Consider the following 144,179-nt stretch of genomic DNA (forward strand, 5'->3'; position numbering starts at 1 on the left):
CCGCTCCTGATGGAGAACTCGATATAATGTCACTTGAAAAGCTCTATGCCTAGGATGAACCTCTGGTTTGTTAGTAAAGAGATTCTTTTCCGCCATCCCAGTGTGAGAAATGCATTTGCTACAAGGAAGCAAATGATTTCTACTACTATATTTGGACTTAACAATACGATACAACGTAAATATTAATAAGATACAGCCTTGTGCCGTCTACCCAGTCCTCTTCTCCAAGCCTCTCGATACTAGTTCCACATTTAGCTGTCTTTGCTCCATAGATTGACGTATTCCTCCATTCCAAGAGCGCCTCGGCCTTCCTCTCTTCCTCCGTCCTGGTGATACTCATTCAAATATCTGCCTAGGTCACTTAATGGACACTTAATGAAGTGTCCAAACCATCTTAGACTTCTAATTTCGATTCGGTCTAGTACTGTTTCTCTGGCATGTAACCGATCTCTAATGATTTCATTCGTCACATGTTGTAGCTTTGATGTTCTTGCACTTCGTCTCGGATAGTCCATTTCGACTTCATCCAGTCTACATTTAGGTTCGAGTTAATACTCCATATTTCACTGGCATAACACAGAGCAAGGAATTAGGGCTACCAATAACCTTTTTTAACTTCTGTATTTTTTGCTTTATTTCAACTCCACCAAAACCATTCTTGTCCACAATCGCGCCTAAGTATTTACACTTTTCCACTTGTTTTATCGTCGTATCTTCGTGGATGAGTACCTCAAAATTTGCTTCACTATTAACTGCCAGGAATTCATTCTTTTTTAGACTTACACTTAAGCTCCACTGTTCGTACTCTGTGTAATTTTCTCATCCTATATTCGATCTCAAATGCATCCTGTGCAAAGATGACCTGATCATCCGCAAAGCTCAATGTAAATATTTTGTGGTCTTCTATAGGTATTCCCATCTCTCCACAACTTCTTTTCTATCTGGTCAATACCCCCTCGACATAGAGGTTGAACAGTAGAGGTGACATGTCCCTGACGTAGCCCTTTTGATTTATAAATTGGTTTTGATAACTGTTCACCAATTTTGATATTATCCTGGTACAGTTGTTGAATAATCAGCAGCATTCGTTTATTTATCTTCAATATGTTTAATGCTTTCCAAATTTGGTTTGCCGGGGGATCGTATCATATGCCTTCTCCAGATCTATGAAGACCATATGCAACTCCTCTACTGTCGATAATCTTTTCTCTGCTAATTGTTGCAAAACAAAGAGATTATCTACACATGATCATCCTGCAATAAATCCAGAGTGTTCTTCACTTATTTCATCATTTATTTCCTCGCTAAGTTAGGAGTTCAATATTTTAACATAAAGGCGGCTCAAGCTGCTAGTTATATACTAAGGCCTCTGTAGCAATTGAGATCTTTTCAATTCCTTTTTTTGAAAATCGACACTAAGTATGCTTGTATCCATTCTTTAGAGGTTTTTACCATCTCGCAGCATATATTCATTAAGATCGTCAGTCTTTCGTTTATTTCTGCACCTCTATATTTGACCTGATCTATCGATATATTACCAGGGCCAGGCGATCTTCTATTTTGCATTCTTTTCAATTGTTGTTTAACCTCTTCCATAGTTATTGCTTTTTGATTATCCAGCTCATCCCTATCTATTTCATCTGTTTCATTCCCCAAATGATTTATCTTCTGAAAATAACTGTTATGATTCCTTTTTGTCAAACCTACTTTAAAAATAATATACCTTCTACGACGAATCAACGAGCATAAACGTAAAAATGAACTCAAAATATCCTTTACCCAAAATCATGTCGTTTACTCCTGGAAATAAGCTAAATGTAATTAAAAAAAATTTATTTTACCTATCAAACCTTCAAATGAATTAAAACTATACAATATATTCATATCGGTTTTAGAAAGATAATCTCATATCTCTTGGAACTATGTTACCTCACAGTGGGGTAGTTTTAGCTGTTAACTTATCTAGATCTGAAGCACTGTCGAATTAAACCGACTCTTTTATGCATCCCAAAAAATTATTTGGCAATAAATCTAGTGGTCTGGACGGTCACGAAATCGTACTATATGTAGATACTACACCAACAGAAACGTAGTTCGGAGAAACTGTGTCAATCCTCGTGCATTTTGGGACGGACAATCAACCCCAGTTAAGCCAGCAGAACCACTTTCGAATTTTTGATTATTCTTTAGAACAAAGTATAAAAGGATTACGACTGTCCCTCACAGAGAAATGCCAACCGTAGACACGTGTTTCGGGCTTTGGGCCCTCATCAGTACGGTGAAAAAGTGTTAGGATGAGCAACACTTGAAAGAAACAACAAACAAACAGAGTCAACAACAGAAGCCAGCAGTCCATTTGTGGTTTTCACCGTACTGATGAGGGCCGAAAAGAGCTAATCGATTTCTTATGGACAATCTGATTACACCATGATTCTAGGCTCACGTTTGACCAATTACAAATTTTCTGAATTTACTGTTTTGAAAAAAAAACGGGTTCTGCTAGCTTTACCGTTGAGCTAGTAGAACCCGATCATCAGGCTTATTTATTACGTCATGTTGTTATTGATGCTTTTTCAGCAGGCGAGACAAAAAATGTTTTGCTTTAGGTGCTAAAATTACTCACGCCGCGTCGGCCCAGACACTTATTTGTGTTAACACTTGTGTTTATTGATGAATATGGAGAACTGAAAAAAATGCAATACTGAAGTATAAATATTTCCATTCCTTCAAAGGGAACCTAGACATAACTGCTCAGTATCAAGAGTCTAAAAAAAAAAAACAAGAATTGAAAACTCATAAAAAATATGGAAGAAATCACATAAAAAGGTGAATTTCTTATATTTTAGGTGTTTGCAAAAATGTAAAAATAGTTATTGACGGGAGTGGTGAAGATTATTCAAAGGAAGGAGATGAAGATGAAACAGTTGTAGACATCCCAGAACCAGATTTGGAAATCTCTGAGGAAGACGACTTTTTTCCAGGTTGGCCGATAATAGCTCAATTCAACGTAGATTTAGCCATACTCAGAATTGAACAGTTCATGTCGAACTGGCGAAGGAAAGAAGCATGGACCTATTCAGTTTTTCATGAAGCTAGTTGGAGCGACTACCTATCAGATTTTCATTTATTCAAGGTTGGTAGTGGTTACAATTTTTGTCAAACATTTTCTAAAAGAACAGCACTGCAAATATTATTCTATGGTTAATTATTCCTTATTCAATTATAATAATGGTTCATAATGTATGGACCGTTATATGTTATTATTTATTTACATCCTTTGAGGTAGGCAGTCGATTCTTGATGGCTTTTTCATAAATGTTTCCTACAGATAATGCATCTCAAGGGTAGGCGCATTCTTCATAACCACTTGAACTTCTTATGGTGGAAAAGCGGCTTTCCAATTAATAAGAATGATATTAAAATATTCTTCAGAAATGAGGAAAATTGTGCAGAGTATCGGCCTGTTGAACTAGGATAAACTCTCGTATTTTCTTTTCTGTGGGAATTAGATGAAGACAGAAAAAGGAGAAGCTAATCAATTTCAATAGGTATAATGAAAGAAAATGGGAATTATATTTTTTTTCGGCCCATATAAGGCATTTATTCAATTAAAGTATTTCATAGAAGCAAATTTTACTTCAAATGAATTTAAAAAATTCCAGATTTTTAACTCATGTATATTTTGGGACTTTGGACTATAATTTTTTTTTCGCTCTTCAAATCAGCAGAATTTCGCTGAACATTATGCCAAAGAGTTATCAGATTTTGTAACTTTGACCTTCTTTTTTTAAAACGTCGCCGGCGCTAGGTTTTTCTACCTCTGGAACCTAGATTAAATCTGGAAGATCGTACTCCTGCACTCCAACCACAAACACATTCGAGTCGCAAACTAATTAATCCTAATGATTTGGATTGGTGGAGCTTTCCTCAGAATTTAAAGAATATTTTGAAAAATTAGAAGTTCGTCTAACTCAATCGTTTTACATCACAAAGTAACTCATCGTTTGACTCCATAATAGTCCAATCATTTGGTGCGAAGAAAGGAGGTGACCTGGAAAGTTTACCGAAAGTTTTGAAAATTGTTGATTTTATAGATTTTGATGTGCTCTTTCCGAATTTCAAATTTGCCATCTCGTCTCTTGGAAATCTTTTGAAAATTTTTCCAAAATAATTTTTTTGGTTATCTCCTTTCCGACTCATTTCATGATGACAGTCAATTACAATTCATGTATTCGCATTTTTTTGTGTAAAATGAATAGTTTTGGCCTAGGAGCGCCACAAAGTATACTTCAATATGCGTTTTGGCTGAATAACTCATATATATATATGATGCCAAATTTTGGAAATTTAGCGCAATCTTCTTTTTAAGCTTTTTCAGCTTTTCTGCATCCGTTGGCTTTCTGACTCCCCTCTTTACATTTACAATAAATGAGTTGTAACAATGTGCCTGAATCTAGAGGTTTGAGTGCGGTAACAGTAATTAGCACTTTTTTTTTCTATTCCATCGACATTGATCTGGATTTTGTCCAATCCTATACCACTGCTGAACTTATCAACTATCTTCACTTCTCATCTTCATCTCATCTGGTTCAAAAGTTGTAGTGCTAAAACATCGAAATTTTCCCACCTTGTACACAAAAATAAAACTCTTTTCAGCTCCAATCTGATGTACATAATTACTGTACTAGGAACAAAGATCACATTAGAAAGAATGATCTGAGACTGAGACAACATCAATGTATAATGTTTTACCCTCCTCTTTCAAGAACTTAACTTTTAAACATTTTAAAAATAAAATGAAGAAGGAATTAGTGAAGAATATGTATTCGGTAGATGAGTTTTTTAAATGTGAATTTTGAGATTGTGCGGCTCTTTTGAGATGACCATTCCATCTATTATTTATTATACTATTGTATATTGTGAGTGTATTTTTGTGTGGATATGTTGTTTGTTGACTGTGTTCATAACATTTATGGTTTTGATGACTTTTGGCTACTTCTGTGCTCTTTATATATTTTTTGAATGTTTTGATCTCATTCAGGTGATAGATTCGGAATAAATGTTTTTATGCTACTGCTTCTATTGGGGGTAGTGATGCCATACTGAATATACTTTTATATGTTGATTTTTGAGGCAAGCATATCTACTGTTCACATTACTCTTACCATTATAGTTTGATAAACCGTTCTCCAATTCATACAATAATCTCTGGATCATTGTTTGAATTTTTATATGAATAACCTTTATGAATTTAGATTTTCTTCGGAGTACTTCAATAAATTTCATTTTTCCTCAATTATAAAGTACACAAATTATATCACAGCCACTATAGGCATTCAAGATTAAAATATGATCTGCTGATGTTTCATCTGAAATTAATTGAAGTACTCCGAAAAAAATTAAATTTACACAAGATTATTCACGCTTATCCTGAAATCACTTCTAAAGCTGGAGAACGCTTTTTTCTAGAACTATACGGTAACAGGTATTTAAAAACAGGAAAGCATGTCTTTAAATGAATATAGATATGCATGCTTCGAAAACTTTTCAACCGTCAGTGTTTTGCAATCCATCCCACTGTTGAAGAGCGACAAATATTCGACTATCAAGAAGCTTCAACAGTAACAATCCCCACTTCGTCTTTGAAAGAAAACACTCGTTTATTCGAAATCGTATCAGAACCTAGATCCTATTAATAGTACTAATTTATTATCGATTGTTACGTTAACGATAGGTACCCCCCCTTCCCCTCAACATAGTTACCCCCATAGTTGGCAGGTGTGGGGTAGGGAGGGGGACCGATGGTTAACGTATTAATCGATAATAAACTAATAGGATCAAATTACAGGAACATATATTTTAATGTTTGCACTATTCTATTTGACCATGAATATTCTGTGGAATCTCGTTGAATATCCTATATTTTCCCAGTAATAACTGTACAGGGTGGGCAAATAAGCGAGGTAAGCGGCTATATCTCAGGATCCACTCATCGTAGGGACTTGCGATGAAAACACTAAAGTGTACAAGAAAACACACTGGAAATTGTTTTGAAGTTCATACCTCTACCGCTAGGCGGCGTAATATGTATCGTCGAGTAGAAAAATGAATTTTACTAGAAAATGTATCATATAAAGTTTAAGAAAAAATATCATCACTGTGATCCTTGGAAAATCTCTATCTTTTTGAATTGTCACTACCGATTCTACATCAAATGAGGGTAGGGGAAAGGGAGAAATCTGACTGAAATGCCTGTAACTCCAGAACGCTTGAAGCTATTGCTTTGCAACCTTCTTGTTTTTTCATACAAATTTGATGGGATTTCTTTTTCTGTCAGAACTTAAAGACACAATTTGGTTTTTCAGTGTATGAGTTGAAAAATATCTTCTTTCGGCCATAACTTCAGAACGCCTGAAACTATCGCTTTCCGACCCTCAGGTTTCTTCTTACAAATTTGATGGAACTTCTGTTTCTGTTAAAAAAATCCTATCATTACATTTGAAATTTCTGAGTAAAACAATGAACTTCTGACTTAGCGCGTATATTTTGTCCTCAATCAACAAGATATTATCTCCCAGACGAGATCTAATTTGCACAAAAATGTTGAGCCAAACTGAAGTTACAGGTATTTCAGTCAGATTTCTCCCTTTCCCCTACCCTTATTTGATGTCGTAAAATCGAAAGTGACAATTCAAAAAGATAGAGAATTTTCCAAGGATTACAGTGATGATATTTTTCCTTCAACGTTATATGAAACATTGTCTGATTGTGATTGACGGCTCAAAAACAAAAAACTAATCAATTTTTTCGAATCTAAACGGAGTTCCAAAATCAACGCAATATTTAAATTTGCCGCAATGTATTCAGCAGAGTGTTGACAATGACTGCGTTCAGCGGACACAACAGTAAATCAGTTGTAAGAATTTTCGCTGAAGAAATCTGATTGTTACTGGTGCTCGATATCGCGACATGATATCACAGTTCTTTTTACCAAAATTGGATGATATTGATTTGGCCAATATGTGGTTTCAACAAGACGGTGCCACATGCCAAACAGCCCGTGAAACACTTCAATTACTCCATGAGACATTTCCAGATCGTGTACTTTCTCGTTTCGGTGATCAGAATTGGCCCCTTAGATCGTGTTATTCAACACCTTTGATACATTTTTATGGGGTCACAGTGGCAACTCCAACTTTTAAAAACAGGGGGGGGCCGGATTATTTTTGGGGAGGCCAAAGTAAAGCGGCATTAAAGTACTGCTAATCTCTTAGCCTTAATTTATCAAAATTCAGTGGTGGGCAGCAGAATTTTAGGGGGGCGGGCCCCCCTGTCCCCTCTCCCCCTAGCGTCGCCACTGAGGGGCCATTTCAAATCACAAGTCTTTGTCAACAAACCCTCCATCTTGCGTGGATTGAAGGAGGAGAAACAACGTTGCATGAACGAAATTCAGCCACATTTATTAAGAATGATCATAAACATTTCGACAAACGAGTGCGTATGTATATGCAAAACCGATATATATATGCACGATGTTTATTGCATAACTAGCCCTATCCGATGTACTATATGATTCGATTTAAAAATTACAATCAATAGTCTAAAGAATGTATTTTCTATTCAATTCAAATCTTAATCGTTAATTTTGGGACACTCTTTATATAGAAATGAGTGAAATGAAGCATTTTCTTTTCGTCCTCTGTTTATTTATCAGTTTTCTTTTATTTGTTCAAAAGCCATTGACAAGCGTTCTCAATCATAGAATCTTGAAAACAAACTATAGAGTCATTGAAATTTTCAAGAATGAGTGTAGTGGACCCATAGTAGCCACTGTCCTGGTTGAAGAAGAAGAATGAGTATAGTTTTATTTAGAAACTTGGCGTGCACCAGTATAATTACTGATTATTTACTAGCCACTGTATATGATTCATAGAAATCTATACGCCTAATCAAGAAGCACGTGCAACAGATCTGTCAAAATGATCTTTAGTTCACAAATATTTTTTTGTCAGGAATAACTAAGCAAAATCCACTATTTCATCGGATCATCTCATATAAAAGCTTATGAAAATGTACTTATCTAACAGAATAAGCAAAATTCAGAAATCATCCGCGCGTCCTGTTTCAAGAAAACGTTCATTGGATGATATAGATGAGTTAACTTATATGCTTATGCTTGGGACCAAAGGCGGAGGAAGGAGGTCAACAACTGCCATTGCTAGCATTATGAAAAAAATGACCTTATCGGAAAACAAGTGGATTCCGGAAACAGATGCCCTTCCACAACATTTTGAAGTCGCCCACCAGATGAAACAAGATATTGAAGCGAAGGAGAAGGAGGAAGAGCAGGCGGAAACAAGTAGTGGTGAAACCATTGAAGAACAGGTGTCTGAAGTATCGATCCCGGACAAAATTAGATGTATTAAGTTTGCAAATATCGAACTTTTCGCTGAGATGTTCGTGGATGAGATCATTGATATATCTGTTGGTGAGTTGATAGACTTCATCACCAAAATCATGGATGATTTGCTATATTTATAATGCAATCAATCCTACTACTCCATAACTTTTTACTGCCATGATCATTGAAAAAATTTCTTGAAACAATCCAATTGATTTCGTTTGGAAGTATTATCACAACAGCTTCGGCTTCAAGAAAAATAAACAAATCTCAAACCAACCGTTTCAAATAATGTCATTGTTTTTGTTGATAGGGCGCAAGATTTGGGTTTGTGGATGATCCACTGATACCTATTTCCAACTTTTCAATTTTTTCAAATTACGTCATCCAACTTTGATCGTTTCCGATAAGAAAAAATTATATTCGACTAACTTGGCATGTTATGACAAAAATTAGTATTTCAAGTAAAATTATCGATAAAATATGATTTTCTCCGTGTCGTCCAAGCGACAAACTAATAAATAAATAAATAAAATGAAATCCTTATAGTTCAGTAGATTTATACATCTTACCTGGAAAAAATTCCGAAACTTACAGAGGTTGTTCGATGGTGCTGTGGGATGACTGTCAAGTTATCCAACATGAGGAGCCTTTCCTTACTTGAGGAGAGACGAAGAACCTCAACATTTTTGGACTTTTTTGGTTTTTTGCTCATATCTTCTAACTTAATTTGTTTTCTACCAAAATGTTCATTTTCAAAATTGTAGAGAATTAAATTTTCTTTAATTCTGTACACATAAACTTTTTTCTAAACCTAATTTTAACCGAGACACAGCCGATCAAAACTAGAGGAATTTACTCAAAATGGCAAAAATTGGCAAAAAAACAAAGGTTTCGACCCTCTAACTATCAATTACAATAGGTTCTATGGTAATTATTGTCATTACCTACTCATCAACATCGACATACTCAAATATAGGGAGGGTGGGGGGTTTGTTTTATGTAGCTCTGACCAAGTGCCTGTTTTTGTGAAGTGAAGTTAATTCAATGTTATCGAGGCATGTCACCTTACCTTACTATCAAGATCAACTATGTAGTTGAAATCAATAAATATTAACCAGGAATTGATTCAATAATGAAATTGGAGTCAGAATTAATTAAAAATAATTGAATTCTCTCTAATTTTGTATTTTTGTAAACTTTTTCCTAAGCCGAGATGCACCCGATCAAAATTAGAGGAATTAAAGAAAAATGTTGTGCGATACACTCCTTGCCATCGCCAGTAAAATTGAATTCGGTGAAGAAAAATTGCAAAGTAATTGATGCAGGATTCCTGCCTCATAGAGTGGTTTGGACGACTTCAAGCGAAGCAACATTCCAGGTAGTCTACCAAAACTACAAGGACTACATCAAAAAGCACTTTGAGAGCAATATCATAGGGTTTTTTATGGTTTTAGTAGTGAGATCAGCTACCAAAGCACCAAGGGGTTCCTTGCTGAACCCCTCTATGAAGTTTGTGTTTTCCAAGGCAACCTCAGTCAGCACCATCACGCAGGTGAAAACTTCGCTCCAATGACACAATAAGGATGAATTTTATAATTATGCTGAAGATGGAACTGGAAAACAGGGGAATCCAAATCAAACAGCTAATAGAAGTCGCTGATACTTCGAACGTACAGATTGCTGTTTCAGTTTCCGAGGAGCACGACAGTGTAGTCATTACAGTGGAAGGCATTGATTTTTTTTAGTGTTGCTGAATGCTTTGGGTTTTCAAAAAAAAAAAGTCTACTTCCAGAAAAGTGAAAACGGCAACACCCAACCGTCCTTTATTATTCCCACTCTTTCAAACATGGGCCTTCAGGACATACTTTTCCTTCACGCTATAAGTGGGTGCGAAAGCATCTCAGCACCCTTTGGTATCGAGAAGAAGATGGTGATATAGATGTATCAGATGATGGTTCCCAACACCACAACAACAACAATAGATGCTACACCAAAACTACTCCGATTCATGGGTATAACTAGGTGCACTACCGCTAGCTGCCACTGTAGAAAAGCTGGTGTGATGTGCTCCACAGTATTCAAGCACTGCGTGAGCACAGCATGCTAAAACAGCCCTCAGCCTGACACCTGCGAAGTTGATACTAAGGACGAAAGTGAGGAAAATTTCATCTTTACACCTCTTCTAGACATGTCGATGGACCCGAAACATAGGCTACGACGACGACGTCGAGAATAGTGCAGCAACCCCCAAGTGCAGCAAATTGTTGGTGGCTCCAACACGTTCTTGTACACAAATTGTATACCTATGCTTGTATTATTGTATGTAATACCATTATTCTTATTCATATCATTATTTCCAATTAATTCTTGGTTATTATTTTTTGATTTTATCTAGTTGATATAGTTGATAAGGTTCAAAATAATTATGGGTTGAAAGGAATTTACAGTGAGGTGATAACATTGAAATATCTAAATTTCACGAAAACATAGGCTCTTAGTCGAAGCTACCTCCCCCCTCCACCTCCCTTTGTTTTAATATGTCGATATTGATGAGTGATTACAATAATTGCCATAGAACCGATAGTAATTGATAGTTAGAGGGTCGAAATTTTTGTTTTTTGCCAATTTTTGCTATTTTGAGTTCGGAATTTTTTCCAGCTGACTCCACTTTTTTGGTTTGTCGGCTGGATTATTGATACAACGAGGAAAAAAAGATATTGATATTTCAATGAGAAGGCTCGAAAAAGAAGGAAACTACATAAAATTTCGTTCTCTTTATTTTTAAAGAACATTAAATTTGGCGTCGGATGGCGTTTGAAACATTGGAATCAGTTAAGCCGTTTAGCCGCAATTGACCGTCAAAGATAGATTATTTTTACAAACTCATCTTAAAAGTTGATAACCCTCAACTTCTAACGTCTATAAGTCGAAAAGGACTGCACCGTTTAAAAAATGCCATGAAAACAAACATGTATAAAATTTAATTGTGAATCAGATGCTTTTTGAAATTTGATCACTCCAGTGCTGATATTTGAATTTTAAAGCGGAAGAGTTCATAGAGCTTCTTACTTTTTTTAGAGTAACATTCTATTTATTCAACTCATATAAAAATTTAAACTCAAAAAATCATTATGAAGCTATGATCACGAAGTAACCATCCATCATTAATGCCTTGCCAGAATATCAAAGAAAATAGAACATAAAAAAGAAAATGAAAAAGTTGCTCATTATATCAAAGTATGTACTATAACTAATAAAAAAAAAGATCTTCACAATTTACGATTAACAAGGAGTCATTCACATGGGTCATACAATTATGTGGTAAACATTGATCCGACCTTTTGGGCAGAACCACGTCTCAGTAGCTCCTGTATTACACTGATTATCAGGAATTCGTCTTCTTTTTAGAGGGTCCGGTTTGTTCAGGGAACTCCTTTTCATACTTCAGTTCTAGCTGCTATTCCTCCAGTTCTACGGTTGATCCTTCTGTGCCAGGTCATCTTCGTCTTCGGAAGTACACGGGAATTCAGAAGAGTCGATAGTTATGTCATGATGCTCACCGAGTGAATTGAGGCATGCATGCAGAGGATTGCAGAGAGGCATTGCAGAGGATGCAAATGGCTTAGCGGCCATTTCACCTGGGGGCAACGACGCTAAGTTCAAAGTGTAATTACAGATGACCCTCTGAAAGAATTGATATCTCAGTTGGTTGAGATACTGCCTTTTGTTGCCTGAGTAAAATGCTGCAGTAAATTTCGCTCCAGCATCAGCAACCTGGTTAGGAGTGGCTTTGTGTTCGCGGAAAACCGAGATAACACTTAGGACATGAGGATTTTTGGCAAGAGTTTGGAAGAATTCGACCTTGCCTTGTCGTCATGGGGAAATAAGATGTGTCGTTTTGCATCTAAGGATATCTAGCTGTTGTTAGGGTTATGGATCATGATTTGCTGATTGCCCTGTCCGCGTTTCTTTAAGAATATGATGTCAATTAACTGTGACTAATCTTCGCTGTTGATTACTATTTGGTAAGTCAGCAAAACGATTAAATCTGCGTCCACAATAAACATATTATTTCCATGCCTGGATCTTTCTACCGTAGTTACAACATTCATTGTATCTCCATCCTCAACGGCCTGTCTAACTTGGATACCTGCACCTATAAACTTGTCTATCAGCATGGCATTAGACATATCTTGTTGTTTTTGTTGTCGAGGAATCGTTCTTTCATCGATTCATTGAATATCACAGAAGGAGATGACACGGTTCAGGTTCTACGGGCTCGTTCAGCTGACTTGGTGCTTTTTTTGCAATTCTCAGGGTACCCATCGAAGACAATACATCAATTATCCAAAATTCCTATGAACGTAGTTCAAGTACTTTGTGATTTTTGTCGAAAACTTTTCCATGGTATTCCATACAACACTGTGCAATAAGAAACTGCATTCACAACAAAACGCGAATCTTTTGAGAATACAACTTTGTAGAGATCTGATTTCTTTGTCTTCCACATCTTTTCATTATCATCGAAGAGCGCTACTGGACAGAGGACTAACTCAAATGAGAAATAGGATTCGAGTTCCTGTAGTGATTTCAAATTGAAAGGGATTCTGCGGAACATGGTATCTGAACTAATAGGAATACTTTTACCATTTATTATTACCTTCGAAATCACTGCTTGAAAAGGCAGCACTTTATTCTTTCGTAGAAGTTTTGAGTTCAGACGAAGGTTCCTGCGTTGTACTCCCTTAGCGGAAATAAGGCACTACGAACTCTTTCGGTTTAAAATTCATATCTCAGCACTGGAGTCAATGAATTTCAAATTTCAGGAAGCGTCTGATTCTAAATTAAATTTCATACCCGTTTGTTCTATGGCATTCTTCAATCGTTGCTGTCCTTTTCGACCTACAGGCTGACGCCTTTACAACCTCAGCTTGAGAGCTTAAAACTTCTAATGAAGTTGAGGATTGTCAACTTTTAAGCTGAATTTGTAAAAATCATCTATCTTTGAATGTCAATTTTGGCTGAACGGCTCAACCGATTCCACTGTTTCAAACCATCAGACGCCAAATTCAATGTTCTTTGAAGTGAACAAAATTTTATATAGGATGCGTGCTTTTCGAGTTATAAGCGAAATACTGAAAAAAGTGCGAAAATTTCGCGGTTGGTTTTTCGGCTCTCAAATCTGAAGCACAACCTAGAAATCTTCGCAAACTCAGATACCCGTAAGTCAGGAGCTCCAAAAAGGGTTAAAACGATTTCATGCTCTTGGGCAATTTTTAGGAGCTAGTTCCCTTTTTAGCACTAACTTTCCTGGGCTATTTTACTCGGTTCGGAAAATAGGAGGCTGTGAATTCTAACAGTTCAAATTACTCTATAAAATAATCTGATATTTATAATCTAGGGATATTTAGTTGAGGTACACCTTTCATGTTAAATTTTAATTTATTTCGTCTCATGAATAGACGTATGCGAAAATCTTTTCAACACTGCTCTTGGATGCGAGGGCGAAGGAGGTGTAACAGAAATTCCATGCATTTGCGATGCTACAAAACCACCTCCAGAAGAAAAGGCCTCTCTGGTTGACAACTCCAGTTTATCATCGGTTGAAAAAAAAGAATTTTCTGGTTGGCCAACTATCAAACATTTCACCGTCGACGGAACCAAAAAGAAGATAAAAGAATTTATGGGACAGTGGTATTTCGTGCAAGATTGGAAATATACGGTACAATACATTGGCAGCTATAGCGACACAGTTGCGGATTACCATTTATTTAAGGTATAGGTAATTAAAATATTCATGTTTTTCAAGACAGTTCTATATTATATTGTTGAATATGATGCATGTTCGGTTCTGACAAGACGACCTCTTGGAGTAAGTGTTGTTCATTTCAACACTTTTTCACCGTACTGATGAGGGCCGAAAGCCCGAAACACGTGCCTGCGGCTAGCACGAAATGTCCATTATCCTTTTCTTTGTTATTAAGGAAAAAGGGTATGCAAACGTCACTTGATAAGAATGCTCATCTTGTCATATGATCATTTGAATTCAGAGTTTATCCTGAAAAGTAAACATTTTAATCCCCAAATATATGCACTCATTAGATCAGAAATTAAAATTGTTTTTGGTGGGTTTCATAAAAATTTTATAGTGGTTTAGTCGATCACATCATTTCTGTGTTCAATTTCACTCATTTTTGGCATCTTCATAGATTTCAAAATACAATCAACCAGGAGACTGGTCAATCAAAGTTTTATGAAACCCATCGTAAATGTTATTTCAAAGCTAACAATTGAGATATAGATGTTTAGCTTTTGACTTCAGAATTAACTAAGCAATTTACCAAAGTAGCTCTTATGGAGCCCTCTCACCAGGCTCTTTGGAAGCCGGCTTCCAGTCTATTTGCATTCGGGCAGCTCAGGATTCGGCCGACTGTAAATCAATCAACTTTCACTTCGTTGATGTGTTAATGTGTTGAATATTCTCGAACATTGTCCGTCTGTTGCACAGGACGCTCGGTATAATCTGAGACTAGAAAATGTATCGTCATAATTCTCTCAATCTGGCATAATTAGTGCGTACATACAGATTTTACGATATTTTATGCAAAACAGGTTCACCTAAGGCCCATATAAAATACTCCATTCATTGCACATTACGCCAAATCGACATGCAACGGCGTGCAAATTTCAAACGGTTATCGAATGTTTTTTAGTATAAGTTCAACGCTCGACAAGCGCCCTCCATGTGAACACTACGCTAAAATTTAGCGTGAATTCAATGCGCGTTGAGCGCTTGTCATGTGAACCCTCGTGTGAACCTATACGCAAAGAAACGGGCTTGGGAAGAACTCATCTTGATATTCTGTAAAGGAAATCAAAATGAAGAAAAGCTCTTCGTTCCTGCCGTCAGTATAAAATCACCTTAGATTCCGTGTCTACTTCCATTTTCAACAAATGTAGCATTCAACGCGCACCCTATACAGAAATCTAACGTGCCTTCAACTCGCGTTTTGCGCTTGACATGAGAACCTGCGTTTAATCAAGTACTGAAAACAGAAACATAAATAGCACTTCTACAACAACTGCCACAAGAAATAACTCTTAAGTGGACAATAAACTACATCAACTTCATCATTTGATCATTCAACAAATCAAGCTGATCTTTTATTCGTCGTCAATTGAGCGACAAAGCATCCCACTGTCAAATAGCTGACCAAACATTAAGTTCTGTTCACAATTCACTAGGTTGCGTAGTTCCCTCTTGCTTAGCATTTGCCGGACTCGTAATATCTGCCTTGCGGTCTATAAATCAATATCAATACTTAATTACAATTTAAGTTACTAGTATCAGATCTCATACTGACAGTGTCATCGACCTTGATGAAGCACATGTCGCTGATATTACGAGAATAAATTATGTTATTGAATCCAAACTAAGCCAAGTATCCAGATGGTGCAAAGACAAAAAAGTATAGTATTTCCAAAATCACTTGGAGTAAGCCAGAATATTGCGGTTATACAAGGTTTGTCCAAATTTCTAGAATTCATTCCCAGGGAATTTAATGCGGATCGTCTCTGAAACCTGAATGTGCCAGTATGGTTGTTTCTATTGGTTGAAATAGTCCACGTTTCATAGGAGGAGTTTTTGTTTTTTTCATTGGCTATCACTTAATTTTCATTCTTATGATTCGCATAGACCAGTGCGGTCCGTAGGGGGATTAATGACATGAGCTTTTTTACAATTGTAGGGAAACCATCGATTCCCTCGAAAATATTCGAGTTGAATTAAATTTCGAACCAAAATGCTGAAAACAGAAAAACTCGGTGTAAAAACTTGGAATGATCAAAGCCCCACCTCTAAGGGATCCGTAGAAAGACTTTGTTCACGGTCGAATGAAAAACGGCCTGAATACCCATAAAACTCGGCATTTCAGGGCGAATAATTCAATTGAGTTCAGTCCAGTCTATAACTACATATGTGCAACACTTGCACCGACAACGAGAAGAGTAAAGATTTTCACACCTGTTCCCGAGACCGGCGAAAAGTACCTGCGACCGAACCGCAACGACCCAAGTGTCCAGCCGATTAAAAACGATTAGATCTAAATATCATCTTCTTCACACATTTTACTTTTTAGTGGGTTAGAAATAAATTGAATAAGTGTTTTCATCCCGTTCTTTTATTTCCCTTATTTGTCCTTGGCCGTGAACTACTAGTTAGTCACAGTATAAGGATCACAACCCACAAATTGGTGACCCCGACGTGATTTGCAGAAGAAGCGAATCCCGAAGAAAAATGTCACAAGAATCCCAGGTATCAAGAGTCGCCTTCCGGATGCCAGAATTTGTCACCATATATCCTGTGTTATGGTTCGCCATGGCTGAAGGAAGTTTCCACAGCGCGAGGGTGACACAGGACCCGACTAAGTTTGGCTATACCGTGGGTGCCCTACCAGCCAAATATGCGACAGAAGTGAAGGACATCATAATTAATCCACCCAACGACAAGGCCTACCACAAATTGAGGACGGAATTGATTCGACGTCTGTGTGCCACTCAAGAGGAGAAGACCCGACGCCTCCTGGTGCGAGAAGAAATGGGAGACCGTAAGCCCACACAATTTCTACGATATTTACAGGGACTTGCTGATTCAGCTTTTCCGGAGAATCTCATGAAATCGCTATGGATGAACCGTCTGTCCAAAAGCGTCCAGGAGTCGTTGGCCATCGTAAAAGACAGCAGCCTCCAAGAGTTATCCGTCCACGCAGACCACATCATGGAAGCATTCCGACCTCCCGTACAACTGGTGAACGAGACAACTAGCATCGAGGCCATCATCAGTGCTAAACTAGCACAGCTCACACTATGTCTCAACCAGGAGATAGCGACTCTGAGAGTCGAACTGGCAGCCCAAGCATACCGATCCCGGAGAGACAGGAGCCGAGGCCATTCCGAGCATCATCCAAGAAGTCATAGTCGAGGCAGACAACCAATCGACGGCAAGTGGTATCATTGGAGATCTGGAGCCAGGTCCACTAGATGCAGACAGCCCTGCAACTACACCTCGGGAAACGAGGGGGGCCTTCACTAGGGGCGGCCAGTGATCCCAGCCTTTCGAAGCACGCCTGTTTATCACCGATAGGTACTCCAAGCTGGAGTTTCTGGTAGACACTGGAGCAGATCTGTGCTTCTTCCCACGAAGTGCAATCAACGGCAGAGAGTCTACGTCCTATCAGCAGCGAGATTTCACCTGGAGGTTTGTCATCCAAACCCATCATCGGTGTCGACTTTCTGAGCTTCTACAATCTGCTCGTGGACGTAAGAAACCAAAGACTTTTGGACGGAACCACCCAACTCACAACTTGAGGAAAAGTGACTGACTGCAACATCCCAGAAGTCAAGACAGTCGACGGATTCTCCAGATACCATCAGCCATTAATGGCTTTCCCAGAAATTACCCGTCCAGAAGGATCCCCTGGACGAATCACACACCAGACCAGGCTTCACATCAAAACGACCAATGGACCACCTGTTGCATCGAGACCACGGCGCTTGGCACCAGAGAAATTCAAGGCAGTCAAGAAGGAGTTCGAAGCCATGCTCCGACTAGGAATCGCCCGTCCGTCGAACAGTCCATGGTCGTCCCCGCTACACCTCGCACCGAAGAAGGGTTCAGAAGAATGGAGACCGTGCGGAGATTACCTTGCCTTGAACGCCCGGACTATCCCCGACCAGTATCTTGTGACGCACAAACAGGACTATGCTCACATCCTCCAAGGGAAGAAGATCTTCTCTACCCTCGATCTAGTGCGAGCGTACAACCAGATTCCCCTAGCCGAAAAAGACATACTTGAGACTGCCACCACGACTCCATTTGGGTTATTCGAGTTCTCATTCATGACTTTGGACACAAGACCGCTGCTCAGACCTTCCAGAGATTTATCGAGGACTGGACTTCTGCATCTAGAGGAGCATATAGAACATCTTCGCATCATATTCGAAAGATTCCGAAAATACTCCATCGTTCTCAATCCAGCGAAGTGTATTTTCGGACAACAAGAAGTGAAATTCCTAAGCTACCTCGTCTCTGCTGAAGGTACGAAACCACCGCCAGATAGAGTCCAAGACATCCTGGAGTACAGCCAACCGTCAACCGCCAAAGACCTTCGAAGATTCTTGGGTATGTTAAATTTCTATCTTAGTTTCTTACCCAGAGCATCACAGACATTGGCACCGCTCAACGACCTTCTAGTTCCCACGTTAAAAGGAAAGGTGAAAATCCAGTATACCCCAGAAGCCACTACAGCATTTGAAGAAGGGAAGAAGATGCTAGCCTCAGCAACATTGTTGGCACACCCCAAGGATAGTGCACCTCTAGCCCTGGTGACCGACGCATCAGACATTGCAGTCGGAGCGACCCTTCAGCAAATGGTCAACAGCGAATGGCAACCACTGGCGTTCTTTTCGAAGAAGCTGTCACCAATAGAAACCCAATATGGAGCCTAAGATCCAGAACTGCTAGCCATCAAACAAGAAATTTCTGAAAGCAAATAGTGCTCCAAATACACCTAGCCAAAGTTATGGAAATGTTGATGGCAAAAAGAAAGAACAAAATAACGTAAGGCGGGAAGAGAAGCCAGGGGCATCAAGTGCACAAGAGAAAAATAGGAAAGTCCATAACACACCACATCTGCCAACTCATAAGAAGGTATTCTCCAATACTAGCGGATTTCCCCCAAAGACAAAGAGTACTGGTATGAAGCTAAGACCTAAGTACACATCAGAGAGGGAAAAATTAACTTCTACTTAGAACGGTGAGTAAATACCGGTGAATACATATTGTATATACTAAAAATTTCATTTGGAATATATGGAACTGAATTAATTTGGGTAAAAGGCTATTGAATAATATTAAAATTGTATTCTGTGAACTTACATGAATTTCTGAAATCGAAATGGACCCTTGAATAAGACAATATCGAAATGAGGACTTTGATACTGTTATCATTGAAAATATTAATGAAATTAATAAAATTAAGATTGAGAAAAAGTTCAATATTTTTCAGATGGATATAAGGAGCATAATAGTAATTTACGTAACAAGTCCGGAAAATAGGGTTTTTTTGGACGAATAGACAAAATTCCAGGACGAGCGTGAGCGAGTCCTGGAAGTCTGTGAGTCCAAAAAAAACATTTTCGGGCGTGTTGCCTACAATATTTTTTCGGCAACCATGTAAAATAACACTATCGCTGCTGCTTTCCATACTTTATTGCGATTGCGATAAAAAAACATGCAAATTTTTGACAACTAATTTCATATGAACTGTCAGCCGTTATCTCGATTGCTATGGATTCTATGATTCTTTTCCGGCCTAGTCCGGGAAGTACGTACTTTCCGGACTAGGCCGGGAAATGCTACTTTCTCAGGGAAAAAGCGTCCGGAAAGTGAGCACTTCCCGGACGGTTGCCGAAAAAAATGAATTTTGAAGAGTTTGAACTTTTTTTGGAAGAGACTATGATAGAATTTGACATAATTGTACTAACGGAAACATTTAAAGTAAATGATATCAATTTGTTCAATTTGAAGGGTTACGAAACCGTTTACAATGAAGGGAAATACAATAAAAATGATGGTTCAATTGTATGTAGGAGAAAATATTGTGTTCGAACACGAAATCGAAAAACTAGGAGATATCACTGCTATAGAATTGAATATGAAATACAGAGAAGAAAAAATTAAATTAACTGCATTATATAAATCTCCTCAATATTTCATTACTGAATTCAATGTTGGCACTTTATTTAGAGAAGAAAAAATATTGTAAAAAACATATTATCACTGGTGATATCAATATGAATTCATTAGGCAATGAATATCATGCAGAAGAATATAAAAATATAATCAACTATTTTGGCTTCACATCACTCATCAATGATTACACAAGGCCTGACAGTAGAACGTGTTTGGATCATCTTTTTGTGAAAGGTCTTCAACCAGGAGACTCGAACGTCTATGGAGTCATTCTTCAAAATTTGATCACGGATCATTATCCAATATTGTTGTGTACAGACCTGAAAATAAAAAAGAAATATATTATCATAGATTGAAAAATGAAAAGAAAAACATAATTAAATTACATTAACTTGAGAAATGCACTGAGACATATTGGGAAAATTTAAACAGAAATGAGGATGTGGATAATGGAACTAAATACCTTATATTTACTCTAAAATATTATATAATAATAATAATAATAATCTTTATTCCTGACTCTTAATCAACAAATGTTGGTGTCAGAGCCTTTGTAAATTGTTACAAAAATAAACTTTAAATTCTAATATATATAACACATAATTTTTTATGAGATCCTAGTTATTTTTTACATACATTTTAAGGTTTCTAACAAAGGACCCCGCACGTTTAGTATGGGAAATGGCTTTCCGTGAATTTGGCTGAATTTTTGATATGTTGTAGTTCTTGATGAACTGATCAGAAAAGTCCTTAGCCACAAAGCTCAAAAATGGACAGTTTTCGAGATATGGAGCTTTGAAAATGGATTTTTTGCAATTTTCGGGGTTTTTGCTCATCAATCGGGGAGCTCTCATTTCTGGTTTTGATGGAATTTGGATGTTCGGCGGCCAGAACCCGACTGAGAAATGATCTTCCTTGGTTATATTAGGCACCGCCATCGATAATTTTTTATACACTGCTCCACATTGGCTATGAAATGAGATACAAAATCCAAGATCTTCCATACATCTTTTCATGCCACAAGATGACGCCAGAATAATTCACATGACCGAGAAACGACATATTGTGAGATTTTTTTAAGAGAGACCATAATAACTGAATCCTCATATATCTGATGTCCAATAATATCAAATATGTTAGCCGAAATGTTCATAACCAGGCATCGCGAGCTGAATGGGGGAAAATGGGAAAATCATAATCATATATCCTCAGGGATAACAATTGTGATCGCTATTGATGTCATTTACATATGATATGTGATTTTTTTCTCACAAATCTTGATAATCTGACAATGGGGTGCCAAGACATTTTCCTCAGAATGTCTCGAAATTGATGATAGCATCTCACAGACAAACGAATCCGTGAAAATGTCTGCAGTTTTGATACAATATAGTACTATCCTGGTAGAATATAGAAGTCCAAGTGTTGGAAGCAAACTATGAATGGAACTTCCGATATTAACCCACAAATTCTTGATAATTTGTGGGTTAATATAATTTTTTTTTCTATGAACTTTTTGAACTTCACACATACGAATGAATGCTATCTAATAATATAATCGTTGGCGAAATGAATGAGTAGATCAATAAAAAACAATATAATAATGAGAGTAACATTCATAACAATAATGATAATAAACAAAAAACAATTTAAAATTATATTAGATTTCTTGCGATTGCTAATATAATTTTAAATTGTTTTTTGTTTATTATCATTATTGTTATTATTATTATGGATGTTACTCTCATTATTATATTGTTTCTACTCATTAATTTTGCCAACGATTATATTATTAGATAGCATTCATTCGTATGTGTGAAGTTCAAAAAGTTCATAGAAAAAAAAATTATATTAACCCACAAATTATCAAGAATTTGTGGGTTAATATCGGAAGTTCCATTCATAGTTTGCTTCCAACACTTGGACTTCTATATTCTACCAGGATAGTACTATATTGTATCAAAACTGCAGACATTTTCACGGATTCGTTTGTCTGTGAGATGCTATCATCAATTTCGAGACATTCTGAGGAAAATGTCTTGGCACCCCATTGTCAGATTATCAAGATTTGTGAGAAAAAAATCACATATCATATGTAAATGACATCAATAGCGATCACAATTGTTATCCCTGAGGATATATGATTATGATTTTCCCATTTTCCCCCATTCAGCTCGCGATGCCTGGTTATGAACATTTCGGCTAACATATTTGATATTATTGGACATCAGATATATGAGGATTCAGTTATTATGGTCTCTCTTAAAAAAATCTCACAATATGTCGTTTCTCGGTCATGTGAATTATTCTGGCGTCATCTTGTGGCATGAAAAGATGTATGGAAGATCTTGGATTTTGTATCTCATTTCATAGCCAATGTGGAGCAGTGTATAAAAAATTATCGATGGCGGTGCCTAATATAACCAAGGAAGATCATTTCTCAGTCGGGTTCTGGCCGCCGAACATCCAAATTCCATCAAAACCAGAAATGAGAGCTCCCCGATTGATGAGCAAAAACCCCGAAAATTGCAAAAAACCCATTTTCAAAGCTCCATATCTCGAAAACTGTCCATTTTTGAGCTTTGTGGCTAAGGACTTTTCTGATCAGTTCATCAAGAACTACAACATATCAAAAATTCAGCCAAATTCACGGAAAGCCATTTCCCATACTAAACGTGCGGGGTCCTTTGTAATAGTCATTATTTTCCACTATGTTCCCTGGTATTCTATTATATGCTGCAGTACTCCTATATACTGGCGAATCTTGTGCCTTGGTTGTTCTGGCAAATCTATTTCTCAGGGTTTCATGCTTTCTTATCTGATAACTATGACATTCTTTCACTTGTTTAAGTCCTATTAAAGTTTTCAGTCTTCTGTTTTTCACTTTGTAAATAAGTTTTACCTGTTCAAAGATCTTCAATTGTTCTATATTCATAATTGTTGAGTCCTTATATAGCTGTTCAGTTGGTGTTCGGTAATTCAGCATGTATATCGTTTTAAGAGGTAATGGTACCACTTGCGTTTGAGCGCATCTGTCAAAGTTTACCTATTCAGCTCCCTCCAGCCCCTCTGAGAAGCCTTAACTTTTCAGGATGAGTGGAGCAATCTCAAACGTTCTTCTGATTTTCCGTCCTTTTCTACCACATGTAAGAATTCAGATACGTTTGACGGCATTCAATTCTTACACGCCAGCCAATGAAATCGCAGCGAACGGTACGAACGGTTGTTCGAACATTTGGCAATGCAGCAACTTCGAGCTCGAAAGACAGGTACAGAGATGGTATTAGGTATCTTTCTAGGACGGATTGACCAGATGTTTTGAAAGAAAATAACTCGCTTTTTATGATGGGCAATAAAACTGATTTTAGAGAGGGTTGCGAAGTTGTGAGAAATATCAGTTAGGATCGACTATTATCAGATGGGTTCGAGAAAAAATGTATATGCTAAATTTGTTCAGATTCCTTCGTTCTTACGAAAATTAATTTGATTCAAAAACGTATTTAGTGGAATAATAAAAAAAATCAAAACAAATGCACCGAAACTTTTCACATAAGCGGGTCACATTCATTGAGCAAAATATTGATTTTCCTCATTATGGTTAGCCAAATCAAAATGAACCATCAATATGATGGTCATTCAAATATGATATCGGATGAATGATGGAACATGGGCATTTATGACCAATATTCATTTCAAGTCAGTTGTTATATCGTGTTGATCAACATGCTGAATATTACGATTTATTTATATTGAAGGCAAGAAAAAGTACTAAAATTTCCAAAAATTCTTATTTTCACAAACTGCCTTCGTACAAAAAACAGTTGTTATATCGCATTGATTCTCCATGTTCAAGATTACGATCCATGAATTTTGAAGGCATAAAAAGGACTGGAATTTGAAAAAAAAGCCTATTTTCAAAAATTGACCACGTACAAAAATCAGTTGTTATATCGCAATATCGCATTGATTCTCCTTACTCAGAATTACGATCCATTTATTTTGAAGGCAATAAAAGGTTCTCAAATTTCAAAAATCAACGGCTTTAAGCAGTAAAACTTCTTCCTTCGAAAAACTGTCATTTTCATACATAATTTTAGATTCATACTAATAATCGTGTCTCATTATTTTCGCGTAGGTGTGCATGCTATGCAATCTGCCCGCTGAACGCATCGCTCCCGTTCCCGAAGTCCCGCGTCGATCTGTTCATACCTTCAAGCTTTCGAAAAGAAACGAACAAGCTGGAAATCTTTCTATTCACCTAATACTGTTTACGACTCTAACTGAGAACTGATTCATAACGCAGCAACGTTGCCGGAATTATGAAATTGTAGGTAGTATTGAAGAATCTGGTGATTCGTTGCGAATTTATACAGTAGGGGCAGCACTATACGACGGTCGATTATTCTTTTTTATTACGAATTGATTTCAGCTCTTTTGAAATGTTTTTCTGTAGTTTTTTTTTTACGAATAATTTTAAAATAAATCAGTGATAAGCCCTTTCATCCATATCATCAATTCCTTTGCGGAAAACGAAAAGTTACCAACTTTTTTTTTTGTTTTTTCATTCGCAAATTAAAAATAGCCCGTCCCTGCCTTTCAGATCATTGTTTGAAGAAATTATCAGAAAACCCCATACAAATCGGTGATCTGCAAGAATAGTTATTCCCCTTTAAGTTTTGAACTGACCAGTCAAGTGGTACCATTCCCTCTTAACTGCTTTGTTCTGGGTCCTCTGTAGTCTATTCATTATATAATCTGGTGCATTACCCCAGCATGGCAGAAGATATCTAAGTTGCGGTTCTATAAAGCTGTTATAAAGTAATTTTTGTCCTTCGCAATTTAGTAGGTGAGCACTTTTTCTGATTGCTCCCACCATGGGTGAAATTCTAGCTATTACGCCTTCTATATGATTGTTCCATGTCATATCCTTTGTTATCTTCAGTCCCAGGTAATTGTATTCACTAACTTCTTTCAATTTTTTGTTATTTAAATATATCTCTAAATCTATCTTTTTTTTGTTCTTCTATTTTATGATCATATAAACAGTTTTTTCTACATTCACACTTAATTTATTATTGCACAGCCATTCAAAATATGAATCTAGATCACAGTTTATTATCGTTTCCAACTCTTCAACATCACTGCCTGACATGACTAGTACGGTATCGTCCGCATACATGAAATACTTTGATTTTATTGGTACATACTTCAGATTATGGACATATATTAAATATTCCAAGGGTCCCAGTACTGATCCCTGTGCTATTCCAACCTTCATTTTTTGCGTTTCACTCACAGTATTGCTAATCCTGGTAAAGTGTTTTCGTCCTTTAGAATATGTTTTCAGTAGTCTGTAGCATACCCCTCTGAATCCCATCTTCCAAATCTTGTCCAGCAGTATTTCAATATCAACCGTATCGAAGACTTTTTTCAGATCGATATAAACCACGACAACATAGTTATTTTTGTCTAGTTCACTTGTTATATAGTCCAATAGATCTACTGTAGCTCCCAATGTATTACTGTGTTCTTGAAATCCATATTGTTGTGAGTCAAACCCATAGTGTTTTTTTATGAAGTTTACTAGTCTAGTTTTTATTATTTTTTCGACTATTTTAGAAAAATGATTGAGCATTGATATAGGCCTGTAATTATTGACATCATCACTTTGTCCTTTCTTATGGATGGGGGTTATTTTTGCTGTTTTGAGTTCTTCTGGAAATATTCCAATCGTCAATATATAGTTTATAAATTGGACTATTTTCTCTCCTATGCACTCAAACAACTTGATAATATCTTGTTTAGAAAGGTTATCTTCACCTGGTGCACTGTTATTATTTAAGGAGTTAACAGCTTCTCGAACTTCCTTTAGATCGGTTGGCATTAGGTATATGGTTTTCTCTGTTTCTTCCTCCTTGAATTTCTTTTTATTTTTCTTTATTTTTTCAGCCAAATTCACTCCCACACTCCCAAAATGTATGTTAAATTCTTGGGCAATTTTGTATTTATCCTCAACCACGTTGCCGTCAATGTCTTCTATTTTATTTACAGTTTTAACCCTTTTGTTTTCCCTTCCGCAAAGTTCATTTAGGATTTTCCATGTTTTCTTTGAATTTCCCTTAGCTTCCTCAAGTTTTTTATTGACATAATTTTTTTTCAGGTTCCTCTTTAGTTTTTCAGCTTCCTTTTTCAGCTTTTCAAACTCGTCCATAGTGTATTCGTTTTGTACTTTTTTCCATCTTTCATACATTTTATTTCTTTTTTTAAGTTTTTCCATGTACTCACTTGTGATCCACCCGTTTTTTTCTCTATATTTCATTGTATATGTTGTTGAACTTTCAATTTTTGTCTGCTTTATTATTTCTGTTAGTTCACTGAAGTTACTAACTGTCTCATTCAGAAGTTTTTCTTGTACACTTTGTTTCCATTTTTGTTCATCTAACTTGATTCTAGTGATTTTTTTGGTCTTCATCTTTTCGAGATCATTTGTTATACTGATGTTCATGATTTTATGATCTGATATCATGTGGTTCTTTAAATTAATCTTGCAGGATGATATTTTGTTGGTTATCACATGATCTAGTATTGTGGCAGTTAGCTCTGTTTCTCGTGTGGCTTGATTTCTTGTTAAGGTATTCTGTATTTGATATGCATTCATGCCAATGATATTCTTATATTCTGTGACTGCTTTTGTCTCACCTAATAGATCTATATTCATGTCACCCAATATAATGCACTTATTTTTATGTCTCTCCATTATTAGGTCTATTTGTTCAAGGAAGTTATTTGTACTACTTGTTGGTGGCCTGTAAACACTCCACAGTGTGAGCTTTTGTTTTTGGAGGTATATTGACAGAATATTGCAATCATCCAGGCTAACATTTGTTGTATCCACATCGATGTAGTCTATTCCCTGCTTGATAAATATACTTGTCCCTCCTCCTCTAGTGTCCCTACAGTCATGAACAGCATTAAATGTTTTTATATTGTAGAATTTTTTTTCATTTGGATAAAGCCATGTTTCTGTGAGAACTATCAGATGTATTTCACTATCATAAGTATCGATCAAGTCTTGTAGTTCTTCCATTTTATTTCTGAGACTTCTTATATTTAAATATAGTATATTCAATGTATCCCCATCTTTCATAAATTTACACATATATATATATATATATTTTTTTTGTTTTTGTTTTTTTTTTCCCCTGTTTATCTTTTTTCTCAAGTCTTATTTAACCAGTTAACACAATTGGACTTTTTATTGAAGGTCCTCTTCAGAATATATTCTTATCGGTGGATCGTTATCTGTTTTAACGACATATATCTTCCCTCTACTACAGAAGATATTTTTGTATTTCTTATTTTTTCCAAATATTCTAGCCTTCTTTAATAGTATCTGATTTTGATGAGTTAAATCATCATTAAAGTAAATATTATTATTCGGTCCTGCCAATCCACACTCGTTGACTTTGATTCCCTTTGTTCTTTTTACTGCCTTGAATATTTTCGTCTTAGTTTCAGAGTTTCTTAACTTGACTAATATTGGTGATCTGCCAGTTTTTCCAATCTTGAAACAATCAACAATGTCTCCCTCTTCAATTTCTACTTTCAGGGCCTTCATTACTTTTTTCATTATAGTATTTACCTCCTCCGACTGTTCTGGTATACCACTCATTACAATGTTATTCTGTTTTTCTATCTGTTCCATGTTATTAACTTTCATCTCCAATGTCCCCGTTTTTTCCTTCAGCATCTCATTTTCTCTCCTTATCGCTTTCATTTCATCAGATATTGTCTCAAATTTTACCTTGTAATCATCAAAAGCGTCGGACATGTACTGTACCGAAACCCTCAACTGCTGGATTTCGTCTGTAATAGTCTTTTTGAATGGATTAAGCATCTCTTTTAAGGTCTCTCTTATTATTATTTTTAGGTTCTTCTCATCCATATTTATTGCAATGTTGAATTCACCGGTTCCAACCTCACAACTGCCACGCTTTCCACAGCAATCAAGAATTTTCTCGCTATTAATTACTTTTGCCTGTTTTCCACAGCTGGGGTGAAAACTGGATCCACAAGTATTACAGTCTACTGGTTCAGCGACAATTTTTTTACAATTTTTGCAGATCTTTTTAGTCCCTGAAAACTTCCTACTTGCTTCCGCCATAACCTCAAAATATATATTATATAGAAGCAAATACAACTACAATCCACAGAAAAAAACAAAGAGAGAATAAAAAAGAATGGATTACTCCGAAAATATTGAAAGATATGAATGAAAAACAGAAAATGTACACAAAAATGAAAAAGAATGCAAACAACACTAAACTCAAAAAGGAATATTCTGAACTAAAAAAAAGTTACATATATCAATATCACAAGCTAAACAAGAATATTTCAAGAAATGCATAGAGAGAAATCAGAACGAACCAATAGCTCTGTGGAAGTGTGTACAGAATACTTTAAGAAAAGAAACACAAATTAAATGTATTAAGTTAGAGGATGACACTCAGGGCCGTCGCTAGGGGGTAGGCAGGGGAGGCGACCGCCTAGGGCGGCAAAATTCTGGGGCGGCATTTCAATCTTGATCAACAAAAATCATATGTGTAGAAATTCAAAGTAAGAAATGAGATTTAAATCGATTAGAAACAACACGAAAATATACAGACAATTTAATCAACATTTTAAACTATCAGAGGTGCCGCATTATAACAACAACTCATAAATATCCAGATGTCGTGTAAACCCTCTCACAGCTGTTTACTGTTTACGAGATATTAATGCTAAAAAACACATGTACTAATCAGGCGTGTCGGGCTTCTCTTTGCTACAATGCTCAATTTTATTGCTTTATTAGGGTAGCGAGGATATTTTTCTCTACAATTCTTCAACCAGAATGCCTATTCCCAGATGAATGCAAAATATACGAGAAACGTTTCCATTTCATCATTTCCATCTCATCCTTCCTAAGAAATACATATCTGAGAAGTTTATTTTATTTTATACCACGTTCCATTATATAACAATATTTTTTTGATCGTACTGTATGTGCAAAGTGAGTGTTATATTCTGAATTTTTCGATTTGCCTTTGGATTTAAGGATTTCAAAGTAGATTACTGAAGGTAAGTTCTATAATTTTTTATTTTCATCATTTCCTTATTATTATCATTTTTCGGCACTGGGAAGTACCTACGTTCGAAGCGTCGGATGATGAGATAGACTTAATAGAAAAAATCATATTCATTTATTTCAAAATGTAAGGTGCCGAAAGAGAAAACAAAAATTTCAAGATAATATTTTTCTAAAACGTTCTCATACTTCCCTCGCCCGGAACTTTCAATTGCTTCTTGAAGAACTTTTTCTTAATTAAATACTGAATCAGGGCCCGCTCTGGAGGCTGGCTAATTGGCATTTCGCCGGGGCGGCAAATATTGGAGGGCGGCATTTTCAATTTTTTTCAGAAATCCGAATTCCAAGAAGAAAGTATTGAATACTTTTTTTTAATTTCAAAGAATTTCACACATGATTTTTTATCAAATTAATTAGTTTTGGGGGTGGGCGCATTTGAATTTGAAATAATGGTTCATCCGTATCATCCGATTGTTACACACTATCATCTTAAAGATAAAAAACAAAATGTTCAAGCGTTTTATAAAGTCGGAACTCAGCAGAATAACCTGAGGCCGCAGAGGGGCGGCAGATATTGGAGAAAGGTATTTTCTACTTTTTCCGAGGAATCTACTAGATCCTTAAAAGAATGTATTAAATAGTTTTATTTTACTTTCACCGTGTTTTTTGTTGGATTAATAACTTGATTTTTTTAATGCTGAGTGGAAATTGGAATGTTATTTCAAATTCTATAAATCAATTATATTTTAAAATAATGTTAGCAAAGCCATCAAACTTACTTTGTAAGAGTATATAGATACAAAATAAGATACTTTTTTGCAAAGGTATCTGAATTTGAATTCATAAGAAATAATTACACTCAATACATTTTGCGTCCATAAAACCCTTCTAACTTTTTATAAAAATTCTCGCCCCGAACAAGGGCGTAGACTTGTATTTTTGCCGGGGCGGCAGAAACGCTAGAGCGGGTCCTTATTGAATATTATTATGAAATATTTTTACATTTATTTATTTATACTCGTGTATATTATTCGTTTTTACCAATCCTCAAATGCCAATTTTGACATTTAATTAATTAACTTTTCGATGATTTATTCAAATGATCGAAAAGTTAATTTTTGAATAATTCGTTGAATATTTTTTCCGGAAAGATATTTTTTGTTCTAGTCATTCATATTATGTATTCCTATTATTGTTCCTTACCAATCCTAAAATGATTTTCATTTTTTGTACAAGTTTGAACTTGTTGGTTTTGTTTATATTTTTCTATGTTATTATAATTAAAATTTTACAAACTGTCGCCTTCAACTTTTTCATATTTCGGTAGAAGACCCCGATAACCCAAAATAATTTTTTTGCATTCTGCAGAGTTGACTGTTAGGGCGGCAAATTGGGTATTTGCCTAGGGCGGCAATTTGGCTAGCGACGGCCCTGATGACACTGTTATCAAAGATAATCAAGAAATGTGTGAGGCTTTCAATAACTATTTCAGCGAATTAGGAGAAAGATATGCAAATGAAATAACGGAACCAGAAGATTTCACAGAAAAGAAAATTAAAAATAAAGAGTCTTTTTTTTCATTCCCCACAGACTCAGTTGAAATCGAGAGGATTATTGATGGCCTCAAATCAAAAAATCTACAGGATATGATGGCATTCGTTCGGAAGTTCTGAAAAAAGTGAAAAAGGAGTTATCAAAACCTCTCGCCTATTTGGCGAATAATTGTTTCGAAAAAGCTTGTTTTCCGGAAGTTTTAAAAATGGGAATGGTAAAACCATTACACAAAAGAGGAGACAAAACAGATTTTAATAATTATAGACCAGTTACCCTTGTGTCCAATGTTTCTAAGATTTTCGAAAAACTGATCAAGATACGTATAGTCGCATTTATGGATAAATGTGACATTCTTTCAAAAGATCAAATCGGATTTCGTCAAGAGATGTCGACAGAAGATGCGATAAGAAGAGTAACGGAAATGATATATAGAAATATAGATAAAAATATTCCATCTTTAGCAGTAGTTATAGACCTGGCGAAAGCATTTGACACCGTTAATCATAAAAAAATTATTGGAAAAACTCTCAGATTACGTTTTCATAGGTAAAATAAATGATCTACTTTGCAGCTTTCTTACAGGAAGAAAACGAAAAACGACGGTAAATGGAAGAGTTAGTGAAATTGCGTACTTACCTATGGTGTGCCGCAAAGAACGGTGCTCGGACCTGTTCTTTTTTTTATATATATGAATGGTATATTCGACCTGAAAAGTAGTGGAGAAATTATAAGCTTTGCTGATGATACGTTAGTCATGTACGAGGATACAACTAGAAAGAATCTGAAACAAAAGGCTATAAATGACTTGACGATTCTGAAAAAATGGTTTGAAGTTAATAAGCTCACCTTAAATCATCAAAAGACAAAGTATTTGACTTTTTCATCCAATAAAGTAGGACTGCCGAATTTAGGAACACTAAAAGTGAATAATCAATTCGAAATCTCTAATACAAAATCCACAAAATATCTAGGTATTTACATAGATCAACATTTGAAATGAGATGAACATATGAATTTCTTAGTGAAAAAATTAAGGGGTATAGCGTATAGATTTAGAGTCATTCAAAAGAATATCCAATCTACAAGATATCTGCAAATACTTTATGATGCATTGGTACAGTCTCAGCTCTCATATGGGATTATTGGATGGGGAGGGGTATTGGATTGTCATAAGAGGAGCTTAGACATCATATAAAAATTGATTTTAAAAATTATGTACGAAAAAGAGTATACATTCCCTAGTCTGTGACGGCGACTTTCTTCGGATTGATGATCGTTTACTATTTCTCTCCTATATTACCTCGGGCGCCAATTGCGATAGGTTTTATAAGGTCGCAATTCCTTACGTCGCTCACTATTATCGACCCTGGGTAGCTTTTAAACAGTTGGAGAAGGGTTCGATTCAATCTAAGGTAAGAGCGATTGACCAGTGGTGATTTATTTCGCTAAATGGCAGTAAATGTCTATGAGATAAATAAAAGACACCCTGACGAAACACACTATATTTAACAATATCCGTTCCCTTATGTACAACACCAAATTATATACAATACTATCCTACATATACAATAATGCAAAAGGCTACTAAACACCAAAAGCAAATATTTACAATGCAACACGGCACGGAACGAGAACTAAGCGAGGTGAGCAGGTGGCGTATATCAAGCAGCAGAAATGAGTAAGCAGTGAGCAAGCAAATTGAGCGATGATAAAAACGGTTAAGTGCGGACAAGCGTGGAAAGCATGCAGATTGGCGTGTGAAATGCAGTCTAATAAGTCAGATGTGACTACCTATCCTGTGTTCCGTACGGTCCGCTTCGATACTTCTTTATTAGAAACAGAAAGCCTGAACAATATCGGTCTTGTATCGGCGCATCCACCAAAAATTGATATTAAGTCAGACTGGGCAGGGTGACTCACCGAAATGACCACGGTGATCAGTGAGTCGGAAATACGCGACCCCTCTCCACAAGATAAGGAATTCCGTCTGGTGGTCCCAAATAAGAGTTGCTCGCAATAAGGGACCCGACACACGGATTCCACCTGAGAAAGTTGGGTCTTAGAAACAGATTTCAATCAGGGTATTTGTCGGCGCATCCACCAAAATAAATCTCAGGTCGGACTGGGCAGGGTGACTCACCGAAATGACCACGGTGATCCGTGAATCGGAAATAAGCGACCCCGCTCCACAAGATGAGGAATTCTGTCTGGTGGTCCCAAATAAGAGTTGCTCGCAATAAGGGACCCGACACACAGATTCCACCTGAGAAAGTTGGGTCTTAGAAACAGATTTCAATCAGGGTATTTGTTGGCGCATCCACCAAAATAAATCTAAGAAATAAATTTCGTTCGGGGTATACTCTGGCGCATCCACCAATTCCAGACTCGAGTCAGACCGGACAGGGTAATTCGCCGAAAAGGTCGCTGTGATCCGGAGATCGGAATTAAGCGACCCCTCTCCCCAAGATAAGGAGTTATGCCTGGTAGTTCCAAATAAGAGTTGCTCGCAATAAGGAACCGGACAGACAAACTCCACTTGAGAAAGAAAGATCTAAGAAATAAATTTCACTCAGGGTATACTTCGGCGCATCCACCAATTCACGACTCGCGTCAGAACGGACAGGGTAATTAGCCCAAAACACCGCGGTGATCCGGAGATCGGAAATTAGCGACCCCTCTCCTCAAGATAAGGAGTTCTGCCTGGTAGTTCCAAATAAGAGTTGCTCGCAATAAGGAACCGGACAGACAAACTCCACTTGAGAAAGAAAGATCTAAGAAATAAATTTCACTCAGGGTATACTTCGGCGCATCCACCAATTCACGACTCGAGTCAGATCGGACAGGGTAATTAGCCCAAAACACCGCGGTGATCCGGAGATCGGAAATGAGCGACCCCTCTCCTCAAGATAAGGAGCTCTGCCTGGTAGTTCCAAATAAGAGTTGCTCGCAATAAGGAACCGGACAGACAAACTCCCCTTGAGAAAGAAAGATCTAAGAAATGAGATTCGTTCAGGGTATACTTTGGCGCATCCACCAATTCTAGACTCGAGTCAGACCGGACAGGGTAATTAGCCCAAAACACTGCCGTGATCCGGAGATCGGAAATTAGCGACCCCTCTCCTCAAGATAAGGAGTTCTGCCTGGTAGTTCCAAATAAGAGTTGCTCGCAATAAGGAACCGGACAGACAGACTCCACTTGAGAAAGAAAGACCTAAGAAATGAATTTCGTTCAGGGTACACTCTGGCGCATCCACCAATTCACGACTCGAGTCAGATCGGACAGGGTAATTAGCCCAAAACACCGCGGTGATCCGGAGATCGGAAATGAGCGACCCCTCTCCTCAAGATAAGGAGTTCTGCCTGGTAGTTCCAAATAAGAGTTGCTCGCAATAAGGAACCGGACAGACAGACTCCACTTGAGAAAGAAAGACCTAAGAAATGAATTTCGTTCAGGGTATACTCTGGCGCATCCACCAATTCACGACTCGAGTCAGATCGGACAGGGCAATTAGCCCAAAACACCGCGGTGATCCGGAGATCGGAAATAAGCGACCCCTCTCCTCAAGATAAGGAGTTCTGCCTGGTAGTTCCAAATAAGAGTTGCTCGCAATAAGGAACCGGACAGACAGACTCCACTTGAGAAAGAAAGACCTAAGAAATAAATTTCACTTACGGTATACCTCGGCGCATCCACCAATCAACGACTCGAGTCGGACCGGACAGGATAATTAACTTTAAAGACCGCAGTGATCCGGAGTTCGGAAATAAACGACCCCTCTCCCCAAGATAAGGAGTTTTGCCTGGTAGTTCCAAATAAGAGTTGCTCGCAATAAGGAACCGAACAGACAAACTCCACTTGAGAAAGAAAGATCTTAGAAATAAAATAAATTACAAATAAATCACACTCGGAAAGTATCGATGGAACACAGGAAAGTCACCGATAATACAGACAGGAATAAAACGGTTCTTACCAATCCTAAGAATTTCCCACTTCACTACACGAACTCAAATTCTTTTCGTGTACGGGCTAAGTGTCAAATTCACGAATATAAAATACGGCACTAAAACGTCCAACGTTCAGAAGGAAAATTGCAAACTAAAAATTAAACTCTAAATTGTTACTCAAGAAAATCCGCTCAATAACTATGAAAATATATAGCTCGAAGACGCCGACAGGAGTAAATCGGAAAATATCTTAATACTTCGAAGACACCGGCAAGAATAATTGGAAAAATATCTTTCTACTTCGAAGACACCGACAAGAATAATCCTCCTTTTCCGAAATATTTCACTTGTAATCTCGGTTGGAAGGGGAAAATTTCGAGTCTCGAAATCGGCGGTGTACCTATGAAAAACGAACGACAACATGTAAAAAAGAACATATTGAAGAGATAACGTCTATCGCGTTGTCGCTCGAAAGTTTTTATACATAGGCTGATATTTTAAATTGCATCGTTATATTTTCATGAAATAAATAAATCAGAAATTATTCCAAATGAAAATTTCTGAATTGGACGAAAAATACCTTCACTGCTCTCAATTAACATTTTATTTTCACCTACTCATATGACTGGTAGAATAATGATGGAATTCTAAACCTGGGGCAACTTATACTGGGTGATTTTAATAAAATAATTATTGAATTCTAAACCTGGGGTAAATTATACTAGGTGATTCTAGTAAAATAATTATTAAATTCTTAACCTGGGCTAAATTATACCGGGTGATTCTAGTAACGAATTTCACTTCGTTACACACCCCCCTTACTTCCCCAAAAAAAAAACGAAAGTTTTTTTTTGTCACCACCTGCTACCCCGCTGTTCAACTATCTATTGGCAGACGGCCAATATCATCCCTGGGTGAATCTCCATCGGCCATAGTTGGAGGTTCGTTGAGGGTCGCAGTAGCTCACACTGGATTCCAATGGACCGGAGATTGGGTTGACCTGACCTCACGCCCTGATCCACTCCGACTCTAGACGGCTCCTCTTCTTGCCTCGTCCGGGCTCGAGTTTCTCTTGGGCATGGACAATCCCTAGACATAACTCCCAAACGACCGCAGCGAGAACAAAATAATCGGACGTTGTTCCGGCAATCTCTCCGGGCGTGGCCCAGTAGTCCACACCGCCAACATGCACCCTCCATGAGTTTGATGAAGCGTGGAACTTCCCTCTGCGCTCTTGGGTAGTGTGGGTCTGGGGCTGGTACGTGGATTCTGGAAGGCCTGCGGGGTTTTCTAGCCTTTGGCTTGTGTCGTCCACCGGCATGGCCACGAGGTAAGTCATAGGGGCGTCGTCTCGCTGGAGGTGTTGGGTGATGACGTAGAGATGTAGGTGGTCCCCTAGCCGCCGTCTCCTTCCGTTGCTGTTGCCAGAATTCGATTTCTTCCTCCACTAACTCGTCGAAACTGGCCGGCATGGATTCCACTATTCCGGCGTCGATGAGGTCCCACTCTCCTCTAGACATCTTTGTTCTAAAACACAACAAGATTAGCGACCCATTGTATAAAACTTACCAACACCAATGACGACCTACTTCACTCATTGACGGACAGACGGACGTCCGCGGGACAGAGAGGCACCCTTACTCCTGGGGAACCCAAATTCGCTTCGTCCTCCCATTCGGAAACACGAACTTAGGGTGGAGTCTACCCCGCACTCCTGGAGGGCGAAACCGCAGCAGCCTCTGCCTGAATCGGGGAGTCCAACCACCCTTTGGTTGCCTCTCAAAGGCTTCTACAAAGCTCTCTCCCACCTTTATGGCCTCAAATTTTGACGGTCTTTCAGATGAGGCCATCTCTTTGGACCCCTCTGTGGCTGACACGGCCAGCTGCCTGAAGGTCATCTCGCCCCATGCAGCGGAAGGGCGATGCGCTGGATCAACCCTCAGAAGTTCCACCAGGCTGCTGCGTAATCCCTCTGGCACCTCGAGCATCTCCTCCCCGCGGTAGTGTCCTATCAAGTTCATGACCTTCTTTTCCCCATTCGGCGTCATGAAGGGTAGCTTCCCGGTTGCCATGTATAAGGCCGTCACTCCCATGGCCCACACATCCGAGGGGAGTCCGAATGGCAACCTTTTCAGGACCTCCGGTGCCCAAAATGGGGGAGTACCAGCTCGCCGCGACGTGGTCGGGAACCTCTGATTAAGTCGGCAGGCGAGCCCGAAATCAGCGATGCAGACCCGCCGACCCCGGAGGAGACAATTGTCCGGTTTTATATCCCGGTGCAGGATACGCTGAGCATGGCAGGCCGCCAGCCCAGCGAAAGCCTGCCCCAACATATCACAACACTCCCCCTCCGGCAGAGGTCCCCGTCGTTGGACCAGTTCCAACAGGTCTCCCTCCATCAGCTCGACCCCAAGATAGAGCCGTTCGTCGGTTACGTAATCCACCAATAGGCGGACCACGTTTGGGTGTCTCATGGCTTTCAGCATCCTCAGCTCCGTCATGGACACCTCGTCTTTCGGGGCCACCTTCAGGGCAAATCTTATATCTCCGTGTTCGACCTCGAACACTTTTCCAAAACCTCCCTCGCCGAGGGTACGGATCTTCCGGAATGGTCCGGAGATCCTGGTTATTCTCTCCGGAGTGGACTCTTCATCAGAGGGGTTGGAGGGTACGACCGCCACTGATCGCAACATATCCTGAAACAGACGGATGACTGACACGGCTCCGCCCCTCGGTCTTATGCATGCTCTCCACTATGTATCCGCGGGTTTCCCGAAATTTCCGAGTGCTCAACGCCCTGCTCACCTTCGTAGAATGGTTTCAAATCTTTAACGTGGATGTGACGAAGATATTTACCCGACGCGCTTTTCAAGTCGTAAACCACTGGAGATATGACTTTAGTAACGGTATACGGACCAGAATATTTGGGCGCTAACTTAGATGCAAAGCCTTCTGCCGCCGACGACAACGGATGTTCTCGACGCAAAACTTTGTCACCTACCCGGCACGACCACGCTCTCCTTCGGAGATTATAATACCGACTCTGTTGGTTGAATGCACGAGCCAGCTGGAGTCTAACAAACTCCCGGGTCTCTTGGAGTCGCTTGATGCGATTTGCGTATTGGCCTACCCCTTGGACCTGTGGTTCTTCCATTGATTTTTCTGCGTCACCTTTGGCTCCTGATGTCCGACGGTTCGTTTCTGGGGAGTGGACCTCCCGACCGAAATTCAGGAACGCCGGTGTGAATCCGGTGGACTCATGTTTGGCAGAGTTCAACGCGAAAGCCAGTTCCCCAACTCGCTCATCCCAGGAGCGATGATCCTGCTCGCAGAATTGTGCTATCATGGTTTTGATGGTCCGGTTAGCTCTTTCCACGGGATTGCACTGCGGCGAATAGACCGGAGCAAATCTATGTTGGATACCCAAGCTCTTCAGGTTTTCCCTAAATAGACGTCCGTCGTATTGAGAACCATTGTCGCTAATTACGGTCTTTGGACATCCAAATTTCAGCAATACTAGATCGTAAAACGCCTGGAACACACCTTTACCCGTGGCTGCCCGGAGTGGTTTGCATTCGATCCACTTCGAGAAACGGTCCTGGAACATCACGAGGAAAGTATTACCCCTTTTGGAACGAGGTAATGGGCCTATTAGATCCGTGCAGACCGTATGCCATGGTTCGGTGATGTGGTACGGTTGCATTTTCCCTGGGGGTTTCTGTTGGCAAACCTTGTACCTCTGGCATTGCTTGCACCTTCGAACGTATTGGGCTGCTTCACGGAACATCCCAGGCCAATAGTAGCTTTGGGCCACTCGAGATATGGTCTTTGCGATTCCCAAGTGACCAGCTACCGGCTCATCATGGTTCTCCCGCAGTATCAACTGCCGATCCTCTGTCGGGATGCACAGTTTCCACGGCGTTCCCATCTCCGTTTCCGTGAAGTCGTCGGCGCTCCAAAAATGTCGGTATAACCTTCCCTCCTGTATCCGGTAATCTGGAAAATCCGCAGGCTTCTTCGAGACCTCCTGGTATTTCCTAGTATACCACGGGCATCGGGTCGTGTTCTTGACCACACAGACCTGTTCCTCTGACGGCAACGGATCCCTGGACAAGGCATCTGCCACTCGGTTCAGGGCGCCCCTTCTATATTTGATCTCAAAATCATATTGTTGTAGAAAGACACACCACCTTGCAATCCGGCCTGAGGGAGATTTTATCGATCGTAACCAGCGCAAACTCATGTGATCGGTGATCACGGTAAAATGATACCCTTCCAGATACGGCCTCATTTTGTCTATGGCCCATACGATTGCCAAGCATTCCTTTTCGGTCACCGAATAGTTCTTTTCGGCACCATTTAGGGTACGGCTGGCGTAGGCTATAACTCGTTCGCGTCCTTCCTGGATCTGCGTTAAGGCAGCCCCGAGCCCGCTCTCGGATGCATCAGTCTGCAACGTAAACGGCTGGGAGAAATCCGGACAGGCTAACACTGGTGATTCAGTGAGTTTCTCCTTCAGCGTATCGAACGCTCGCTGTTGCTCCATTTCCCACTTCCATCTTTGCTTTTTCTTCAGCAATAATGTGAGTGGCGTAACTATTTTTGTGAAGTCATCCACAAATCTTCGGTACCAGCTCGCCACTCCCAGAAATCGTCGAAGTTCTCGTACGGTCTTCGGCGGCTTCATCGAATTTATGGCAGCAATCTTGTCCGGATCCGTCGCAATCCCTTCTTCGGTTATCACATGACCCAAATATTTCAGAGAACTCCTCACGAACTCACATTTATCGGGGTTGATCTTGAGGTTTGCTTCTCTGAGACGGCGAAACACTAACTTTAAGTTAGCCAGGTGCTCCTCAAACGTTTCTCCCAAGACCACTATGTCGTCCAGATATGCGAAGGCAATTGGGTCCAACTCAGGACCTATGACACGGTCCAAGAGTCTCTGGAACGTCGCACCGGCGGAATGAAGACCAAACGGCATCACTTTGAACTGAAACAGACCTCTTCCAGACACAGCAAAAGCAGTGATGGGCTTACTCTCCTCCGTGAGAGGAATCTGCCAATATCCTTGTTTCAAATCCAACGTAGAGATGTACTTTGCTCGCCTCAGTTTGTCCAATATCCCAGCAATGTATGGCAAAGGGTATGCGTCTTTGACCGAGACCTCGTTTACTGCTCGGAAGTCGATGCAGAATCTGGGGTTCCCATTAGCCTTCTTTACGATAACGACACAGGAGCTCCACGGTGATTTTGACGGTTCTATAATGTCATCTTCCAACATTCGGTCCACTTCCTGGTCTATTATCTCCTGCATTTTGGGGTTACATGGGCGGTATCTCTGCTTGATAGGCTCGGTCCCGGGCTTCACCTTGATCTCGTGTTGCGCCATTTTCGTCGGTCCTCGTATCTGTTCGAAGACTGTAAGTTCTTTCTCCAGGAACTTCTGAAGGACGCTTTCTTCCTGACGATCTAAAGAACTAATCGACGTGTTGTGTGGCGTAGAGATCGGCGAAACGGCTTTCTTTAGCAACTTGCCCTTGAGGAAGCACTGCGAGGTACGGAAATTAATCTTGAAATCGTGCGAAGCCAGCAGGTCCATTCCTAGAACCAGATCCATCGGTAGATGGGGCACCAAATGTAGTCGAGATTTGATCTCCTCCTCCCCAAACCGTATTATGGGCTCGTACATCTTTTTCACGGTGATTGAACTTCCGTCGGCCACTGTGGCCACCATATCTGCGATTTCCGATGGAAAAACTCTCATCCTCCTGCATGCCTCTGCTGCCTTTTTGCTCAAAAAGGACTTAGACGCACCAGTGTCTAGCAGGGCTGCCAGGGACCGTTTTCCGATGTGGACAGCGACTATTGGCCGGTTATCCTGCGTGTACGCTGACTGCTTGATTGGGGATGCCATGGAACGGAACTGTCTCTTCCCCGCGGGGCAGCTCCGCTCTAGTTTTCCGAACATCGGCAATCCCTGGACATCACGCCTTGCTTCCCACATCGGGAACAAAACAGCCTCGGCGTTGATTGACACTCCCTTCTCAAGTGTCCGACCTTACCACAACGCCAGCATTGAAGTTCTCGGAGCCTGGTGTCTTCGAACCGAACGACCTTCGCATCACGGGGTGGTGTGTCTCCAGGTTTGGCTCTAGCGGATGTAGACTCCCCGTTTGGTGTTTCCTTCCGGGCCTTAGGCGTCGACTTCGGTACATTTTCCGGTGGCTTCATCTCTTCCGGCCTCTTGGACGGTGGAGACTCGACGGTCAAGGTCTGTGGAAGTTTTCGGCGAGGTCTTTCATATACCAGGTGTGGATCATCGATTAGACCTTTATGGGCTGGAGGTGGAGTGTATTGGTCCGCATGCCACTGAACCAACTCAAACACCTTTCCTTTGGACAACAGCTGGGCATAATTGTTGATCTCTTGAAAAGCCAGTGCCTTCTGCAGGGTCGGCAACAGACGCTTCCTGATCATATTCACCTGTTCTTCTTCAGGAGGTCGCTTTGTAGTCAACTTCAAGAACAGGTTCTGCATCCTTGTGACGAACATCAACAGCTTTTCGTCCTCCCCCTGAGTTCGTTTCCTTATTTCCTCTAGAAGCGTTTCCTCGTAGTCGAGGGGGAGGAAAGCTTCACGCAGTTGCTCCTTGAAGTCTTCCCAACCTCTGAATGTACCTCTCCTGGGAATATACCAATCCCTGGCATCCTTCCGTAGTAACTCGAAGATAGATTCGAAGAGGTACTGTTGAGTAACCTTGCGAGATTCGGCTAGATGTTCGACCTCCTGCAGGAATGCGTTAACGCTGGTTGATCCATCGAATTGTATATTCCACTTATAAACAGGTACGGCTGGCTGATTAAATGATCTATCCATTCCAGTCCTGTTGTCCTGTCCTGTTCTGCCTCGCTCCAAACTATCTGATCTGCCTATATCAGCTTGACCTCCCGTAGCCGTCGTGTGGGCTACATCCTCCTCGGTATCTCTCGAATCCTCGGGTACCAAAAATGGGAACGAAATTCTCCTTGTCGACTCAGCCACAGCAGGCCTATTCCCTCGCATGAGCGGTCCAGAAGTTTCATCTGTTCTCCAGGGACTAGTGAAGTTTAATCGTCGACGGACAGCTTCACAAGCCCTGTTGTGTAACCGCCGGAAGAAACTCAATGAGAAACCTCCCTCGCTATTTTCCTGCTGCAAAATCTGCGTTTGGTCTCCCTTGAAGGTGCCTCCGTTATCAGCGCCGGTGGTTTGTTGGTCTTCCATGGGAGGATCCTCGAAGGAGATAAGACTTACTTCTCTTTCCGGTTGAGATGCTTCACCCAGCTCAGGGTTTTCCGAAACATCCCCCATCCCGTTCCGGGTAACTTTAGCTCTGGCCAAGACCACGGCGTCTCCCAGCATCTCGTCTGTTTGTTTCCATAACTCAGACAGCTCGTCGGCCTTGGCCTGTTCCTCCATCGTAGTTGGTCTCACCAGGCTGAGACGGTTCTGTAGGTGTATGAGTCTACTCCTGATACGAGGCTCCTCATTCGCGGTGTTCTCCTCGTCAAAAGCTTGAACATGTTCCACCAAGCTTCTCAGGATTCGACTGGCATCGTTCAGTTCTTCCTCGGTGTCTCTTTCCATGGGACAGAACTGTACATCCTGTGCCAACACCTTCCTTAGTTCCTTTCGGTTTTCCTGTACAGTTCTGCCGGCTCTACGGCCACGAGCCTCCAGCTCCCATCTCAACTCTTCCGCTCTCAATCTGTTCACCTCCATTATCCTCTGAAAAATATTCCACACAAAAAAAACTCTAAAGGGCTCTTCTGTCAGTCCTATAGCAAAAAAAATCAGGCGCCAATTTGTGACGGCGACTTTCTTCGGATTGATGATCGTTTACTATTTCTCTCCTATATTACCTCGGGCGCCAATTGCGATAGGTTTTATAAGGTCGCAATTCCTTACGTCGCTCACTATTATCGACCCTGGGTAGCTTTTAAACAGTTGGAGAAGGGTTCGATTCAATCTAAGGTAAGAGCGATTGACCAGTGGTGATTTATTTCGCTAAATGGCAGTAAATGTCTATGAGATAAATAAAAGACACCCTGACGAAACACACTATATTTAACAATATCCGTTCCCTTATGTACAACACCAAATTATATACAATACTATCCTACATATACAATAATGCAAAAGGCTACTAAACACCAAAAGCAAATATTTACAATGCAACACGGCACGGAACGAGAACTAAGCGAGGTGAGCAGGTGGCGTATATCAAGCAGCAGAAATGAGTAAGCAGTGAGCAAGCAAATTGAGCGATGATAAAAACGGTTAAGTGCGGACAAGCGTGGAAAGCATGCAGATTGGCGTGTGAAATGCAGTCTAATAAGTCAGATGTGACTACCTATCCTGTGTTCCGTACGGTCCGCTTCGATACTTCTTTATTAGAAACAGAAAGCCTGAACAATATCGGTCTTGTATCGGCGCATCCACCAAAAATTGATATTAAGTCAGACTGGGCAGGGTGACTCACCGAAATGACCACGGTGATCAGTGAGTCGGAAATACGCGACCCCTCTCCACAAGATAAGGAATTCCGTCTGGTGGTCCCAAATAAGAGTTGCTCGCAATAAGGGACCCGACACACGGATTCCACCTGAGAAAGTTGGGTCTTAGAAACAGATTTCAATCAGGGTATTTGTCGGCGCATCCACCAAAATAAATCTCAGGTCGGACTGGGCAGGGTGACTCACCGAAATGACCACGGTGATCCGTGAATCGGAAATAAGCGACCCCGCTCCACAAGATGAGGAATTCTGTCTGGTGGTCCCAAATAAGAGTTGCTCGCAATAAGGGACCCGACACACAGATTCCACCTGAGAAAGTTGGGTCTTAGAAACAGATTTCAATCAGGGTATTTGTTGGCGCATCCACCAAAATAAATCTAAGAAATAAATTTCGTTCGGGGTATACTCTGGCGCATCCACCAATTCCAGACTCGAGTCAGACCGGACAGGGTAATTCGCCGAAAAGGTCGCTGTGATCCGGAGATCGGAATTAAGCGACCCCTCTCCCCAAGATAAGGAGTTATGCCTGGTAGTTCCAAATAAGAGTTGCTCGCAATAAGGAACCGGACAGACAAACTCCACTTGAGAAAGAAAGATCTAAGAAATAAATTTCACTCAGGGTATACTTCGGCGCATCCACCAATTCACGACTCGCGTCAGAACGGACAGGGTAATTAGCCCAAAACACCGCGGTGATCCGGAGATCGGAAATTAGCGACCCCTCTCCTCAAGATAAGGAGTTCTGCCTGGTAGTTCCAAATAAGAGTTGCTCGCAATAAGGAACCGGACAGACAAACTCCACTTGAGAAAGAAAGATCTAAGAAATAAATTTCACTTACGGTATACCTCGGCGCATCCACCAATTCACGACTCGAGTCAGATCGGACAGGGTAATTAGCCCAAAACACCGCGGTGATCCGGAGATCGGAAATGAGCGACCCCTCTCCTCAAGATAAGGAGCTCTGCCTGGTAGTTCCAAATAAGAGTTGCTCGCAATAAGGAACCGGACAGACAAACTCCCCTTGAGAAAGAAAGATCTAAGAAATGAGATTCGTTCAGGGTATACTTTGGCGCATCCACCAATTCTAGACTCGAGTCAGACCGGACAGGGTAATTAGCCCAAAACACTGCCGTGATCCGGAGATCGGAAATTAGCGACCCCTCTCCTCAAGATAAGGAGTTCTGCCTGGTAGTTCCAAATAAGAGTTGCTCGCAATAAGGAACCGGACAGACAGACTCCACTTGAGAAAGAAAGACCTAAGAAATGAATTTCGTTCAGGGTACACTCTGGCGCATCCACCAATTCACGACTCGAGTCAGATCGGACAGGGTAATTAGCCCAAAACACCGCGGTGATCCGGAGATCGGAAATGAGCGACCCCTCTCCTCAAGATAAGGAGTTCTGCCTGGTAGTTCCAAATAAGAGTTGCTCGCAATAAGGAACCGGACAGACAGACTCCACTTGAGAAAGAAAGACCTAAGAAATGAATTTCGTTCAGGGTATACTCTGGCGCATCCACCAATTCACGACTCGAGTCAGATCGGACAGGGCAATTAGCCCAAAACACCGCGGTGATCCGGAGATCGGAAATAAGCGACCCCTCTCCTCAAGATAAGGAGTTCTGCCTGGTAGTTCCAAATAAGAGTTGCTCGCAATAAGGAACCGGACAGACAGACTCCACTTGAGAAAGAAAGACCTAAGAAATAAATTTCACTTACGGTATACCTCGGCGCATCCACCAATCAACGACTCGAGTCGGACCGGACAGGATAATTAACTTTAAAGACCGCAGTGATCCGGAGTTCGGAAATAAACGACCCCTCTCCCCAAGATAAGGAGTTTTGCCTGGTAGTTCCAAATAAGAGTTGCTCGCAATAAGGAACCGAACAGACAAACTCCACTTGAGAAAGAAAGATCTTAGAAATAAAATAAATTACAAATAAATCACACTCGGAAAGTATCGATGGAACACAGGAAAGTCACCGATAATACAGACAGGAATAAAACGGTTCTTACCAATCCTAAGAATTTCCCACTTCACTACACGAACTCAAATTCTTTTCGTGTACGGGCTAAGTGTCAAATTCACGAATATAAAATACGGCACTAAAACGTCCAACGTTCAGAAGGAAAATTGCAAACTAAAAATTAAACTCTAAATTGTTACTCAAGAAAATCCGCTCAATAACTATGAAAATATATAGCTCGAAGACGCCGACAGGAGTAAATCGGAAAATATCTTAATACTTCGAAGACACCGGCAAGAATAATTGGAAAAATATCTTTCTACTTCGAAGACACCGACAAGAATAATCCTCCTTTTCCGAAATATTTCACTTGTAATCTCGGTTGGAAGGGGAAAATTTCGAGTCTCGAAATCGGCGGTGTACCTATGAAAAACGAACGACAACATGTAAAAAAGAACATATTGAAGAGATAACGTCTATCGCGTTGTCGCTCGAAAGTTTTTATACATAGGCTGATATTTTAAATTGCATCGTTATATTTTCATGAAATAAATAAATCAGAAATTATTCCAAATGAAAATTTCTGAATTGGACGAAAAATACCTTCACTGCTCTCAATTAACATTTTATTTTCACCTACTCATATGACTGGTAGAATAATGATGGAATTCTAAACCTGGGGCAACTTATACTGGGTGATTTTAATAAAATAATTATTGAATTCTAAACCTGGGGTAAATTATACTAGGTGATTCTAGTAAAATAATTATTAAATTCTTAACCTGGGCTAAATTATACCGGGTGATTCTAGTAACGAATTTCACTTCGTTACAAGTCGAATATCGAAGGTGTTAGATATAAGACAGATTTTTGCAAGTAAGATAATAACCAACGTAAAACAGAAGAAGATACCTTTGGTACTGAAAGAACACTCGACAAGAATAAAAAGGAACAACTATGAAAGAGCGAAAGTAGAAAAAAGATTGGGTCAAAGAAGCTGCACATACCTAGCTTCAAGACTCTATCCAAAAATACCTAATCGAATAAAAGAATTGAGGAGTAAAAAAAAATTAAAAGAGAAATGAAAAATTTGTTAATTGATGAAGATCGATCATTGGTCTATAGAATGATCAACTCAGCATGAAAGAACATTACTGGTGGCGACAAAATTGTCCCAACCAGACAAGAAAAAAATACCGAAGTGTGACAAAAGAATTCCTGAACAAGACGAAAAGAAATACTGAATTGTGACTAAAACTCCCGACTGTCACTATTTGCCCGATAAAAAAAAGAAAAAAATTGAAAAAAAAATGAAAAACTAATCGTGACGAAGAATGCCGTGTTTTTTTTTAAATTTTGAATTCATTATATTGTTTTTTACAACTGTAAACAGTTATATGTATAATAACTTACAGTTATTTTCAGAGTTTATACAATTTATTATGTATTTAATTTATTATGTTGAATAAACTCATATCTATCTATCTATCTACCTAGCCATCAAACATATGGTAGACGCCCGAAACTTCACGATCTTCACGGATCGCAAACCCCTAATATTTGCCTTCAAGCAAAAGCCAGAGAAGTGCTCGCCCAGACAGCTCAGACATCTATACTACATTTCCCAGTTCTTCACCGACATACGCTACGTCCCAGGAGATCAGAACAGCGTTGCCGATGCCCTTTCAAGAGTGGACGAAATTACTCCCACCTTGAACTATGCACCATTGACCAGATCGCAAGAGAACGACACGAGCTACGGAGATATCTGCAAGGCGATACAGGTTTGCTGATCCGCATGGATCAACCACCTTGGTGTACTCCGATACGTCGACTCCTCAAGCACGTCCATTCCTGACGAAGCCATTCCGGAGAGTAGCATTCGACACGATCCACAGACTGGCACACCCTGGTACCAATGCAACTACGAAGATGGTGAGGCAACGTTTCGTTTGTCCTTCGGTTAACGCAGATTGCAGGAAATGGTCCCGCACCTGCTTAGAATGTCAGCGATCCAAAGTTACTCGTCACGTCATCACTCCACCAGGGACATTCACGCCACCAGTACGTCGATTTGATCATGTACGCATGGACATTATCACCATGCCGTACGCTGAGGGTTAGCGATACTGCCTCACCTGTGTCGATCGATTCACCAGATGGCCAGAAGCAATTCCCCTGCAGAACCAGGAAGCATCCACCATCGCTAAGGAGTTCTACATGAATTGGATAGCGAGGTTCGGCACTCCACTCCGGATCACCACAGATCAAGGGAGACAGTTCGAGTGAAGCCTATTCAACGAGCTATGTACGTTGAATGGCACAAACTACATCCGAACCACAGCCTACCACCCAGCAACCAACGGTATGGTAGAAAAATCCATCGACAACTTAAGGCAGCAATCAAATGCCACAGCAACGACCGTTGGACCGAAACGATTTCCAGTGTCCTTCTGGGAATGAGAGCAGCCTGGCAGGAAGACATGAAATCAACTGCTGCAGAAATGGTATACAGAGAGCCATTAAGATTGCCCGGAGAGTTCCTAGCTACACTTACGGATGACAGTGCAGACACAGCCGACTTCGTAGTGGATCTGAGGCAACAAATAAGAAGACCCATCAACGCTAGCCACCACGAAGAACGACCCAGCTTCGTGTTCAATGAATTGGAAACATCACCATTCGTATTCGTCCGACATGACAGGCCCAAAGTTAGGGCTGCAGAAACCCTACGACGGACCATACGGAGTTTAGAGGAGAGATCCAAAAAATTTCGTAATCAAGATCAACGACAAGGAAACGACGGTGACGATCGACAGGTTAAAACCAGTCTACATATTCGACAATTTTGAAAATGAAGAGCATGAAGATTTCGAACCGAAATGCTAAAAACAGAAGAACTCGGTGTACAAACTTGTAATGATCAAAGCCACACCCCTAAGGGATCCGTAGAAAGGCTTTGCTAACGGTCGAATGTAAAATGGCTGGAATGCCCATAAAACTCGGCATATCAGGGCGAATAATTCAATTGAGTTCACTTCAGTCTATAACTACAACATATGTACGAAACGTACAAAAAATCTTATTCATATCATAATTTTCTAATAATATTCATACAATATAATTTCAGAAGGTATTTCATATTTCTTAATCAAACGTAGATTGAAGGATGTGTGTCTTCAATTTGTTTATAAAATCAGCATTTTCATTTCCGTTCGAAGTACGTTAACCAGAGAAATACCAAGTTACTTTCATATTTCCGGTGAACTGTGGAATTTGTATTGTATCGATAAATCTATTGTCATCATATTTACGCTTGGTCTTGACGTCACTAGAATTATATTATAAATAGTTGTTAGTTTTAGAAATAAAGTGCATTTACACACGATCTGCCTTTCAGTCATAAACCTTGAGTCCTTAACAAATCCTCTATCTTGAAACTCAAGGTAACGTTGTGACGCTACCCCAACAACATATGTGCAACACTTGCACCGACAACGAAAAGAGTAAAGATTTTCACACCTGTTCCCGAGACCGGCGAAAAGTACCTGCGACCGAACCGCAACGACCCAAGTGTCCAGCCGATTAAAAACTATTAGATCTAAATATCATCTTCTTTCACATTTTTACTTTTTGGTGGGTTGGAAATGAATTGAATAAGTGTTTTTATCCTGTTCTTTTATTTCCCTTATTTGTCCTTGGCCGTGAACTACTAGTTAGTCACAGTATAAGGATCCAAACCCACACTATGTTTTATTTCGTTTTGAGCTGATTTTTTGTTTTTATTTGGATGAAATAGCATGAAGCATTCCAGAGTATTTCTAATATACAAGGGTTTTCCAAATTCCCAGAAATATCCTTCCCAGAAGGATCAGAGAATTTATTATCTTACCAGACACCAGTCCTCTTGAATAAATACCATACTATCGAAATAGTATGAGTTGCTCGAAATAGTATACGTTCTGCAACGTGGCAACTTGAAGGCTCTTATTGATAGGAGTTGTGCTCATCTTCTATATCTCATCAATAAAACTGGTTTGGGGAGTTATTAAGAGCTGTTTAAAAAAATTTTTACCAAAGAGCGACGAAAGATTCTAGAGTCATCGAGAAAATGAGGAAGGTTTTTAATGAATTCGACGATGACTATGGCAAAATTCTATGGCTATGAAGAAGTGAAGATGAATATTTCACGATCAATCTATTCCTCCCGTTATTTCGAAGTCGGTAATGATAGTATCAGTCGGTAATGATACTATCAAAAAAACTCAATAAAACCAATAAACCAATAAAATTTTCACCTATTTTTCTGATAAATTTTATCAATGTAATAACTAGTTCGGGTAAACTTACAGAATAGGTATATGGCCTTGAGTCCATCTACCTCAAACGGCAGCTATATGTTGCCAAATCAAAAAATTATCAATTATTTGAAATATTTCACCATGAAAGAAATTGTAGATCCAGAAAAATATGAAAGTTATATCAAAAAAATTCATATTAAAATATAAAAGATTGATAACTAATGAAAATCGTACAGCAAAAAATTGTTATTCGTAAAATTAATTGAAAATTATGATTAACTTAAATCTTTATTTGTATTAGAATCTAAAAATTGATTAAAGAAGATGAAAATTTCGAAACCTTGTGATGTTTTCGAAGCGAACTGATGTTCAACATTATAATACTCCATTTTTTCCAAAGGTAGTAATAATGTGAATAATATAATTTCTGATTTAATTCCCAAAAATAATTCAATTGATGTATCATTAATGTTATTAAGATTTATTTTTTTTTGTTTAGGGAGTATGGTCAATACCTTCGAAGGAGTATCCGATAGCCCAAGCCACTGCTTCAATTTTTTTCACGATCGAAGTTTCAAGAGTTAAGCCGAAATTTTGCTTTGTAAATGTGAGTACCTAACTAATGAAATTGTTATCACAATTCCTCATTATTTGATACCCTCTGTACAGGGCCTCCGCCAAGACAGGCTTACCGGACATTTTGCCGGGGTGCCAAATTGTAGTGCGCAAAGTCAGTATATAAAGCAATACATACTTTTTGCCACGAAATGTTTTCTTAGTGAAAATACTACTCTTTGTAGTAAAATAAAGTAAATGCGGGGATTATTTATGCAAGCACCGATGCCTCGCTAGAGAGTGTCGCGAAGCCAGCAACGCCACCTCTTGGGCATGCAGAATCACTACACACTCCCCCACCAGTACCGACGACAACTTTTTCAAATCCACGGTTCATATGGAACTATCAATGCAACTGATGGTCGCAATAATCGATTGATAACATTTTTACAATAGGATCGGCGCACCTCATTTCATTTATAAACAGGGATAGCCGACTTTTGGGTCAGTGAAAAAATGTAGAAACTCTTTTGTCAGTCCGACTTTGTAGAAGGTGGTGTGTGCGTTACATTTTATTTTGAAAAAAGTGACAGAGAAAAGCTTTAAACCCAGGTTTTCAAAATACATTGGAGTGCGATCCAATCTGCCGGTCTAGCATACTTCATAATCGGTTTTGCGTTATGTCTTATAGCATTTTCATGACTAAACGCTGCAGTCATTGAGTGATATAATGAGTACTCTTAGCTTTGGCCATGGGCGACCATAGCCTTAAATTTTGGAGGGGGGTCACCGTTATGTGCTTCATGTTTTTTGATGGGATTATTTCGTACCTTGTCTGCTTGAAACGCATATTGAGAGTTAGGTGGTTCCAATTTGGGGTTGGGGGGGGGTGGTGGGGGTGTTGTCATTGATCATATAATAGATCTGATGATCAGCAAGCCACTCCAATATTTCATCACATAATCAAATATAATATAAAATAAAGAATTTTTCAGGTAACCCTCCAGTTTGAAGGATCCAGCAGTGTCTACAAAGCAGGGCAATTTGAATTCATCGAACAATGGTTATTTAATATCATTGATTCAAAATTGAATTTATTCAGAACTCTGAAATTTTGATTAGTAGTAATGAAAGAAGTTATTTTTTTATTTTTACTATTTATTTATTTGCGGATGAATTAATCCTATCAATAAACATCTACAAAATATAATGGAATTAATTTAATGATTAATATCTTTTAGAGAAGTCGGAAAAAAAATCAACTTAACAACAAATATCACAGAATGATACTGACATGTCACAGTAATAAAATACATGTTGCTTAAGCAAGCAAATAACGTCAATACATTAATCACTTCAACATTTTTTATATTAGTATCTTGCAACAAAAACCATTTGTTAAGAGGTAAGAATAATTGCAATTAATCTAAATTAGAACATCTTTGTACTCAAAACATTAAAAATAACTGAGTTGAACAAATATTTCAATGAGGTTAGTTTTTAAAATTATTGGAACAACCCTAAAATAATAACTTGTTCCCAATAATACATGCTTCAATATGAAATGAATATTTGGTAGAATCATATTTTATTTACAGAAGATGAATGTATTTCAGTTTGTACAGATTTCAGTGAAGTTAATACAAAACAAGCAAAATTGAAATGAATTTTGATCATTAAAGTTGGTACATTCACATATTTGTATGTCCAATAACATTTTATAATTATAGCTATAATTCTGCCACATAAATAAATAATTTTTTGAATCATCAAGCAATTGCCACTATTTTGAACAAATTATCCATGATGTTTGTCTGTATCACTGTGGAATGATGTAAACACATATTTAGTAGGAGAAACTACCTCATCCTCGGGTTTGTCTTCTATTGCTAATTGTGTACTATCTCCATCAGCATATGCACAACATTCCAGAACAATATTATTGAATAATTCTGGTTTATCTGCATATACATGATGGCCAGCACCAGGAACCACCTTCAGTTTAAAGTGAGAATGAAATCTTTTTTGTTTAAAAACACTGGTAGCAGAATGATCTACCCATGACCTTGAGCCATATAACAATGTGATAGGAACATCTTCTCTCAGTTGATCAATTCTATTTACCATTGGATTTTTGGCCCACCCAAATCCAGACATCATACAATGATACGCACTTTCTCCACTGAAAAAAAAGAAGGTTAACAAATCGCAAAAAGAGTTTTTTTTATCCTAAGCTTCTATGAGACCTCTTCAAAAACTGATTCAGGAAGAACTGGTTGTGTAAAAAATAATAAATAATTACCTAGGTGCCTGAGAATTGCACTGATAAATATAGTTTGGTATAAGGGATTCATCAATGGCTCCTGCATATTTCTTGGTTATATCGGGACGAATAACATTGATGAACCATGGTCCTATGAAAGAAATAAAATTATGATTAGTCATTTTATTTTTCCAACAAGCGCTACTTTTCTGCAAGCAAATACAGGTAGATGAATAATGCGAGAGGGAGTTCGGATAAGTCACCTCTCCTGGAGATATTAATGTGCCATCAAGAATTATGTGAAATCGCGTATGCACAACGAGTTGTCCGGTCTCGAGAAACGCTCCATAGCGACATATCCCCCGCGCCCCTTCGAATCACTGTGTTCACGCAGTAAGCTAATCAAATATAAACTTTCTTTTGAGATACCTTGTATTAAACAAAGAACATTATAATAATGTTGCAAATTAATTGCAGAATGGATTACTTCATGTAATAACTGGCTTGCTGTACGGCTTGGTGAAGTGTGACTTGTACAAATAGAGAAGCAGAAAGCAGTTGATATTCACTTGAAAATTGAAAATTTAATTTTACGCACTCGAATGAATCCGGAAAAGCACTATTTTGCGAACGCTCTTCTACCTGAGCAAATCATTACTGCCGAGAATATTCTCAAAAGAAGTAACCCTTACCGCTATAGAATAATCAAAGATGTCATAAGACCAAACCACTCATTTATATCTATTGTGATCAATGGTTTCTATCCAGACTCTCCTAGGTCTCTGAAAGACCTCTGCTTAGAGCTTGTACGAGTTAGGAGAAGGGGGCGTGTTATGTGTACGCGTTGTTAAGCTAGGCGTCCATTAGGCGGGTCGGGCCGAGTAGGAGAAATCCGTCTGCCTACATTTGTTTGCAACTGCGTCCCCTACACGGTCAACCTGTAGTGGACGCAGTGGATTTCTTTTTACTTCACCTAATATCTTTACACTTTCGAAAATTCTGAACACATCCAGACTAGTTTGGATAACGCATTTGAACTCCGCCTCGTAATTGAATTATTTATTATAGGTATATTTTTTTTCTACTTAGCAAATTCAATAAAGGTCATTATTATTATTATTATAAGAATCGAGATATTTTTTATTCACTGTTGTGGCATAGCAGTACGTCAGTGTAACCCCCTAGTGCAATACAATAATTGTAATATCTTCCAAAAGGCCCTTGTTTTCATATACCTACTACTCCATGTAGACGTTAAAGACAACTTCCGATATTATTTTTGACAAGCACAGAACATTGAAAACCATGCAACACATCAAATAATTTGTTTGAAAATGTTTGAAACATTGTATGAAAGTTTTCTCACCTATGGGACCAGCTGCTCTGATGCCAGATAAGGGATTGAATGGTGTTAATACAGTTGATAATGCCCGAACCCATAAAGGCAAATCTCGTAAATCCTGGGGTCTTTCAGGAAAACCCCAAGGATCTGCAAGAATTAGATGTTTGACTTTGTCTGGATATCTAATCGCATATGATGTTGCCAAGAAACCACCCAAACTATGACCCAAAAAAATAAATTGGTCTAATTTCATTTCCTTTCTCCATTCTTCTAGAGAGTCAACTAGTTGCTGCTCAGCTTCTAAACTGTCTGTACTAAAAGTAGGCCTACTGCTTCTCCCAAAACCTGCAAATTTTAAAATTATTCTTTAAATTAAAGGTAATTTATTATGTCTACCTATTTTTAATAATAAAATTTCAATTCTTAAATTGATGATTTTGCCTAGGATTGTTGGAATGAAAAAACATCCATGTTGCATCCAATATATTAAGTAATAAAAAATAGATCAAGATAAGACATGAGATCACTAACATATTATATCACAAACATATGTACATAATGTATCAATAATAAATAATCCTCAGAAATCAACAAAGGAGATTTAAGTGTTGTCAATTATGATTTGTGCTGGAAAAACTAGGGTATTTCAAGTATAATAATAGAAGTACAGGGTCATTTGTTTTTTGCTAGTTCCCCTAATTTTGTTAAGATGTCTGTATTTTTCCAATTCTAAGTCGGAGAATTCTCAAATAATAAGTTTCGACTCAATGAAGACGAATCCATAATCAAATTTTATTATGTCTGTCCGTAAACACGATGACTCTTAAACGATAAAACCTATCTCAGCTTTCCACCATCCACTCCTGAAAAAACTTGAAATTTCCGAATAGGTTCGTTAGGGTGCAAAAACGGACTAGGGATTCCAAAATTTTATTTTCCAGATAATTTCAAAACTAAGAATTAGATCGATATCAAATTTTGAATTTTTTTTATAGTTTTTCCGGAAATCAAAATGGTTATCCCTTGCGCAATACTAAGTGTAATCCTTCCAAGATCACTTGGTCCGGAGTTCCAATTCCTGAATTGATCACCTGGAGAAGGAAGTGATCTTCTGGATTTTCTATTGGAGAAAAACCTTTTTGAAATGAACAGTTTCTTCTCACGGATCCTCATTGAGCAATACTTTCCAATTCAGCGTCTTCGAAGGTTTTTGCTTCCCTTCACGCGGGCGGTCGTCAATATCGAAATCATCGACCGCCGTTTTCTTCGAATGAAAGAAGAAAATCCTGCAAAGAAAAAGTATAAGGACACATCTCCCAACTTAAGGAAAAGCGCTCCAGATGAAGGTCGAAAACCTGGAATGTCTACGGTTAGCGCTTCTCCTTCTAGGATGTGTCCTTTTCTTTGCTTTTAAACATCCCCTCATTATTTCCTCTACATATATAATAATAGCTAACCGATTAAATAAATTGTCGGGTACTTCACTTTAATTTTCCATTTCATGAATTTTGAACTAGAAATTACATTTAAACAACATCAAGACCTGACAAACTATAAGAGGCAAGCATCCGATCCATGTTTTCTATAAAATTTGATCACAAATATAGCCATTATTCACGATCATCTTAATTGAGAGAAAAAGAAAGAAAAAATTTTTGTACACACTGGATTTTTATTTTAAAATCTACACGACTAGGAGTTCTAGAACTCCTGAGGATGCCTAGTAGGCGAAACTAGTCGTGTAGATTTTAAAATAAAAATCCAGTGAGTACAAAAAACCCCCTTTTTCTCTCAACATGTTTTCTATATTTACAACATACTGAAAGGAAGAAGAGGTACTCCATCATTTGACAAAGTTATACATGTTTAACTACTCCTAAATGTTTCTTACCACCCCCTTGAAGCTCGTCATACTATTAGGAGAATGTCATGCGATTTTCATTTTTCCTCTATTCACCACAAGTTAAAAGCAGAAAGTGGTGCTCATTCATTAAAAAAAATTAATATATGAATTTTTTGCTCGAATCTATCTTCTAAATCCAAATCACCCCATTGAGTCTTGACAAATCATAAAAGGTACGTCGTCATTTCGTTGTTTTCCTCTATTCACCTCATAGCAAAAGTAGAAAGTGATACTCCTTCATTTGAAAAATAAAGAGTTTTGACTACAAAATACCCCTACAACTTATATAACCACCCTCTCGAGGTCTGACAAACTAAGACAAGTACTCATTCAATTAATAATTTCTCCTCTATTCACTACACAATAAAGGCATTTCACTTCATTTATAAAAGTTATGAAATTTTTACTATAAACCACCACTTCGAGACCAGACGAATTATAAAAGTTATTCGCTTTATTCTTCCTCGATTTGCCTTCGAGCAAAATCAAAAAGTGGTACTCTTCCCTTGAAAAAGTTATGAATATTTTATTGAAAACTAACCCTACAACCACCTTTTTGGGGCCTGACAAAATAGAGTGTAAGTCATTGAATTTATATTTCCTATATACGTATATACTACAAATACAAAAAGCAGAAAACAGCTCTCTTCCATTTAATTTAATTTTAATTTTTATGAATTTTTATCTAGAAACTTCCCCTTTAACCACTCTCTGGATGCCTCAAAAATGTTAAAAAAAAAATCATAAAGAGATATTTGTCTGTTTTATTTGATTTGCAATTGCAATACTTGCAACCAACTGTTGCTTGGGAGCGTAGTTGTGGATCTGAATAGCTTCTCACCTGTTCTTAATGCTGAACATTTTTCAGAGTATTTGGGTAAAAAGAATTCTTAGAAGTTGTTTTTCCTAGATTTCTCTGATTAAAAGGAAAAATGCAACTTATTCCAACAATACTTAATGCAAATTTAAAATAAACATGATTCTCAGAAGATCAATGTAGGTTTTCTGGATATTCTGAATAGTACTTGTTAAGTTATTTTTTTTATGAAAAATAAATACTTACCTAATAGATCAAAGGCATATACCGGTCTTGTAGCAGCAAAGGCATCTAAATTAAGGCACCATAAACCGACACCAGCTCCTAATCCATGCAATAACACAAGGGGTGTTTTTTTTGATTCTGTATTCAGTGAAATGGTCCATACTTTATCTGCAGGTCCTACTACTGGGCCTATATCCACAAACCAACCTCTATAAGGCACTTTCAAAACTATGAAAGAAAAGTTGTGAATTAGGTAACTGACAGGAATAATATCTTAGAAAAGGGTAACTAAAACAGTGCACTCACTTGAAAATATTTTTTTCTCTAAAGTTCTTAACATTGGCTCCGAATACTTATTCCATGTAAACCAATTTGGTTTCAACAAGCTAAAAAAATATCATTAATTCATTGATGACAACATACTTCTAGGTTAAGGGAGTCTTGCCTGAATACAAATCCTGCACATTTACAATAAAATTTTGTTGGCTTGACAACGATACCATCGAACAATTTAAACGTAATTTTGAAATAAATATTGGCCATCCTTTTGTAACACAAATGTTCTCAACTTTCTTTTCGTACTTTTCGACTTGACAAGAAACAACGCTTGATATATTAGAACTATGAACTAACTTCTCTGGTTTGCATACAATAGAAACTACAGAAAAATAAGATAAGGTTGACGAAGCTCTTTCTATTCCCATTGAAATGGTCCTTGACCCTTGACCAAAATATGTTAATTACATATTTATTTATTTGAGCTTTTCTTCATAGACGCATCTCATTTATCGATCGATGCTATTTATGCTTTACGATATAAGCCGCTCCAAGTAAAAATAGACATGTGTGTAATTTAATAGATATGAAAAGATTACCATCCGATATTGAAGGAACTTTCAAAATAAGTAACCAGTAATTAAGTACTAGTTGCAGTAAGGGAAATGATATATTCTGAGATAACGCAGAAGTTTTTGAAATCTTAATTTTTGTCAACATTCGAATGTTATTCAGATTCAAATATCTATTTCATTATCAATGGAAAAGCTAGTTTTATATGATTTTATCATCGGCTAATATTGTATATATTCACAAATCTCAAATCTTTTAATTTAATCAGTATCCATGGAAATCCTTCAAACCAATTAAAAATGCACTTATCATTGATTAATGAAAAAGAAAATAAGTTGGAACTTCAACAAATTTTATTGACCGCAAATCCAATAAAGTTATGTTAGAAATTTCATTCTCTTGATGAAAATTAGAAACGCTAATGGATTCACGATAAATCTATTAGATTATTACGATAAATCTATTAGATTATTATTATTATTCAATAAAAACGCACCAAATCTAAATGAATTTTGCAGATGTATTCACAGCACCATAAAAATTTCAGTTTTTTCGGATATTCCTTGCCTTGCTTATACTCAAACCCAGCGGCTAGGATCGCAATATTTGGCGTTTTACTAGCTCGATTTCGAAGAAAATTTTGTTGGGACATTAGGAATTTCATTTTATTTGAATACAATGCAAGCATTGCGCGTGAGTATATTTATTATAGGGTGCTGCCTTTTCATATTGAGGAATAAGGATGCATTCATCGGACAAGAATTTTTTTTTTTTGGCATTTTCTTCAAGTTCATATCAGATGTATTAATGAAAAACCTATAAACAATTCAATAATTTCACTACTGTCTTTTGTTTTTCATCCGAATCTTTAATCTCTGTTCAAATGTAAAACCTGATAAAACCACAGAGTAGCAAAACAATAGTAATTTTGTGTTATCAAAAACTTACATGGAAATTGATATTTATCATTTCATATGTAGATAAAACAAAGTTCGATCAAGTAAGGACCGACAGTAGCGGCGCTAGGCGTCATGCGCTCAGGAGATCTAGGTAAAAAGTTGAGCAATAAAGCTCATAAGTGTAGGTATTTATTCATATATATTTGTATATGCGTGAGTTGTGTGAACAGCAGAATTGGGTAATCCCCCGGTAGGATAATTACATTTTTCAGATGGTTTCCAGTTACCGGCTGAAGCAAGCGCTCCAGGGTGCCTGGGAGCATATTCACCCCTCATTCTGTCCATTCGAGAACACAAAGCGTCAAGCACTTGGGCTGATGCACCAACCGGGGGCTTCATGCACTGACAGCTGAACGTCAAACTAGTCATATTTACCGGTTTGTTTATGGTTAATTTGAAAGCTCCGGAGTGACAGGCAACTGACTGGAAAGCAATATTTATGTTTTTCAAGCGATACTCCCTGAACATACTCTACGATAATCGCTGAACATACTCTACGTAGCGAAATCTGATAGAATGCACGGTAAAGAAACCATCTGTTTTTATACTGTGTGGAATGCATTCAGCAGAAAATTCACAGAATATTGACAACTGTTCCACAACTGTTGTGTCTGCTGAACGCGCCCATTGGATATTCTGTTTCCATTATTCCTCTTGATTTTTCTATGGTTCTAAAGATGTGATCAGATCTCGGAGTAATAAACATGTTTATTACTCTATGGATCAGATAGGAGTTTGAATATTTTCATTTCAAAAACACCCAAAATTCCAACTCTGTTCATTTTATGGACACATCAATATTGATACTTTTTTCGATATTGTTCTTGAGTTTTCTACGGTTCTGGTTACACCACCAACAAAAAATTCTGCTTGAAACTGAAATTTTACATCCAAATGTGAATTTCAATCTCGATCGAATCAGTAGTTCCCAAATTAACAAGAACAGCCATATTTACAGCAGTCGTAGTTGGATATTGCTCATTATCGAACTTAAGAGAGATTACCACCACGTGGTATTCCGCATATCAGTCAAACATAAGGTACCCAATTATTTCTCCTCTGGCACTCCTTCGATGACCTAACTGTACAGTGTTGTACATTCAATTTATATTATTTCTCTTTATGAAGCATATAAGTAGACGGTCGATTATTTTTTTGACAAAATTACAGTTTTACCTCTTTTGTGATACTTTTTTGTAAGTTTTCCTCGAATATTTTAGAAATATATCAGTGCTTTATACATTACGAAAAAAGTTACTAAATTTTGGTTTTTTTTTCATTCGCAAATTAACAACATTGTCATTCTACAATGTAGATAATTGTTCGAAGAATTAGGTGAAAACCCCATGAAAATCGTTGGTTGTAAGAGGAAAAATTTATAACTTCGTTTTGAACTGAGCAGTCACGTGGTGGTATTCCCTCTTATAAAAAAATGGTTACCGGTTAATTTCAAATGTTGGTATTGTTTTTTGTAGACCTTTATGCCATTGATAATAAAAACTGACCAGAAGACTCTGGTTAACACTGGTTCCCTATACTTACTTATAGGGTGTTAAAAGTAGATAAAGTAGACAAAAGCTACGAATGTAATATATTATTATAAGTTTTTCGCTACTTTGCAGCTACAAAAGCTATTCTGCATTGATTGCTTAGGTTTTTTAATTTTTCAGAGTTATTTTCTATATTTATGAGAATGAGTTACGTACAGGGTGGGCAAATAAGCGAGGTAAGCAGCTATATCTCAGGATCCACTCATCGTAGAGACTTGCGGTAAAAAATTTTACCACTAAAGTATACAAGAAAACACACTGGAAATTGTTTTGAAGTTCATGCCTCTACTGCTAGGGGGCGTAATAGCTATCGTCGAGTAGAAAAATGAATTTCACATGAAGTGGACGAAAAAATATCATCACTGTAATCCTTAGAAAATTCTCTATCTTTTTGAATTGTCACTTTCGATTTTACGACATAAAATAAGGATAGGTGAAAGGGAGAAATCTGACTGATTGAAATGCCTGTAACTTCAGTTTGGCTCAACATTTTTGGGCAAATTAGATCTCGTCTGAAAGATAATATCTTGTTGATTGAGGACAAAATGAACTCATGATGAATTTGTTTTTGCTGCTTTCGATAGGGGGCGCTAAGTCAGAAGTTCATTGTTTTACTCAGAAATTTCAAATGTAATGATAGGATTTTTTTAACAGAAACAGAAGTTCCATCAAATTTGCAAGAAGAAACCTGGAGGTCGCAAAACGATAGTTTCAGGCGTTCTGAAGTTATGGCCGAAAGAAGATATTTTTCAACTCATACACTGAAAAACCAAATTGTGTCTTTAAGTTCTGACAGAAAAAGAAATCCCATCAAATTTGTATGAAAAAACCAGAAGGTCGCAAAGCGATAGCTTCAGGCGTTCTGGAGTTATGGACGAAAAAAGATATTTTTCAACTGATGCATTGAAAAAGTAAATTGTGTATTCTTTCGGCCATAACTCCAGAACGCCTGAAGCTATCGCTTTGCGACCTTTTGGTTTTTTCATACAAATTTAATAGGATTTCTGTTTCTGTCAGCACCTAATGACACAATTTGGCTTTTCGCAGTGCATCAGTTGAAGAATATCTTCTTTCGGCCATAACTCCAGAACGCCTGAAACTATCGCTTTGCGACCTTCAGGTTTTTTCATGCAAATTCGATGGAACTACTGTTTTTGTTAAAAAAATCCTATCATTACATTTGAAATTTCGGAGTAAAATGAACAAAACAATGAACTTCTGACTTAGCGCCCCCTATCGAGAGCAGCTAAAACAAATTCATCATGAGTATATGTGTTCCTTAATCAACAAGATGTTATCTCTCAAACGAGATTTGATTTCCTCAAACATGTTGAGACAAACTAAAGTTACAGACATTTGAATCAGTCAGATTTCTCCCTTTCCCCTACCCTTATTTGATGTCGTAAAATCGAAAAAGATAATTTTAAAAGGCACAAAATTTTTCAAGGATGACAGTGATGATATTTTTTTTTCAACTTGATTTAATAGTATATTGTGCAACAAGTGGGGAAAGTCCAACTTTTCTCGCGAGTGTGGAAGTTTGTGGCACGAGCATGAAAGGCGAGTGCCGTAAACACACGAGCTAGAAAAGGCTTTTCTCCACATGTTGCACACTATACTTTTCCTACAACTGCACAAATTTCAATAATTCAAGTAATGGACTTGATTCAAACCAAAATGGCCTTCGTTGACAGTATGTGCTAATTTATTGCGTTTCCGTAGAAACGACTCAAAAGCCCAATTTCATTGGTCTACCAAGCGAGGTGTGGTCAAAGTGCCGTGGGGAATAATATTTCTCTATTTCAGTATCGTAATGAGTTCATTACAGTTCTAAAAACAGTGCTGTAATGAACTCATTACAGCATCGTTTTCAGTTATATTTTTCGTTTTGTGGTTGTCTATACTGACTTACAATCCTATCAATTTCCAACAAACGTCAATAATTGTCAAAATGATATAATTTGGATATAGTGGAATGATCTGCAACATTATTCTTAATTTCTCTTAATTCCAGTGGTGATAAATCGATTTCGTCTTACATAATTAACGAATTTAATGCGTAATTGTAAATTATTTCAAAATTCGACATATACGATTCAAATTCATATTCCGTAATCTGTCAATTTTCGTAACAGTCACACCAACTGCCAAGATTCAATACAAATGTCACTAGGATGTATAATCTGAATTTTTCATTGAATTTCGTCGCTCGTTTTCGAATTTCGCATTCGTGTTGTAATAGGAGCCCATTCTGCAACTTGTTTTAGAATATACTATTCTCTAATTCTGTGGTTATTCCGTTCATTCTTCCACATCTTGTAGAACAAAATCGTGCGAGAATATATCAGAAACGCACAGTTTTCATGGTTATATTTTATTATTCTATGTTGGTTCTCTGAACTTTCCGCCACGGCTTTATCTGTCAATTCATCAATTTGCCTTAAAGAAATCAGTTATGCCAACCAACATTTTTCAATACAAAAATCACTAAATTATATTTATGGAAATATTTCATTAATTTCAATGAAAATGCAATGAATTAGAGAAAATAATGTATAATACTCGTACAGAAGGCTCATTCTACCACTCGTTCATTCCAAAACTCGCCACTTCGTGGCTCGTTTTTGAATTTTGAACTCGTGGAAGAATATCAATGCCTTCTGCACTTGTATTATAAATAACTATTCCCACAGTATGAGCAAAACATAGTTTTGGAATTGAGTAAGCTGTGGAGAATACGCTACTTTTCATAGCTGTTGTAGGAAAAACATTTTCGAGTAAAATGCATTTTTATACTCCACGATAGCAATTACGCCCCTAGTGGTAGAGGTATGAACTTCAAAACAATTTCCAGTGTGTTTTCTTGTAAACTTTAGTGGTAAAAATTTTTACCGCAAGTCTCTACGATGAGTGGATCCTGAGATATATCCGCTTACCTCGCTTATTTGCCCATCCCATGACTAGGCGGAAAACGTCTCTGCTCATATGTACAATGTTTTATTTTTATTGTTCGCTTATTATTTCGCTTTTTTATTGGATTGTCAAAGACAAATGAATATAATAAAAGCATTCTTGAATGGTACACTATCCAGCAAGTCCATCTGCACTGAATCGGGATATCTACAGCCAGTGTCGTCAGCTGCAAGGTTAATTAATCAAAAAAAAAGTTTTCAATCAAAAAGACCGAAGCTCATATCTTCGTCTTCACTTTCAGATTCCTACTTTTTCTCTTCTTTCTTTGCCTCTGGATCAGCTGCAACAGAGGCGGCAGATGCTGCAGGAATAGCAGCAGCTTCAAACTTACTAGGATCCTTGAAGTATTCCTTGATTGTCTCAGCTTCCTTGAATTCAACATCCGCAGCAGCAATGGTGAGAAGGTTCTTGAATCCATTGGCAATGCTGTGCGGAGCAGAAGCCATAGTCGGATTAGTTTAGTTTATTTAGCAATGCAGCATCAGCAACTGAAAAGGTGCAAACTCATTGCCATTAAGTTTAGGGTCTTGAACGGTGTTTCGTGAGGTGACATCTTGAATATTTTCTTGAAAAGCTGTGATGGGGTACTTTGTATTCAGTTGATGGTGGGCATATCCTAGAAACCATAAAATGCTTGCGATATGAGAGCAGGTTCCCAACGTTCTGGCTACTGTTTTAATGTGCAGTAAAAACATTCAACTGGATCTTTGATTTCGTCTTCGTCGATATCATTGATTTGGCCTGTACTGTATCCATAGTTAATTGGATTGGCCAATTGCCTTACTTGTCATTAGTCTATTCATGCTTCACAAGACGAGCAAACCATCAACATGGATAAAGTACAGGCGCGTCATCAACTGAATACGAAGTACCCAAACCCAGGTTTACTGGAAATTATTCAAAATATGACCTCACGAACACGAAACACCATTCAAGACCTTCAAGTTGATGGCAATTATAATTGAACAAAGTGACCCATATCAACTCACTTTGTAGCCGATGATTCTGACTGAATCCCGCTTCAGAGCAGAGGGACTTGCTGGATGGTGTGCCATTCAAGAATTCTTTTATTATATTCTTTCACCTTTAATAATCTGATAAAACATTGTATGTTCAAAACATCTTAGCAGATACGTTCTCCGCCTAGTCATGTAACTCATACGTAAAAAAACCTTAGCGACGAATGAAGAATAGCCTTTTCATCTGCAACGTAGTGAAAAAACTATTCAAATATGTTCCTTGGTTCAAAAGTTAGGATAATATTATATTTGTAGCTTTTATCGATATGTCTTCTGATCAGCTCTCCTTTTCAATGAAATGAATGTCTACAAAAAACAATACTAATATTTGAAATTAACCGGTAACCAGAATTGCGTTCGAAAGTTATTGTGTATGTCAAGGGCGTAGATCTTTTTTTTTTTCGAGAAAATTTTTTTGACAACAACGTTTACTCATATCTATAATGTGAGAAAAAAGTTTGATAACCTAGTTTGAAGCAAATGACTCGAAATATTTTTTTTTATTATCAATTCGGTTGTTCTTACCTTATACTGGATGTTCCTAAATTATAGTTTCGGAGTAAAATGGGAGATTCCTTGGATAATTTCAGGAATAAAAAGTCCCATGACTATAAGCCCGCAAACGCTTTGTTTTCGAGATACAGGGTGTTTCTAGTGTGCCGTACTTTTTAGCGATGATGCTTATATCAGTTTGTCAATCTTCGCTACTGAGTGGGTAAATAAGTACCAAAACATATAATTCATTAATTCATTACAGCTTACTAGCTGGATCTTTATAATAATTTGGATTTTCTCCTGAGGATGACTAGAGAGTTGTTTGAAATATTTTTCTCGAAATCGATAGCAGATACAATAAAACTATAACAAACCAAAAAGTGTAGTATTGGACCAGAGTTTCTTTTTACATTTTCTAAACTACCAGCGGTTCACCAAAAAATAGTTTTGAAAGAAGGAATCAGGCACCGTTCCAGAAAAATATCACCCTGTGAATTTGAATTCAAAATTAGCATATATTATAACATGATGAAAACTTTAAATTGGAATATCTATGGTCAAATCAAATTAATTTTCTTGTGAAGAGAAGGTTCTATGAGAAAAAAAACTTCAAATTTAACACCTGTATCTCAAAAACAAAGTGTTTGGAGACTCATGTTATAGGACTTTTTTTCTTTAAATGATCCGAGAAATCTATCATTTTCATTTGTACCTCCAATTTAGGAGTCAATTCAAAACTGATGTCTTCACAAATAAATTGCAATTGGAATGAAACACAAAATGGTACAGCACATGCCACAAAACATTTTTATGCGAATTGCTCAGTTCAGTTCTTTGATAACTACAATATTGAAATTTTGTGACGAAAAAAATACAAAATCCCGAAAACAACGAGTACCTAAGTGTATACCGATGACGAATGCAAAAATCACAGATGGCAAATAAGAGGCCGAGAAAGCGGATAGATCAAGTAGAATAATAAACCTCGGACATAGACGTGCCCGTAGTGCAATAAAAGTACTCATCTATTTTAAAAGCGATAATAAACCCATAAACCGTAAAAGGGTCCGATTTTTTACTGCCGTGTGGATTTCGAAGAAAAGTAAAGTAATTATTAGTTCATTTTCGTGCTTTGCGAGAACTCGCGATTTGGTTATTTGGAATCTGGGGGGGGGGGTAATTACCCCCAGTACCTCCCCCCCATTTCTACGCCCTTGGTGTATGTGTACGGTCGGACGGGCAAAATCGAATATAAGAAAGAATTTGTGATCAGTGCTAACCTTATCGTTTGAGACCATTATTCCGGGCTCAAAATTCAAAAATTACAGATGTTCCAACCTTAACGAAATGATAGAGCAATCTGTTCGGAGAACGATCGCTCAAAAAGGGCCTTCTCATTATTGTAATGATTTAGGTACAAGAAGATGGAAACTGCATGAATAACTCGAGCTAACTATCTCTTGAAAACAATAAAAACCAATTCACTCGATTCTTTCACGATTCAAAACAACTTATCTAGTACATCTTAGAAATTAATTTGGAGGAAGTTTACCTGATGTCTACATAGCAATTAGAATAATCACATTTCCGGTAAATACACCTTCTGCGGAGAGAAGTTTTTCATGGTCAAAATTGTTAAAACTACATGAGACGCACGATGAGCCAAGATAGGCAATCTGCGTTATTATTTCTGTCAAGTGAAGCGGAAATAGCGACTGATGTTATTTGCGATGTAATTTTGAAAAAATGCCAAAAGTCGTTCCATCTTATGTGTTTTTGATGTAATTCATTTGAAATACAAGTCATATAATTAGACTTCGGTCCTATTCTATTTATCGTTCGCTTTTCAACTGTGAAATGAAAAAGACCACGCAAAGCTGATATCGCCGACTTCTACCTACATTTTGTTTCAACACCGGCACTGGAGATGTAATCAATCAAGTTATTGTGAAGTTTCTGTATTTCAATTTGATGGTAAATTAAAGTTTTATTCATCTCTCAGTAAAATTGCAATTCTCTGATTTATGATGATCTTAATTCAATTTCATGGAAGTTTCCAATATGAAGTTCGATACAAGTGTAATGACTCTGCATGCCCGAGAGGTGGCGTTACTGGCTTCGCGTCGTACTCTAGCGCGGCACCGGTGAGTTTACTCACCGCACAAAGACGGAGACACCCCTTCACTATGGAATGGAAAGGTGTCTTAGGCAGAGATCGCTGGATTGCCTTACTGAAGCCAATCCCCAGGGGGAGGACGCACCAACAACATTTGTCTCGAGAATGCCCCGCCAAACAAGAATACAATATTATACAGGTTTAAAAATTGAAAATGGAAAATCTATAAACTGAGTTAATCAGCGCCTTAGATTAGAACATTAATTGTCACACAAAAATGTTGAAAATAGAACTGACTTTTACATTGATTTTTTTGAAAAATTCAATAATGAAATTGTTAACTTGAAGATTGGTATGTTTTACGCAGATTTCGAACTAGAAAAGGAATTTTCGTATTCATGGGAGGTATGGGACTGCAGTCTCCCCGAAAGATACTGATAATTTGAATTTTTTTTTGTATTAATTTTCAGACATTGAAGTATAATATTTTTGCTCTCTAATTGCAGAATAATATGTCCAATTATATTTCCTATTTTAGAGAAACGAGCAAAGTATTCCAAATCACGCTGAAAGTGCATTCAGAGTGAAAAATTTTCAAGTTCTCTCGTGCATAGATCAGACCGATCATTTCATCACAATATCTGTAATTTTCAAAGGTTCGACTCGCTGATGAAGAAATCGTCATCAAATTCAAATTTGATTATGTCCATCCGTCCGGCCGCCCATAAAAAACGATAATTTTCGAACGAAAAGCCCTAGAAACTTGATATTCAAGGTAGGTTTGAATCTCGAATGTCCGTTGATGGGCCAACCAGGGGTTCCGTAAATGTGGCCATTCGAAATGGGTTCCCCTCATAATTTCAAAACCTAACTAACTAGTTTAAACTTCATGCAAAATTTCATGTTGATCTCGTCACCAAACCCAGAGAAAATTCAAGAAGAAAATCGATCAAAATTGATGAAAGCACTGACTTGTAGTCAGAAGGGATTTTTTTACTATTGAAGTTTTTTTGTTGAAAAAATTAAATATACCTACATGTTAGACTTGTTTTATATTTGATGAATGAATTTCATAATCAAATTTTCATAAAGAATGCAGAGGAAAAGTTAAAATCTGATTTATTCATTATATGTATATATCGAGGAGGTCTGGGGTCAAAGTTCATATTATAATTTTCTGAATTTGTGTTCATTTTCAATTGATCGGGCGATGGTACGCACAAAATTTCTTCTATTCAGAAAAAAGCAAAATGGTATACCTATGTGAAAAGCAATTGAATGTCTGTACATATTTACTGAATATTTTTATATTGGTTATCTCATAGTAAGGATTGAACGAAGTAGCAAATTGATATAATTTCTTACCCCGTTTCTGCTACAACATTTTCTTCGTTGCTGGAATCCATTACGGAACGTAATCATTAATAAAAATAGATCATGCAAAATGTCACTGAATAAGTGGTGTTATTCTAACAAAGTAATATCGCGATTCATCTAGATACTAAACACAATTAAGTTGATTCCTTGATAGGGAATAATCTCTAAAATGATATCTCTAGTTTATGAATACCTTGATTTTGCATGGATGAATATTAACATGAATTCAATTATTGGACTTTTAAGTTACAATGCTTTGTTCTATTTTTTCGAATTATTGTTCAACATGCATATAAATAATTGTAGATATATTTAAAAAGATATTTATTTTTATCCAACAGTTACTCATCATATTGTTAATATTAATGCTATTCATCAAGGGCAATATTATACAAATAACATGATTTTTTAAAATGTATCAATTAAATAACAATAAACGTTCTTGGGTCTGTAGTTCGAATAATCATTCAAAGTAGATGAAATATACATATTATTTTTATGTATATTTTTTTAGGTTGATCAACAATCTGTCAGATTCGAAGAGATCGTGATTCAATTATTTAATTCACGGATTGGAAATTTAGAAGTATATTGATCTTTGAAATATGATTTTGTCAAAATTATCTAGTAGTGAGTCAATAATTTCCATAATATTTAGCTTTTACTAATATACTTTATAAGAATGGCTTAGCTTTGTAGTAGTTTTTGAACTGGTGTAATTTTCATATTTCAAGGACAAGTACTCAGTTCTAACATATTCATTTCAAAATTTCAAGTCGTTCAATTTAATTTACTCGTATCAACTGAAACCGTTCGGTTAAATTACAAAAAAATAATGGCAAACTGGTCATGGAATCAATTTTCTGAGAGTAAGCTCTTGAATGTGGAGCAAAAAATTCTTTCTGGTAAGTGTATTGTACAATTGTTGGATTCAAACACTTCTAGAAATGAAATATATTCCAGTTTTAAAGTCTAAATATGTTACCCGCTTCATCAAAATTAAATGGATAACTGGTACTGATGAAAAAATATGGACTATTTCTTTAAATACCGAATCAAAAAATACTCCATTAGTGCTTCTTCATGGTTTTGCGGCAGGAATTGGTTTTTGGGTACGAAATTTAGATTCCCTATCAAGAGACCGACCAGTATATGCTATGGATTTACTTGGTGAGTATTACCTTCAATTGATGGTCCATTTTTCTTTTAGAATTTTATATGAGATTCTTGTTGAAGAACCGCTATTCTCAAAAATTAATCAGAATAATGACCTTAGGTTTTGGCCGTTCCTCTAGACCTGAATTTAGTACTGATAGTCTTGAAGCTGAACGTCAAATGGTCGAATCCATTGAAGCTTGGAGGAAACAAATGGAATTAGAACAATTCGTTCTTCTGGGTCATAGTATGGGTGGTTATTTGGCTACCTCATATGCTCTTTCTTATCCAGAAAGAGTAAAGCATTTGATTCTAGCTGATCCTTGGGGATTTGAAGATAAATCTGAAGCGACTCCAAGAAATCCCTCATTGAAAATCAAGATTCTTGGTATTGTACTTTATCCATTCACAAATTTGAATCCTTTAGCATCTGTCAGAGCATTAGGACCATTTGGTGAGAAGATTCCATGAAATGTCTACTTTATAAACAAAGATTTTTTTCCTTAGGACCATGGTTGATTCAGAAAATGAGGGGAGATATAATAAACAAATTTGATGATATTATTGAAGATAAAAGTATTATTCCTAATTATATATACTATTGCAATGCACAAAACCCAACGTAAGTGTACAAATAAATGCCTGAATGTTGAAAAATGCTGTAAAATATTTGACGAGATGACACTATGATCAAAAAGTAGCAGAAATGTCTAAATAAAATGGGTTCCCAAATTAATCTTCAGAGTTACAAAAGACTCTTGTTAATATTATTTTTTCAATGTGTTGTTGGCTTCGACATGTCCCAATTAGTTAGAACTATTTGTGGCCGCACCTGACAAGGTTTTTTTACCTCTTAACTACTGCAACTTATTATAACAGACATATTCATATTGCAAATTTTTCTTTACTTTTGTTATTAACATTTTTGACAACTCATTTTTGTCACAATTTCTGTAATTTTCGAATTTTGAGCCGGGAATGCGAAGGGCCTAGAAACATGAAATTTTCAGGTTATATTTGGATCTCGAAGGCTGCGCTTGAATTCGTTAATGATCAAAATTCAAATAGGGGTTCGGCAAATATGGCAGTCCGAAATTTTGTTTCCATGCTCATTTTTTCAAAAATGTATGTTCAATTGAGATGAAAATTTGCATTTACATGTAGAATAGCAATTTCTAGCAAACTGCAAAGTTTCATGTTGTTCACATAACCAGAACCATAACAATTGAAAAGGATATAGAAAAATAAATTTATGAGTCAACAAAATTGACAAACTTGAGATTTTGGATGTGTATATGAGATACAGTAGAAATCCCATTATCCAGACCAGTTGTCGTTATGCATTCGGATAATTGAAAATTTGGAGAGGCGAGAATAGAAAAGAAGCCAAAGAGAGGAAAACCACAACAGACTTGGGATGGGGCAATAATGAGAGAAATACAGAGGAGAGGAAAAAACCTAAAAGAAGCGAAAGAGTTAGCGACTAACAGGGCAGAATGGAAAAAATTCATTAGATCATAGTTTTATTTATTGGAATGTATTTTTATTTAAAATCCAAACTTTTCTTCTTTTATTGATTAAATATTGTTTATTTATTATCATATTAACTCTTTCCATCATTTTCATTATAAATTGGTGTTACGTATATGTGTAACACAATATGTATGTATAACAACGATATTGTTATTTATTTAGTGTGATATAATAAGTATGATTCATCTATTATGAAAACCTGTGTTATTGAATAAGAACATTTGAAATATTTTGGAACATTCATTCATTAATTTTTTTAGAGGTGAAACGGCTTTCCATCATATGATACAAGGCTTTGGTTGGGCAAGGAATCCAATGATTCATAGAATATCTAAACTAAATAAAAAAATACCTATAACTTATATGAATGGATCTTACTCGTGGATGGATGAATATCATAAGATGGCTCCAAGAATAAAAGAAATGAGATCAGGATGTTTTGTAGATATTCAAGTAAGATTCAATATCTAGATCGTAATATGCTTTCTATATCGATTCATATATTATATACTTCTTCTCCTTCATCAGCCTTTATATACTAGAGTGGTGGATTTTAAAAAATCATCAAAAATAAATTATTTGAAGAACTGACAGAAAAATAATTGAAATGCTTGTATTATAGGTCATACACAATGCAGGACATCATATATATGTAGATCAAGCCGATCAATTCAATGATGTGATATTAAGAGCTTGCAGAACTGCAGATAAAGATATAACCATTCAACCTCTCACTCCAAAAAATGGATATCATAATTTAAAAGAAAATGATGAGAGCAGTATTGACTCTATAGATGACGAGGAATGTGAAATTCTAACAGAAAATAATAAATTATGAAATAAGGATAAATTAATTTTATTGTAGAATGGCTCAATAAGTGTTATATATTAAATACAGTATTTTTGATAGTTGTTGCACATTTATATTAATATAGGTATTAGAATTCATAGTGAAGACTCAATAATCTGGATCTTTAAAGTAAAGGGATCAATTCAACATAGTTCACAAGTAATTTAACTAATCTGTAATTATATCCCACTTGGACTACCGTTATCATAAATCAGGCAGAATCCAGATTAACACAGCTTGACGGTATGTATCTTTTGTGTTCATTTTAATAATCTATTATACCCTTAACCTGATGGATGAATACATCCTGAGCTAAATTCAAATGAACTTCATATGTTCGTATATGTTTGCAAAATTTTAACAGAGTAAAAATAATTCATTTAATCAGTTCTGTGAAAATGATATTGAAATAAGATGACACTCACAGTTGAATGTTTCTCAAGCAATAGGATAGAAAAATGCATATAATATTATAAAACAAGTCTAATCAGAAAGGAGAGGAGAGTACATGTCCTACCTCTGCATCATTCTTGTTATCTAATCTAGACCAAATAATTTTGAATACGTCTACCGCCTTCCGTCATAGAATTTTGGAAAGGAATTGCTCAAATGACTGCATCATATTATCTTCATTTAACAAATGTAATTTTATTTATCTTCCTTCCATTGGATATCATCAAAATCTATACCAATACTGGTATATAATATAATCTGAGGAATGCGAAAATTAAATAATATTGAAAAATAAAATAGGAAAGTAGGTATATGTGAAAGTTATATTGACACACGTGGTATAAAAAGTTATCTTTGAAAAAAAAAGAGAAACTAATAACACCTATTGCTGCTATTCATTTATTATCCATATATCGATCTCTTTTTTTCCATAGAATTTCAAGGAATTCAATATATATAATTTTTTTTGATAATTATTTGAACATTTTGATAGTTAACGATAAAATCATGGAGTGGTTCCTGTGCAGTGTAATTTTGGTTTATTTTTTTCAGTTGAAAAAAAATTCCTTTCGCAAAAACAGGTCGACCATTGACTCGATATTAATTATCAGACAAAAAGCCGAGAAATCTAGAGAATTCAACAAGCCAGCTTATATGTGTTTTGTGGATATGACGTTCGACTCTGTGATGTCGTCGATATTCTAAGGGAGAAAGGAGTTAATTCATTATCAATTGAAATTATCCTTGACATAAACCAAAACATAAACATCAGAACTGGACTTCTATCCAGTGATATTAAGATAAATAAAGGTGGAAGACAAGGTGACTCACTAAGCCCTTTCATCTTTAATTTGATTATGGACAGAAAAACTGCCAGGAACAGCGGGATACAAGATGGGGAATGTGTATTTTCATGTTGTCTCCTACGCCGATGACGCCGTATTGATTTCTGACTCAGAAGACGATCTACAGATAATACTTAACGCTTTCAACCAGGAAGCCAAATCATTGAATATGTTCATAAACACAACCAAAACAAAGTGTATGGTAACATCTAAAGTACCCGTAAGATGTAAACTGGAGATTGATGGAAAGATGGTGGAACAGGTAAGAGAGTTCACATACAGCAGACATCACTAGCGATGGAGACCTAAAGCGGGAAGTAAGAAATAAGACAATGAAAGCGTCGAGGATATCAGCTGTCTTCAGGATATTGTATGCCGCAATAAATATCTAACATAGACAGCAAAGTAAGAATATATAAGACAGCCATTCGACCCATCATTACTTATGCTGCGGAGACAAGACCAGATACGACAAGGACAACACAAATGATGAGAACGACAGAGATGAGGATAATAAGAAGAATACATGGAAAGACTTTACTAGACAGGGCGAGAAACGAGGAACTAAGAGAACGAAGTGGGATTCAGGACGTGGCAAAGTTTGTGAGGTAGAGGAGAAAATATTGGAATAAGCACATAGAGAGGTTGCCTGACAACAGACTGGTAAAAGGAGCAAGGCAGAACAAACCCACGGAGAAGAGAACCCAGGAAAGACCACCGAAACGTTGGAAAGAATGCTGGACGTCTACGTCGGAAGAGGCTGGCTAATTATTAACAGGCAGATGCCTGCCTATATGAACTGCCAGTTCATATAAGAAAGAAGAAGAAAAAATTCAACTTATCCCACCTCAAGTTTTCATAGTTTACATTTTGGAATGTGTAAAATTAAATAAATAAATTGAACGGAAACCAAGGAAATAAAATAAAAATCATTAAAACATTTCCAACTTTTATATGAAAAAAATTATTAATTGCCCCAAAGGAAAAATAAATGACAGGAACGAAAAAAAGATTAGAGTTGGAGCCTACAACCAAGGAATACAAAAATAAGGGCAGATTTCATAACATACATCATAGTTTGCATTGTATTAGGTGTACAAGCTATCCTACTTTATCCCACTTTATGCCGTCGAAACGGAATGATTTTATCTCTTTTGAAAACTGAATTTGAATAGTTTCTGCAGGTAATTTGTGATATAACTAATTTGTGAAAATCATTAATGAAACCAATGCACTACTCCCACCCCCAAAACACTTATAATATTGAATGTAATGAATCTATTTGAATGCTCAAAGAAACCTCCCTCAATAAACCTGTATGGTTGTGATTATAATAATCATCTATGTATTTCAATGAATAAAAAACTACGTTATGTATGCAACCGAAATTACTTTAATACTCAAGAGAACAGAGATACTCTGAAAGAAAGTTTGAGTGAATATGGTGATTTTACAGGAATTGACCATTTATAATTTGTACATCGATATTCCTTTGCCTCAAGAATTTAAACTGGATGGTCAAAACAAGCCAATATAGAGAAACCAGCAACATTCCACACAGAGTGTCCGGAGGTGATTGCCTAAGGCTGACCTATATAGATAAGGTTTCGGTTGTCGAAGACAATTCACATTCGTTTCTAGATTCGAACTTTTCTACTCTAATTTATACAAAAAGGAGGAGAGCGGGGCTAAAGCCATCTATTCAGAACATACCAATCGGAGCTTTCAGGATGAAAAGCGACAAGTAGAGGGAACAAACTCCCCTTGTCCTCGTCCACCTTTACCTAGGGAAGAAAGTCGTTTTTACGACAATAAAGGCAGAAACATACTTAGTCGACGCAACGTTACACACGAAAATTTGGAGCACAGGTTTCCCTGTAAGAGGAAACCACAATGTGTGGACCACCAAGACTACTGAGAAGGCTCGAAAATATGAGTGTCCGGGGCTCTGCATTGAAATTATTTACATCATATCTATAGGATTGGTATCAGATTGTGAACCTGGAAGGACCAGTTGCGGACCACTATTAAAAAAATATGGTATACTTACCGTCCCAAGTTGTTATGTGTTAGAATGCTACCTTTATGTATATGTATACGCGAACGATAAAGTTCAGAAATTAAGTACATAACTCCAAAGCATATGCTACAAACCACTTAGAATACTCACATTTATAATGGGATGAGATTCTACAATAGATCATCTGAGCAGATCACTTTATTGGATGCTAAATTCATGAAGAAGATCAAGTCCTTCCTTAAAGAGCGAGCTGCGTACACGATGAACGACCTATTGACTTTTACTCTATTTTAATGTGGTTGTGTTGTTTTGAATATTTCTTAGTGTTGTTCGTGTTCTAAATTAATTTATTGCAGATATTGGCTTTCATATAATTATAGGCCCTAAAGAATAGAAGGGAACATACTATAGCACTAGTTGACGCTAACCGACGGCTGCCGATGTGAAGGATTCAGATTTTCGCCGAGGTCATTCACGCATGAATACTCGATAAATCTATCGGCATTATCTGTTTTCCGTAATAATTGGACAAGAGTATAGAATTCAGCACATTACCCATATTCAGAAAGTTTTCTTATATCTATGATAATATTTCCTGTGAGGAGATTATGGTATAGTATATCCAAAGTCACTTGAACTAGTCCATAAAAACGCTTGGCCATAGATGTCCCTTTGAAGTGGATAACGCGATCCGCTAAATATCAGGGTTTATTTGAAAGTATTGTTAGGCAATAAATTCACTGCCCCCAATAGAATTTCTGGAAACTTGGACAACCCTTGTATAATTGAAATATTCAGCTTCCTCCAAGTGACTTTGGATATACTATAACATATAGCTATTGCTGATTCTTCAAACTCTTCATCAGAAGAACAACTGTACATTTTGATTAATGTGTACTCATAATAATTTGAAGAATCCGTATAATTTTTATTAGTTTCTATTTTTTCTCTTAATGTTAAATGAATGTACTCTGAACTTAAAATTTCTCCGATTAGGCACATAGCAGGTAGGTAATCATGCCTAGGCTAATGTGGTGGATCTTGAAATTCATTCATTATTAATATTGTAAATGTTTTGATTGATCTGTAATCTAATTTGAAGAAAATAAATTGAAATGAATTGAATTATTTTCACTTTGTGCCGCGAGACGAACTGAGTGAATTGATGCGTCGACCGGGGCTTCAAGCGGAAACAAAGGTACTTAGTAGACGCAACGTTATTCAACAAACAAAATAAGCTCGGCCCAACGTTGGCGAAATGCTTACATACCGGTCCATTTGTGTCGGCTTGCCTACATTTACACTATTTAGAGCCGGCATATTGAATGGAGTGTCCGATCGGCCGACAGCAGCCCGACGGACTGATAACCGATATATCGCCTAGTCTGGAAACCGCAGTGCCAGCGCCCCAATCGTCTTGTGTGAAAGATCTCTATCTCAGATGTAGTTCACTATTTCAATTGGACCGGCCGATTTTTTACCGACCCGACCGTCCAAATTCCAATAGTGAATATTATAGTTTATCCAAAGTCACTTGAACGCTTGGCCAGATGTCCATTGAAGTGGATATCACAATCCGCTAAATACCGGGGTTTATTTGAAAGTATTATAAGGCAATGAATTCACAGTCCCCAAAGGAATTTCTGGAAACATGAACAACCGTTGTACCTTGTATAATTGAAATATTCTGGTGTCCTCCAAGTGACTTTGGATCCTACTATACCATCATAACATACAATTTCATATCTACAAAGAATTTCTTTTTATGAAAAAAATTAAAGGGGCAACCAATTTTTGGTTATCCATGATGATTAATATTCTGCAAAAAAAATGAATATTTCCATTTGAAAAAAATTATTTGACCTTAAAATGACCTTGCAATTAAACTCCAAAGTCACATTCAATGTCTGTCTTCGATGTAATCCTGAAAACTAAGAAACTTTCATTTGAAACATTTTCTAATCAAATGTTTTTCCAAGGAGTTATTTGATCGTTTGAAATGGGTTATATTAAATTTTCCTTCTAGACAAAATTGTCGATATGGATGATAAATTGCATTTATTTGAAGAAAGAACTGATTAAAAGGATTTCATGTTTATTATCCCTTATTTTCACTTTGTACCGCGAGGCGAACAGTAAAGTAAATTGATGCTTCGACGTCTGCGTCAAAGTGGAAACACTACTGAGAAGCCCTCGAACAGTGCCATAGATGTCAGAATTTCGGGCATGCTGCCAACATATGAAATGCACCGAGAAATGCGTTGCCTGCACAGAGGCCGATAATAGGTCACGAAATGTCCCATAGATAAAAAGATCATGCCGAAATGCGCGATTTGAAATATCCCCCATCCGGCCAATTACAAGATATGTCCCAACCTCTCTCCAAGGAAAACCAAACCGGCCGTCTCCTAAATGGAGCAGACCAAACCCGTTTCTGCCCCCACAAAGACGTTTACCCCGAAGGAGAAGATAAACCGAAAAGACTTTGAAGAAAAAGAATCCAATAGCGGTTAATAAACCCCCAAAATGGCAAAAAGTTAAAAAACTCATGGCCACATTTCAGATCATGATGACCCAAATTATTAAATTTATACCAGGGTGAAAACTACTCAAGGAGGACTTGTGGCGTGTTTCCGAACCCAGAACACCGACCATGATGGCCGGAGATCTGAACGCTAAGCATTCATCATGGTATAGCAGAACTACCAACCATGAAAAATTCTTTACCATTTTGCGGACAACATGTTGGCCGCGACGAATTCGATGAGAATCCACCGAAAATAAGTTATAGACCAATTGGCAGATTTTCAAGAACAAAATAACGACAAATATATGAGTCCGATTAAGCTTATTTCTGACCCCAAGGAACTGGACCCAGCCGTCGAGTTGTTCACGAAACATTGAATGCTTCGGTTCGAGTATCTTCTTGTCGAATACATCAAGGAGCTAATCGGAAAGAAGTATGGAACGAGGCGTAGAACTGTGAACTTACTCCGCCGAAGGATCAATACACTCAATACTAAAGTCAAGGAGGCTCCCAAAAAGGTCTGAAATGATCGCTGGAAAGGGAAACTATTCTCTATTTCCAAAGAAGACAACAGCGCTTGGCAAATCCTTGCGCTCAGATAGGGAACTAACCCAGCTGATTCACGCTCTATAAGGAATGGTATCTAACGAAAAAAAGCCCCATAGCACTTTATGCTGAAGATGCCGCAATTCTTGCCAGTTCGTGATGTCCCAAAATGGCAACAAAGTACCTGCTAGAAGCCATCTCAAGATTTTAATGAGAATTGAAGTGAACCCTGATAAGAGTCGGACTGTTCTCCTCAGCCAAAAGACGAAATACCCCCACGGGCACGTCGTAATATTTGCTAGTAGAATCGAATGGAAAAACAAGGCCAAGTATCTGGGAGTGATACTTGACAAAAAGCTTACATGGAAACAACACGTCCTATCAGCTTTGACAATGGTTAAGACAACAGCGGTGTCGTTGCAACAACTACTTAGCAAAATGGCACTTTCCAACAAGCTTCTTCTTTACATTCGTCCGGTCACAACTTTGTCATGCCCGTTTTAGGGCTACGCTGCAAAATCCCATTTGCAGAGAGAAGGAAGGTTTGTGATTACAAGTGGTTTTTACCGTGTCAGCTAGAGCTCGGCGCATTAAAGCCTCACGCCTTTGCTATGACTGGAACATGCCAGAACCAAACTGTCAAGTTAAACGTAAACAAACCAGCGTTCAACAGCTATCTTTATGCGGAGTAACGGTCTTTTTCCTCTCTCACACCTGTAAGGGCTCGCGCCTCGCAAATTCCGGGGGTGCGTCAAGGGAAAGAGGAAGATAACACGAGGGCTTAACGCGTTTACTGGAACAGTAGAAATGCGGACTAGTACGGTTCGGAGCTGTACCGAGGAACTCAAGACGGTGACTTGAGAGCACTTTACGATGAAAAAACCACGAGGAAGTGTGTGTAATGACAAATATCGACTGGCACAGAGACTATGTTATTAGTTATTACACGAATCAGGAATACTTGTTATTGGCATATTGATAATAATTATTTCAACCGTTTCAACCATTATTCCACCAGAGGAAAATAACACTGCGATGAAGCAGTAAAAGAGATTGAAGTCCAAAGTCTGTTCGGGGCGACAACCACCGCACTCAAATCTCAAACTTTCTCAATTATATTCAATAGATCATAATCTAACCTAACTTTTTTTTTAATGGAGGGAAATCCACCTTATGGACATCCAACAAATCTCGACAAATGTAAAACACCTGTCGGCATCTGCTGGGTAGAGTGAGGGTCTCCTACAGGGCATACTCACTAAAAACCTCCATTACACCTCCGCCGAACGCGTAGAGAAAGGTTCCAAGGACGCCAACCTTCCTCATACGCCTTCAGCCTCAGTGCGGCTGGCTCACCAAGGTACTCTACGGCGGAATGTCCTTGTTTCACGCTGTCCTGCCCTAAGGAGTGTGGGATAGGGCAGAAGCAATTCGTTGAAGTTGGTAGAGTCATTCAACAGGTAGCCTGAAAAGCGTGAGGCAACTACCCATCAATGATCTCCCTCGTTCCGTGGTTTCCCCCATTGCTCTGATTACGGAACTCAAGCCTGAGGTGGTTCCCCGCAGGGACTTGGTCGGCAAGCCTCCTCCCTTCGAACTTTATCTTCCACGAGGAGACGCCTCTTGGTCCTGGTCTTGCGAACTTGCACAACTGACAACAAACCCTAAGTCCTCACAGCATAGGATCAGCCTCAGTTTGTGCAGGGAAGTTATAAGGATGGGGGTTTGTAGAGGGAGTTAAGTAGTTTTAACTGTGAGCGGTGGGGTTGAGCAGAGTACTAACATACTTTCTGTTATTGCCACGCCTCATTTTCTGGTCAGTCTTAGTTTCACTGTCTACTTTACAGCAGGCAGTTACTACAAGCCCTCCTACCACGACAAGGTGCTGACCTCGGAAGAGAACCTAACCTAACCTGCTTCGCATATACGGACCGCTTGCCGCTTGTCATTGGTCAAATTTTTCCTTGACAGAAGTTTGGAGGTCATGAGCTAAACAATGATCGTTGGTTGACCAATACAGTCATCTATTGGTCAACCAATAGATGCGGTTGACATCTGCGCTGCGGACGGCCAATCACAGTCAGAAAGCACTTCAACTGCGAGCAGTAACGGTAACGTTAAGTTAATAAATCCATACGATTATCCAGAGTGGCCAATCACAATGTCAAAGAGCATTTTCATTATATATATTTTATGCACAGCACTACGTCCAGGTTATATATCCATGGTAGTCCAGTGAGTAAAGTGAGTTCATCCCCCTGTAAGATCGAGTGTCAGTGTATGAGTAGGCTATACTCTAGCTAGGATATGGTCCGTATATCACCTTGGTTAATAAGTTGGTGGCCCATATAGGTACATCAAATTCCTCAAAAAGCGGTGACTATTTCCTCAGTTCAGGCAGTTATTGGTCACGATCCTGTTTTTATTCTGGTTAGATTCTGCAACCACGCCCACTCGTCGTGGCAGTTGTCATTTTTTTCTTCAGATTATCGTTTATGAGCATTTTCCATGACAGCTATTAATAACTTCAAGTTGTTCAAAACTTAAAAGAGATTAAACATTTATAACCTCCAAAATTCTGTCAAAGAAAAATTTGGTTAACCAATGACAAGTGTCAAGCGGTACGAAGCAGGTTACCTGAAAACCACTAGTAACTAGTAACCGTTCTGAAATTCTCGGTGATATACGGACATACCCTAGGTATAAAATTTTTGGACAAATTCTATAAATATAATAATCATAGAAATACAATTTTGTCTATGACAATAATAATAAAATGGCTATTTTGATTAATAATATTAAACCCGATTTCTTGAAGGGTATGAAAAATTTAACACTATTCATGCAAATAAAAAGCAATTCATATAATTTCAAAAAAATCTTTGTACTGAGTAATTATTCAATTTTTAGGTAAATTATTCACTGGCATTTTAACAGCAATGGCTGCAACAGCAGTAGATTACAAGGAAGCAAAAACTATTTATGAGTTCACAGCTAATAATATCAAGGGAGAACCTGTATTGTTGGATGAATACAAAGGACATGTATGCTTAATTGTAAATGTTGCATCAAAATGTGGTTATACCGACAATCATTACACAGAGTTGAATGAGTTGTACGATAAATACAGTGAATCTAAAGGTTTACGTATATTGGCATTTCCATGTAACCAGTTTGGGTCACAAGAACCAGGTAATCCTGATGAAATTTGTGAATTTGCGAAAAAAAGAAAGGTAAACTTTGATATGTTTGATAAAGTTGATGTAAACGGTAGTAATGCTCATCCACTTTGGAAATTTTTGAAACACAAACAAGGTGGTCTACTGATTGATAGTATAAAGTGGAATTTCACCAAATTCATTGTGGACAAGAATGGTTTACCAGTTGAAAGACATGGACCAAGTACAAATCCTAAAAAATTGGAAAAAGAACTAGAAAAATACTGGTGAATATAATTGAAATACACAGCTATATAGTTCATACCACATGAAGATAATTCTGAATTATTCACAAACAATAACAATGTATAATGGTTTATTATGTGTAGATATTATTTATATTGTTAATAAAAAAAGATTTAACAATTAAACTCTGAGCAAATCATTGCAGCAAGCAAATAGGATAATATAAAAGGAAATATTAAGGCCAACTATAAAACAATGTAACCTACGATCATTCTATATGCTTTCTATAGATATCATTTGCTTCATAATGATTAATATTCTTAAATATTGAAGGACCAATAAATGATATATTCACAGTACAGAACTGCAGAAAATAAATATGAATTAATGTTAGTTTAACCCTCAGAGTAATAAACATAATTTATTACTCTATGATATAACCGATGAAAAGAAATGTCAATTTTCAACTTTAAATTTATACAATGAAATACAGATATTGGATTCGCGCATAGGCTATTGACAGGGCAACATATTTGGGTTTTGTGGAGATTGAAACCGGATATTTTTCCTTGATTGTGCCGTTGTGATCTGTTTTTCTTTCCGGTGAGTTATTTACCTTCCTTTATATAGTGCTGAGCTTTATTTTGCTACGATCCTAGGGGTCGTATTTTCCTTATAACCTCTTCTCTTTTTTTCTGTTTTTTTTTTTTCAGTAGTTTTAAGATAAGCTCGTTATACTAATCTCTTTTTTTTCGCAAACATGGATGAAACGGATCCCGAGGCTTGGCCTCGGGTTCTGTCTGCATTATCCCCCAGGGCTAACCTGGCCTTTTCTCAGCTGAATAAAGAAATCTGGAATTCCATTAATGTTAGTTTGTTAAAGGAAGAATTAACAACTGTCAGGGTTGAAGCCCTTCGACGTGACAAATCCGATCTAGTTAACAAAATAGACGAAGTTCTTAATAAAATAAGTGAAGGTACCCCAAAAATTCGCAAAACTCACTGCTTCTACTCTTGTAAGGACAAAGGTCCTTTCGAGGTAGTGATCGAAAGTTCTAGTAATGAAATCAAAGATTTAAATCCTCTTAATATAGGGAAAATCATCTACAATAATTCTAATTACAGTGACTTCAATATTCTCAATATAAATCGTAAAGGCCTGAGAAGGGTCGGAGTTAGATTTGCTTCCGCTGATCAAGCCAACAACTTCGTTAAATACAATGATTTTAACCCAACAGTTTTTGAAGTTTACATTCCTGGGAGGTTTGTCACTGTGATGGGAATTGTTCGGGATGTGGGACAAGATATTTCTGATGAAGAAATTATCTCAATGGGTAAGGGTGTAAATCCAGGTGTTCAAGTTATAAGGGTGAGACGGTTTAATAGAAGAAAGACTACAGAAAATGGTATCAGTTACGTAAAAACTAATACTTGTGTTATTACTTTTGAGGGTACCACTCTACCCAAATTCTTCGAACTATACTCAATCAGGTTGCCTGTAGAACTTTATATCCCTCCAGTAGTACAGTGTAACAAATGCTGGCGTTACGGGCATGTGAGAAATTTATGTAGGGGTAAATTTAGATGTTCTAAATGTGGTTCTCATCACGATGATGAGAAACCATGCGATTCTGAACCTAAATGCATTTTTTGTCAACAGGATCATTTAGCTTCCGATAGAAAATGCCCGGAATACTTGCGTCAAACTAAAATGAGAGAAATTATGGCGTTACACAATGTGTCATTATATGAAGCAGATAAAGCTTGTAAGAGACAGGTTGCCCCCTCCCCTTCCGATTTTCCTTCTTTTCATAAGAAATCCTTTGAAAGGAGTCCGGTTTCCTCCGGGCGAGTCGACCTCTCCTACGCCAATATTGCTGCTCGTCCCAAATCCCCTTCAGTTCAGAACTCTCAACCCAACAATCCCAGACAACGTCCCAAGAGGAAAGCTGCGTCTCAGCTAGGATATGATAAGGAGGCTCATAATGCTTGCTTATTCGATCAAAGACCTTCTTTTGCTTCTGAATGTATTTCTTCCTCCCATCAGGAGGCTGGCCCTAGCAAATTCTCCTCATCCTCCCCAATCAAATCAAAAGGTTTTTCTCAACTTCAATCCTTTTCTCAGGCTAGTTCATACGACTACAGCCAGAACGAACAGTTTACATTAAAAGATAACTCGATTTACCCTAGACAAATAATCACATATAACGAGGACTACCTGCAATACGGTGCGTCCTCGTTGTCTTAAGTTGATTTATACATATTTTAGTGTTTTTTTTTATTTACTTATAGACCTTTTCCGGTTCAATTTTCCTTTTTTTGTTTTTTCTTTAAGTTTACATTTAGATTTTTTTTCATAATCCCTTTAATGGAAATTAAAGTTCTTCAGTGGAACATTAGATCTTTCGTATCGAACTTTAATGATCTGAAGATCCTTATTAAGGAATTGAATCCGGATATAATAGCTTTAAGTGAGACACCTGTTTCTTTCCTGCGATGGAAACAGATACAACGTGGAAATATTATATGAGGGGTTATCCTCACTTGGTCTTAGTTTGCCCATTAACATCTATGAGGCTATCTTCTCCCATAGAGAAGAGATAACGAGCTTATTTTTGGAATTTCTTAGATGCTCGAATTTGCATGTATAGCTTGTAGATTTTGGAGTCATATAGTACGTTAACAGTTCAGCATTATAATGTCCTTTATCCTTTCAGATTTTTCCTAGTGTTTGTGTTTCATCCTGTGTTCTCCACGGGGTTAAGCTACAAGTCAGCCTATTTGTCAAGTTGAACAATCTAAACGTTTACAATAATCCGTATTCAAAGTCTCAGTCCGGTATAGATTAGTTCTAGACTCCTACAGCCCTGGGAACCGGATTGACAATTCACCGTCCACAAAGAGATTGGAAGCATAGCCTGCGGGCTGTTCCATGGTGCTAAGTATCCTTAGTTTGGGGGCTGCTAACGAGGAAGCTATAGCATTGAGATAAAGAAGAAGAAGAAGAAGAAATACAGATATTCTATAGACTTTCCATATAGATAACTTTAGTTTAAAAAAATACTTAAATATTGGCTGATCTTATAGTAGTTGCACATAGCATACAGAATCATTCTTCAAACTTCAAATTTATAACTTAGGTGTATTGTTCCTTTCTATTTTAATAATAGTTTATTAATCCAAATAAGTGCATGAAGTCATGAGTCATAAAGATAATCATTTACACAAGAATAACATTTTTGAACTTCAGTCTTCAGTAACTTTCTTAAATCTATTTACACTAAGAGATCCCATATAATTTGCCATATGGTTACAATTTGATACAATGGGGATTTTTCAAATATATTGGTTTTATGCTTAGGGTTAAATAATGTTCCCTAATTTCTTGTATGGTAAACATGAAAACTAGATAGGTTTTTTATTTTATTTTGGTTCTCTTTAGTGTAGGCAAGACACTTGAGAATGAAATTAGAAGGAAATGTAAGGATGCCATTTTCCAAGAATAAAGTCTTGCAAGAAGTGCGTGGACCCCCAGGGGTTAAGTTGTTTGTAAAAAACATCAATATACAAACCCCATCCCAAATTTTTGTCAATATGGATGCCCAGAAATTTAGTTCAAATGAATGCTTTCAGTTTTTTCAACATTAACATGAGACACCACGTTATGAAGTATTTCAGCAAAAACTATCACAACCTTTGCAGCCCTAGAAAAATGTGGGTGCTAAGTCACCTACTGCAGTGTCATCAGCAAATAGGGCCAATTTGATTTCATTTACCGATGATTGTATGCCCTGATAGATACATAAGTTCATTACCATAGGTCCATAGCTTTTAAATTTACTGGTAGGTCAAATAGTAAAAACAGAAGTAGCCCCAAAACAGATCCTTGAGGCACTCCCATATTTAAGTCCGCACCAGCATAGGCCGCCAATTGGCCGAGAAGTACAGGGTGGGCAAATAAGCGAGGTAAGCGGCTATATCTCAGGATCCAATCATCGTAGAGACTTGCGGTAAAAAATTTTACCACTAAAGTAAACAAAAGAATACACTGGAAATTGTTTTGAAGTTCATACCTCCACCGCTAGGGGGCGTAATAGCTATCGTCGAGTAGAAAAATGGATTTTACTCGAAAAATTTTCATATTAAGTTGGAAAAAAATATCATCACTGTAAATCTTGGAAAATTCTCTATCTGTTTGAATTGTCACTTTGGATTTTGCGACATCAAATATGGCTGGGGGAAAGATAGAAATCTGACTGATTGAAATGTCTGTAACTTCAGTTTGGCTCAACATTTTTGAGCAAGTTAGATCTTATTTGAGAGACAACATCTTGTTGATTGAGGAAAAAATATACTCATGATGAATTTGATTCAGCTGCTTCCGATAGGGAGCGCTAAGTCAGAAGTTCATTGTTTTGTTCATTTTTCTCTGAAATTTCAAATGTAATGATAGGATTTTCTTACCAGAAACAAAAATTTCATTGAATTTGCATGAAAAAACCTGAAGGTCGCAAAGCGATAATTTCAGGCGTTCTGAAGTTATGGCCGAAAGAAGATATTCTTCAACTGATGCACTGCGAAAAACCAAATTTATTCTTCAAATTCTAACCGAAACAGAAATCCCGTCAAATTTGTATGAAAAAACCAAAAGGTCGCAAAGCGATAGCTTTAGGGGTTCTGTAGTTATGGATGAAAAAAGATATTCTTCAACTGATGCACTGAAAAACTAAATTGTGTCTTCTTTCGGCCATAACTACAGAACGCCTGAAGCTATCGCTTTGCGATCTTTTGGTTTTTTCATACAAATTTGATGGGATTTCTGTTTCGGTTAGAATTTGAAGAATAAATTTGGTTTTTCGCAGTGCATCAGTTGAAGAATATCTTCTTTCGGCCAAAACTTCAGAACGCCTGAAATTATCGCTTTGCGACCTTCAGGTTTTTTCATGCAATTTCAATGAAATTTTTGATTCTGTTAAGAAAATCCTATCATTACATTTGAAATTTCGTAGTAAAATGAACAAAACTATGAACTTCTGACTTAGCGCCCCCTATCGAAAGCAGCAAAAACAAATTCATCATGAGTATATTTTGTCCTCAATCAACAAGATATTATCTTTCAGACGAGATCTAATTTGCTCAAAAATGATGAGGCAAACTGAAGTTACAGGCGTTTCAATCAGTCAGATTTCTCCCTTTCACCTACCCTTATTTGATGTCGTACAATCAAAAGTGACAATTCAAACAGATAGAGAATTTTCCAAGGTTTACAGTGATGATATTTTTTTTCCTACTTAATATGAAACATTTTCGAGTAAAATCCATTTTTCTACTCGACGATAGCTATTACGCCCCCTAGCGGTGGAGGTATGAACTTCAAAATAATTTCCAGTGTTTTCTTTTGTTTACTTTAGTGGTAAAATTTTTTACCGCAAGTCTCTACGATGAGTGGTTCCTGAGATATAGCCGCTTACCTCGCTTATTTGCCCACCCTGTACAAATGCATCATTCTTCAATTTTTCAAATTTACAACTGTCATGAAAAAGCAGTTGAAAAAATCACATCAGTTCAGGTACCTGATTCTTATTAGAACAAGCAGGTTTTTGTTCTAAACGATCCACACTCGACAATTTAATATATATCGAATCTGAAATCCATGAAGCGATTGCAACTGGAATGAATTGTTTGAGCGTGTTTTTTATGTTAACAAGGCCTACGTTATGACTTGTAGACCCAATATATTAAATAACTTACAGAAATGGGGAATTTCGGGAAATATATATCACTTCAACGAAAATTTTCTCGGCAATAGATCATTCCGAGTCGAAAGTAAACGGTCAATTATCGAACGAAAAAATTCAAACAAATGGCACGCTACAAGGCTCTGTAATTAGCGTTTCACTTTTCTTGATAGCAATCAACGATATTCTGCATGATATTGACTCCTCGGTTAAAGCCAGACTTTATGCTAATGAACTAGAAAAATGGTCTAATTCATCTGGATATCTGTTCAATTCAATCAAAACAAAAAGTACCTATCATATTTTCCAAGAAACCCAAAATACTGCCTTCTGCATTGAAAATATACGGTGAGCCTATTGAACAAGTACAACTAATATAGTTTCTGGGAATGACATTAGATTCTAAGCTCAATTGGAATCTGCATTTGAAATATCTGATACTCAAATGTTAAAACGGACTGAACCTCTTAAAATATTTGTCACATCGCTCTTGGGGAGCTGACCAGAAAACCCAATTGAATATATATAAATCTTTGATACTGTCAAAAATAGACTATGGATCCCAGGCGTACGGATCTGCTAACGGTTCACTGATAAAAGCAGTCCAGGTATTCCAAAATACATCTTTGAGAACAGCCACAAGAGCTCACCGAACGAGTCCAGTAGAAAGTTTACACGCCTTAACTGGAGAACTATCCCTAGAAAAAAGAAGACAATACCTGGACTTGACCTATACAATATACATCCTCTCAAAACGCGAACAAATCTTATCCAGCTCCCAATCATACCGACATGGAACGGTTCAACGACTTATTCAATAAAAAAAAAATAGTATCTTTCCCCTTTTATCAGCGAATAAAAATGCATAAGGAAAAATTAAATCTGGAGTTTCCGCAAACCATAGAAGATGAACAAATGAAAACTCCATCCTGGATAATGGAAGCTCCAAGTTACAATTTCGACTTATTGATAAACGATAAGGAAACACCACCGAGCATAATCTTAACTGCTTTCCGGGAAATTCTTGATAAGTATGCAGACTTTCAGCATATATATATATATATATATATATATATATATATATATATATATATATATATATATATATATATATATATATATACTTATGCGACCAAGAGTGAAGCTGGAGTGGCTACAGCATCTATAACCCCAAACAGATCAATATGCTGCAAATTAAATCCACATTACACCATATTTTATCGGCAGAATGTTACGCCATCCTTAAAGCCTTGGAATATGCCGAACACGAACATTACAATAAATACCTTATCATAACAGACTCCTTGATCAGCTTATTAGGATTTGAACAGATATACCTCAAGAACCCGCTCTTAAAACATAACAAAGATATACTTTTCACATTGACATCAAAAAACAAAATTGTAAAATTTCTGTGGGTCCCGTCCTTTATTGGTATTCAGGGATATGAGAGAGCTGATTAAGCGGCAGGTTACAACACCTCAGACAATAACATATTGTATATGATAACTATCCAAACTATATCAAACGAGGACTTCAAAGTACACCTGAAACATGTTGTATCAACCACATGGGCAGAAAACTGGAGAAGGATCAACCGGCAACTGGCCGAGATCAAACCCAAAATTTAATAATGGCAAGAAAATTTAAACCACTCGGACCAATTTCTAATAAATCGTCTAAGAATAGGAAATACCCGCTCAACCCATAACTACATCCTCCAAAAAGATGAAAGACCGAGATGCTCAGAATGTGATGAGGTACTAAACAATCAAGCACCTCTTGATGGATTGCCCCAGATACCAGGAGTCTCGTGCTCGACACAACATTTTTTTTTATTTATTTATTTATTTTTTTATTTAATAATTACACCATTCTACAGCCTAGGCCAATTACAGAATGGGAAAATAAATATACAAGAAATGAAACTTAAAAGTTATACACTGAAAACAAAGAACAAAATAATATCCAAAACAAATCAAATGGAGTCAGGCTTGAGCGAAAAAAACTCATTGAGAAAAAAGCTCATGCCTAACTACCCACAACGAAGCCGTGATCCCAGAACAGCCCTTCTTATATCAGATTGATTACAATGAAAAATATAAAATATCAACAATATCCTGGATGGTAATGTAGTTATGACATATACGATAAAAAGGCGAAAAAAGAAGGACGTTAGAGCGTGGAAAAGGTAGATAAAATGTAGTTGGGCTGCGTACAGGCAGTCTAGGAACAAGAAGATCAAATAGTGATAGCAAATAGGCACAGTCAACTAATGAGTGAATTAGATTTCTAAGAAATAGTATACCTAAGTAGGTACGACGCCGCTCTAGAGAATCAACTTGGAATCTACTCAACAACTGATCATGTGGTATACCACGGTTTGGATAAACACCATCGAGTCTATAACTAACGTACTTCAAGAATCGCCTCTGTATATTTTCTAAGCCTCTGATATGTACATTATACCAAGGGCTCCAGACTACGCATCCATACTCAAACTTTGACCTCACAAGCGCATTGAATAAAACAAAATATGTCCCTGTATCCCGGAACCATCCAGAATTTCTCATGATGAAGCCCAGAGTCTTGAAGCCACTCGAAATAATAGAACGCACATGGTCTGTGAAGCAAAGATTCTGGTCGAACAGAAGGCCAAGGTCTCTATACTGAACGACTCTGCTGAGAATGTGACCCTCTACATTATAATGGAACTCAACTATTGATTTCTTACGGCTGAAGGAAACCACATTGCACTTATTAATGTTCAGAGGAAGCGAGTTCCTGCAACACCAATCATTAAGCGCATCTATGTCACTCTGGAGATTCCAACAATCCTCAACACACTGAATTCGACGGAACAACTTGCAATCATCAACATAAAGCAAAGTTTGGGAAAACAAATGTGAACAAATATCATTTATGAAGACTATAAACAGTAGTGGACCCAATATAGATCCCTGGGGAACACCAGAAGACGCAACGAATTCAGCCGATCTGTAACCCAAACAACGAACCCAAAGTCGCCTATTCGTAAGGTAAGATTCAAAAAAACGCGTGAAGCTCTCAGTCAATCCAAAGGAGGATAGTTTTCTAAGAAGTATACCATGGTCTAGTCGGTCAAACGCTTTAGAAAAGTCTGTATAAATTTCATCAACTTGAGAAGAATTATCTAAAGCAGAAGTGATGTACTGAGTTATACATGTCAAGTTCGTCACCTTCAATGAATCCATGTTGAAAATCCGAGATTCGACATTTCACGTGACCGTAAACAATATCATAAAGTAATCTCTCGAATACTTTACTGAAGTTGCTGAGAATAACAATAGGTCTATAGTTTTCGACCATATTTTTGTATTTTTTTTTTACAGGGATGACTCTACCTTCCCTCCAAATTATAGGGAAACAGTGCACAGAAAGAGATAATCTAAAAATAAGGGTCAAAGGTCTAGCCAGAATAATCGCGCAGTCTTTCAACAGGAAAGATGGAATCCCATCTGGCCCCGAAGTCATATTTGCTTTACATTTTTTGAGGGATCTAAGTACATCGTCCTCAGTTATCTCGGGAATAGCCAGAGACTGCGTGAAAGAGATGTCGGAGAAATCTTCATGCTGGTAGAGCGAAGAAACAATGACAGCCGAATTGAAAAATGATGCAAACGCATTGACTATTTCTTGAGGAGCCGATAATTGACGATTCTGGTAATTCATAGAACCAGGAACAGACGAATTGCCCCTCATGGTGTACAAATAACCCCAAAACTTATTAGGATTTCCAGATAAATCGGCTTCAACCCTCTAAATGAAATCGGTTCGTGCGCTAGCAAGTTCTGTCTTCAAATTCTTGCGGAGATCCCTAAACATATCTAAGAATTGACTATCACCGGTTGACTTGTATTTGCGCAGATATTTATTTTTTACTTTCAGCTTACCAACAATATCACCTGCGAACCAAGGCGGGTAAGAGATCTTTCTCTCAGACAACCTGGGTACACATTATGAGAATACACGCTGCAGCACATCATAAAAAGCGTCACAAGCCAGATTAATGTCCCTGAATTCTTCCAAAAAATCCCAGTTTGTGGTTAGGAGCATGTCATAAAGGCGCGATAAATTAGCTCTTCTGAAATTGTAACCTTCAAAACTTACCTTCTGAAACTTGATCGGTTTACCGCTTGAAGCTACAGAAAATTCCAAAGGTGGATGATGCGTATCTATGGAGACGAGAGGAAACAGAGATTCCCGTACTACAATAGGACATTTACTGCAAACAAGATCTAATAACCTTTGGTTGGCATTCAAAACCTCATTACACTGTGTTAACCCGAAAAAGTTCAAGAAATTCTCAATGGCCTCGACTCTGACATTGCGCAAAGTAGTTTCTCTGTGGGTGACATAATCTGGTATATTGAAATCTCCTTCAATGATTAAGTTAGCGTTATCAGCAAGTAAACATGGTAGCACCGAAATTGCCTCAAGAATATCCTCGTACTGATCAGATGCAGTATTTGGTGGAATATAAAGAGTCAAAATGTAAAAGTGAGAGCCCCGAAGACCAATTCTTAAACCCATTATATTTACATTGGGAAATGACTCTTTTATAGAATCTAGATTGATGGAACAATCCATCAAACTCGATCTCACTGCGATCAATACTCCACTTACTTGTGAGGTCAAAGTTGTGATCATTTCTATATAGAACATACCTGCCTATCATCACATATCTCGGAGTCCAGAATATCAGACGATAGCCAGGTCTCCGATAAACATATTATGTCATATTCACTTCGAACAATCGAATAAAAAATATCATGTGTGGACCTAAGGCCTCTAACGTTCTGATAAAAACAGTCAATGTCAAGTGAATGAGCCGCTGCAAAATTCGCGGTATCATTCTGCATTAATTGTTATTTAGTAACAAAAATAGAAGACTTAAGGTTGTTTAATTTTTTCTTATAGATTGGACATTTTGCAGCGTCCCACACAGCATGAGAAGTATCTGCTAAATTAGCGTTGTTACAATTTATACATTTTAGGGTGGAACTTGTACACTTGCTCAAAGGATGTTCACCGGTACACTTTGGACAAGTTATCCTGAGAGAGCAATTGGATTGAATATGATTAAAACCACTACATCTGAAGCAGATCCTAACGTCAGTTGCATCGAAGACTGAGCAAGCATCAAAGTTCACAAACAGCTTTCCAAGATCCATCACTAAACCATAAGCTCCAGCATCCAATTGGATCAATGCTTGAAAAACATTCAACATGGGAATGATTGTTGACATAGTTTGCGTTATATGTGTGATATAGAATTAATGAAAAATTATTTGATGAATATAAATGTATTATATAAAATGTAATTTCTTAAAGTGGTCTCTAATAACCCGAGTGATTGTGGTTGATGAGACTTGAAAATTTTAAATAAAAAAAAAGAATTTGATAATACTACGGATAGGTATCAAGATTTAGCATTTTAGGCACAATCCATAGACATAAATGAAAATAATATTTTGAGAATGTGTCTCCAAAAAGATTTTTCATATTTTCAAAATTGTAACAATGATAACAGTTATCCTCGATCTGGAATAGTATTCGGGAAGCAAAAGTGATGTTTCATTGGGACACTTAAGAACGGACAAAAGAAGGTTTTATTGCTACTCACCAAGTAGCGGAATGGTTTATTGTAATGCATCCGCATTATAAGAGAATACATATTACATACCGTATTGCAGGCCTTTATTTTTAACAATTGTATCAGATAAAATTATTATGTATTATCATTTATTTCAATATAAATAAATTTGAAAAAACCAATTTGTTCACCTCAATTGATTAGACTACAATATTCATTATTCACCAAAAATCTTAACATGAGATAATCAGATAAATAATCTAATACACTCATCAGTCATTACCTCAAAGTAAATTTCGGACAGAGTACCGACTTTCCTCCATGCTGGTTTAATTTCGCAGCGCTCACAACAGTAGTTGAAATCATCCATAGATACAAATTCTTTGTGAACTCATAGACCTAATATATTGGTAGGTCAGGTCTATGGGAATTAACCTATTTTTTTTTTAATTATGCAGACACTTGAAAGGATGAATATGGACTTTTATTAATACTAAATACTACCATGAAAACAATAACATTAGTTAAAATTGGGGCGATCGGTGGCGTTGCCACCGCTGTTATGGGATATGCCCTGCAAAGAAAAATGAATAATAGAATAGAAAATACCGTATTTTACAAATCTGCTTTAAATATAGTGCGACATAATGCAGCAGCTATACATTACCTTGGAGAGCCTATAAAGAATATGTCAATTGATGCCTTTGAATCCAAGAAGAACTACATCAAAGACGGCTTAGGAAAATTTGAAATAAGACTCAAAGGAAGCAAGCAGAATGGTACCTTACACATTTTTATTGCAGAAGATAAATTTGAAAATGTGGACGGTTGGAAATTAGATCACCTTGAATTAGCCTTCGACAAGGAACCAGATAGGATGCTACTCATTAAGACAAACAAAGAAGCGAATAATATTTAAAACTTAAAAATTGTGTATCCATTTCCAGGAAAACAAATCATAAAATATGTCTTTCACCAAGGTAGTAGTACCTTTTCAATGAAATGAGACAATGAAAATTTTAAGGTTTGTAGAAAAAGGGAAAAATTGATTCAATTTATTCTTCATCTTTAGTATCAATTCTTTTCACCCTAACTTGCATAAGGGTATAATAGTATACATTATAAATCATAATAATATAATGCTTATTCATTTGAAAGAGTATTTCAACTGAAAAATGTAATTCCTGAACAAAAATATGTCTTTCACCATTTTAATATTATTACAAATGAGGTGGAACAGTTTATTATAGTCATAAATTTCATAAGAATTGGATTTTAGTTTGTACAATATAAATAGTATTAAACATAAAAAATGTATGAGGTTTTTCTATTTTTGTTTCTGTTGTAGGAAATTATTGTATGTTGTATTTAATTATATGGAAGAATTTAAATTATGAATATCTCATATAATAACAATAAAAATTAATAAATATTGGTTGTTGAAAATATAAAATACACATCAAAATTTAAATCTAAATTTTTGCACATCTGACAAATAAATGATTAATATTTTTACAATGGTAAGTACTTTCACAATTTCACCAATAATTACAAGATAAAAGTCCCTTTGGCGCACTAAATCTGTTCCCATTATTCTTGAATTCTTGTATCAAACAATCTAATCGAGCAACAGGTCCACCACTATCAATTTTTTTCATTGAAGGAAAATAGTCTTCTATAAAATATTTCAATAATTTTGAAAACTGCTTCTGGTATAAATTAAGCATTTGAAAACCAACTGTTTCGAAAAATGTATGGAACATAGTAGCTGTTATGTCTACCCTGGGCTTCAATTTTAAAACAGAAACAATCCAAATCCAAGCATGACTAATAAAATATGGATGTTGATTTTGACTTTTATTAGGTGAAGATAACAGAATAGCGAAGTATAGCCTCATCGTTCCCGTCATTCTTTTTAAAAATTTATCTTGATCTTCAACTTTACCATCTGCATACCTATATCCTTGACTCTCGTAATACTCCTGATCCGTTTGATCAACAAGTCTTGGGGGATAAAATGGCACTAAATAAGTACATTCCTTGAAAAAGTATGCAAGTAAAATATTTCCAAATTCGGGGCTTTCATTCCATATTGAGACAATAATAGTTGCAAATGAAAATGCTGATTCTGGATTACCTGACACCATTAAATCTCCTTGCAATACAAATTTTTTCGCTAATAAATCTATACAATATTTTATACCTTCTGGATGCTTTGAGGCTGTGATTTGAAGGTCACCTATAATAACATTTTTTCCATGAAGGAGGTTAGACAGTTTCATATATTTATCATGAAGATGATCAGAGTTAGCTGCTGAAATTGTATTAACTGACAAATTAACAGCTTTTTTCAGGTCAAAACGGAATTGCTTGAAATTTTCATGGTGTGATAACTCTCTGAAGGAAGCAATATATTTTTGATAATAGTCTATTATTGAAGTGTATACTTCCAACTGTGATTTACCAATATATTCTTCTAGAGGGGAATCTGAACACTTGTTTTCTTCACATGTTGCAGATTTTTCATCACTTCCAATATTAGGTGAGTTATTAATTTCAGTTTCTATCTTCGCTTGTTCTTGCTTTTTTTGTTGATAACTCTCAATTACTTGATGTATTTTATTTTTTAAATCTTTCATCCTGTTTAGAACCATTTCAGTCATATCTCTTTCGTGTTCAGATATACTTTCCTTGCATTTCTCCATCAAAGCCATCATTAGATCATTCAAATCTTTACAATGTTTCCAGCTTTCAGACAATTCTACTATCAATTCATCACCTTCACAAGATTTTATATTCATCATTATCTCTTGAAATGTTGATTGGAATTCACTTTGATTATCGAAGCATTGGTTCAACAACTCATTCTCCTTTTTTTTTGCTTCCAGTGCAGCAGCTACTTTTTTTCTTTCATCTTCTAATTCTTGTTCATATTGATCTATTCTTTTCTGTTCATTGATTTTTTCCTCATCATATTTTTTCAGAGCAATCATTACTTCTTTTTCATAAAGAAGTACTTTTTCTTCATTCTTTTGTTGTTGGCGTATCCAATTTTGTTTTCTGATAACACTTTGTTTGGCAGAAAACAATTCAAATTTTAATGAGTGACTATGAAGAGCTTCTTGAACTTTTCGTTGTCGTAAAATTTCATATTCTTTGAGAACTTGTCGAAAAGGTATCAATGGAACCATCTCGTTTCTCTCAATTGCCTCAGAATTGTTATTTGGATTATTGCATTTCAATTGATTTGAATTTTCTACTTCTTTTACTTGCCTGATTTCTGAACAGGATGTAACTTCATTATCAAGGAATGAAGCATTAGGTCCTATGGTAACATTTTGAGTCTGACCTTTAATTAACTTCACTTTGGTGAAAGCAGATATCTTCAAGCTTTCAAGATATGGTAGTATACCATCTGCTTCCAAATCTGAATCCATATTATAAAATATTGCAGTTTACAACTCACAAATTGTTTACTATTCACTCTAGTTTTTGAAAAATTATTCAAGTATATTTACATTGCTTTTGAATTTAATCCTTGAATTTACAAAACACAGAGAACATTATCACTCAAAACAATTCAAGATTTCTGAATAAGGTTATGTTATTTGGGGAGCAGAACATAGAGTAATATTTTTTATATTCTTCTTTTTCTTTTCGTCCGGCTACTTAGGCCATGTGGTCAGGAACTAACTAACTGCGTTCGGTATAGGCATCTGAAAAAAGAATGCAGCGCCAAGGTGAGCAGCCGTAGAACTATAAATGTTGACATTGTCCGAATTGATCATTCCACGTTACCCTTCAATTATTACAGTCCCATCAAAGAATTACAAATGCTAATGTATTGAATAGTTTTAGGGATACTACAGAAAGTCACATGTCCATATTTTATTTATTTATTAAGAGATAACTCAATTTACATAAGATGTTTCTGAAAATAAATGAAATAAATTTATATATAACTATGCTTTTGGAAACTAATCATATTGATACCTATTTATCCAATTATATTATGGCTTGACTAATGAAAATTCAATTGAAAATATTTCACTTATGAAATGCATTTATTTCATTCAGTAATTTATTTTGAAAATATATTCGGCATATTATACCTTTATTCTGAAATAATTAAGATTTGATTGATCATCAGTATGCCTTGAAAAAAATATATGGAATTTCATAGTACATGTCCTAATATTTCTTAGGAATTTTTCCAATATTGTGTAAAGGTACCTTAGTTTTGAAGACTTCAAAATAAAAAATTCAGCATGATTTTTTGATTATCTATTATAATTTTTTTTTGTTATAACACAACTCAGAACTCTACTCAAAATGGGTAGCATTTCATAAAAGTATCTTTGGCACAATTCTTGTGAAATGCCAAAGAAAAAGAGATAATGTCACATATGTAAGATCACATTTCAATTTTGTTAGTACTAAAACAATACGCTTATTGTTGAACGATGTGATCTTTGATCACTGTAAACAAATTGTAATGCTTCTACTTTTGTATCTAATAGTTTTATATTATTGAGACCAGTAAAATTGTTTAGAGCACTATCTGTTGTTATCAGATCACACAAAGAAGAAACTTTAGGAGTATTCACTGGCACTTCAAAATCCTTGATAGTTTTAGGCCCATTTTAATCAGGCTGTAATCAGACGCCGATCCAGGCCTCACTTTTTTGGGGGGGGGACTTTCAGATACTCAAAATACTGAAAATGTGGACCTCAGACATTTCCGCCATTTTGGAAAGTCATTTTTTTGCCGTTCATTAATATGGGTTTCACAAAATGTGTTGAAGGTGAAATTTTTGCTGATCTTGTAATTGTTTGAGCCTTAGTATTAGGGATGTGTCGTTCACGAACGAACGGATCAAAAGACCCGGGTCTTCAAAACGAATGGTTCGATCGGGTCGTCTCGCTGAAAATGATTCGTTCGTTCGAACCGATCCAGATGAGTCAAACTTTCACGTTCAGTTCATTCAATCTGTGGATCTTTTAGGTCCCAAAGATCGAAAGATCCATGGAATGGTTCGTTATTCTAGTCTAGGTAGACTATTTCGGATGGGTTGACCGCAAAGAAACATCTATACATTCATGATTTATTAGTAGCTAAAACCTCGAATAGTCCGCAATCATTCAATTTGAACGAGAAATAAATTGGTTTATGAAATTTTTTCATAATCATTACATGGATCAGATCTCAACTCAATTAACTCAATTCATTATATTCGGCCAATTCGGTAACTTATAACTTCTTGATAATGGATTATCTCCTTTATGTTTATTATCATGTCTCGAATATATCATTATCACGAATTCTCGATCCTATTAAAAACATACCGATCCACAAATACAAAGGTGATCTTAACTTAACAAAAACATTCTTAACCTTAACTTGACCAGGTAAAGAAAAGAAGGAACGAAAGAACCAGATCTACGGATCTTTGAATCATGCGCAAATCGTGCATGGTTCGATCTGAGCTAGTGAGCTGAAAAGAACCATTGGGTCAATTGAACGGGTCTTTTGAACCGGGTCGTCAGAGCTATTGATCTGGTTCGACCCGGGTCGTCGAAATTGAACGAACCACACATCCCTACTTAGTATGTCAAATTCTAGGAGGGCCGGCAAAATTTGAGAGGTGCCCGGGCCATTTGGGTGGAGGGGGGGGTTAACGTTCCCCCAGTTACCCCCCCCCCCCTGGATCCGCGCCTGGCTGTAATAGACCTTATGCAGCTTCGATTTCAACTTGGGAAGAAGTTTGTACAGCAGGTTTGATTTCTTCACAAGAGCATTCTTCAATAACAAGTTTTCTTTGTTGATACTTCTTTGTCTTAATCTTTCAGATCTACTAATAGAACATTCAGGTTCTTCCTTTGTGGTAGTAGATCCATAAGGAAGATTTCTGGAAGGCACATCAGTTTTTTTCAAAAACTTTTTTGTGTAGAACTGGAATCTGTAAACGATTATCCCCATTAATATTGAATATAACCTAAAATTTCATGTATAATCCGTGCTTACCTCGATAAAATGCAGGGAACATACTTTTAAATTTCTTGTCACTGGTTTACCGATTTTGAGTTTCAGTTGCCAAGCTTTTTGTCGATCTATCAGCACTTCACTCCCCAATTTCCGTCCACCCAAACATGATAGTTATTACCAGTTTGAGGAAAAGCATAGAAATTGATATTTGAACTTTGTTTTTCCCAGGAAGAACACCGAGGAACTGAACAATAGTGATTCGAACGTCTCATAACCATTAAAATGATTTGAAAATATAATTTTTTTTTTTTTTTTAATGTGCTAGGTTACTTAGACCATCCACACAGCGAACATTTCATCAACTATAAGACTCTTATCGAATTCATAAACCTCCACCAGACATGCACAACATCTATGACCTAGCCAGGATTCGAACCCGGTACGTACCTTCGGCACCACAGCCAACTTCTCAGTCCACTGCACTACTGAGGTAGTCTAAAAATATAAATATTTGTAGAATATCACACGAACACATAGCAGAATGCAAGAACTATGTCAACATTTTCAGTTACTCTGATTGTCACCAGATGGCGTAGCGCTTATGTTGATTTGCCTATATGAAAAATAAATATATAAGAAGTGCAAACGCCGTACTAAATCAAGTACACAATATGGTGCATATTTCGTTCGCCATCTTAGAGTGTCTGACACGGCGGGAAAATTTGAATATGAATTGAAATTGTTGAAATTTTTTTAAAATTTATTTTAGGTTATGTTGCTATAATTTCATTTGGAGGTTGTAGGTGAATATATGAAAAAAAAGATTATAAATAGTGATCAATTAGTGATTCATTTTAATTTGATATGACAGTTCTGGATCACGAAGATGGCTATTGTTAAATTCAGAATAGCAAGAAAGAAGGATTTCAGACATATTAGTACATTGAAATACAATATGATGAGAATACCAGTCTAATTATGTTCTAAATTAAGTTTATCATGGATTACCTGACCTTACCTTACCTGAAACCTTAAAAAAAGGACTTGAAATAAGCGACAATAAAAATTATTTTATCTGCTGACTGCTACCATACAAACACAATTAATTGTTGGTTATAAAATCTATTACGTATTGGAAAACTCGAACGCTGATTTGCTTTCTTTATTATTTGAACTGGGGCGTTGCGGCTCGGTAAGCCTTCTGGGAACTACGACCATATAGATCTTTTGTTCTGTACCCTACTCATTCATGGAAACCCAAAAAGGTCGTCAATGACTTTGATAAAACTGACAACCTCCTTAGGGGACTTGGCCGTTACCTCTTGGGTGTCCAGGACCGGCTTCCTCATATGAATTGTTCTTAGGCCAGCCAGCTCTGGACACTTGCATACCATGTGTTCGGCTGTTTCTGCTTCTGATCCACATAGCCTGCAAATCTCATCTACTGACTTCCCCATACGGTACAAATGATGTTTATACCGAAGTGCCCCGTCAGCAGTCTCACCATCACCCGAAGTGTAATCATCACGAATTTCTTGGACTGAATAAGTCCAGCAGTGTTTATCCAGTGGGTTATCCTATTATTCAACTCCCATTGATGGACCGCTGGCTTATATTGGTCATTTCCTAGCCCACAGAAAGGCTCAGGTCCAGCAGGTGTTAACCTTGATCAACTTTTTGCAAGTTCATCGGCTTTTTCATTTCCTTCAACACCACAGAATAGAATATAATTTATTTGCTCTTAAACATCACAAGTGAATTAAATTAACCTTCAATAGCTTACAAGGTGCGTCGAAGTTAAATATTTAAAAAAAAATTGATACATTAAATATTAATTACATCACAATAATAAGGTACAATAAAAACTGCAATAAAAAACCACAATGGCAACTGGCTTACGGACAATAAGTGCACGAAAATATAAAATTCAAAGCCTAAAATTTAAAATCTAAAAATTCTTTTATGGAATAGAATACATTTTTCGTTAAAAACATTTTCATTTTATGTTTGAAAGAAACTTTGCTCAGTTCCATCCATCCTTGAAGAAGTTTGTTTAGCAACTTTATACCCAAAAAGTTGAAGCTATCTTGGGTTCTCGTAATGCGGTGTTGTGGAAGTACCCATTTATTTCGGTTTCTAGTGCTGGAATGATTCAGTTCTGTCACTTTTGTACAATGAACATAGGCAGGCAAGTAAGTGGATTGCTAGTAAGGTCATTATTTATATTTAGCGAACAGCTCCCTCCAGCTTTTTCTCTGTGATACTCCAGCAATTGTTCTTATCGCTCTCTTCTGTTGCAGGAATACTACTGAAGCATCTGGTGCAGCTCCCCATAGAATAACGCCATAATATAGCACGCTGTGGAACAGTGTGAAGTAGGTAATTAATGCTGCTTCTTCATTTAAACAATTTTTAATTGTTCTTACATTGTACACTGCCCATGATAATCGTTTTGTCAGCCTTTGTATGTGGGGCTTCCAGCAGAGTGAACTGTCCAAAGTAACACCCAAAAGAATTGCGGTCTCGTTAACTGAACTTTGTTTGGTGCTGAATATTAACCTCTGGGATTTATCGACATTCAACTTCAGTCCGCATAACTCTGCTCTATCCCTCGTATTCTCCACACTCGAATCCCTCACACCAAAACTGGAGTCGTCAGCATACAGGCACTTCAGATCACAACCAACATCATCAAAAAGATCGACATATAAAATGAAAAGAAGCGGTCCCAGAATAGATCTTTATGCTATCCTTTTCAGACGTCATATCGTCCAGCTGTACAACCTGACATCTGCCCTCCAGGTATGATCCCAGCAAAGCGAGAACTGGCCCCCTGAAGCCATAAAATTCTAGCTTCCCCAGCAACAGATCATGTGCCACTGTCAAATGCTTGCTAAGATCTAAACAGCGTAGTTCAACAATTTCCTTGTCATAATAGGATCTTATTATATTCTCTACTATACTTGCCAGAGCAGTGATAACTGATCGCCCCTTTAAAAATCCGTGCTGATGAAGAGAGATTATATGCTTCGATTCAAAAAAATTCAGCATTCTTGTTTTCAACAAAGATTACAAAACCTTAGAGATGACAGGCACGAGAGAAATCGGCCTATAATTCGTGCATTCGTTCACGTCACCCCTCTTATGAACCGGAATAACCTTAGCCAACTTCAGTATTTCCGGAAAAATTCCTTCCTCAAAACACTTTTCTACAACACTACACAGGGGCTCCTTCATCTAGTGAATAACAGACTGAAGAAGTCCGACAGAGGACCCATAATTATCACGATATCGTTTAGGCTTCAAGTTTTTAATGACCTGGACAATATCATCAGGGGTAGTGTCAAAATGGATCATCGAGTCCTTTGTTCGGCGGGTTGTTTTCCGTATCCGATATTTGTAATAAGTAACTGGTCCCGAACCCTGAAGTCTCCCAACATTCACGAAAAAGGTGTTAAATTCCTCCGGGGTAAGAGAGATCCTGGCTGTCTTTTTCTTCTGTGCTTTTATTTTTCTGTTTATCACCTCATGTATGGCTTTGTTTTTGTTGTCCGATCTTCTTATGAGTCACAAGTCATAATTTTTTTGCACTACATTTATCTATATACTGTTTATACTCCAATTTTAATCTCTGATATAGGTTCTTGGTTGTTTCGTCTTTTTTCATCTTAATAGTAGTACGAATGGCGTCTAGTCTTATCTGATATTCTTTAACCTTTTTGGAATTCTAGATTTTCAAATTCTTCTTTGCGCCCAATATAACTTTTCTCTCAGGAAAAGATGCTTCGAAGTGTGTCTGTGGAATATCGTGAAACCTATTATATGCTTCTTCAGCTTTCTCTTGAAAGCACTGCTGCCAATTAGTCGTTTTCAGCTTATTTTTGAAGACACTAATGTTCTTATTGTTTATTATTCTTATCTTTCTGTATTTCAACTTTCTCTCAAGTTTCGGCATGGTGATAGCAATATTCTGTGCCATATGATCGGAAATATGGAAATCTAACGTCGACTTGTGGTAAGTATATTCCTTTAAATTGGTAAAAACATTATCTATACATGTACTTGAAGTCACAGTAGTTCTAGAGGGTTCTGAGAAAACCCTATGAAAACCAAACCCTTCAAGAATATTTTCGATTTGTTCCCAGATTCTTTAGTGAAGTCAACATTAAAATCTCCGGCAATCACCACAAGGGGATGACTCCCCTCAAATAACGAACACAGTGCCCTGGTACCCATAATTGAGTTACTTCATTGCCTCTGGCTAGTTGCCTAATGCCTTATGCATGGTGTTACGCCACTCCCAGGTCAACAGAGACCCCTGGCAGTACAATTCCAGGGATCTCAGCGTGGTCTGGCTGTTCGTGGTTATGTAGACATGTGCCCCCTTCCCACGCCTTTGCGGAACAGCCCCTCCTCTCAGAGCTGGTGGTCGGTTTCGAGGCCCCATCTTTTTCAATGCCCGGAGACTTCTCCACCTTCTCCATTCCTTCCCCCTTGGGCCTTTTCGACACCGGATCAGAGGTTGAGGCATGGTCTGCCTTGAATCCCTGTATGAGATTTTCCATTTTCAAATAAATACCTAAGTCGTAAGTTTATTAGGGAGACATTTAGGCAATATTGATAAAGTATTCAAATAGTTGAAAAGAGTGGTATTTCCTTATATATACAAAATCTAATAAAACAAATATTTGTTTTCATGAAGAAAAAATAAAATATAATTTGATTATAGCTTATTTATTCCATTTGGGACTGTATCGGAATGATTCGCAATTTATTTTTCTCTTAGGGAAATCTAGAAAGATATTTTAAAATTTGTCAATATAGGAGATAAAATAATCTGAATCCATTTTTGTCGATTTTATGTAATTTTTATCAGAACTTGAGGAAAAATATTATGGCACTCAAATAACAACACCAGGTAGAGGTCCCCAACCTTGAATGCATTTGAAGTGCTGCCAGCAATTATCTAGCTATTGAGACTCATTACGTTTTTTAATGCGTTAGTATAATTTTGAGTATTGCCATGATAACAACGCGATTGAAATTTGGGTTTAGAACTTAACTCACATTAGTTCAACATGTTCGATTAAATTTGAAAGTGAGGAGTTCGTAATATCTTGAAATGTTTTGGAATCAATTTTCATCAGAAAAGCTCGAAGAATTAGAGGGGATTATTTTATCAAGTAAGTTTTCATTTTCAATTGATAATAAATTTTTTAATTACTTCGGACAGCAGTTAATCGATGTCATTCCATTCTTTCTATTTTCAATAACTAGGTACCTATAGAAATTATATTTTTATAGTAGGACTTTTTGTGACTAGATGCATAAATTCCAATACATTATGATGAAATTAATGAAATTGAAACTTATTAAACTTTTCTGCAATTGAAGCAATATGTTTTGTGTAAACAGTATATTCCTCATCAAAAATAAGATAAAAACTTTGCTAAATTACTAAAGTTCCAATATTTCAACGTTCTAGTTGAACTTATTGTCGGAAACGATTGTTTGAATTATCAAAGTATTTTCATGCAAATGGCTTCATTTTCCACTTTTTAGAAACTCAAAAAATATAGGTATGTAGGACCTCCAAAGTAGAATAATCGTTTCACGACTATAATCCTCAATTATTTCAACTGTAAATTTCAAGATTACGGATACCTAAACCTAATATATTCGAAATTTAGCTGGAAATGATAAACCAGAAAATATAATATGTACCTATACGATTTTGAAGTTATGATAAAATTATAAATCGTAAAAAAATACCCATAAAGTTCTCCAGAAAAAAACGTGTTCCTAACTTCCTACATAAAGAATAGAAGAAGAGGAATAAACCATGAAAAATTTTTTGAGCTTTATCTTAATCTCATCATTTGAGTTTAATTATTTTTAATAACAGACGAAACTAATTTTATACCACTAGAATGATAACTATTTACGTTGGGTTAATCCCAAAATATTCATCCTCACAAAATCATCATTCACAAAATATTTTACTTATACAGGGTGTTATGTTATGTAGTGAGTGTCCGATATTTTACAGGACAATTCCTCAGTTATTTATAAGGTGAAAAGTTCATATAAACATGGGTCCGCAAGGCCATCATTTTTGAGAAAGAGGATGTTAAAATTTTACTACTCACTTAATTTACCTACTCTAGAAATTTCTTGCTCTTGTTCGAGAGTTATCCTGTTTATGGGCGGCCGGAAAGAAGAGAATTTGGGAACAGATTAGTCAGCAGTGAGTCTATCCTTTTCGTTTGATCTCAGCTCAAAATTCTAAATATACAGAACATTGATAAATAATATGTACAAAGAAATACTGAAGAAAAATATTTATTCAAGACAAAAAATTAGTTATAGGTATACTTACTCTGAATATTCGGAGTCTGATCTAGCTTTTTCTTTCGAAAGTTATTACGTTGACCTCCGGTCAGACTTGATATTCAACATGAAGTGAGTCTAATGAAAGGTGTCTCAAATCAATGAAAGATCGATCAGGTTGTCGATCGATTGAACACATAAATAATTTAGTCATAATATTCACTGCAACCAATTTTAGCTTAATTTGGAATAAAAATTCACAACAAATATATATTAGATCCTTTTTCGTCTATTGTATCCAATAAAATTTTCATTCTAGCTCTGCGAACGCCCTATACAACATTCCATGTGCCGGTTGAGTTAAAATCGGGTTCTGAAGAAATATGGACCATAAGCCTGAATTCGGAATCGAAAAAAACACCTTTGGTTTTGATTCATGGCTTTGCAGCTGGAATAGGGTTTTGGTGTCGAAATCTGGATGAATTATCGAAGGATAGACCTGTTTACGCTATAGATCTGTTAGGTAAGATCGCATTATCTGCTATACAAGATAACTTGATAAAAATTAAACAATACACCCAAAGCAAAATGCACAATGTTTGTTCAATGTGAAGTCTAATTGTTCAACGAATCAAAAAAAAAATCTTATCACTTGTCTACCATGAAGTTAAACTTCTATATTTATAAACCCTTCGCAGAAAGGTGATCGAAAAGGAAGTAGGTACGATTTTGTTTTTTTATTGAAAAATTTCATATTGGATACACATATAATATGAAATCTGTAACTTGGAGATCATATAAATCAAATAATTTGACAACTTTGTGTCTAATCCTTCACAATAATATATCTGTATGATATATTATACGTATTATACGTGATTATACGTCTGTCTTTATGTTAATTTAGTTGTTCAATTTGTTAACCGTTTACTCAATTTGTACAGTTTTAGTCATTTTGAATTTTCTTTTGGTTGATTATTAAATTTGTCATTTTTATAATTGGAATATATTCCAAGACAAAAATAAACCGAATATATCATACAGATATATTATTGTGAAGGATTAGACACAAAGTTGTCAAATTATTTGATTTATATTAAATATCCTTTATCAAGAAGACTCATTAAACTTTTATAATTGGAGATCATGTATACTATGTATCTTCTTTGATCTCAGCTATGCTATTTGTAGGACTATCGTTACCATGGTAATAAATAACGGATTCTATAAGATACATTTTAGATTTCGAATGAAATTTTCGAAGAACATTATCATTATTTTGATAATACTTCATCATTTTCTTCATGACTAACAATTATTTCAATCAAATAATCCTGTGTCGTAGTTTTGATATTATAGCACATGTAAATGATTTTTTTTTAACAATGAATCTATCTGAGAAAATTGACTCAGTCGGTACTTTGGTGCGAAATCTATTTAAGTCATATTAAATATGAGTTATTCTCATTCCCACTAGGTATCTCATTATGTAAATACCAATAATTGTTACGAAATCTGAAAAAGCTACGGTGTGAAACACTTTTATTAACATAATAAAAATGGGAAGTTAGAATTCAATGAGTTTTCAACGACTACTACAGAAATCATATTTTCTATTATTCTATTACTAACAGTGTGAATTTTCCACAAGGTCGCGTTTTCTACATCAACTTATAAAAATAATATCATGAATCGAATTCATTTGAATTTAAATTGAAAAAAAATGAGGAAATCACTGACGTGAAGTGAGTTTTTGAGTACTCATCACATATAGTTATAGATCTACTACTTATATCCCAATTTACATAAGAAATCTAATTATAATAATAACACGTCATGAAATTTTTAGGCGGGCATATAAATTTTATGCCGAATCCCGGAAAAGCATATTTATTATCTTTGAGCATTATACAGAATGAGTCTTTGACTTTATATATATTTTAATAAAAGCTGATTCTTGAGATCAAAGGGAACATTTTTTTCCTTTACCATTTTTTTCGGTTCGCCATAGAATGAAAGATATGGCCATTTTAAATTTTTATAATGAGCTACGCCACCCCTAGAAGCCTCCACACTAAAGTTTTCACAGCCATAAGATATACCATTTTAACCATCAAAATGAGCTGCTGTATTAAAAAAAACTGTCTTAAACTCATTTCCCATTCCATTTGGTGAACGAAATAGTACAATAAATGAGTTATCGCAATTTCGTTGGCGAAAAATATTGAATAATATTCTCTTGATTTCTATTTCATTTTCGATAATAATTTAGCTTTCAATCTCCCATATTAGCTCTGATATTCATCTACAATCATCAGTAGGTGGTACCAACACTACAAAGTCCGAAAACGACAATACATATCAAACATTTATTATAATAATGGTACCTTCAATATTAATCAATAAGAAATTAAAAATATTATTCGCAAAATAATCGTAACGAATACAAACTCGAGCATAGATAATATACATATTTCGATTATAAGAAGCTCTTCTCTTCACTCGACGTATTTTGCGAAACACAACTCGAGCTGCGGTCTCGTGATGTTTCGCGAACTACGTATCGTGACTCGGTGTATAATTGGAAATTGTCTATGCTCTTGTAATATTATAATTAATTGTTTGTGATCCTTGCGTAAATCATTATATAATAGAATAAGTTTTTCCAGGTTTTGGACGATCATCAAGGCCTACTTTTAGTTATGATTATAACGAAGTAGAAAAAGAAATGGTGAATAGTATTGAAGTTTGGAGAAAAAAACTGAATTTAGAGAAATTCCATTTATTAGGTCACAGTATGGGCGGATTTATAGGCACAGCTTATACTTTATGTTACCCGGAAAGAGTTTGCCATCTGCTTCTTGCTGATCCCTGGGGTTTCAGCGATCATTTGAATGAAAAACCATCATTCTGGTCCAGTATCATCTTCTCACTTGTTCATGTTAGACCCCTAGAATTCGTAAGAGCTATTGGACCTTTGGGCAAGTTATTTAAGTAATTCCATAATAGGATCATACATTATCATGACAATGTCTTTGCGATTCTCTCTTTTATTCTACCTTCTTGATCTTCAATGAAACGTGGGTTATCGTCATGTACCTACTATTACGAATTTGTTTTGAGTTCTGAATATTTATGTTCGTCAATGTTAGTACGAGAAAAAATGAATGACAATTTAACGATGAGTCTGGTTCTACCAGTGCTACCAAACACTCATTAAAAATATCAGATTTTTATAATTCTCATCTTTATTTTAATACTAAAATCTTTATATTTCCTTTTTGTGATGATATGTCAGTTTTTCGAATTTTTTTTATCTTCGCTAGAGATAAATTAATAAGTACCAAAACTTAGATAATTAATTTTTTCATCACACCTTTCTAGCTGGATCTTCATAATGATTTGGATATTCCTGAGGATCACAAGATAATTATTTCAAATTTTTTGCTCGAAATCAATAGTAATACCTACGATATAACAACAAAATACCAAAAAGGTTACTTAGTCCAAAGGTTACTTAGTACAGACCAAAGTTTCTTTTCACATTTTTCTAAACTATCAGTGGTTCTGAAGGAAAGAAGCTTCCCACATTCGAATACTAACATAGGAATATTTAACCATCCAATTCATATTAAATGTTGAATTAACACATCCATCATTGGATCCGCATTGGAAACTTGAAGAAAATTCATAATGTTTCAGGGCCATGGTTGATTCAGAGAGGTAGATCTGATATAGCAGCAAAATTTGAGGACATAATAGAAGATAATTCTGTTTTTCCAAATTATGTTTATCATTGTAACGCACAGAATCCAACGTGAGTATTTCCCAGGGAATATTCAGCCTTTTGGACTGCAGTCCAGATTCCTAATTTGGGAGAAGATTGAGAACGAATTATTGAAAAAATGTTGAGTCAATCTGCTCGCATGCCAACCTTAATAACAATATTGAGTTCCTTGAAATTATTTGAGGAAGTGACCTACCTATTAGCATTGTATGATGTATTGATGTATGAGTAATTGATACAATGTTATTAGGTATGGTGTATCCAGAGTCACTTGGAGGAAGCCAGAATATTTCGATCAAACAAGGGCTTATTAGTATCCCCGATTTTTGCATATCTCTACGCGTAGGAGAGAAAACTCCCCCCACCGTCGGCTTTCTTACTCCCCGCTAAGAGAAACATTCACTCAATCCCAGATATTTAAAATATCAGAAGGATAGAGCTCGGTCATGTCATGTCTTTTTGGTCCCCCTGGTTCTCGTCGAACTTCTGGTTCTCTTTCACGCGTTTCCGTCGATCCTTGGACCTGTCCGTCGCCTAATAGGAATTTTCTCATCATCCTTGTACAGGGGCGGATACAGGCGATTTTTGAGAGGGGGGGGATAGAAAGTCACGGCTCATATTGATTAGCAGAATAGCGGAGTTTTTTGTTGGTACCTAACTTACTGAGTCGAGGATTTTTTTGGAGAAAGAATGAAATTACAGCTCAGAAAGATGTGCAATATATAAGTGGTACACATAAATATCATATTCAACTCTAGGGTTTAAAAAGCGTGCGCCTATGGTTTATGACGGCCACATCTAGCCAAGCGTTCTTATGGACTAGTTCAAGTGATTTTGGATACACTAAACTACAAGGTATCCAAAAAGGGTATCGGGTATTTGTAACTTCGATAAAACAAAAACTAGTTACAATTAAAAAAAAAATTATTGTTAATTATTACAGCATGAAGTGGAAAATTATTTGGAAAAGATTATGTTATCTAAATGGTGACCGTTACGCTGCTGGCACTCTTCTAATCGGGAACGAAAATTGGCGATCACACGCTGACACATAGCTCTCGATATTGCTGCCATTTCTGACCTTATGTTTTGCTTCAATTGGGTCAAATTCGTTGGATTATTCTCATACACCTTACTTTTAATATACCCCCATGCAAAATAGTCAAGTGGACTAAGGACGGGGCTTCTGGGAGGCCAGTTGATGTTACCCCTACGCGAAATGACCTTATTAGGGAATAATTCTTTAACAGCTACCATTGCTTGATTTGTTGTATGGCGAGTGGCCCCATCTTGTTGAAACCACGTTCTTGAATTATAACCTTGAAATTCCAGTAATTCTGGACCCAAAAAGTTCCGCAGCATATCGCAATAACGGTCACTATTTACATTGAGTGGTTGGCCTCGTCGATTTTCATGAAAATAAGGACCGTTTCTTCGTCGCGGACAGAACGAGGGCGTTCAAATTCTTGAATTTTTATCGTCGCACCTGTATTTTCGAACATTCGGATCCATTTCCTAATGGAGTCATCACTTGGTGCATGGCGTGTACGATATTCCTCACGATATAAATGTTGAGAAGCTACTATTGAATCACCGTTGCGATAATACTCTCATACGCAAAAAGCGCTATGCGTTCCTGGGTACTACTCCATCCTCACTGAAACTCCAAAAAACTGCGGACATCACGATCCCCTTCACATTCCCCCCTGTCACTCATTCTTAAATGCAGCGACAAAACAAATACCCGATACCCTTTTTGGACACCTTGTATAATTTTGATTAGATTGTAGTGTCTCTTAGCGTACCCGAGAGATGGCGTCTTTCGCTAAATCGGCATACAGTGACTGTATATAATACCATAGTGACGACAACTCTAGCCATCCGCCATTAAAGAGCAACGGAAAATAATAGATTCAAACATTAAGTGGTGTTTCAAGTTTCAGATTATCGACTGCGCCTGCGCGAAGGTTGGTCGGCCGCTCGTTTCTTTCGATAACATCTTCACATTTTGGGGGGTCTGAACCCCCTAAACCAGTCACAATCACTAACAAGTCAAACAAAAATTCTCCAAAGCATGTGAAAAAGCCCGGCATTCGAATGTAAATAGTGAAAATCAGAGATCTCTGGTGAAAGTTCGACCTTTTATGGCAGACAGGGTTCCAACCAATCAAAACGCTGACGAGCCGTGTCGTCACTGTAGTATATAAAGTCACTGTACGCGCCACATTCTACTGCCGCTCCGACGGGTTTATGGGGGTCGCTGCGTTGCAGCAGAGTCACCTCTCTTCGATGGAGTGAAGGGTGTCTTAGGCAGTGTCGTCACTGTAGTATATAAAATCACTGTCAACATGCTTCGCAACGGAGATCGAACTGTATAAGCCAAGAAACACTGAATTCTCTACCGATTAGTCCAACAGTTTTTCCGGGATGAAACACAGAAATCCCCTTACAGAAGGCGCACATAGAATAACTGTCATTTAAATTCGAAGAATTCGAATAATTCGATGAATTAAGAATAATTACCTAGTATGAAATTTTTCCAAATGTTCATATGAACCTTTCCCAATAAATTTTGATAAGAATTCAGGTTGTGACATTGTTCTATTCAGTAATTATTTTTCCTTTTTTTTTAGAGGAGAAAGAGCGGCGTATTCGATGATATGGGGTTATGGCTGGTCTAAAAACCCAATGTTACTAAGAATAGACAAATTAAAAAAGGACATTCCTTTGTCTTTAATCTTTGGATCTAATACTTGGATGGATATATCTATTGGTGAAAAAATCAAAGATTTGAGACCAGACTGTTCCGTTGATATTAAGGTAATATTTCAGATATACAAGGTTTGCCTGAGTTTCAAGTAATTCTGTATGTGTATGTGAAGTGTATTTCATTACTCTGGGCAACAGACGCAGTACACACCTTTGGTTCCTTCTATTTCTTGAATCTGAAACGTGGATTCCAAACTCTAACCAATGAAAGTAACTGAATTCGAAATGCAGTGAATCTATAAGAGGTCTTTTTTAGTTATTTTTGATAAAATAGGAGCGCTTCAAATAGAATTGACTTCGTTGAATAATTTTGTGTTTTGATTTTGATTAAGTTTTGTGGATAGTCTAAGATCCCGATATGAAACGACCTTCACCGAGATGCTTATTTTATAAAACGTATTTTATATTTAATTTGACATGTCAATAAATATATCACATATGGGTTGCCTAACAAATTTTAGTCCAGAGTAGGTTTAATCAATAATTAAAAAAAATTTGTTTTTTAAACATTTCACCGGTTTGATTATTAGATAAATTCTATACCAATCGAAAGTATGAAGCCCATAGAATGTGCAAACGTTAGGTTGCCTATTTTTTTCCGATCACAACTCTCGGGTAGCCAAGAATTAACAGGTAAATCTATACTGGCATTTTGCAACGGTCTGATTATTGAATTAAAATCAATAAAATTGAAGATTATTTTATTATGAACACGGTGGTATAGGGTTGCCTGCGAAAAATCAGTCCCGAATCCCGGTTGTCGAATTTTAAAAAGTTAAATATTGCTGCGAGTGAATGTGTGCGATAGAAGAGGACACAGCATAGCAGCTGTTCGAAGTCCGTCCAGTGAAAGAAAGAGAGTGCGCATGCTATTTGTTCTTGGAAATGAAAAGTGATATTTGTGTGATATATTTATTGACGTGTTAAATTAAATATAAAATACGTTTTATCAAATAAGCATTTCGGTGAAGGTCGTTTTATATCGGGATCCTATATGAGGAGACAGAATTTCAAGTCAAATATAACAATAAATATACAGTATTCAGAGGATCCAAAATTTATACGGATATATAAAATTTCAACATGTAGTGTTGACATTTGTGTTGATATGAACAATGATTTTCTCTTAAGGTGACTAACCTCGCCAGAATCCTTAGTAAAGGTATGACATTTGAAGTAAGATGCTTTATCCATATGGTGTACCATTTTGCATGTTTTAAAATTTGGCACATTTTTGGGGTATCTTAGCTATGATTTTCTACGTTGGCGACTGATTTTCATGTGAGGAGCATCTGAGTAAAAAACTTCCAACATTTATGGCATCCTGAAAAATGAGAACAATGATAAATGTTATACATATATCATGGAGAACCATATATGGTTCAATATTGACAGAAGATGAGGTTTGGAAGACTGAAGTACCCCTGCACGTACGGATATTGGTTGAATCAGCAAATCTAATAAGGGCAAATGAAATCAAAGGCCCAACATGCAGTGCCTCACCCTTACCAATGGCTTTCATTAAAAGATCAACGAAAGCTGTTCACTGCACAAAATTAAGAAGTATACTAGAGTATTCAGCAGTGACATGGTTGCCTTACTATATTGTCCACAGACAAAGTATTAAACGTGTGCAGAGGAAATTTATGGAATGTGTATGGAGAAAATTGGAAGCCCTGGCCCAAGCTCCAGAGTCCCCTCAGATGATAGGAGGAAATCTCTGCTTCTTGACGGCTTTGAATCCACTGGAACCAGGAACTTTTTGGTCATCCTTCTTCGCTTGTGCTGAGGGTCCCACCCATAGGCAGAGAATTTTTCTATATTCTGATTGAAATTTCTATGGTTCTGATGGTATGATCAAAGTACAATTTTTTATCAATCTTGGAATTGTTATTATTCATACACATGCAATATTTCAAATCGCTCGGATTTGGTGTCACTGAAATATTTGAAGAATTGTTAATGAACATTCCATGATTTTTATCAACATACTACGCTTTCAGTTTGTTGTTTTATACCTAACTTGGCAAAACCATCGGATGCTACGCCTACCATCTTCGAGTTTGAAACACTCTTCGAAACGGTCATAACTGACCGTCCTAGTGTCATAAGTTTTTTAAATCGTATGGACAAAAAGTTTTTTGGATTCAAGCAGCTTGTAGCGTCTAATCTAGGTGAATACGCAGTGCATTCGTATATTTTGGTGACATCTGCACATTTCAAGGGTTGGTGGTTTCAGGTTTAAACTTCCTAAACCCCCCTAGCTACGCTGTGCGATCGTTTATTTTTCGATATTCTTCTTGAATTTCCTCTGGTTCTGGTAACACGATCAACATGGAATTTTGCGAGAGGCTTCCAGTTGTTTTTCTAAGTCTAAATGAAAAATGTCATCCCCATCGAATTTGAGCTTTATTTTCAAGAAGACGAAATTCATATTTAGTGGATTCCCTAGTCGGATTTTGATCATTAACGGACTCAACTTCTTTTCAGAGTCTTTCGCACAAGAGTTATCATGCGTTCGACTGACCGGCTAGATCAGTGGTTCCCAAACTTTTTTTCGTGAATCCCTTCCATATCTTTACTGGTTACTTTTTTCAGTTAAAGAATTGCTCGGAAGAACCAATGAAACGGCTATAAAATTGAATTTTTTGTAAAGACGGATAACATTTTTGTCCATTATGCAAATTCCAGGTATTATTTTGAAACGTTGAATATCTTGGAATAAGGCAATAATATTGGATATTAACAATTTGAGGATTTAATTGTGGCACTACGCAGTTTCGCGCAGCTGGTGAGTGAAGTCAAACTGATATTTCTGTTATTTACAAAACCAGAAAAATTTCTGTGGATCCCAATTTACAATTTGTGGACCCCCAGTTGTTCTTCACGACACAATGGACCCCCTTCGATTCCCCTGTGGGCTCCCGGGGTCCACCTGGATAATTTTGGGAATCACTGGGCTAGATATTTGAGGACGGAATCATCATCAGTGAGTCAAACTATCCCTGGTTCAAAGTAATAAAATTAAAGACAGCGTGATGAAAATGCATGCACAAACGTGCAAAATTAAACGATTAAAACATCATGAACTTTAAGAACTACCGATCTTGGACAATAATTTTTATTAGTTGTCTTAGTTCGGTAAATTGATAGGCTTACTGTTTTTGATACGGAGTAAAATATTCAGATCAGTAAAAATTAATATACTGCGTATTTTGCTTGGACCTGGATATCAAAGTGATAGGAATTCGTTTCATTCTGAATTGAGTAGTTTATAGCAGTGATATTATTGATAAGGATCCTTGGGAGATTTTAATTTATAAAAAGAAACAGGAACTGTATAATTGTCTTATCAGATCAGATCAGAACAAAGATAATAATATCTATAAATAAAACTTTGATTTTACAAACTTTATTTTGTGTATTTTTGAAATGAATTCGGTTCATCCAAATTGAAGGTACAATTGAATGAAGTGATCGAATCAATCTGAATAGGATAAATAACTAACAGTGCTGAACTTAACTATTAAGTGGAAAAGAACAAAATAGGCCAACACAGGACACAGGGTTCATAAAAAATGTTATATATTTATATTTATGTACAGTTGACAACTCTACAACGAGTATGCCATCTGTGTTTTAAGACATAGAATCAGTTTTAGTATTAATAATCTAGAAGTTTTTTGTGTAAGTACTCGTTGTTAAGACTACGAAGATTGATGTTTTATAGAAGTTAATAGTTTTGTATATTTGAATATATAACATGAAAAGTTACAGTGTTTATTTATATTAATATTCATTGAAATACTTAACAAAAAATAATAGCTTAAAGAAGAAAATTGGATCTGCTATAGTTCAAATCACCTTATATTATATGAATATATTTCTTATTTGTATTGAAAACATTTTTCACGCTCTCAATGAAATAAAATTATGTTATATTTGAAAAATAATATATTATTACTTTGCAGATAATTGATGATACAGGACATCACCTTTATTCCGAAAAACCTGATGTATTCAATGATATCGTCGTGACAGCATGTCATTTGCACGATAAAACAAGCGATGTTAATGAAAACGAAATCGGAGAGAATTATTCCTGAGCAACTAATGGAGGATGGATTTTTAAATTATTCGACTGGGGATGCCAATGTACTTAATGATCGAAGTTTGCCGATGGAGAGGAATCAATATTAAATAACTATACAAACAATAAACTAAAATCTATCTGAATGTTCTACTTTTTCTCTAGTTCAATCGTTATATGAGGAAGAGGTCAAGGGTGTAATAGATATGGATAAAAATTATATTTGAGAATCATACTGCGAATGAAGTGAATATGATTTGCGTGATATCATTATTTTTAATAATGGTAAAATATTCATTATCAAATATCGCGAATTTATATCTTGTGTGATCTCCTGCGATCATAGGCGTAGAAAGTGAAGTACCAATTGTTTTTGGTCTCAGATTTCAAAAATGCGTATCAAACCATTGTAAACAATTTTGATTTCGTGTCTGACTCTCGGTCTGCGTGTTCGCAAACCCTTCTAACAATCTTAAGTATTCCAGTTCTAATCCGATTTCGATATAGAAATCGGATTATTGAGTATCGTGTTTGAGTTGAAGAAAGTCCTCATTTCTGTATATTGCATACTCGTAGAGCATGTGCAAATTTGGAATTCCCGCTCTTTTGATATCTCTAGTTCTGCTTATTCTTTTTTCGGCAACCGTCCGGGAAGTGCTCACTTCCCGGACGCTTTTTCTCTGAGAAAGTAGCATTTCCCGGCCTAGTCCGGAAAGTACGTACTTCCCGGACTAGGCCGGAAAAGAATCATAGAATCCATAGCAACCGAGATAACCGGCTGACAGTTCATATGAAATTAGTTGTCAAAAATTTTCATGTTTTTTGATCGCAATCGCAATAAAATATGGAAAGCAGCAGCGATAGTGTTATTTTACTTGGTTGCCGAAAAAATATTGTACGCAACACGCCCGAAAATGGTTTTTTTGGACTCACAGACTTCCAGGACTCGCTTACGCTCGTCCTGGAATTTTGTCCAAAAAAACCCTATTTTCCGGACTTGTTACGTAAATTACTATTTCGATGAAATTTGTATTTATTTTTGGATTGGGTCGAAGGTGATTCCAAAGGAATTTCATCTTCCCTTATTTCCAGATAAAATGTGGTATGGGAATTTGAGTTGAGACAGAATGGTTCCGTGGATTTTCAGCCCTTTTAAATATATGATCTGCGTTACCAAGGCGTAAATTAGAACTTCTCGTCAGATAATTGTGGTTCAAGACTGGAAATAATGTAATGCCGAAGAATCATAGTTCTACACCTATTGACTGAAAATTTTTTATTGCTTTTCTTTGAATAAAGAAAATGAGTCAATATATAGGTAGCTACGAATGTAAGAAGCTTTACACATTTTGTTTATCCATGGATATTTAACAAGAAAGGTTAAAGAATAGTTATTCTGAAAGAAAATACCTGGTGGTTGGAAGTTAAGTTAGATGCATGAAATTCGTGAGAAATTATTCTTATACATCATTGATACGTGTTGAATGCAATTTGAATAATTTGAGTAAAAATGTTGACTTCCACGGCTGCAGTACTGAGATTTTTTAGTATGCTTAGCATAAAATATCATAAAACTAGTTATTTTGAAAATTCCGCGGAGTATAGTGCAGAACGCATGTCATTCATAAATGATTGTGAACTAGGTAGAGATAGAATTATTTCAGCAATTTTTGGTGGTATGAAAACTATTCATTTTTTACGTTTCCTATTTACAAAATTAAATTTTATATATCATTAGAGGAAAAAAATTAACACTCTGAAATTTCAAATGTTACTTTTTGGAATTCATGGAATCCAAAAATCGAATAGAAAATTCGGCGTCCATAGCTTTATTTTTCGGAAACTATTAGTGCTATTTGCATGATTCCTTAAAAAATTTTTTTTTTTAATAATACCTACTGACTACAATATTTTTACCGTAAATAAGTTCAAGCTCTTATTTGCATTCATATTTCTGAATGAATCCCGGATTGGAATCGCGCTGGTGGATATTCATTAAAAAAATGTTTAATTGTTTAATGTTAATATTTGCTTTTCAAGATTCGAGATATTTTGCGTTGATAGTGGAAATAAAAAACTATTGTGTGAAATTTATGGTGTACTTACTACTTATCTACTTTGTTGGTCATCATTTATTATTTACTCCATCAAATCAACCTATACATAACTATTGCATATTTGGGAGAACTAATAAAGACATTATTTTGAAAAAGATGTTCCAAAGTGTCATATTAGTTTTTCAATTCATTTTGTGTAAATTATTCTCAATTCATATGAATTTTTACTCATGTAAAATATTGAAATCTAATAAAATAACATCAATGTTAAATTGCATTATCCCTCAACATATTATGACTTTGTTGTTGCGAATCTCTTGAATAATGACTTAGTGGAGCAAAAGTTTAGCACCCTATATCATATAGAATGGTTCTAAAAATCTATTTGTAATGATAGAAGGAACTCTAAAAAATAGAATAATATAGATAGAAAAATTCATAATGATTTCCTGGTTGGGGACATTGGTAATATCAAAATATAAATATTTTTAGGAACTACTCAATTACACTACTATTAGTTTAAAAAATCACCACCACTCCCCGCTTTCAAAGAACTTTTACCAATCTAACACCTCGCCATTTCAATTGAAACGTTAGTATACACATCTGAAAAAATCATAAACCACAATCAAATGCTCGAAGAAACAAACATCCGCAAGTTCAATAATCAGTTAATAAACATTGATTGGAGTACATGATGACTACCAACTTGGCTCAATTTATTTCATTTCAATATTTGCAATGAAATTTTCGGTAAGAAAAAATTCAACGCAGAATTGTATGGAGTGTTCGTTATGCATTTTTAACGACATGTGTTTGACCAGAAACCTCTCCGACACTGGTGCAGATCATTGTATGATAGCATTTACTATTTAGGGTTATCCAATCGGATTGATCCTAGTGTCCAAGTGATAGGTGGAATGTGCGATATCCTCTCAAATAGTTCCAGTTTAATTTTTGTTTTCTTCTCAGTCTCTATTTGTGCAATATTTATTTTCAACACCATGGACGAGAAGCAGGCGATATTTGATTATAGACTAGTTGAAGAGGAAAAAAAGATATTATCTGGTAATGACCTTCACGATTCTATTTAATAGTACCCACTTCAAATAATGCATTCATTATTTGAATGAATTTTTGAATAATCTTAAACTTTCAATAAAACTTAATGAGTTTTTTGTTCCATATTGCTTACGAAATATTCGTATATTATATTTATTTTCAGAAATGAATAGAATACATTATCTGCATTGATCTGCTTGAAGTTGACACCTGTGGAAAATAATAAACCAAAAGACTTTTTTTCGCATGAATAATGAAAATTTCTATATCGTGTGGACGTATCTATTTTGAACTCCATATCAATAAATAAATCATATAAATCAAAATAATAAGTCTCTCTTAAAAACGGAACATATAATTTGAATTCCTTCTTCAACTATTTTATATCAGTTGTGTTAATAGTCCCTTGGATGAGTCATATTTATTTATGTTTAAAAAGAAATCCTAACAGGGGAAACCCAAAGAGAATAAGGAATAATTGTGGAAATTATTCAGATGTAATAAGTAGCTTTTAAATTTTTTCAACATAATTTGAATCAAATAATTACAAAAATTTAGTTCTCTTATCATTCATCAATATGTTTTGATAACCATAAAGTCAAGGATACCTATATGATAAAAGTAAGGAATCGTTGAAATGGTGAGACTTTTTATAGATTGCACCCATATTTTAACCATTTTTGAGCGTCTGTCCTACTTAAATGAGTCTATATCATTTCTTTGAATTATTTTTGACAATGACGCTCATGCAGAATTACAGTTTTTATATAGAATTACACCTTCTTCAAATTTTCACCGAAAATAATTTTTGAAATATTTTGAATTGTTTTTGGGAATGACGTTTTCATGCAGATTACACCTTTTTCAAATCTCAAAAAAATATTCAATTTTTCGAATGTTTTTCGAGAATGACATTTTTATACAGAATTACAATTTTGATGACGAATCATACCTTTTCAAATTCTTGAAAAAAAGAATTATTCAATTTTTTAAATTATTTTTGAGAAAGACGTGATCAATCTTTAGATTTCAGATATTTCTAAGCGTAAATGTACTTAGAGATTACCATTTTTATAACGTTTCTTTGTGAATTCTTGAATAATAATAAAGTGAAAAATGATGAAATGGTGACAATTATAATAAGAAAGTGAGAAATAATTGTAATAAAGAAGTGAAATATACGAGGTGGTATTTCTGTAAAAATTTAGTTTTCTAAAAATAGATCCAAAATAATATATTTATTTTCAAATTAAATTTTTTTTATCAAAATTTTTCGCTGCAATTTTATTAATTCTTTTCTATATACCATTTAATTATTACATGTTTGTTTCAATCAACTTTCAATATATTTGAATATTATTTAGTTAATAATATTTTCTATCAGAAATAAGTTTTAATATCAAAAACTAATTGCACTCGATTATCTCAATATTTTCATCTTGACACTTATCATTTTTTAATTTATTTTATATTTTTTCAATCTCACCTGTTTGGTAATCATAATTCCCTAAAAACTATTCAAATAAATTTGTCTACATTTTTATCTCTAAATTTTTCTTCAACTAAAACTTATGAAACAAACTGAGATAAATTTCATTTGATTTTATGTTGTATTTCCATTCGAAATTTTATTAAATTATTGGATTTTTGTATTTCGATATAAGTATTATCTATAACACTAGGTATCATAATATTTGGAACATAATGTCCAGCTTGAAATATGAACGATTATTTTTCAAGATATATGAGCAATAAACAAAATTTGTTGAATCACTGACTATGTTGAATAGTAAAGATATTGAACATTTTAGCTCTCTAGTTAATAACCGTACCCTAGATATTCTTATGAGAACTGTGAGATTGATATAATTTTGTATTGAAAGTTAATGTCTTTTGGAACAATGAATGAATCAATTACTATTATATTGATTTGTTTCTTATTCTTAGATATCATTTTCAGTCATTCCATCCTATAAGAGTGAATTCGTACCAATAGAAACTAGTTTTGGAACAGATGAAAAAATTTGGACAATATCAGTAAATACAGAATCTCCAAAAACTCCTATTGTATTGCTGCATGGTTTTGTTGCATCCGTTGGGTTCTGGTGTTTGAATTTCGAGGCTCTCTCTCGAGACAGACCCCTATATGCCATCGATCTCCTCGGTGAGTCATAGTGTATTTTTTTCTGGTTTTTGACGACTATGTATTGGAACAAAGCATATCAGTCTATAGTGTATATGTATAGTTGTGAAGAACTTTGATCGATTCGAAAATTTAAGGCTCCAAAAAACTGTCGTTTTTCAGTCTTTAAAAAAAAAGTGGAAATATAATCATTGAATTTTTATTAAAATGAACTAATTATTTACCAAATTCAATGTTTTTAGGATTTGGTCGTTCTTCCAGACCTCATTTTAGCACTGACAACTTGGAGGCTGAGAAGCAAATGATTGAGGCCATCGAAGCATGGAGAAAACAAATGAAAATAGAAAAAATGATACTATTGGGACACAGTATGGGAGCATATTTATCAGGTCTTTATTCCATGGACTATCCAGAAAGAATTCAGCACTTAATTCTGGCAGACCAATGGGGCTATACGGATAAATATGAGGACCCACCACTCATTCTGAGAATTCTCACACTCATATTTTATAAATTCAATCCTGTTGGCTTCGTACGATCGATGGGACATAGTTGGGGTAAACATTTTTCTCATTATATTGGAAATTTGGTAAAGAGTTCATTATTTTAGGTCCATATTTCCTACAAAAAACTAGACGTGATATATTTGGCAAGATAGGGGATAGATTGAATGATCCCTCAATATTACCGACGTATTTCTATTACTGCAATGCTGCAAAGGAGCCCACGTAAGCATCTTGGGTTACTTTTTTCTCGAACTATTTATAAGATGAATATGTTAATGGAAACGTCTTATGATCTTGAAATAATGCGTACACGCAAATATCTACCGGGAGAACCTATGCATGTAAATATATTTTACTTGCTATTCTACCGATAAATCTTTCGAACTCGATAGTAACATTGATTTATTCATATTTCTACTCTTCAAATATGATCACGGTGTATGCAATTGCATAATTTAATTTATTATTTTTTGGTAAATCATTAGATCCAATTTGAAGTATCTAAATTGCTGTTCGTGGAAGAAAAACTTTCGTAGATACCATTTTCAAAATTTATGATCGATTTTAGATTGAAACGGTATGGATAAGAATGTGAATATGGGGTTTCAGGTAAAACGGCCTTATATCTCCAAGAAAAATTTGGATTTGAGTTTATCATTTGGTTGCGTTGTGAAACATTATGATGTCTGACTAGTTTTTTCTCCATTCATGTACAACAGCTCATGTATGTTGTCAGTAGAATAACAGTCTTACTTCTTTTTGGAACCAGAGTGCTTTGTTAATTTTGAACAAAAATCAAGGAGTTCAAACTTTTTCCTTCTGTTTTTACTAGCTACTTTGCTATATCCAGTATATTCTTCCTCATTATTCCGATCATAGTTAGCTCAGGTTCTAACAATTTTTTTACAACCTTTCAGACTAATCTTTCCAGCTACGCTTAAGTCAGTGGAACTTCTCTTTCTTACATAGCTCTATTTGTGTAATTACATGTATGAAAACGAGTAACTAACTCATAAAGCAAGGTGTAGGAGTGGCATGTGGCTGAGGTCAAAATAATAAGAAAAATGCCTTTAAAAATATGTGAGCGAGATATTCGTTTCTGAGATAAAGTGTCAAAATTGAATTTTCTTTCTGAAAATAAATATAAAATAATTGTGATACTCGAGTAATTTTGATATACAGGGTGGCCATTTGAAAACGAAACAGACGAGATTACAGACGAAATAAAGTTTTTCGATAGAAATGCTCGGACAGGTCGATTTCTGTTTCGAGGGGGACAACTTAAGATGTAGGTTACGGACGCATAGCGCTTCAACCCTTGCTGCTACAACTCCCACCCCCAATTTTTGAATAGGGAAGATGGGGTGAGTGATACCTCAATTTAAAGGTATTTTTATACTGATTTCAGCACAGTAATTGTTTTTTCATTTTATGCATTAGTTCTCGAAATATTCATGCGTTAGTTAGTTAGGAAGGAAGCCACAGTCATGGTTGTTTTGAAGCTCAAAATGTCGATTTTCACAAAACACTACAAGTGCCATGAAAACACCACTTCATTTTCAAATACTTAGTTAAGAATATTTCGAGAACTAATGCATAAAATGAAAAAACAATTACTGTGCTGAAATCAGTATAAAAATACCTTTAAATTGAGGTATCACTCACCCCATCTTCCCTATTCAAAAATTGGGGGTGGGGGTTGTAGCAGCAAGGGTTGAAGCGCTATGCGTCCGTAACCTACATCTTAAGTTGTCCTCCTCGAAACAGAAATCGACCTGTCCGAGCATTTCTATCGAAAAACTTTATTTCGTCTCTAATCTCGTCTGTTTCGTTTTCAAATGGCCACCCTGTATATCAAAATTACTCGAATATTCTAGAGGACTATCAATCCATTATAAAATAAAATTTGATGTTAGTTTATCTCTTTCTTGAGGATGGCATTACCTAGGTGTCTTGTCTGTCATTCAAAAGGACATAACTTTTTGGTACGTACCTACCTGTATCACGTTATCTGGTAGAATCATTGCAATTTCTAACATTTTAGAGTAAGAAAGATATTCTTGATGGGTGTAGTTGCGGGCAACTGTTATTGTTTTTCGAAATAATCGATGTGAATGAGTTCAAACGACAATTTTCAAATTGAAAATTTAATTAATTTTGGAAATTATTGAATTTCTGAACTTTTTCTGGACGGTTGTTTCGCACTATTACCTATTGCACCTACCCTGGACGTCAAGGTCACCGGGCTGAACTCCACTTGACTTTTTTGGGTGAGATTACTTTGCTCAAAAAATTCACATGAGAAGCCTGAAAATTAAGAGGAGCTGAGAATAAAAATATTCGACATAGCAAGCCGTGTTGCCGAATGTGAGGGCGGATTTTTATGATCTCTCTGTTGTTACGAGACTTAAGGAGAACGTTTTTTTATTTCTTTTTCATGCTGAAGGTTAATTAGTAGCTAGAATTTTCATTTCGCTGTATTATCGTATCGTCGTATACAACAGTAATCAACACGGTCGAATTACGATTATGAAATCACCGTGAAAACATCGTAAAATAAAGATATGAGACTATATAGTTATTATTTCCTACAAAATATCAACTCAGAATTCAGATAATTCAGGCCAAATCATTTCAGAAAGTGATGCTGAACAGAAAGGTGAACCACCCAAACTCAAGAATCTAAGACTTTTGAAGAATCCAAAAATAATTCAAGTTCATTACTTCGTGAATAATGAATCAACTTTGAAAATTCTAACTGGGTTGTGTACAGAACATAAACGACTTTCAAACTAAATCACCACTCGACATCTCTTCCCTATTCAAAAAATCTTGGGGGATCCTAATGCTACCTTCATGGTGTGTTTTTTCGGAAAAAACTTGTGACGGAAATTCGTCCTCCTCAAAACAGAAGTTGATCTATTTCTTTAAATCTTCGAAAATTCTTCGTTTCGGATATCTGGGGGGTTTGTTGGGACTCCCTGCATAACCTAATCTTCAATGGACTTCAAAAAAAAAAAAAGAAACTATGAAATAGAAGGAAAAAGGATGACACTATTTTGAAATACCAAAAAACCTACAAAACTCTGCATCGTGTACCCGTCCCCTATTACGTATGCATTCAAAAAGGGTCATTTCATGTTTTAATAAAAATAATAAAGAGAGTTTATTATTTTGTTTTGTTAGATACTTTATACAACTATCTAACAACTCTAAAAAAACTGTGAGTTATTTACACTGAGAGGTGCTAACTGTATACAGCTGTATATAACTGGTTAAGTGTTGTTCGTACTCGTGCAGCCATAGAAGAAGCCTTTGATTCCGGTATCCACGCAGTACGAATACTATGATTCGATTCCTCTTCTAAATTCAAAGGCGATGGTTCATCGTAGTTCATCGACCAATCTCATAACTATTAAAAAATGTATGCATATGTTGACAATTTGATTTTATTAATTAAAATTCGTTCAGAAACTACAGTTTTCACACTGAAATAAACGCCAAGCGAAACATTCTAAATGAAAATTGACCAGTTACAGCGTTTTGGGGAAAAACACATTTGAAGTAGTAGGTATTCGGCTGGACCATTTCATATCAGCCACCCTGTATAACTTAATTCGATGCTACTAGACATTTTCTGAAACTGATTTCTCAAGTGAATCATTTTGTTTTAGTGGCGAAAAGGCATTCTTCAGTATGGTCCTCGGAGTTGGATGGGCAAAATGTCCATTGATCAAAAGAATACACAAACTGGACAAAAAAATTTCCATCACCTTTTTATATGGTTCACATACTTGGCTGGATAGCGAAATAGGTCCTAGAGTAAAAGAAATGAGGCCAGACTCCTTTGTAGAAGTTCACGTAAGTATACAAAATATTTATATTTATTCAATTCAATCAATTCGAGACTAGCAGTGCTATTTATATGACCACCATCCGTATGAAATACGAAAGTTGGCAGGCCAATTTAGAAAATGAATAAAAAATGAGAAACAGAAAGAAACCATGAAATACTTCATTATTTTCTACTACTCAGTAAGTCATTGAGAGTTTCCATTCATAATATGTAAGAGGTATTTCTGACCAACATAGTAACAGTAACAGAAAACATGTTAATGTCCTTAAAAAAAATTGTGTAGCAAATATAAAATCATTCACAACGTCCCTTAACTTAACTATTGATTTCATTTATTAAAACCGGCCATCCACTAGGTTCCTTTTTCGAGCATTCGCAGCCGGTTTCCAGGGTAGCAGTCATGTTCAGTCTTTGATTCAACGTCAGGCTCCCGAGTCCAGCGATGGCCGACTGTAAATCGACTGGAAGTCGGCTCCGAATGCTCGAAAAAGGAGCCTCGAAAGTGGGCGCCTTAAAACTTCAGTTTGTAACACTAGCCTGTTAACTTTTATGATAATGGTCTTAGAAAATCTAAGAATAAGTTGTACTATATATATGAACCATACAATAAAGTCCTCAATGGTATGAAAAGAATCAATGACACATTGAATCCCTCGAAGTTAATTTGTCATAAAAAAGTAAAGAATTATTGTAGAGAAATAAAATGTAGGATTATCTGAAATAACATCTACACATGAAAAATGGACAAATGCATGTTCGTTACCTCAGAGAATTGGTTCGGTGAGCGAACAACTTAGAAGAGGGCAGAGTAACGAATCGGCTTAAGTACGGACCTGGCGTAAATTAAGTATTTGCCATACAAGCACGTGTTTCAAAAAATTATCAATTTTACTATCTACAAATTGCAATTCTAGCATCTATTATCTTCCAGGAAGCGATCAGGTTATAGTTATGCAGATGGTAACAACGGTAACAAAAAAAGATCTCTGTATCAGTCTTTAGATTATAAATTCGTAAACAATACATGTATGCATACAATTCTAGTAAATGGTATATCGTTGAAATTATATGAAGTGACTAATAATTGAATAATTTCTTTTGTAGCGCTCAGTTCTAGAACACACTGCTATACGAAGTCTGTGATTTTCAAATGTTGATGTTCGATCTTCTCAATATTTCGAAGATTTCCCTCCTTTAATAAAGGAAACATTAAATTCGGAAATACAAATTTATAAATAAATGACATCAAAAAAAGTACACGATGAAGAACCGTTTCACCGACTTTTCCAAAAAAAAATATTTTTTTCGGCAACCGTCCGGGAAGTACTCACTTCCCGGACGCTTTTTCTCTGAGAAAGTAGCATTTCCCGGCCTAGTCTGGAAAGTACGTACTTCCCGGACTAGGCCGGAAAAGAATCATAGAATCCATAGCAACCGAGATAACGGCTGACAGTTCATATGAAATTAGTTGTAAAAAATTTGCATGTTTTTTGATCGCAATCGCAATAAAATATGGAAAGCAGCAGCGATAGTGTTACTTTACATGGTTGCCGAAAAAATATTGTACGCAACACGCCCGAAAATGGTTTTTTTGGACTCACAGACTTCCAGGACTCGCTTACGCTCGTCCTGGAATTTTGTCCATTCGTCCAAAAAAACCCTATTTTCCGGACTTGTTACGTAAATTACTATTCTTTCATTTATATTATTTTATGTTGCATAATGACGGTAGTGACAGATCATCCTCGTAGAAAGCTTTTTCGGAGTTTTAAAATTAAAAACTGTCATCAAATAATAATTATCCATTATTCAATTCTCTCGTTTTTATATTATGTGGTCTACAATAAGCTCATAAATGTATGAGCGCTCAAAAGCTCCTGATCCTGATAGCAAGTCAGTTCATTTCTATATTTTTTTAAATGTATTCACCGTACCACAAAAAAATCATATATTGCGCTATCGAAAGAACGAGAATATTACAAGCTCTACGGGAGACAGTCATCCAGATTTATGAAGCCGTCTAAATAAATACGTGTGGAAATAAATAACAATAACATCAAATTAGATCTACGAATTGATTCTGAATTCCTATTGAATTAATTATTATTACATATAAGGGAGGAGTTCTGTGCTATTATTTTATTTTTTATTTTCAATAATGAACTTTGGCGAATATTATACCTATAATATAAAATCCATTATCGGTTTTATACAGAAAATATTATAAAATAATATTTAGTGTAGATCCTAGAATGAGTGGTTTAGTTGTATAAAGCTTTAGTCTAGATTGAATAATGTTCAATGTATATCTGTAAAGTTTAAAATATTTTCTTCTTCTGCTTGAGAAAACGATTACTAATCCATAATTTTTGCAGGAAGTGGAGAATTCAGGTCATCACATTTATTCAGAAAACGCTGATCAATTCAATGAATATGTTTTGAAAGCTTGCCAGTATGCTGACCAGAAAGATAGTTCACTGAAGCCCCAATGACACAATTAACATACTAATTTTGAGATTAATTGACTAATTTGTTTGTATATCTTCATTATTGGAAAGCGAAGTTATGAAATAAACTATTCAATAAAAGACATGGAAATATAAAACTTTGTGTTTTCGGCTTAATATGAAAGCAATTAGATACCAAAATCTATCGCATTTCATAGCTCTTTAGAATGTTGTCCAGACATAGGTAGGTACTTTAGTCCAAATTTTTAATGTCTCCTTGAAAAAAGAAATGACTTCTCCGTTTAGATTGACTTTTCAGGTCATAAGGTAATTGCATCTGATAATGCCCGGGTTTTCGAAATAAATTTTAGGAATAGTGTCAAGTTGTAAGACAAATAAACTGTTTCTATTCGAGAAGAAAGTATAGTACAGAAACTAGGCACCAATTGCCAGTAACTTAGGGAAAAAATTCTGAAATCTTGTCAATAATCCTTAGGATCTAGGTCTCTGAGTAGTCTCGATGGTCCATAATCGAACTACAAGGTTTAAGGCATTGTATTTTAGAAACCATATCTTGAAGAAGCAATGGCTATAAATTACTAATAAATTCGTGGCTTTAGAATAAAGAATTCATATTAATCAGTATCGTGGCCCTCGTTAAGTTTTAGGAAATGTATGTATATAGGTACATATGATATATCTAGTATATTTTCTATTTTTAAATGCAACAAAATGTAGTTTTGTGCTGATTATTATTTATTTCAGTAAAACTCATCACAAAACGATAATAATCGGTCTTTTTCTTTAGTCTTAGCCTTTGGACCCTATTAGGTTCTTCAATCATGGTCTGGACCTTATTAAGTGTTCGCGAATAACAAACTACTTCTGGAGAGGAAAAGATGAATTTGCATTCATTAGTAATGATTCCATATTATATTTTTAATATATCAGTGGAACAAGCTTTATTAGATACAAAATTTCATGACTAATGTTTAAATATGATTTCGGCCATGAATAACTGATCATGTCTTCAAAACGCCGTACCCCTTATAAAGTCTGCTCCTTATTTTGACATGAAAAAATGGACCGCCTTATTTAGCACTTAGATATGTTCCAAGAAAACTAAAAAATTTGAAATGAATAATCAATTATTTTGGTAACTAAGTGCAGGGCCGCCGCCAGGACCGACAAACCGGACATTTTGCCGGGGCACCAAATTATAGGGGCGCAAAGTCAGTTGATAAAACAATACATTAAAATGTTTTCTTAATAGTAACATATTAAATTTCCAAGAGCCCATTTTTTGAAAATCAAATAGGCGCTCTCAACTATAGTTATGAAAATACAAATAGACCCTAAAATGCAACTTTAAGAACTACGTTGTCTCTTTACTATAAACATATATCGGGTGTCCCAAGGTGAGTGGCCTATTAGATTATTATGGAAACTATTGATGGTGAAGATTTCAAATTTTGTGGATAGATATTTGGCCATGTAAGGTACATTTTTGAAATAATTTCACATTTCCAGTGTTGCCGGATGTACGACAATTTGGCAACAACTTTGTTATTTTAAATGGGACATCCGGTATTTCTATTTTTTTATGATACTCCATAAAATATTAAATCTATTCACTCTTACTTTTCCATCCCTATCTTTAACGGTTTTTGAGTTATTAATTATTTTCCTAAATTTTAGATCAAATTGGCGTATTACAAAAATGACTCTAGTTCGCTCAATATTTGAGATTTAAGTCAGAAATTTTGCAAGTCGCTAGATATTGATCTGATCTGTGTTACTGCTTTTGAATTATGGTTGTCAATAATACAGGACGGACCAAAAAAAATCATCATTTGCCAAGTTACAAAATTGTAAAAAAGTCTATTTTTTCAAATTAGACACCTAGTATATTTTTCAATTTTCGGAATCAGTACAACACACTCTACAATTTTTCTATTCACGTCCCTATACCTATCTCAACTGGAGTCCGAGTTATATGCGTTATATGTGTGTATCTTTCTTGAGCCATTATTTATAGAAAAACCTCGGAACAAAACACCTGTTAGGCAATAATTGTTTATTTTGACATTTATGGATTGAACTGATTCATTGATATATCGATCTATGAACGACATAGAGAAAATAACAATACAAAAGAAATTAACGCTTATTGAATCAATGTGAAATCTAATAAACGCATATGTTCGGAACCCAGTTGAGATAGGTATAGGGACATGAATAGAAAAATTGTAGAGTGTGTTCTACTGATTCCAAAAGTTGAAAAATATACTAGGTGTCCAATTTGAAAAATTAGACTTTTTTAAAATTTTGTAACTTGGTAAATGATGAATTTTTTTGGTCCGTCCTGTATTATTGACAACCATAATTCAAAAGCAGTGACACAGATCAGATCAATATCTAGCGACTTGCAAAATTTCTGACTTAAATCTCAAATATTGAGCGAACTAGAGTCATTTTTGTAATACGCCAATTTGATCTAAAATTTCGAAAAATAATTAATAACTCAAAAACCGTTAAAGATAGAGATGGAAAAGTAAGAGTGAATAGATTTAATATTTTATGGAGTATCATAAAAAAATAGAAATACCGGATGTCCCCTTTAAAATAACAAAGTTGTTGCCAAATTGTCGTACATCCGGCAACACTGGAAATGAGAAATTATTTCAAAAATGTACCTTACATGGCCAAATATCTATCCAGAAAATTTGGAATCTTCACCATCAATAGTTTCCATAATAATCTAATAGGCCACTCACCTTGGGACACCCGATATAACATCGTACTTTTAAACAATTCAGGGTGTTTTTTGATGAAATCGACAAAAACTCCTTAAATTTGAAATAAAGGTGATTTTAAGTTGAAAAAGACGATTTCATATGACATTGGAATGATGCCTAAGAGGAATAACAGAGGCTCCCTCAAAGAAAATTCAGATAAATAAGGCAAAGAAGGGCGTCGAAATTTTATTTTGCTGGGGCGCCAAAATGGCTGGCGGCGGCCTTGATTTAGTGTCAATCCACGTTCTGAAAATATTTCTATAAATTTCTTACTGGATAATAATTGTATAATTCCAGTTTTTATTACTAAAACCACGAAAAAAATAATGAGATTAGATTATTAATTCAGTTACATCCATGCACCCTGAGGTTAGATATACACACAAATAGCCACTGACAAAATAATCAGCGCGAAATCAATCAACGTTGATGCACTTTTTTAATTAGTTACTGGGAAGTGTCCATACGATATCCATTGTGGTTTGAGTATTGAGTCCAAGAAGTTTGAAAAGAGAACCCACCTTAAACCTTAATCGTGCTCCTTTTTATGCCTTGAATAAAACTTTCATAGTATATCTAGTATATAATAATAATAATAATGATGATGTTTATTTATGGTAAAAATGAAATACAGCAATATAAACATGAACAAACATGTTATGTTATGCTATATATAATAGTAGGTATACCTTCTTGTTACTTGTCAAATTTTGTTTTATTTTTATATTATACAGTAATCTGAAAAATATAATTTCTTCAATTCGAGGATAAGGCCTTTTTTGAACAGTAGTTCAGAGTAGTAGCGGTCTTTATTGTAAATTCTTCAAAAAATATTTATGAGACACCTTTATACGCTAGTGAATGATAGATCATTTTCATTTCTCTTATTCTCAAGTATTTATTCAGATATTTGATGGTAAGTAATATTGATTTTTTTTTTATCAAGTTGAAATTATCATGGATATTCACATTACTCAATAAGTTCCGGGCGTGACCAGAATTTTCACTAGAAAAAAAAATTTTTTTGTTTTTTATATTAATTCGGTTCGCATTTTTCAATTTTTAGATTTAATTCAGAGAAATAATAACTAAATATAGAATAATATTTACGAATTAATTAGATATACATATAAAGTACTTCGTTGTATTCTCCAATATATATCTTGATTCTTGAGTAGGTATGGCTGAATATTTAAAAAAAATTGTTTTATTAGAATCTTCTTTTATAAATTAATTCAGGAAGCAATTAAATAATTTTTAATTCAATAAAGCTTTCGAATTTATCAGCTTTATTGCGTAGTGTGCACACCAATAAAAAAAATGATGAAATAAGAAGGAACCTTGCAAAAAACACTTTCATTCATTAAACTTATTGTATACCATAGTATGAAGAATTCTTTATACTATGTGTATATCACGAAAAATATCAACTCTTCCAAAATGAAAGCACAAATGAAATCACTACAAAACATAATTAAATATAAAATATAGAAAAATATATACGGAGTTTCTTAAAATTGAGAATCCTCCAAGAACTATTCGATTACATAATTTTCCATCCAAGATCTAGAAACATGAGGATTCTTATGAATTTTTCGCCTAATGTATTGCGGGATTCTTGTGAAAGTCAGAGCAGCTTTGGAAAATTGTCTGAAGCTAGAGATGCTGGAGTTGATATAAATCTTCGGCCATTTTAGTCATGTTTAAAAAACGTTCTCGTGCCTTTTCCAAAATTATAAAGTATATTCTGAACTGTCACCATATGGTTAGGTCAGGAATTTATCTATTTCATAACGCCAAGCCATTTCATTTGATCGATTTTCAGGAGATTTTATGAAAAAACTTGAGAGATCGAAGTTACCTATTTATCCTTTGAAGTCTAAGCGCGTACAAGCTTGCAGAAATATCTGCCGTCTGACTCGAGCTGTTCAAGCTCAAGTAACATCAAAAATAGCTTGATATTAAATCAAAGAATTAATATCTCAATTCAAGTCAAGTCAAGTTCAAGTATGAAATTTGTCAGAAGCTTCATTTTCAAGTCAAGTAGTTAAAAATGAAATATATGTACAGCTTGTCCCAAAAATACCACGTCAAACGAAAACGGAAAGTAGATCAGAATGTGCTTTACATGATATAAAAATATCGTTTTTATAAAAGACTCAAAGTTTTTGAGATATTATATGTTTTATGAAAATGTTAAATTTTTTCACTTTAAATGTTTTCTCTCATGCCATAGGTTCAATTAAATACTTTTCGAATCAGTTTTTTCCATCGATATTGTTGTATGATTCCTTCAATTTATGCACTGAAAAATAGCAAAAACTATTATACAGGGATTATGAAGAAAATGTTTGAAATTCACATTTTGGAGTAAGTGTTTTTTGTACCTAATTCGATCTGAGGTGGTGTTAAAAAAAAAGCACTGGAAATTTTCTGCATATTACGTTGAAAAGAGCCTATTCTGTGAGGATTTCGAAAAGGTAAAATACTAGTGATGACCCTATTCAGAAAAAAAGATATACAAATGTTCATCGAAAATGGAACATTTCTGTGAGAATCTAATTTCATCGCTTTCACCAAAAAACCTTCCATTTTGCACATTCTGCTGTAACTTATTGAACAATTTCATTAAAAAATTTTAGTTATTCGTTAAATTACTTATAAAGTAAAATTATTCAATGATATGCGCACAGGAGCCTCAATATCAACAAGTCTATTGTTAAGTCAATTCATAAGAATCAGACCAATGAACAATGCGGTGAGAAAGATAATAACCAATTATTATTAGAGAAAATGTTCAAAATAACCATGCATTCGCGAATACTTGCCCTGAATCGATTGAGAAACGATCTTTTAAAGTATCCAAATTTCTTTCCGCTATTTTGACTGCAGAAATACGAATGCGGTCTTTTAGTTCCACTTCATCTCTTATAGGATTGGAATAAATTTCATTTTTTGAACAACCCCAATAAAAAAAATCCAGAGAATTCAGAATTTGGTACAAAAAGATACTTTCTCCAGAATGTGAATTTTAAACATTTTTTTTTCAGAATCCCTGTCAAATATTTGGTGCTACTTTTCAGTGCATAAATTGAAGCAATTATTCAACAATATTCACAGAAAAAACTGATTCGGGAAGTATTTAATTGTCCTGTGGCATAAGAAAAACTAGTTGAAGTGAAAAAATTCAACATTTTCATAAAACATCGAATATCTTGAAAACTGTGAGACTTTCATGAAATAGTAATTTACGTAACAAGTCCGGAAAATAGGGTTTTTTTGGACGAATAGACAAAATTCCAGGACGAGAGTAAGCGAGTCCTGGAAGTCTGTGAGTCCAAAAAAACCATTTTCGGGCGTGTTGCGTACAATATTTTTTCGGCAACCATGTAAAATAACACTATCGCTGCTGCTTTCCATATTTTATTGCGATTGCGATCAAAAAACATGCAAATTTTTGACAACTAATTTCATATGAACTGTCAGCCGTTATCTCGGTTGCTATGGATTCTATGATTCTTTTCCGGCCTAGTCCGGGAAGTACGTACTTTCCGGACTAGGCCGGGAAATGCTACTTTCTCAGAGAAAAAGCGTCCGGGAAGTGAGCACTTCCCGGACGGTTGCCGAAAAACGTTTTTTTCTCATCAGGTAGAGCACATTCTGTTTTCGTTTGACGTAGTCTTTTTGGGACCCCTGTATCATAAATAATTAAAATATCAAGATACTTGACTTGATGAACCCATTAACTACGCGACTGAGCTGATCTAGGTATTCAATTTTTAAGGTTATCCAATACTATCACAGTTCATGTGATACATCTTTTCAACTGGATTCACTTTCAGTATAGCTTTTTCTCAACTCACATTCATACCGTTTTTTCGCATCATGGATGAGATGCGTGCGATATTTGATTGTAGATTAGTTGAAGAGGAGAGAAAGATATTATCTGGTATGAATTTTATGAATGTTTCTCATTCAGATTATATTTTTCAATGTTCATTCAGAAATTTTTCCATATCAACTAAAGTTGGTATGGAATTTGATAAATTCAATTCTACTTTTTTTCGTTGATTTTCCACTTCTTCAGAAATAACGGATCTTTTCAAATATTAGCCAGAGAATACAGATACTTGTCAATAATTTCATCTGGATCGATTCTTAGTGAGACTATTTCTTCAATTCATCAATGAAAATATTTACATATATTATGTTATATTTTTCAATAATTTTCGATTAATGAAAATTAGGAATAAAAAAAATAACAATAATAGAACGTGGGTTCATGATGTTGTTTCCTTTTACGCCTTTTTAAAAAATCTCACTGATATTTATCTGTTGTTGCTATTATGTTGAAAAATATGTCAAAATTATAATTGATTACAAAATTGAAAACACATCAATTCGTTCGATACATCCATTTTGTTGAAATAAAAAAATTAAAACAGCTCTTCATCAGAGCGTCCGTTTATTTATTCGCCAATTAGGCCTTGGAGACCACAGGAAAGCATTTATATAGATTACCTACGTATGTATATATGCAATCTATTATGATGTAATTGTTGTCAGTTAGTTCATCTAAATGAGATATTGTGATGATATCTAATATCCTCCTAAACATTCTATAGCGATTATTATCCTCAATGAACTGAATCTTAATCTATTTGAATTTGTTGTTGTAGAAATTTTTTTTTAGATTCTGCTTGAATTTTCTTTGGTTCTGTTAACGTTTATTATTACCCAACATAAAATGTTGCATCTACAGTTAAATTGTTATTATGAGAACCTATACCCTATGCAACTTTTAGAATTCAGCTTCGACAATTTTCTATTGAAATATGATGTTCTTTTCGATATTCTTCTTGAATTTTTGCTGTTTCTGGTGACGTAGTCACAAGGAAACTTAGCGAGAAGGTTGAAATTGTTATTTTACTCTCAACTCGGTCGAATCTGTTGACATTGAAATACTGAGTATTTTATTCGATATTCTTTTTGAATTTTTTATGGTTTTAATGATGCGATCACAAAAAATTTTGCATGATTTTAAAATTGCTTTTAAACGCGGCATTCAAAATACGAACCAAACTACTAAAGAAAATTTCCGGTCTCTATGTTTTTTCGCTCGTGAGTTATTTCAGCCGGATCGAATTTGTGAGTGGAAAATAAACGTTTGAAACCTCTCTGTTCTCATAATTCGAAAAATATAGACGTCCTTGAGTAATCTCAAAATGACTGACAATGTGGAATCCAGTAAAAAAGTCATCCGAAGTGGAATTGATCACACAGAAAATAATGTCGACAAAATGAAGCACTGTAAATAACCAAAATAACGAATGACGTTCGAAGTCCGCGTGACAATAGCATAGAAGATAATTGTCTTAGTTCAGTGATAAAAATTGTTGAAAATATTCCACAAAATAATTATTCATTTATTTTTCACTAAGCATTCTTCAATTCACATTTCAGCAGATAACATCGTTCAATATCCTTTTATCATCGTTTTTGTTTTCGCTAATAAAACATCCAGTCAACAAAGGAATTGAGCAAAATATTGTCATGCTTCAAAAACATTTTTCTTTATCTAGTCCATCTGTTCTCGAACGAATAGTCTATTCATAATTGCTGGTCGACGAATTCACATCTATGAAATAAATAACGATCTTCAGGTCACGACCTAATTGTAAATTTTAAACAGAATTTTCAATGCGGAATTTGGCGAAACAAAGCAAATTCATGAACGGTTTTGTTTCGAATCAAAATTAAATGGTTTTTGAACGCCCATTGCACGAACATGATTAGCTACTTGAAATTTTCAGGGTAGATTCGGACTTTGAATGACGCGGTTGAGTTAAGGGTGTACACAACCTTTCTTTCTAAAAGGTTCTTTAATACAGATTCATTTTAATTTTATGCTGAAATCGCTGGATCGATTCTTCATATTTTTGGAAGAAACCTTCGTATTTAGATATAGATTAAACTCACTTTCAATTTTCAAAGTGATATAAAACAAATTATCCAAATACCTGAAAGAGTTTTCATTATTACATAACTTGGATGATAATAAACTAGTGGAAAAAATTAAAGGATCAAAATAAAATTCAAAATTTTGAGCTGTTTTTCAAACGGCTGTATTTTTGATAAAAGTGGTCGTATCTCAATTTGAAAAAAATTTTTTTGAGGCTTGAAGTTTATAGTTTAGAGATCTCATTGTGAAAAAATATTTCGAGCAACGTGTACTGCTCAATCCTAATGAAAACGGTAAATGAAATGTCTGTGAAGTAAATAAATAAAAAAAAATAAGTAATATTAAAGAAAACCAAATAGCACTAGAGAATGAAATAAAAAAAATAACAATACCTTAAGCGAACAAGCCAAGCTGAAAAACAACATAATTATAGATTAAACAACTGGAGATTTTCGTCAGAAAACCGTTGTAAATATATCCAAGGTACTAAAAGTAAATTTGAGGGAAGAAAAATATCGACCACAATGGTTGGTAAATAGGGGAATAAAAAGCTACAAGTCACATTTTCTGAAATGAAAATGAATGCTAAAAAACTACAACCCTAAATTCTAAACGAATTGGTGTCACAGAAGTTAAAGTACTTCACATAAATCATGATCTTACGATAGAAAGTCAGTTATTATTAAAAAAGAATCTAAAAGAAGGAAACCGAATATAAATATGCCTGGATAGCAGAAAAAAATGAGGTACCCTCATAGGATCAACTAGAGAATCTCCAAAAATCAAAAAACCAATAAAGTATCAAAAAACAAATCTAAAAACTAAAAGAGACGACACTACGTTGAACATTCTATACTCAAAAATAAGATATAAATATAAGATCATTAAAAGCAAAACAAAAGATTGAAAATTCAAATCATTACCCAAAAAAATAGTCCTTTTTCTTCTTCATCCTCTTTTCAATAGGACTGTGTTCTGTTTTTTTCTGCCTTCTTCCTGTCATTGTTATGGCTCTTATGATATCGAAATCCAGCTTTCTTTCCATCATTCCATCTCTTCGGTGGGCGTCCCAATGGTCTACGTTTATTTGGGATCTGTGGACTCATGGTTCTGTTGGTCTTTCAGGCAGCCTTGTGCTCGTACCTCTTCTACAACGCAACGTTCACTGGATACTGTTACTTCTTGAATTTTGTTGAAACTTGTTGAATTTTGACACTTGATCTATCTTGTACTATCTTACATCGGATAGGCCCATTGGCGATGACTATGGTCTTAGATTTCTTACTGCTGATGCTGATGTTCATGTTCTTCTGCTTTCATTTTAAACTCATACACGAGGCGTTGTAGGTCGTCTTCGTCATTTGCTATCAGGACGGCGCCATTTGCATTGTACTTAATCTTCAGAGAGCGATTTTCCATCTTATAGCCTGCTCTGATCTTTCTGATTTTCTCAATTATTGGATCCATTTTGAGATTAAACATAATGGACTCAGGATCTCTCTGGCGTATGCCGGTGGAAATGCAAATCTCCTCAGTCGAGGTAGCACGTGAACATGGTTGAATGCAATTGATTTCTCTATCAACTGACGCAGGATGAAAATTGCGACCACTGTGGACATATTATACGTTTGAATCCTTGTTGTTCTTCGGAACTGATCACTCAATTGAAGATTTTATTAGCCAGTATCTTAGTGAATAATTTGTCAAGTTAAAATCTTCCAGTTTGAAAATTTAGTGTAGGGTGATAATTAAAATGCTCCTCTCTATTTTTAACTCAACTTCACTGATCGATCACACTATCAATTAGACAGATATTATATTATATTATATTGGAAATGAACACAATAATAAAATTTTTATTAATTAAAATTCTTCATTTCTTTCTTTATCTATATTTGTAGTACCTACCTAGATTCAGGAATACGAAATAACTAATAATAGTGAATTTAAACTCAGTTGTTAGTATCATGATGCATTTTTGTTTTTATATAGCTGCTCTTTCTCGTTTGAGTCTTAACGTTGTTATTACGTATATGCTGACATCAAATGAACATTTAGAGAAGGGAAAAGGAACTCTCAATTCACATGACTATCTGGAGTTCTACCTCAATTCTACTGTTAAGTTAAGATGTTAGGAATTTAACCATCTGATAATCAATCAAATTCCAAAAATTTTTTTTCGAAAATCATTTGAAGAGTTTCATATTTCCAATAACCTTCAAATAAATAAGGATCAAACACTTACATACCATTGAAATGAAATTTTACTTCTAGTTTTACCATCCTATGAGAGCGAGTTTGTACCCATAGATGTCAGCTTTGCAGAAGACCAAAAAATTTGGACGATATCAGTCAATACAGGTTCATCCAATACGCCCATAGTGTTGTTACATGGTTTTGCCGCCTCTCTTGGTTTTTGGTGTTTGAACTTTGAGCCTCTTTCAAGAGATCGACCACTATATGCCATCGATATTCTAGGTAAACTTACTGTATGTTCAATTTCATGATCCTCGGGGCCAATTAAATAATCACTTCTGTGATTGGGTTTTCTCTAGGATTATTAAATTAGATAAATCTTAGTATCTGATGGGTATTCAAAGTGCAGCATGAGCGGTTGACCATAGCCAAGTGGTGAATTAAGGTTATCCAGGCCTTCCAGAAAAATATCTTGTTGTGTATCCTAAGACTGTTAGTTTAGATAGATACCGGGTGATTCATGAAAATTGCCTTAAATTCTGATATCCAGAACTTGTGAATCAGGAGTTCGATTTTGCTTGAATTTTTTGGGTTTGTTTACATCCTAAAACCTTTCAAAACGTTTCAGGTGATTATAATATTTTAGGAAATTACTCAGATTATTGATTTTTTTTTCAGACTTCGAAATATATATTTTTCAGACAACGTTTCAGAGGAATATCCTCATTGCCATAAAAAATACCTAATAAAGTGTAATGAATTCGATATCTACTTCATGCACACTTTTTTCTAAAAGAGTAGCAAACGAAAGAATTAATGTTTTACGAACCTTTTTTGAAATACGGCCCTGTTTTTCTTTCCTTCGTGATAATGTTAGGTAGATGAGATTTAGAATTTCACCTTTAGCTTTCTGTTCAACTTTTCTCCGTTCTAAAACACTCAGCAACTACTGAGTGTTGTAGCACGCTGGATAAAATATTGATTGGAAGTATTCGTGATCAAAATGTGAACTCTTTCGAAACTAGAAATTAAATTAGAAAGAAAATGACGTAACCATCTCGGAAAATGTCCACTTTGAGTGTATTTGCTTTACATCAAAAATTAGTATTGACAATTAATTTTTTGAGAAAATTTAATCCTATTCACCGGATCTCACTCCTCTCGATTATTTTCTGCAAGATTAATTGAAAGATGAGATATATGCCATTGAAAATACTTCACGAGAGCAGTTGCGGTATAAGATTGAAGAAGCTTGCAAAAATGTAAGAGAAAATCTCGATATTTATTAGTAGAGCAATAACTCAGCTTTTTGTTTTGAATGTAATTTCTAATTTCTAAAGAATTCACGATTTGATCATGCTTACTTCTAATCAATATTTTATGCAGAGTGTGATAACACTCAGTAGGTGCTGAGAGTTTAAGTATGAAGAAAAGTTGAACAGAAAGCTATAAAATTCAGAATCTCAGCTGATTACATTATATATTATCACAAAAGAAAGCAAAACAGGACCCTATTCCAAAAAAGTTACATAAAACATGTATTCTTTCATTTGCTACTCTTTTGCCATTCAAAGAAAATATCGAATTCATTACACTGAATTATGTATTTTTTCATGGCAATAAAGATATTTCCCTAAAACGTGTAAAAAATATAGCTTTCGAATTCTAAAGGAAAAAATTCAATAATCTGAGTACCTACTGCCTAGAAATATTAAAATTACTTGAAATGCTTCGAGCGGTTATATGAAGTTAACAAAACCATAAAATTTGAACAAAATAAGACTCCTCATTTCCAAGTAATGGATATCAGAAATTTCGGCCGATTTCCATGAATTACCTTATATCTCAGAAACTAACAGTCTTAGAATACACAACAAGGTATTTTTCTGAAAGGCCTGGATTACCTGCATTCATCACAAGCTATTACCACTAATGTTACACCCGGTATAAGAAATTGAGAAGTCTAAATATATAAAAAGAGAAATGGGAATAGGAGATTTTCTCTAAGGATTATTTGCTAACTAGCGAATCGTGGTAGGAAATGAATTGCCTTAATAATTATATTCCTCGGAAGGTTCAAATATAGGTAATATTTATAAATGTTTCTATAAACAGAATCCTTTTTCAGGCTTCGGACGTTCCTCCAGACCACACTTTAGTGACAATAACTTAGAGGTTGAAAGACAAATGGTTGAGGCCATTGAAGCATGGAGAAAGCAAATGAAAATAGAGAAAATGATCCTATTGGGACACAGTATGGGGGCATATTTATCAGGACTGTATTCCATGACCCATCCAGAAAGAATTCAGCATTTGATTCTGGTTGATGCATGGGGTTATTCTGATAAGTATGAGAAACCCTCGATCCTCCTGAAAATTCTTTCCTTCATATTCTGCAAAGTTGATCCTCTTGAAATCATACGATGGATGGGTCCTCAGTGGGGTAAATATTATTTTTGATTTATTCTAACCTGCTTACCAACGTCATTCATAGAATTCTGTATTATAGTTTCTTAAAAAGAAATGATTTTCAGGTCCATTTGTTATGCTGAAAACAGTACCTGACATTTTCGTTAAAGTTGGAGATAAATTGAATGATCAGTCGATATTACCAAAGTATTGTTTTTACTGTAATGCCTCGCAGGAACCAACGTGAGTATCATTCGGATGAACTTAATTTTTTCAGATTTCAGATTGCTTAGAAATTCAACGAGAGCAAACGAGTACAAAAATTGAATTGAAGATATTATAACGGGAGTTGGAAACTGAAACTTGATAATACAATCTCTACGAATTGAACAAAGTTTCTAGGTCCATCTGTTCGAAGGTTATTTTGTACAAGGCTGGACGATCTGTTGGGAGACAAGCGCTCAAAATCATAATTTCGTTTCGAAATAAACTTAAAAATATTAAAGAACAAGGAAGCTGTCAATAATTTCCGGCAAAATAATAATGTTTCTTCATTTGAAATATAAAAAGTTCCATCTTGAAGATATTCAAGATCAGAACCTTTTCAGTATACTGTGATAAGTAGGTTCATTGTTACAAAATGGCGAATGAACCAATAATCAATATTCTCTGATATCGATTTTCTCGTGGTTATATTTCATTTACCAACGTTTTGAATACCTGATTGATTGGAACAGTTTTATTCCAGAAATTTTTATAGAATTGTCGGAGATTTTGAAATTGTTAATCTTCAGATACACTCAGAATTTCAACGGTCGGATCTGTTGTCACTGAAATATTAGGTTTATTTCGATATTCTGATCGAACAGCCGTCTTTATGGATCTAATAACGCTATTCACATGAAATTTCGCACGAAGCTTACACATTATTTCGGCCCTGGCCTGCTAGGTCCGGTAAACCGGACATTTTGATGGGAAGCCAAATTTTAGGGGCGCAGTCAGTCAATAAAACAAGACATTTTGGACCGAAAAATGTTTTATTTGTTTCTCATTTGTAATCGTCAGTTTCCAAAAACACAATATTAATCAAGAAAGTTTATTTTATCAAGTCACTAACTTGTTAAACTGACAGGTAACTTGCAAAATTTTTACAAGTTAGTAGTATTATTTACATTAGAAAATTTTGTTTTATCGTCATATATGTTGAAAATCATGGTACAATTGTTATTTCCAGTAACACAGATTTTTCCATGTGGGAATGTCAAAAAAAATCTTAGGCTTTCTGTTCCAGGAGGCCGAAGATTTACATATTTTCTGTATAACATGCAAGGCTTGAAGCTGCAGCCATCATCGGTTATGGTGAATCTTCTTGTTGTTAAATTTTTTGTTTGCCGCAATGTCACAATAACGTATTTTTCCATATCTTCTACATCATTCATGTTTAAGGAGAGAATTTCGTCACATCGACAACATCCAAAAATCCCAAATATTGTTACAATTTTAGCCAGCAACCACTGGTCATCAGGAGCATGTAAAAGAAATTGTTCAGCCTCTTCTTTACTTAATACCTTGGCCTTTTTTGGCGTATAACGCTCATTTTTTCGTTTTAGAAACGCTATTACCTTTTGAAATCTGCAAATGACAACTAAACGTCATATTTTTCAATAAATTTTTTGAGGAAAACAAACCTGCGAACAGGGGCATTTTCTTTCATTTCCAAGCAGCTTTTCAGCCTAGACCATTTTGCCCATAAAGTATTAGGGCTGAATCTAGCTGATAGTTGATTCAAGTAGACCAACAAACATCTTCAGTTACCCCAATCACACTATTTTTGTTTTGCCACTTTTTGAAGTCGTCGTATTCTCGCTCGTACCTTGAAGCTGAGTTTGCAGGTAATAAACTTGAAGCTACACTACTGGCTGCCTCAATAATTTCTTTTGGTACATTCATTCTCTCTCTCGCCAAAACGAATGTAAAGAAAAATAAACAGACATGTTCATGGCAACGCTTCCATAGCTTACATAGACTTGTCTATGATAGCTTACGACATTTGAGACAAATTATTGAGATTTTTTTGGAATTTATCTAACCTTTTTACAAATGAGAAACAAATAAAATATAAAACAATACACGCAAGGTAACGGGTTTTACTGGCTCAAGGAGGTAACTGACTCGCCTGCGGCTCGTCAATTATATCCTCCATTCGCCAGTAAAAACCCTCTTACCTTGCTAGTGATGTTATATACTATTCTTAGTGAAAATACTACGCTCTGTAGTAAAATAATTAAATTACCAAGAGCCATTTTTTTTCAAATCGAATAGATGCTCTCAACTTTAGTTATGAAAATACAAAAAGGTTCTAAAATATACCTTTAAGAACTGCGTTTTCTTTTTACTATAGTCTCATAAATCATCGTTCTTTTGAAACAATTCAGGATGATGAAATCGACAAAACGTCCATTGATCAATTTGACAGGGTAATTTTAAGTTGAGAAATACGATTTCATATAAAATTGAAAAGATGCCTGAGGGAAATAACATAAGCTCCTTCAAAGAAAATTCAGAAAAATTAGGCGAAGCAGGGCGGCGAATTTTTTTTTGCCGGAGCGCCAAAATGTCTGGCGGCTGTCCTAAATTCGGCATTCCAAAGTCACTGTATAGAAAAACAGAGCTGGCAAGATGGTTCTCTGGTATTTGGAAGCCAACAACGCTGATGTAGCGGTTAGGTGATTTATTTTTGCTTTTCCTGGTCAATAAGTTCCTTCTATTTAGAATATCGTTCGGAAAAATCCAGTTTCATTAACGTTTGAAGTGAATAGTATTCAGAATTTCTCTTCAAGATGTTCTTGATCTTTCAAATTAACAATTCTAATAACATTTTTAGTCTTCAAGCTAGTTAATATTGAAATTTTTCAAATCGCTCTTGTATACAATACAACAATGATCAACATGGTCAAATCGCGATCATGACCGAGAAAACATCGTTAAATAAAAATATGAGAATCAATCACTTTCAATTTCAT

General features: G+C 35.9%; 11 protein-coding genes across 16 annotated transcripts in view; 8 read left to right on the forward strand and 3 right to left on the reverse strand.

Annotated features, from left to right (window-relative positions):
- Positions 1-7,954: 7,954 nt before the first annotated feature.
- LOC123671116 lies at positions 7,955-50,216 on the forward strand. Its single transcript, XM_045604803.1, has 3 exons — positions 7,955-8,488; positions 13,867-14,186; positions 50,109-50,216. Exons 1-2 carry the CDS (start codon positions 8,065-8,067, stop codon positions 14,184-14,186), a joined length of 744 nt encoding a protein of 247 aa, XP_045460759.1. The 5' UTR covers positions 7,955-8,064; the 3' UTR covers positions 50,109-50,216.
- Positions 16,701-17,495, forward strand: LOC123672164. The gene has a single exon (XM_045606164.1). The coding sequence runs from the start codon at positions 16,701-16,703 to the stop codon at positions 17,493-17,495; it is 795 nt and encodes a 264-aa protein (XP_045462120.1).
- Positions 36,420-37,475, reverse strand: LOC123672183 (sperm motility kinase-like). Its single transcript, XM_045606191.1, has one exon. The coding sequence runs from the start codon at positions 37,473-37,475 to the stop codon at positions 36,420-36,422; it is 1,056 nt and encodes a 351-aa protein (XP_045462147.1).
- A 1,088-nt stretch (positions 50,217-51,304) lies between the features above and the next one.
- Positions 51,305-68,209, reverse strand: LOC123671113 ((Lyso)-N-acylphosphatidylethanolamine lipase-like). 3 transcript variants are annotated; one of them, XM_045604800.1, is made up of 6 exons: positions 68,041-68,209; positions 57,021-57,100; positions 56,736-56,942; positions 53,794-54,114; positions 52,467-52,578; positions 51,305-52,346 (listed from the first exon to the last, which is right to left on the reverse strand). In XM_045604800.1, exons 1-6 carry the CDS (start codon positions 68,079-68,081, stop codon positions 51,962-51,964), a joined length of 1,146 nt encoding a protein of 381 aa, XP_045460756.1. In that variant the 5' UTR covers positions 68,082-68,209; the 3' UTR covers positions 51,305-51,961. The 3 variants fall into 3 exon arrangements, with proteins under 3 accessions (XP_045460756.1, XP_045460757.1, XP_045460755.1); XM_045604801.1 differs by lacking the exon at positions 68,041-68,209 and adding an exon at positions 66,112-66,249; XM_045604799.1 differs by lacking the exon at positions 68,041-68,209 and adding an exon at positions 57,160-57,360.
- Positions 68,210-68,566: 357 nt separating this feature from the next.
- LOC123671115 ((Lyso)-N-acylphosphatidylethanolamine lipase-like) lies at positions 68,567-71,649 on the forward strand. Its single transcript, XM_045604802.1, has 6 exons — positions 68,567-68,957; positions 69,016-69,222; positions 69,329-69,661; positions 69,715-69,829; positions 71,001-71,193; positions 71,363-71,649. The coding sequence occupies exons 1-6, from the start codon at positions 68,888-68,890 to the stop codon at positions 71,576-71,578; spliced, it is 1,134 nt and encodes a 377-aa protein (XP_045460758.1). The 5' UTR covers positions 68,567-68,887; the 3' UTR covers positions 71,579-71,649.
- An 8,420-nt stretch (positions 71,650-80,069) lies between these two features.
- LOC123671117 (probable phospholipid hydroperoxide glutathione peroxidase) lies at positions 80,070-81,570 on the forward strand. 3 transcript variants are annotated; one of them, XM_045604807.1, is made up of 2 exons: positions 80,070-80,225; positions 80,892-81,570. In XM_045604807.1, the coding sequence occupies exon 2, from the start codon at positions 80,921-80,923 to the stop codon at positions 81,428-81,430; it is 510 nt and encodes a 169-aa protein (XP_045460763.1). In that variant the 5' UTR covers positions 80,070-80,225; positions 80,892-80,920; the 3' UTR covers positions 81,431-81,570. The 3 variants fall into 3 exon arrangements, with proteins under 3 accessions (XP_045460763.1, XP_045460760.1, XP_045460762.1); XM_045604804.1 differs by lacking the exon at positions 80,070-80,225 and adding an exon at positions 80,513-80,800; XM_045604806.1 differs by lacking the exon at positions 80,070-80,225 and adding an exon at positions 80,520-80,681.
- An 11,577-nt stretch (positions 81,571-93,147) lies between these two features.
- Positions 93,148-94,075, forward strand: LOC123671330. Its single transcript, XM_045605089.1, has one exon. It carries the CDS (start codon positions 93,264-93,266, stop codon positions 93,675-93,677), a length of 414 nt encoding a protein of 137 aa, XP_045461045.1. The 5' UTR covers positions 93,148-93,263; the 3' UTR covers positions 93,678-94,075.
- On the reverse strand, positions 93,986-96,364 carry LOC123671327 (mRNA export factor Gle1). Its single transcript, XM_045605084.1, has one exon. It carries the CDS (start codon positions 96,193-96,195, stop codon positions 94,297-94,299), a length of 1,899 nt encoding a protein of 632 aa, XP_045461040.1. The 5' UTR covers positions 96,196-96,364; the 3' UTR covers positions 93,986-94,296.
- Positions 96,365-103,701: 7,337 nt separating this feature from the next.
- LOC123671329 ((Lyso)-N-acylphosphatidylethanolamine lipase-like) lies at positions 103,702-115,866 on the forward strand. 2 transcript variants are annotated; one of them, XM_045605087.1, is made up of 6 exons: positions 103,702-103,927; positions 105,394-105,597; positions 107,744-108,055; positions 108,777-108,891; positions 111,495-111,681; positions 115,602-115,866. In XM_045605087.1, the coding sequence occupies exons 1-6, from the start codon at positions 103,867-103,869 to the stop codon at positions 115,734-115,736; spliced, it is 1,014 nt and encodes a 337-aa protein (XP_045461043.1). In that variant the 5' UTR covers positions 103,702-103,866; the 3' UTR covers positions 115,737-115,866. The 2 variants fall into 2 exon arrangements, with proteins under 2 accessions (XP_045461043.1, XP_045461044.1); XM_045605088.1 differs by lacking the exon at positions 107,744-108,055 and having other exon boundaries at positions 103,720-103,927.
- A 2,786-nt stretch (positions 115,867-118,652) lies between these two features.
- LOC123671328 ((Lyso)-N-acylphosphatidylethanolamine lipase-like) lies at positions 118,653-127,949 on the forward strand. Its single transcript, XM_045605086.1, has 6 exons — positions 118,653-118,845; positions 120,800-121,003; positions 121,225-121,539; positions 121,593-121,710; positions 125,163-125,349; positions 127,720-127,949. The coding sequence occupies exons 1-6, from the start codon at positions 118,698-118,700 to the stop codon at positions 127,834-127,836; spliced, it is 1,089 nt and encodes a 362-aa protein (XP_045461042.1). The 5' UTR covers positions 118,653-118,697; the 3' UTR covers positions 127,837-127,949.
- A 6,465-nt stretch (positions 127,950-134,414) lies between these two features.
- The window catches only part of LOC123670636 ((Lyso)-N-acylphosphatidylethanolamine lipase-like), a 14,598-nt gene continuing 4,833 nt past the window's right edge, over positions 134,415-144,179 (forward strand). Inside the window, exons 1-4 of the mRNA XM_045604150.1 lie at positions 134,415-134,538; positions 138,826-139,029; positions 140,876-141,190; positions 141,282-141,399. Of these exons, the coding sequence (XP_045460106.1) occupies positions 134,475-134,538; positions 138,826-139,029; positions 140,876-141,190; positions 141,282-141,399 (701 nt within the window). The 5' untranslated portion in view covers positions 134,415-134,474. The remainder of the gene's footprint in view (positions 134,539-138,825; positions 139,030-140,875; positions 141,191-141,281; positions 141,400-144,179) is intronic.

Source organism: Harmonia axyridis, chromosome 1, assembly GCF_914767665.1.
Source record: "Harmonia axyridis chromosome 1, icHarAxyr1.1, whole genome shotgun sequence".
Classification (NCBI taxonomy): domain Eukaryota; kingdom Metazoa; phylum Arthropoda; class Insecta; order Coleoptera; family Coccinellidae; genus Harmonia; species Harmonia axyridis.

Bases quoted from the DNA above. Each gene is read 5' to 3' on its own strand.
- LOC123672183 (XM_045606191.1), bottom strand. From the start codon at position 37,475: ATGTTGCGATCAGTGGCGGTCGTACCCTCCAACCCCTCTGATGAAGAG.
- LOC123671116 (XM_045604803.1), top strand. From the start codon at position 8,065: ATGAAAATGTACTTATCTAACAGAATAAGCAAAATTCAGAAATCATCC. The intron at 8,489-13,866 runs GTGAGTTGATAG...TCTCATGAATAG, and splicing joins GATCATTGATATATCTGTTG to ACGTATGCGAAAATCTTTTC.
- LOC123671117 (XM_045604804.1), top strand. From the start codon at position 80,758: ATGGCTATTTTGATTAATAATATTAAACCCGATTTCTTGAAGG. The intron at 80,801-80,891 runs GTATGAAAAATT...TTCAATTTTTAG, and splicing joins TAAACCCGATTTCTTGAAGG to GTAAATTATTCACTGGCATT.
- LOC123671329 (XM_045605087.1), top strand. From the start codon at position 103,867: ATGTTTTGGAATCAATTTTCATCAGAAAAGCTCGAAGAATTAGAGGGG. The intron at 103,928-105,393 runs GTAAGTTTTCAT...TTTTCATTCTAG, and splicing joins AGAGGGGATTATTTTATCAA to CTCTGCGAACGCCCTATACA. The intron at 108,056-108,776 runs GCAAGTTATTTA...ATAATGTTTCAG, and splicing joins AAGAGCTATTGGACCTTTGG to GGCCATGGTTGATTCAGAGA.
- LOC123671327 (XM_045605084.1), bottom strand. From the start codon at position 96,195: ATGGATTCAGATTTGGAAGCAGATGGTATACTACCATATCTTGAAAGC.
- LOC123671115 (XM_045604802.1), top strand. From the start codon at position 68,888: ATGGCAAACTGGTCATGGAATCAATTTTCTGAGAGTAAGCTCTTGAAT. The intron at 69,223-69,328 runs GTGAGTATTACC...TAATGACCTTAG, and splicing joins ATATGCTATGGATTTACTTG to GTTTTGGCCGTTCCTCTAGA. The intron at 69,830-71,000 runs GTAAGTGTACAA...TAATTTTTTTAG, and splicing joins TGCAATGCACAAAACCCAAC to AGGTGAAACGGCTTTCCATC.
- LOC123671328 (XM_045605086.1), top strand. From the start codon at position 118,698: ATGTGCGATATCCTCTCAAATAGTTCCAGTTTAATTTTTGTTTTCTTC. The intron at 121,004-121,224 runs GTGAGTCATAGT...CAATGTTTTTAG, and splicing joins ATATGCCATCGATCTCCTCG to GATTTGGTCGTTCTTCCAGA. The intron at 121,711-125,162 runs GTAAGCATCTTG...ATTTTGTTTTAG, and splicing joins AATGCTGCAAAGGAGCCCAC to TGGCGAAAAGGCATTCTTCA.
- LOC123672164 (XM_045606164.1), top strand. From the start codon at position 16,701: ATGTCACAAGAATCCCAGGTATCAAGAGTCGCCTTCCGGATGCCAGAA.
- LOC123671330 (XM_045605089.1), top strand. From the start codon at position 93,264: ATGAAAACAATAACATTAGTTAAAATTGGGGCGATCGGTGGCGTTGCC.
- LOC123671113 (XM_045604799.1), bottom strand. From the start codon at position 57,257: ATGGCCAATATTTATTTCAAAATTACGTTTAAATTGTTCGATGGTATC. The intron at 54,115-56,735 runs GTAAGTATTTAT...TAAAATTTGCAG, and splicing joins ATATGCCTTTGATCTATTAG to GTTTTGGGAGAAGCAGTAGG. The intron at 52,347-52,466 runs GTAATTATTTAT...CTTTTTTTTCAG, and splicing joins TGCAATTCTCAGGCACCTAG to TGGAGAAAGTGCGTATCATT.